General features: G+C 47.2%; 11 protein-coding genes across 29 annotated transcripts in view; 7 read left to right on the top strand and 4 right to left on the bottom strand.

The window, feature by feature from the left end:
* Positions 1 to 1,405, top strand: part of LOC113956256 (extracellular serine/threonine protein kinase FAM20C-like) — a 5,114-nt gene extending 3,709 nt beyond the window's left edge. Inside the window, exons 8-10 of the mRNA XM_027662576.1 lie at positions 630 to 711; positions 818 to 877; positions 966 to 1,405. Coding sequence (XP_027518377.1) covers positions 630 to 711; positions 818 to 877; positions 966 to 1,200 — 377 coding nt within the window. The 3' untranslated portion in view covers positions 1,201 to 1,405. The remainder of the gene's footprint in view (positions 1 to 629; positions 712 to 817; positions 878 to 965) is intronic.
* Positions 1,406 to 3,365: 1,960 nt separating this feature from the next.
* SUN2 (Sad1 and UNC84 domain containing 2) lies at positions 3,366 to 11,926 on the top strand. The gene is made up of 18 exons (XM_027664913.1): positions 3,366 to 3,493; positions 3,845 to 4,003; positions 4,578 to 4,750; positions 4,883 to 5,017; positions 5,205 to 5,300; positions 5,493 to 5,586; positions 5,767 to 5,837; positions 6,097 to 6,221; positions 6,594 to 6,815; positions 6,898 to 6,975; positions 7,058 to 7,101; positions 8,190 to 8,355; positions 8,441 to 8,668; positions 9,702 to 9,786; positions 9,879 to 9,994; positions 10,180 to 10,347; positions 10,764 to 10,856; positions 10,972 to 11,926. Exons 2-18 carry the CDS (start codon positions 3,876 to 3,878, stop codon positions 11,083 to 11,085), a joined length of 2,136 nt encoding a protein of 711 aa, XP_027520714.1. The 5' UTR covers positions 3,366 to 3,493; positions 3,845 to 3,875; the 3' UTR covers positions 11,086 to 11,926.
* Positions 11,927 to 15,689: 3,763 nt separating this feature from the next.
* GTPBP1 (GTP binding protein 1) lies at positions 15,690 to 35,216 on the bottom strand. Of its 3 annotated transcripts, XM_027653867.1 has the most exons (15): positions 34,996 to 35,010; positions 33,553 to 33,765; positions 31,609 to 32,360; positions 29,416 to 29,527; positions 26,797 to 26,977; positions 25,402 to 25,750; positions 24,821 to 24,944; positions 22,834 to 22,948; positions 22,228 to 22,372; positions 21,903 to 22,085; positions 20,949 to 21,084; positions 20,238 to 20,416; positions 19,549 to 19,746; positions 18,437 to 18,478; positions 15,690 to 17,996 (listed from the first exon to the last, which is right to left on the bottom strand). In XM_027653867.1, the coding sequence occupies exons 4-15, from the start codon at positions 29,519 to 29,521 to the stop codon at positions 17,904 to 17,906; spliced, it is 1,851 nt and encodes a 616-aa protein (XP_027509668.1). In that variant the 5' UTR covers positions 29,522 to 29,527; positions 31,609 to 32,360; positions 33,553 to 33,765; positions 34,996 to 35,010; the 3' UTR covers positions 15,690 to 17,903. The 3 variants fall into 3 exon arrangements, with proteins under 3 accessions (XP_027509668.1, XP_027509651.1, XP_027509661.1); XM_027653850.1 differs by lacking the exons at positions 31,609 to 32,360; positions 33,553 to 33,765 and having other exon boundaries at positions 34,996 to 35,216; XM_027653860.1 differs by lacking the exons at positions 18,437 to 18,478; positions 31,609 to 32,360; positions 33,553 to 33,765 and having other exon boundaries at positions 34,996 to 35,216.
* Positions 35,217 to 35,577: 361 nt separating this feature from the next.
* JOSD1 (Josephin domain containing 1) lies at positions 35,578 to 43,984 on the top strand. Of its 3 annotated transcripts, none has more exons than XM_027653895.1 (5): positions 35,578 to 35,595; positions 36,564 to 37,386; positions 41,967 to 42,095; positions 42,213 to 42,407; positions 43,790 to 43,984. In XM_027653895.1, the coding sequence occupies exons 2-5, from the start codon at positions 37,202 to 37,204 to the stop codon at positions 43,887 to 43,889; spliced, it is 609 nt and encodes a 202-aa protein (XP_027509696.1). In that variant the 5' UTR covers positions 35,578 to 35,595; positions 36,564 to 37,201; the 3' UTR covers positions 43,890 to 43,984. The 3 variants fall into 3 exon arrangements, with proteins under 3 accessions (XP_027509696.1, XP_027509688.1, XP_027509681.1); XM_027653887.1 differs by lacking the exon at positions 35,578 to 35,595 and adding an exon at positions 36,132 to 36,202; XM_027653880.1 differs by lacking the exon at positions 35,578 to 35,595 and having other exon boundaries at positions 36,408 to 37,386.
* Positions 43,985 to 46,417: 2,433 nt separating this feature from the next.
* On the bottom strand, positions 46,418 to 48,316 carry TOMM22 (translocase of outer mitochondrial membrane 22). The gene is made up of 4 exons (XM_027653906.1): positions 48,165 to 48,316; positions 47,953 to 48,071; positions 47,557 to 47,674; positions 46,418 to 47,166 (listed from the first exon to the last, which is right to left on the bottom strand). The coding sequence occupies exons 1-4, from the start codon at positions 48,273 to 48,275 to the stop codon at positions 47,092 to 47,094; spliced, it is 423 nt and encodes a 140-aa protein (XP_027509707.1). The 5' UTR covers positions 48,276 to 48,316; the 3' UTR covers positions 46,418 to 47,091.
* A 140-nt stretch (positions 48,317 to 48,456) lies between these two features.
* On the bottom strand, positions 48,457 to 51,808 carry CBY1 (chibby family member 1, beta catenin antagonist). 3 transcript variants are annotated; one of them, XM_027665407.1, is made up of 5 exons: positions 51,366 to 51,674; positions 50,884 to 50,994; positions 50,084 to 50,189; positions 49,884 to 49,999; positions 48,457 to 49,018 (listed from the first exon to the last, which is right to left on the bottom strand). In XM_027665407.1, exons 2-5 carry the CDS (start codon positions 50,959 to 50,961, stop codon positions 48,938 to 48,940), a joined length of 381 nt encoding a protein of 126 aa, XP_027521208.1. In that variant the 5' UTR covers positions 50,962 to 50,994; positions 51,366 to 51,674; the 3' UTR covers positions 48,457 to 48,937. The 3 variants fall into 3 exon arrangements, with proteins under 3 accessions (XP_027521208.1, XP_027521197.1, XP_027521217.1); XM_027665396.1 differs by having other exon boundaries at positions 51,383 to 51,672; XM_027665416.1 differs by lacking the exon at positions 51,366 to 51,674 and adding an exon at positions 51,735 to 51,808 and having other exon boundaries at positions 48,458 to 49,018.
* On the top strand, positions 51,797 to 84,226 carry DMC1 (DNA meiotic recombinase 1). 9 transcript variants are annotated; one of them, XM_027665309.1, is made up of 15 exons: positions 51,797 to 52,012; positions 55,074 to 55,222; positions 72,191 to 72,281; positions 72,896 to 72,940; positions 75,151 to 75,297; positions 75,589 to 75,671; positions 76,278 to 76,330; positions 77,221 to 77,262; positions 78,441 to 78,513; positions 80,112 to 80,203; positions 80,715 to 80,788; positions 80,885 to 80,999; positions 81,738 to 81,798; positions 82,301 to 82,417; positions 82,872 to 84,226. In XM_027665309.1, exons 1-15 carry the CDS (start codon positions 51,908 to 51,910, stop codon positions 82,939 to 82,941), a joined length of 1,317 nt encoding a protein of 438 aa, XP_027521110.1. In that variant the 5' UTR covers positions 51,797 to 51,907; the 3' UTR covers positions 82,942 to 84,226. The 9 variants fall into 9 exon arrangements, with proteins under 9 accessions (XP_027521110.1, XP_027521151.1, XP_027521170.1 ...); XM_027665324.1 differs by lacking the exons at positions 51,797 to 52,012; positions 55,074 to 55,222 and adding exons at positions 69,847 to 69,936; positions 70,448 to 70,548 and having other exon boundaries at positions 72,194 to 72,281; positions 82,872 to 83,526; XM_027665330.1 differs by lacking the exons at positions 51,797 to 52,012; positions 55,074 to 55,222 and adding exons at positions 69,847 to 69,936; positions 70,448 to 70,548 and having other exon boundaries at positions 82,872 to 83,526.
* A 1,404-nt stretch (positions 84,227 to 85,630) lies between these two features.
* DDX17 (DEAD-box helicase 17) lies at positions 85,631 to 105,323 on the top strand. Of its 3 annotated transcripts, none has more exons than XM_027665282.1 (13): positions 85,631 to 85,987; positions 89,843 to 89,993; positions 92,034 to 92,133; positions 92,271 to 92,404; positions 93,039 to 93,104; positions 93,393 to 93,534; positions 95,269 to 95,429; positions 95,518 to 95,690; positions 96,009 to 96,119; positions 96,578 to 96,639; positions 97,016 to 97,075; positions 101,277 to 101,516; positions 102,189 to 105,323. In XM_027665282.1, the coding sequence occupies exons 1-13, from the start codon at positions 85,944 to 85,946 to the stop codon at positions 102,710 to 102,712; spliced, it is 1,968 nt and encodes a 655-aa protein (XP_027521083.1). In that variant the 5' UTR covers positions 85,631 to 85,943; the 3' UTR covers positions 102,713 to 105,323. The 3 variants fall into 3 exon arrangements, with proteins under 3 accessions (XP_027521083.1, XP_027521091.1, XP_027521098.1); XM_027665290.1 differs by lacking the exon at positions 85,631 to 85,987 and adding an exon at positions 87,204 to 87,256; XM_027665297.1 differs by lacking the exon at positions 85,631 to 85,987 and adding an exon at positions 87,266 to 87,283.
* On the bottom strand, positions 104,397 to 111,826 carry KDELR3 (KDEL endoplasmic reticulum protein retention receptor 3). Its single transcript, XM_027665383.1, has 6 exons — positions 111,458 to 111,826; positions 111,322 to 111,427; positions 110,251 to 110,351; positions 109,577 to 109,735; positions 109,016 to 109,268; positions 104,397 to 106,145 (listed from the first exon to the last, which is right to left on the bottom strand). The coding sequence occupies exons 2-6, from the start codon at positions 111,410 to 111,412 to the stop codon at positions 106,105 to 106,107; spliced, it is 645 nt and encodes a 214-aa protein (XP_027521184.1). The 5' UTR covers positions 111,413 to 111,427; positions 111,458 to 111,826; the 3' UTR covers positions 104,397 to 106,104.
* Positions 111,827 to 114,182: 2,356 nt separating this feature from the next.
* KCNJ4 (potassium voltage-gated channel subfamily J member 4) lies at positions 114,183 to 134,093 on the top strand. Of its 2 annotated transcripts, XM_027664870.1 has the most exons (5): positions 114,183 to 114,563; positions 115,495 to 115,592; positions 116,210 to 117,399; positions 129,842 to 130,016; positions 131,250 to 134,093. In XM_027664870.1, exons 4-5 carry the CDS (start codon positions 129,994 to 129,996, stop codon positions 132,577 to 132,579), a joined length of 1,353 nt encoding a protein of 450 aa, XP_027520671.1. In that variant the 5' UTR covers positions 114,183 to 114,563; positions 115,495 to 115,592; positions 116,210 to 117,399; positions 129,842 to 129,993; the 3' UTR covers positions 132,580 to 134,093. The 2 variants fall into 2 exon arrangements, with proteins under 2 accessions (XP_027520671.1, XP_027520678.1); XM_027664877.1 differs by lacking the exons at positions 114,183 to 114,563; positions 115,495 to 115,592; positions 116,210 to 117,399; positions 129,842 to 130,016 and adding an exon at positions 130,703 to 130,805.
* On the top strand, positions 125,851 to 127,484 carry LOC113957413 (endosome-associated-trafficking regulator 1-like). 2 transcript variants are annotated; one of them, XM_027664900.1, is made up of 2 exons: positions 125,851 to 126,197; positions 126,309 to 127,484. In XM_027664900.1, the coding sequence occupies exons 1-2, from the start codon at positions 126,100 to 126,102 to the stop codon at positions 127,357 to 127,359; spliced, it is 1,149 nt and encodes a 382-aa protein (XP_027520701.1). In that variant the 5' UTR covers positions 125,851 to 126,099; the 3' UTR covers positions 127,360 to 127,484. The 2 variants fall into 2 exon arrangements, with proteins under 2 accessions (XP_027520701.1, XP_027520693.1); XM_027664892.1 differs by having other exon boundaries at positions 125,851 to 127,484.
* Positions 134,094 to 135,643: the final 1,550 nt, after the last annotated feature.

Here is a 135,643-nt window from a genome sequence, read left to right as displayed (position 1 = left end):
CTCCCCTGGGACAGAGAAGCCCAAATGTCTCCGTGTCCTACAGTGCTGTGTCCTGTGAGGCTTGTTGGCCAAACTTGTTCAGGCTGCAGCTAGCTGCACTCTTACCCAAAATGAGAGGACAGGGCTGTACCACTAGGGCAGAAGTCAAAGGACAAGAGATGTTGGGGAAATCCCAGCTGAACACCCCACACTCAGGAAGCACCTTCCAGCATACTCCCACATGCAGCCCCTGGAGAGCCAGAGGCAGAGGTGATGCCCAGGGCTCTGGCTGCCTCTCCCGCCCTTAGGCTGCTTCTTCCTCCCTGCACTGTCCCCTCACCATCATCTGACTTGGAGAGTTTCCCATCTCCTCGTTCTTAGCCACCCAGCCATGCTTTTGCCATTACTTCTGCTCCATTTGCCACTGTTGTCCCTCTATGGGGCTGCTGGGATGAGAAGGGGCCTAGAGGCCAGTAGGGTCTCTGCTCAGTTCCCCTCCATGGCCATGGCCACTAGATGGGCACCTTAGAGGTGCCTCCAGACCTTTTCCCCAGCCTTTGGGTTTCAGTCTCACACCAGGAGGGTGCTTTGTATCCCTGCTCCCATCTCCCATCCCACAAACTGATGGCAAATTTGTTGGCCCACCACAGGCAACATGGACCGGCACCACTACGAGACCTTTGAGAAATTTGGGAATGACACTTTCCTGCTTCACCTGGACAACGGCCGCGGGTAAAGCTGGGGAGGAGAGCAATCACAGCAAAGGGAGGGGGGGAGACTGCCAGTCTTGCTGAAATGCCACCATGACACCCACTGGTGGGCTTTCCCCCATTTCCAGCTTTGGCACACACTCGCGCGATGAACTGTCCATCCTGGCCCCCCTCCAGCAATGCTGCAGGTAGTAAAGGGCTCCCACTGCCTGCCCCAGATCTGCTGTCGGGGAGAGGCTCCTGCTGTTGACACACCTCCCTCCTCATCTTTGGCAGCATGAAGAAGTCAACCTACCTGCGTCTGCAGCTGCTGGCCACCCAGCCCTACCGCCTGAGTGACCTGCTGCGGGAGGCGCTGGCCACAGATCCACTGGCCCCCGTCCTGGCTGAGCCCCACCTGCGGGCGCTGGACCGTCGCCTGGGGAAGGTGCTGGTGGAGGTGGGACACTGCCTGGCCAGGGCAGCCCACCCGGATGAGGTGCTGGTGGATGATGTGGGGTCATGGGTGTGATGGGGGGCTGGGTATCCTGCTGGGTTGGGGTGTGTTTGGGTGCTGCCAAGGATGATGTGGGATCAGCATGCAGCTCTGACTTTGTGTAGTGTCGGCCTTTTGGCAGTGCCAAAGCTGGTGGTGTGATGTACCAGGAAAGCAGGTTGTAAGGATAGCTGGGACAGGGAGAGATTTTAAATAAAAAGGTTGGCCTAGTGGAGATGACATGAGCTGAGATCTGACCACAGCTACTTTCCCAGCCGTGGCCTATCCTCACATGTCTGGACGTGTTGCTTCCTCCCTCAAGAGCCTTTTAGGAAAGGATAGGGATTTTTCCTGCCTTTTCCAAGCAAGAGCTGCCAAACTGGAGCAGTTGGCAAGCTCCTTCTGCCCCACCCCGTCCCCAGCATGGAGATGCCCTGGTGACTCCCAAAAACAGAGCTGAGACTCCCCACTGCTGGTGTGGGGAAAATGAGGCAAGAGCTCCTAGCCACTCACTACTTATCCCTGCCCTGCTCTTCCCTCATCCGCCTGAAAACCCCCATGGCTCTGGCATGACCACTTCCTCTGCAGCACCAGGGGTGCAGCAAGGGGGACAAGCCCCACTCTCCTTGGAACACCTCAAATTCCCTGGGAACCACTGCCAACTCCCTTACCACCCAAAAAAGTGGCTCCTGAGAAGGGGACGGATTGACCCGGGGCCATGCACCCTATTTAGTGCCCGGTGGCTCAACACCCAGCTTATCCCCTGAGCCTCCTGGGGGGTTAATCCATGTGCAAGGTTACATCAGCTGGGGCAGGTGCCATCACAAGGGCCACTGTCAGTGTCCCCAGGACGGGGCACAGGCTTGGCATTGGCATGGCCAGAGATAAATGTGCTACCGAGTAGGGGAGATGTCCTCTGTCCTAGTCGGGCACCCTCAAAGGGATGGGAAGCCAGAGGAAAGGGTGAAAAAGGGCGGCTGGCACAGTGAGAGATGGAGCTGCCCTGGAAAAGCCAGGCAGAGATTTAGGCTGGAACAAAAAATGGGCTCAAAAGGAAGAAAAAAAAAAGAAAAGAGAGACAAAGAGGATCTGTCTGTGTTACACAACGGGGCCGGGGCCACTGAATCAGGGTTTGTTGCAGTGTGCCTCCCCAGTGCTGGCGGCACGTCCTCCTGCCGCTGCTCTGGCTTGTGCCCCAAACCCCAGCACACGGAGGAAAAGGTTTTGGGGCTGTCTTACAACAGGTTCTTCCCCTTCTGCCAGCTTCATATTATTTAACTCTTTCTATAAATACCTTTTTGCTCCATAAGCAAAGCCGAGGGGGGGCCATTCCTGCACCATGCCCCATGGACATGGCCTAACAACAGTGTCCAGACACAGGCAGCTGGTTCCCCCCACTGACAGAGCCCTCCCCAGCAAATCTTTTTCTGAGGTACCGTGGGATTTAAAACACGGGGCGTGGGAGGGCAGCTGTTTCTTCAGCCTGGTGAGTTTGCACAAGGTCCCAGCTGTGCTGCCGAGGTTCAAGGTCCCGTGGGAGCAGCCTGGTTTGGCTCACACCCTCCTGCCAAGCCGGCCCAGCCACCCGTGCAGGAGAGCCATGGTAGCGGGCTGTCTGAGGCCACGGGTCTGGGGAACAGCAGAACACGCCTGCCCGGTTGAGGTGGTGGGGCACATGGGCGTTGAGCAGGGCTGCCCACGCCGCAGGGATAGGTTTGGCTGTGTCCTCATGCCAGGTGGTGTAAAGGGTGTGGGTATTTCCCACCCCACTGGGACTGGCAACCCAGCCACCCCAGCAAAACCCAAACGGGGCTGGAGTGCAGCCCTAGATCTGGGAGCTCCCATTTTGGGCTGGCATCACCTACACCCTTGTCTGGCAGTGTGGTCTCACTACTGCCTATGGTGGACTTGGCGAGGGGGAACCCAAGGGCTGAGGTGCTCGGTGACAAGGTCCTGGTGAACACCAGGGGGTGGGGATGGGCCCTCGCCATCGGCCCCCCCAAACGGTTAAAATAAAATAAAGTAAAATAAAAATAATATGCCAACAGCGATAATAATAATAAATAATAACGATGATGACAAAGAAGGGGACATCGAAGCGCTCCCCAGAGGCCGGGGGGGGCCGGTGGCTGCCCCCCCCTCCTCGGCGGCGGGCGGGGCGGGGCGGCGGCGGGGGGGGGCCCGGGAGGAGGGCGGGGAGGCGGGTGCCGCCTGCCCCCGCAAAACAAAAGGGAGCGGCAGCGGCGGCGGCGGCGAGAGCGGCTGGGATCAGCTAGGATCAGCCGGGAGGGACGGCGGGGGCTCCTTCCCCGCTGCGCTTGACTCGCCGGTGGGTTTGCGTGGAGCGGGGCCGGGAGGAGCGGGGGGAGGTTGCGGGAGGGCCGGCTCGGCCCGGGGCTCGGCCCGGGGCTCGGGGGAAGGTGATGAGTCGGGCCGGGAGTGTTCGGAGGGACCGGCGGGGCAGCGGCTCCACGCGCGGGTGGGACCTCGCGTGAGTGGGAGGGGAGAGGAGAGGAAGAGTTTTATCGCCCTATAAGGGGAGGTGGCTCCATCCCGGGGCACCAGCTCGGGAGGGGCTTCGGTGTGTGCGGGACCCGCTGTCACAGGGGTGGGGTCCCCGCCGGTGGGTCCCTCCTACTGATAATTCCCTCTCTTTTCCGACATCCCCGCCCGCCCCCAGGTGAGCCGTGCCCTCCCCCCGTGCAGGCGCCATGTCCCGCCGCAGTCAGCGCCTTGTGACCACCCGCTATTACCCCGGGGACGACGATGCCACGACCAGCAGCAGCGGCACCTCTCTGCTGGGTGGGACACAGCTCCCCTTCAAGGAGACCGCCGGCAGGTTAGTGGGGTGCAGGGGTGCGGGAGGGCGCCCCCTCCCAAACCTGGCTGGGGCTGGGCACTCCATCCCAGGGACACCAGGGATCGGGTATCCTCCCGGGTGGGGTGTCGGGATGGCTCGCAGGAGGGAGCGTGACGGGGAGCCCGGCACATTCCGGCATGGCCGCCGGCCGCCTTGGCACTGGCTGTGCCCCTGCTCCAGCGAAAGCCCCGTTCTCCCTGTCTGGGCACCTTTGCCCTGACACGGGAGCTGCCGTGGGTGGCTGGGTGCCTCCTCCCAGCTGCAGCTGCCTCCGACTGGATGGCGGGAGGCAGAGAGAGGGAGGGAGGGAGGTGCGCTGTTAGTGCCGGCCGGAAAACCGCAGCGGTGCGAGCGGAAGCGATGCCCGTGGACGGGCGGGAACCTTTTGCAAAGCAGAGGTTGCACCCTCCGAGACCTGCTGCTGTCTGGTGCAGAGGGGAAGTGATGCCGGTCGAGGGATTGGGGTGAATTCCCCATTTCTCCCCGTGGGTGCACTGCGATCCCCCACGCAGTAACCACACATGTCTAATGAGCCTGTTCTCGCCTCCGGCAGGACGATCAGGAGGAAATCGAGCAGCACAAAGCGCCTCTCTCCTGCCCCCAGCACCCAGACCTCCTACTACAGCGAGTCCATGATGAGCGAGTCCTACCTGGGGGGCAGTCGGGGCCTTGCTGCCCTGGGCAGCTCCATGCTGGATGATGACCTGGACAGTGGCACGTACTGGGGTGAGCCCTCCCACCCTCCTACAGCACGTGGGGGGAGGTGTTGGGGCAGCCCCCCAGGGTGGCTGACTGGGTTGCCCCCTGTGGAAGTGGTGGTGGGTGGTTTCTCAGCGGGACTCTGTGTTTTGGGAGCAGGTGGGGAGCTCTCTACCAGGCGGAGAAGAGGCACAGGGGACACAGAGTCCAGTAAGATCAACGGGCTGCTGGAGAGCAAGACGTACGATACCTATGCCTCTTCATCTGGGTACTCCTCAGAAGATGACTATGCTGGTAGGCATCACCAGCCTCTTTGTAGTGGCAGGGATGCAGGGAGACATTCCTGGAGGACTGGCCCAGGGCCTGGCCATACCCAGGGTGCTGCCAGTCCCCCCTGCATGCCACCTCCAGTACAAAACCTTTGCCCTGGGCAGTGCCCTGGGATGCTGGCTCCGCTGGTGACTTGCTTCTTCCTTTCCAGGTCACTTTTACTCAGGCCAAAGTAGCTCTGGGTCAGGTCTGAGGACTGCAGCCTCCCGGGTGGGCTTCTTCCTCTGGCAGGTGTTCACCTCCCCAGGTGAGTGGAGGGCTGGCAGGGGCGTTTCCAGCAGCAGCATTCTTGTCTGTCATTGTCTCTACTCCCTAAGTGCTGTGTGTGCTGTTCCCTGATCAGGTGAAGGGGTTTTTTCCCCTTCTAGGATCATCCCTGGGGGATGGAGGGGACATCTCTATCAGGACTGCTCCTGAGGCTTGTTTTTCCTCCTGGCAGTTCGGTTCATGACATGGCTGTTCTCAGGGCTGGTAGGTGCCTGGCGCCGCCTCACTGGCACAGCTCCCCGCCTGGACAGCGTCCCTTTCTCCAGGTGAGTGTGGTGGTGGGACACCAGGAGGGGAGAGGTGTGTTGAAAACCTGCAGGACCCTGAAGCAGGGGCATGTCTGATGTCAAAGCCCATCTGGACTTTGCTTTCCCTTGGCCCCCATCCAGAGGTGGTGGAAAGGTGGCTGTAGTCCTACAGGTGCCTATTCCTTTTCTATGCTCCAGGCGCTACCCACGTGTGAAGAAGTCCCTGCTGCTCCTCCTGCTCCTCCTGCTCCTCGCTGCTGCCGCCTACGGTAAGCCAGCCTGACTCCACGTGTTGCCCTGAGGTCTGGGGAAGTGCAGAGCATGCCACTGCCATACCTGGGGGATGGGATGGCTCCCAGCTCAGTGCTCATGGCTCCTGGTAAGATGGTCCATCTGCTCCTCTCTGCTGGGACCTCCTGGTAATCCCAGGGGATGCTGATGGCTGAGTCTCTGCATGTCCACCCTATCCCTGGCTGTGGCCAATTAGCAGCCTGTGGCTTTAACCATCTTATCCCTTTGCATGTCCAGGAGCTTGGTACTTCTACCCATATGGGCTGTCAACACTCAGCCTGCCTGCCTTCCCGTGGTGGGGAGCTGGGAAGTTTTCCTCCTCTGATGTGCCTGGAGCAGGGGACCTGACCATGCTGGACCAGGTAAGCTTCAGCAAAGACATGGTGGTGGCCCAGGTGGGATGAGTGCCTTGCAGGGAGAGCTGGAATGATATGGTCCGTGGCTGAAGGATTGCTTCTAGGGGATGGAGAATGGTGGAGAATGGGGCAGATGTGGAAATTGCCCAGATTGTGACAGATTGTGGTGGAAATGGCTTCGCCAGCTTGTGGCCATGTCACTTTTGGGCTGCCCCAGGGATGGAGAAGGAGCAAGTTCTGCCGTCTCCTGGAAAGCAGCAGATGAATAAGGTGTTAACTGACTCTGGGGAATGGGGGGTATGGACCTCTTCCACAGGGCTGCTGTGGAGCAGGCACCTCCTGGGGGGGCTACATCTCATCGTGTTTTGGTTGCTGCAGGGAGGACACCGGCTCCTGGCTCGCTTCCAGTCCCTGGAGAAGCGCTTTGAGGCACTGGAGGCTGAGCTGTCACGGTGGCAGCTGCGTCGGGGGGCGGCAGCCGTGACAGCAGGAGAAGAGCCACCCCCAGGGGACATCCTGGTGCTGCTGGAGGGGCTGGTGAACCGCCGGGATGCAGGGCTGAAGGAGCATCTCCGCACCGACATGACCAACCACCTCCAGGTGAGGGGTGCAGGCAGCACGTGGGGAGATGGGGGTGTGCAGGGCCAGGCTCTGATATTCCACCCTGTTCCTCATCCTGCAGGGTGAGCTGGATGCCTTCCGAGCCCAGGTGCAGAGGGATTTAGACGGGCGCCTGGGGAAGATGGCACAAGCCTCTCAGGTAAGGGAATGAGCATGTGGTGGTAATTGGGCAGGACCACCACCAGTGTCACATGTCTCACCCCTTCCCCTTTCCCTGGCAGGAGATGGAGGCACGCTTGCTGGAACTGAACTCGGAGTGGCAGAGGTAACGCTGGCTGTTGGGCAGAGCCACTGCTTGGTTAGGGGCAGGCAGGAAGCAGAGTGAATTCCCCACAGCGAGGCTTAGGAGGGGCTTCTAGGTCTGGCTTGCTTGGGACAAAAGGAGAGATTTAGAGGTGTTGTCTTGGGGAGAAGGAAGGGATGGATATGTGGGTATGTTGGTATGAGCTGGCAGGGGCCCTTGTGGCCGAGAAGGCCAGTGGTATCCTGGGGTGCATTAGTAAGAGCATTGCCAGAAGGTCAAGAGAGGTGATCCTGCCCCTCTATTCAGCCCCAGTGGGGCCACGTCTAGAGTGCCAAGTCCAGTTCTGGGCTCCTCAGTACAAGTGGCATGGAGCTCCTAGAGTGGGTCCAGCAGAGAGCAACAAAGATAAATAAGGGGCTGGAACTTGTTTTTTGTAAGGAAGGGCTGAGGGAATGGGGACTGTTCAGCTTTGAGAAGAGACAACTGAGAGGGGACCTCATCAATGCCCATCAGTATCTGAAGGGAGGGTGCCAGGAGGATGAAGCCAGGCTCTTCTCAGTGGTATCAAGCAATAGGACAAGAGGTGACAGGCAGAGACTGGTGCACAGGAAGTTCCACCTGAATATGAGGAAGAACTTCTTTACTGTGCAAGTGACCATGCACTGGAACAGATTGCATCCAGTAAGGGAAACTCCACAACCTCTCTGGGCATTCAAGAACTGTTTGGACACAATCCTGTGCAATGTGCTCTAGGGTGGCCCTGCTCAAGCAGGGAGGTTGGTCCAGGTGACCCTCTGTGGTCCCTTCCAACCTGACCCATTCTGTGATTCTGTGGCTAGCACCAGGGCTACAAGGGCGATTGCAGCAAATGGCCTGTGCTGCTGTCATTTTGCATCCCTGTGAGGAATGCGGCCCTTCAGCCAAGGGGTGAACTGTGTATGCTTTCCCACAGGATGGAGTAGAAGATGTCACTGCCACAGGAATTTAAAATGGTTTGGGTCTGGAGATGGGGTTGAGCATAGGCAATGTGGGATGAACCTTTTCCCTCAGTGTGCAGAGGGGAGCTGGGGCTATTGTCACGAGGTGTTGTTGCATTTCTCTCCACAAAGCTCAGCACAGGAGAGCCTACGAGGGACCTTCCAGCAGGAGGTGGGCAAGCTGGAGCAGGAGGTGGCAGCGCTAAGGAGGGAGCTGGTGGGCCTCAAATCAGACCAGGAGGTGATGGGGAAGCATGTGGAGGGGATGCTGGAGCAGCTGAAGACAGTGCGGGCTGATGTGAGTCCCCAGTCCCCACCCTGCTTGGCAGAGAGAAGAGCGAGGGTTCCTGCTCCCGGACTAAGGTCTGTCCCCACCGTTTCAGGTGGAAGCACAATTCCCAGTGTGGATCAGTCAGTTCCTGTCACAGTCCCGGCAGGATGGTGCTGCTGGCCTCATCCTCCAGCGGGAAGACTTGCAAACGGAGCTCCAGGCTCTGGAGCGCAGGATCCTTGCCAAAGTCTCGGAGGACCGGAGACTCTCGGCCCAGGATGCTCAGACTGGTAGTGGAGTGGCCCTGCAGCACGGGGGGACTGCAGGGGTGACAGAGGAGGTGAGTGCTGGCCTGAGCCCCAGGGACGTGATGGTGACCTCAGGTGTGAGGCTGGGGACTGTGCCTCATTGTGTGTGTGCAGAGGGGCTTGCATGTGTGCCTGGCAGATGGCAGAGCCATTGGAACAGCCCCTACAGTTGGGATATTGATCCCAACCCACGGGGCAAGAGCATCCCTGAAGCTCCTTCTTGGTCTGTACCTGCACTCTACCCTGGAAGGGGTCACAGGTGGTGATACTTGCACACCTGTGAGGTTCTTGCTGTCTTAAAATCCAAGCTTCTGCTCGTGCATCCGTGACCCAGAAGGTAGGGCGGGTGCCAGCAAGGATTCCATGGGTGGAGCATCTTGCTTATCCTCATTCTTAACAGCACTGCTGAGTTGTTTGGTGCAGAGCATTTCAGCAGAATGACACCAAGGGGAAAAAATGAGTCTGCTTGCCTTGGAAAGAGTTGTCAATTCCCTGTGGAGGTAGTGGAGGGAGGGATCAAGCTGGGATTAGCAGTCCCTGCAGTCTGTGCAAGCTTTGTGCACTCTATAAAGTTTAGACCTGCAGTGGTGCTGCAGTGTCCCAGCTCCTTTGGCTGGGTTTGGCTCCAGAAGGATTCTCCAGCCAGCTCCCCCTTTCCTGGATGGGGAAAGCTCCCATCAGTCTTGCAGGAAAGGGCAGGAAGGACCAGCAGATGATGCTGAGGAGGACTGGGTGGTGTGTCAAGTTGTATCTGGTACCCACTCCCCTCCCCTGGGCACAGCCTCTCTTTTGGGGATGGGCAAGCCTAGCGTGCCTGGGTGCTGCCCCTTCATTTCAGAGCTCCTCTCCTCTGGGGTATTTTTAGCAACCTCTAGCAAGGCTTCCCAGCCAAATACGTGTCCTCTCATTTTTGCCGTGGTGATTCATCCCCCGGCTGTTCTGTCCCCTAGCTGTTGTGTGGGAAGGTCTTTGTGCCCTCTCTGCCTCTGCAGGGTGGAGGTGGATAGGGGGCAGGATGCCTGTCCTGGCCCTTCACCCCTCTTGTGCCCTCTGCTCCTGCTGCAGCAAGTGCATCTCATCGTGGGCCAGGCCCTGAAGCGCTACAGTGAGGACCGTGTGGGGATGGTTGACTACGCCCTCGAGTCTGCAGGTAGGTGGTGGGGGATGAGCCAGCTGTCCTGGGGAGAGGACCACAGGGTGCTGGCATGCAGCTTACCTGCTGCCATCCCTTCTCTGTGCCAGGGGCCAGCGTCATCAACACCCGCTGCTCGGAGACCTACGAGACACGGACAGCACTGCTGAGCTTGTTCGGCATCCCCCTGTGGTACCACTCACAGTCCCCCCGTGTCATCCTGCAGGTGGGCACCCTTGGGGTGAGACCCCACTGAGGGGGAGGACTGGCTGGGTTTTATTGGGCTCTTGCTCATGTGGGTTTTATTGGGCTCTTGCTGTTGCTCCAAGTCAGCAGCTGGGCTGATGTCGGGGGAAGAAAAAAGGTGCTGATGGTGATAATATTGCTGGTGTCTCACTTCCATGCTCATAGCCAGACGTCAACCCTGGGAACTGCTGGGCATTTCGTGGCTCCCAGGGCTTTGCTGTCATCCGCCTCTCCAGCACCATCCGTCCCACAGCTGTGACACTGGAGCACATCCCAAAAGCCCTCTCACCCCAGGGGACCATACCCAGTGCCCCCAAGGACTTCACTGTCTATGTGAGTATCCTTGCCCCTACCTGAGGGAGGAGTGGGGGGACATGGTGGGAGGGCGCAGGAAGGGAGGGCTGACAAAGCCCATTCCTGGCTGTGGGGTGCTTTGAAGGGGGTTCATCTTACCCTGAAGAAGAGGAAGAAGCAGTACTGATGGGGAGAGGGGCAGCATGGGCTTCAGAAAGAGTTTGGAGTGACACAAGGGGAGAGGGGATTGAGTAGGTGTAACTTCTGGTCTTCCTCCCCCATCCCTCCCCGCTGATCCCTGTCCCCATTTGTCTGTTTTGGCCTTGAAGAGCAGGAGCGGAGGCCAAGCACGCTTGAGTCTCCCTCTCTCTTCTGCCCTGGGTGTGCTCATCACCTCTGGTCTCCCTCTCTGATGACCCCTGGTTCTCCCTTTCTGCCTCCCTGCCCCTCCATAGGGCTTAAAGGAAGAAGGAGAGGAGGAGGGCCTTCTCCTTGGACAGTTTACCTACAACCACGATGGCGACCCCATCCAAACATTTTACTTGGAGGTAAGCAAAATGGCCCTTGGAGCACCTGACCCCAAGAAGAAAATGGGGTCTCCAGGGTCTCTGAGCCTTAGAGAGCTCACAAGGGCTCACGTTTTTCTTTCCCCTTCTCCCCAAGGGTGACTCTGTAGGCACGTACCAGCTGGTGGAGCTGCGGGTGCTGAGCAATTGGGGCCACCCCGAATACACCTGCATCTACCGCTTCCGCGTGCACGGGGAGCCGGCGCACTGACCCCCGGCTCCCGAGCAGGATGAGGATGCTGCCAGGCTGACAGCAGGAGCGGATTCGTCTGGTTCACCGCTTCGCACGTAGAAATCCCGGGATGCGCCAGCAGCTGCCCCAGGAAGCTGCTCCCCTGCGGGGAGGAGAAGAGCTGGTGTTTAAGGGGTGAGGCTTTCACTCTTCTAAGGACTGAGGTGGTGAGACAAGAGCATCCCATACGGGTCCTAGCGCAGCCTGGCTTGTTTTCTGTGCATATCGGACTTTTTAACTTTTTGAGCTAACTTTTTATCGGGTCTGTGCTGCCCCTTGTCCCTGTTGCCCCGCTCCTTTCTGATGGTGTGTCTAGCATTGCCAGGACTTGGGAAAGGGGTGTGTAATTTTGCGATGTGCTTCATGCGGGCTTGGGTGCGATATGGTTTATGGGACCGTGGTGCCTGGCCCGGTTCTGCCGGTGTAGGTGGGAGCCACCGGTCCACACAGTGGAGTCCCCTCCACACAGGGTCACTTCTCTTGCCTTGGCGTTGGGTTGGCTAAAGATCTCCAGCCCTCTGATGCTGGGCTGGCAGAGGGGAAATGAGACAGTATTAATGAAGTATTAACAAAGAGCTAACGGTTTGGGGCAGCAGGAGGAGAGAAATGTGGCACATGTTGGTGGCAGAGCCCGCCCTGGTGCTGCCATCCGTCTGCTCAAGCCCTCATGCTGCCAGTGGCTGTGCTGGGTCTTGGTGATGCTATTGGCCTCCCAGGCTGGCTGCCTCCCCAGTGTTAAGCTTGATGATTCTATTGAAAATTCCTGTTGCCTGCTTCTCCTTCGGGGTTTGTTCTGGGTGTTTTTTTGGTTGGTTTTTTTTTTTTTTTGAGGGGTGGGGAGGGGCATTATTTTACAGTTGGGGTGTTGGGGTTCGTTTTTTTCTTTTTTTTGTAGTAACAAAGGGAAAAAAGACTTTTTCCTTGCAATTTGTACTTAACCGGAGAATGTTACATGGTGCCACTTGGGCAAGTGGCTTAGATGTGGAGGGCTAGAGCTTTGTTTAGTAGCAGAATAGCACACATAGTGGGATAAGCTAGAACAAGAGCAGCAGAGCTGTTTGAAATATGGGCCTTGTTGTTGGGGGCTTGGTAGCTGGACCTGGGAGATGGGGTCCTCTGTAGACTGCTGCTGATGGGGTGCTGGAGGCATTCCTGCCCTCCTTGCTCCGAATGTTCTCTGAGACTGCAATGGCTGGTTGTGGCCTTTTGCCCATGGCTGCATCTGTGTATACATGACTGTTAGCAGCAAGCAGGAACTGCTGCTTCAGTGCTCTGCAGGTCTGTTGGGTGGGAGATGGGGCAGTCTCCAGGGCTTGCAGGTGCCAACATGCTTCTGCTCATTGGGGAGCAGCAGAGTCACCCCCACCTGCAGTGCTCTGAGCTGCCTCCATCGGCTCCCAGTCCCTGATGGCAGATGGCTGGTGCAGCCTGACCTCCTTTCTCTTGGAAGGGCTGCCTTTCCCTCCTACCTCTCCTCACAGGCGTTGCTCTGTTCTCTGAGCCCTGGCTGTGGAGGACAGTGCTGGAGCAGGATGGGGAGTTCTGACTGCAGTGGGCATGTAAATCCTGCCTGTGCTCATGTTGTAGATGGGGGGAGCCACAGCAGGGGTTGGCAGGAAGCATGCACAGAGAGCTTCCCTGGGCTGAGGAGTGCCAGAGTCATCTGGCCCCTCCACCTCCTGGTTCCCTGCATCACATGTATTTTGGATTATGTTCTTTTAGCATATACAGCCTCCACCTTTGTCTTGTGTTTTGTTGAAAGAAAAGCTAAAGGGCTCACATTTAGCGCTTCATCCCTGTCTGATGCTGGTATCATCCTTCCCCTGGCACCATGAGAGCACCGTGTATTGATTCCCACTCTGGTGGTCTCTGCTTGAAGGACTGTAGGCATAGAGGAGGAGGGAAAAGGACTGAGGAAGTGTCTCCCTTCATAATGCCCTAATGTGTTGATCAACAGGCAGAGATGCTGAGCCCTGTCCCCCTCCATGCCACCCCGAGGGGATGAGGATGGTGGCAGCACATCCCTTCTGGAGGGGTCCACTTGCTCCAAGCAAGGGAAGTGAGCCCAGAGGCCACAGCCCCATCTCCAACAGGTTAAAATTACCCTGTGGAGCCTCCTGCAGAGCTGGGAGGCCCTGCTGCAGGGAGAAAGCTGACCTGTGGCCAGATCCAGTGACTATAAATTCTCTCCTATATTGAGCATAGTCTTAATTCTTGGCATCCACAGCCAAAGTTATTTTAAACTCATCTACAGCTGCCTGCTTGCCTTGGAGTCATGTCCATGAGTGCCCTGCGCACATGGAGCTGTGCTTTTATCAATGCCTAGACCTGTTCTGGGCTCAGCAGAGCAGCTCCTGTATTTATTTGAATGATAAAGAGAGCAGAGATGAAGCTCTCCCTTTTCCCCACCTCTCTTTGGCTTCTGGAGCAAATACCATAACCATGAGACTGGGAAAACCCCTTCTTTAATGTTTCTTCTGGCTCTCTGGTCTCTGGTTCGGACTATCAGGGCAGACAGGGTCTTTGCCCAAGAAAAAATTATTTTGTGGTAAATCACGCATGCTGGTAAGACGTGGGAAAAGGGACCTCTTTCCCTCAGAATAGAATAGTAGCACGGTTTCTGCACCTTCCACGGGGGTATTAACTGGTGGCTCTGGGTTAGGGAGCATTTGGCTTTACAGGGCAAGCTTGCCCTGTCCTTTGGAGATGAAAGTCTCTGCTGTTCTGAGGTAAGATCCTCTGGAGACACCAGTGAGAGCTCATCTTGGGGCTTTATGCTCTTCTCTAGCTGGTTTTAGAGGCCTCATGGTGCTGCCTGTGGGAGGATCCCCAGGAACATATGCTGAGGCTACCTGTAGTTTTTCAGCCCCCACATTCAGCATCAGTGCTGGGCTGCAGCCTGAGTACCTGTGCTGAATGCCTGGGCAGCTGCCTTTCCAGCAACCACTTGCAGGATTTCTGCAACACTTCCCAGAGCTACAAAAAAAAAAAAAAGGGCACATAAAACTGCTGCTTCAGCATGTGCATCTCTACCCAAGGGTATTTAATCCTAGAGCTGATGCAGAAGATGAGCCTGGTGAGGCAGGAGAAATGCAGAACAGCTGTGGGAGCAGATTTCCCTTATTTACTTCATTTCCCTCCTCTATTTTCCCTCCTTCTGAGTTTCCCCTACACACGTTACAAATTAACCCTGCAGAAACAGATGGTTACAGGCAGGAGTTTGTATTTGATGCTGTAGCCTGTTGCAAATGCTGCACTGTTTTGTTCATTTTATTTTTTAATCAACAGATTGTAATTTATGCCTATGCAAGAAAAAAAAAGACCAAGACAAATAAATTATATCAAAACTGTCCTGTTTTGTACATTTGGATGTTTTGTAAGTGAATTTGCTGTTGGAAATGATGCACAGCTAATAGATGGACAAAGCTATTCTTTTAGCTCTTGTGTAGTCTTATGGCAAATCCTTATTTTTCAGCTTGATGTACTAAATCTAGGGTCAGCAGTTGTCACCTTGTCATGGAGCAGGCTCTGGGATGCAAAACTCAAATTCCTTGGGACTTCAGTGACTTCTACTAGACTTAAGTCTGTGATGGACCATGGCTGTGTCCATCCTGCAGCAACCTCCAGACCCTCCCTGGGCATCAGTCCATCCTCTGCCTTATCATGAGCAGAGCCTGGCTTGGCCCTCAGGAGCAGCAGGGAGAAAGCCTGACACAAAGCACAATTAAGGGTAGCTGCAGGCTGCTCTTTTCCCTAACACAGGTTGTAAATTACTGAGCAGGCAGCTAAGAGCAAGTGGAAAGGAAATATTTAATTTTCCTCAGCATGAGAAAATGGCGCAAAAAAGGCGGCCGCAAAAGAGGGAAATTGAACTTGCATGAGGAGGGTCACAACCCCGTCTGCTTAACCAGGATGGGCTTGGAGGCAGGCTTGTGTTGAGGAGTACCATGCAGCTCCTTCCAGAAGGTCACCTCAGGGCCAGGCTTGCTCTGTGCTAGCCCTGGACCAGCCATCTCCAAGAGAAAGGCTGTGGGCCTCTGCTCCAGCTACCACCAGCTCCCAGCCCAACACTTACCTATGAAAGGACTGTGCAGGGCAGAAAAAGCCTTTGCAAACCTCTGAGATAAACTGAGGCAGAAAAAAGCTTATTCCAAACACTGGGGAGTCCTGCTGTATTTGCAGAAAGAGGTGAGGTGCAAGTCCTAGTGAGGGCCCAGGGAGTACAATAATATGCAGGCAGTGCAAGTGCTGTGCTGAAGTTGCATCCTGCAGCAGAGGTTCTCTGATGGAGCTGGCCCCAAATGATTTGCTATAGCTGCTTTTCACGTGCACTTGTACACATCTCACACCACACATTTAACCACTCTGCCACCAAGGTGCACTAAATCTTGTTCAGAGTAAAAGCTGTCAGGGCTATGCAGAGGCTCAGCAGCAGCTCTCTTGTGCCATGGCATGCCCTCCCCTGCCCTCACTGTGAACGCAGCCTCCTTTTGTAGCCAGCAAAGGAGACTGGTGCCAGGCAAACCTGCTTTGTCCGGCTTTCGTCCTGGTTTTCCAGAGGGACAAAAAGCAACAAGACACACTTTAACTTGGAACAAACTTTTTTAAAATTTATTTTATAGATCACACCAGCCTGAGTGATCTTTAAATGCTGGTCACAAAAGAGAGATCACACCGCCTCCTTTGCACAAATTGAAGTGAACCTTCTTTCATTCTCGGCAGTCTCCTTCATTTGGAGCACAAGGAATGGAGAAAGAGAAAACCGCCTGGAGCTCCCTGCTCCCCTCAGAAGCAGAGGACAGTGAAATCAGATGCAGTTTGATGCTGCTACAGGGTCAGAAGACAAAAACCCCAGGCCTTCATGCCCTGCTTAGCCACACCTCACACCCCCTCACAATGTGGGTGCTATTAGTGTTGTAGCCGCCTATAGTTCCTCCCTCGCCAGGAGAGTGCTGGTATTTAGGCACATAGCTTGGAAAAGGACTGTCTGACCTCCCCCTCCCACCCATGCTCAAGCCACTGTAGTCTCTAAGGCAAAGTACCCTCGTTTCCAAACCATGTTTCTCACCTCTCCTGTGCCACTTAATGCTCTTGGAGTGCTGGTGTTGGCATCGGGAGATGCACTGTGGCCCCTGAGCCTGCTGCCACTCAGTCGGTGTGAAAGCCTCACCTTGAATCACAAGGTGAACTGGAATGAACTCCACACAGAGGCCACAGAGTAAGAAACAGGAACAACCCGCTCAGGAGGGACAGAAGCTTTACAGTCTCTCTCTAATTAAAACAGAAGTCCTTCGTTGGAGGAGGAAGCCCTCAGAGAAACCGAGGCTGACCACACCTGCTGGGGAGAGCCATGATTTGCTAAGGATGCCACCTCCTCCTCCTCAAAATCCTACCACGCTCCCACAGCTCACCACAAGCTGGCAGAGGATAACTCCTATCCTCACCGGAGCCAAGCAAAGGGGCAGGGTTAGAAGGGAGATCAAAATATGCAGGGAATCGATCACTTGCACAACTCAGGGTTAAAAAAACATTCTAACAGTAATTTGTAGACTATCCTTGCAGGGCCTTCCTGGAGAAGCAAGAATTTGTAATTAAAATAAAATACAATCTTAAAAAACAATGAAATTAAAAGTCACAAAAATTACTATGTACTTCCAGTCCTGAAAGCACTTCTATAAATTTGGTACCAATTCATCACTGCCCTCTTTGGTCAAGAGGAGAGAAGACAAATCCTACCTCTGCCATTGCAAAGTTTGGCCACTGAGTTCCAGGAAAGATTTTGGAAATCTTGGAGTAAACAAAATCAAGGGGAGGTCATGTTAGCCTGGTGTCTCTGTTCCAAAGGTATATTGCCACCTGCCACCTCTGTCTGTCGAGGTGAGAAGGCTTTCTCTGGCTCAAGGGACAGACTGAGTGTTCCTGCACTATATTCTTAATACTGTCAGTTGAGATGCTGCAGCCTTGAGAGGCAGGTGAGATTTGCTTCCATGTGCAGTGAACAAACACTAGGAAAAGCAGCACAATGGGAAGGGGAACAGGATGGGCATACATCTGCCCAGTTAACTCTGTTACTAATAAAAATCTTAAGTGCTATCAGCATTATTTGAGAAGGAAATTTAGCATAGGATCCCTGAATTTAACATCAAGAACTGCTTTCCAATTTGTTTCCCTCTTAGATCTCCAACTAAAGAACTTTCTTACCATCTTCTTCAAACTTCAGTCACTACAACATTAAATTAAATTCACTTAGAAATAGTTTAAGAGGGAGGGAATCCAGAAACATATTTGGCACAGGGCCACTGTGGTGAGGAAACAATGCCCCATGGAGCCATCCTAAGCAACGTGTTTTAACTTTTGCAAGTCTGCAATTTCAGGCGTTCGATAACCCCTGGATCTGAGACAGCAAATAGAGGGAGAGCAGCAAGTCCTGTGGACAGAAAGGGGTGAGGGAGGAGGGAGGCAACTAACTGGCTCTTCGCAGTTCTATCCAGACTCTCCTCTCATCTTCATGCACACAAAATATAATAAAAACTAATAAGAATAAAAACTAAGCCCATGATGTACAAAAATGTGTCAACAGGTGGAGGAGGAAGGTGTCAGTTACTCAGTTCTCTGTGTCTTATCACCTTCATTAGCTTATAAATTATGCTCCTCTCCATCGCTTCCTTCAGGGAGGAGGGACGATTCTTCTGCAGCCAATCAGCTGGGATGGGTTTTGGTTTAAGCTGCTCTGGATCTTTTGGATAAGAAATGAAAGGAAGGGGAGGAATTCCTCAGAGAGAGGAGGAATAAGAAATTCAGCAACCACTGGCAGGAGTCACACAGGCTCCCTGAGATTTCACTTTATGGCGCTGACCCCCACGTCGCCGGCCTCCTCCTCCGACTTTTGACTGAAAAACAAGAAGACTGACTTTAGTGCAAGGGGACCCCTCAATCAGAGCATCAGCACAGCAGGAGTTCAGATGGATCATGCACACATTCAGACAGCGGGAGGGCAGTTGTGACTGATTGGCTTCCTACCACTGCAGGAAGGAGGTAAGGCAGACAGACACACCATGAGGGAAGGAGGAGAGACAGATGCACCATAAAATTCTGCCTTTCAAGCTGTGAAGGATTTGATTTCCCAATTTTCTGAGTGCTTCACTCCCAAAAGAACCAGCAGGTGCCATGGGCTTCAGCATTAGGAAATCAAGGCCTCAGGCTCCCTTGACTTTGTGCAGAATGGAAGGAGAGCCCCCCACCCCCCTACCACAGCTCTCTTGCTGACCCGACTCTGTTCCCAATCTCAGGCCAGCAAACCCACTGTTCCTCTTTGAAATCAGCCAAATACCTTATTGCCCTCACGGATGTGGGGCTCTTCGTCCAGGGCAGGCTGAGTGGAAGCAGCAAGGAGAGAGAGGAAGAGGTAAGCAAGAACAAAAGCAACAGAGTCTCGGGGAGGGATGAAACAAAACGCAAGCTGGGAGTGCTACTTACAACCACAGTGACGCTACAACAAGATAAGGAGGAGATGGAGGACTGGTGTGAAGCCCCAGGCATGTGCAGAGGGAGAGAACCCCTGCCACAGGGCTCTTTCACCAGCATGGCTAAAGATTTGACCAGTGGCAACTAATATAGCTAGAGTTAAGAAGGGGAACACTGACCAAGTCTCTTGACAGAGTCAGTTCCTGAACCTTTCACTTACTAGGTAAATACACTGTCAGTAATAAAGCTGATAAATAGCTCCCAGAACCTGCAGTTAGAATTGAGTTTCCATTCTTTTCAGGCCAGAAAGGCTAGGTATCCTTCATTAACAAGCTGACCTGAGAGGTCCTAACCAACAAAACAACCTGGATAAATTTCTCTAGGAAGAGATAAGCCTTTCCTTCTCCTTGGATGTCTCCATCCTCCCTCTTTGACAGGGCAGATGACCTGTGACTTATACTCAGGTTGTAATTTCTCTGGTGTAGGGATATTCTATATCTCATTCAGACATCAGAGACCCATTCTGTGACTGCTTGTTTGATGCTTCACTAGTTCAGCTACTGGGTATTATGGAGACACATCTTCCCTGTGAGCACAGTTGTACTGAAACAGCTTGCCAAGAGAGGTTGTGCAGTCTTCCCTTGGAGGGTTTTAAGACATGACTGGATAAAACCCTGAGCAACCTGGTCTGACCTCACAGCTAATCCTACTTGGAGCACGGGGTTTGACTAGACATTTCCTGAGGTCTAACCTGAATTGTCCTAGGACCTTCAGCAGCTGTCTGCTGAAAGGTCAGCCATAGGGTCAGTCATCAGAGAATTATGATTTCTGCTGTGAGACTACTTATATTTCTATTTGTTTCTGTGGCACATTGAACCCCAAGGAGAGTGCTATGCTTGCGCTTTAGAGTGCCCGTCCTCCAACGGATGAAATCAGGATGCAAACAGCTAGGACTGACATGGTATTTTCCTCACTTACCAATGGTTGCAGGGCAGTAGCTGTCAATGGTGCTGCAGCTGTTGAGGGGGCCTCGTCCCCAGCTGGTGGGCCTCCAGCTGCCGTCCCAGTGGCAGGAACACCATCCTCTCGTTTTGTAACAGCTCCCTTCTTAGTTGACTGCATCTTGATCTGCTGTGGCTTGGAGTTCATTGGCGAGTTATTGGTGGTCTGGAGTAACTGCAAATTGCAAAGGGAGAGGCCAAACTCAGCATTAAAATAGCTAGGCTGATCTGGCAAGGTTCAATGCTGCTTTTTAACAAAAAGCCTCAGGAGAATTTATACCAAAAGCCAATGAGAAGATTGCAGCAGCAGCAGCTATTCAAAGAAACCTAGGCCTCTGAGCTGCCCTCAAGAGCTCTTACCAGGAGGAAACAACCCTCCACAACATAACTCAAAGGGACCAGCTGCAAGATGTCTGAAAAAGACTGAGCCTTAAGAACCAGAGGCCTGGTTCACCCCCCACCTTCACATTCCTTCACTCATACCAGCTAAAGACATGCCACATGACAAAGCACACTGGTCACCCAGAACCCATGTCAGGGCTGATGCTTGTAATTGAAGGACAGCCTCTTTCCTCAGTTTTCCAGAGCTACCCAAATCCTCCTGCTGGCTTCTCAGTGTAAGAAGTAGCTAATGGGCAAACCCAAGTTGGACTCTTCATCCTTTACCTTAGTGATGGTACCCACGGCTTTGGTGCGGCCTTCACGGAAGACCAGGCGCTGGTCTATATGCAAGTATTCCGGGGTTTTGATGAAGCGAAAGTGCACTGTGGCTTTGTCCCCTGTTCGCAGGCAATCCTTGTCCATGCTGAGAATCGTGGCCGTCTGGCGGATGCTGCCACAATGCACTGCAAAGGTAATGCACAAAGGCTTTCAACAGCCAGTGCCATTAGTGGAACGAGCTCCAGACAGACATCGAAGGCAGCTTGTTGCCCTACAGCAAAGACTACACGGGTCACGCAGCTGCCTTTGTTCAGTCCTCAAAATGAAAACGTTGTGATCTAGAATGGTTGCCTTCAAATGGCGCCTGTCCTGAAGCACCCTCAACACAACGCTACACACCAAGCAGCTCGGCTAGAGGGCAGGACCCAAAATGAGTCTTTCCATCAGCATTTGAAGGTGAAGAATCTTTGCACCATGGAGATCCAGCTCAGGCAGGCTCCAAGTACACTTGAGGGCACACATCTCCTTTTTATCTCCTCCACTCTCCTCTGTCAGCTCCCTCCCCTCTCTCTTACACATTGCTGGGAAAGGCAAAACCAGGAACTATGGCATATACTCATGTTGACAGAGCCACCAGGAGCAGAATTGTCTCAGGCTAGAACTGATACCAACTGCTACCACTGAGAAACAAAGATGAGACAACATTGAGGCACATACCCATGGCCTGATATCGTGGGCTGATGGTGGTGGGGTGATGGAGCACCAGAATCTCTGCTTCAAACTCCCACGATGCTTGTGGATTCAGGCGGGGTGACACCATTACCATGCCTTTCCGGATGGAAGAGCGCTTGATCTGGAAAGCAGAGACACAAAAAACCTTAGCATGATTCTCCAGGGAAGAAATTTACTTCTCTGGCTGACTGCATCCAGAAGGGTCCTAAGGGATTTCAGAGATATTATCTCACGTTTGCCAAAAGGCAAAGCAAGAGCTGTTAAGCTGTATGTTATATATATATGATGTTATGTAAAGGTTGCAAAAATCAAGTTCAGCTGAAGTTTCTAAGGAAGCTTTAGTTAGAGTGCTGGGAATGCTGGACACTGACACACATACCTCACTGCTCCTTTAAAAGCAAAACATACGTTCTGGTTACACATTATCCAAGCGGATGATCTCCAAAATCATGATGTCTGTTAATACAACACAATAAGCCTGAACACAGGAAGTGTGGTGTAGTTCAAACTATATCCCCTTAAAATAATTGGAACTTCTATTGACAGAAACCTTTTTGGAAGAGGAATTTAATCAATTTTTGCTTATTTTTAAATCCCAAAACATGCAGCTGGTCCTACAAGCCAAGACGAATAGTGTAAATATACTGCTCAGGATACCAATGCAGTTCCAGCACAAAAGGAGACTTTTCTTGCAGTACCTCCACTTTGTCAGACATCTCCAACACTATTTGTCATTACCTAGGGGCACTGTAATGGCCTGGCAGCTCTCAGGAGGAACAACCAGGATGTAGAATCCATAGAGGTTCTATGGGATTTTATTCTGCTGCAAAATGAGGCAGCTGAGGTTTGTAGAAACAGTCTTATTGTAGCTGATCTCTGAGAGCACTTGAAAATTAGAGGGTGGTTTCTTTTGGGGGGGTCTAGAGCAGATCATCTCACCTTCTTCAAAGCAAAGGAGGCAGTCTGGCCTCCCCGCACTTCTTTGACAGGCATTCTCTTGCGGTGGATGGACTTGACAGCAATAGGCAGGAAGTTGCCAAGGGGATCTGGCCCCAGCAGAAGGGTGTCATTTAGCTTGATGAGGCCTCTCAGTGTCGTCCCAGAGACAACTGTTCCTACGCCCTATGCCAAAGGAGAAAAAACAGTAATTGGGGTTACTCAAGCAGGCTGACAGAATAGCTCTAGAACTCCCCTCTCTAGAGAAAATACCTTCTTCAACCTGAAAGAGGGAACAGAACATTCTTCCAAAAACCAGGCCCCTTACCGGGACAGAGTAAGTATCATCTATCTGGAATTCTGCTGGCTCTTCTTCCCTGTAACTGGTCCGTGGAGACAAGAGATTAAGAAACATCTTCAGCAAATCTAGGTTCTCCCCGGTAACATTTGAAATCTGGAAAATTGGGCACATCCTGTAAAGGAAAATTGATGAAAACGGAGTTAAGTTCACCTTCCTACCTAGGTTTCCACATGTAGGGAGACATCCAAAATCTTGGGACTTGAATTCAAAACACAGTGCTAGGAAGGGAGAGCCTGGCAAGAAGTCAGATGCACAACACCCCATGTTTGAACACCTGCAACATTGCCTCTGCCTTCTAATGACATTTGGAATAATGTGTAAGGTTCCAGGACTGAAGGAAGCCGAATGCCCTGACGTCTTCTGCAGACTGCCCAGAAGCAGCCTCTCATTTCTGTCTCAGAGAGGGGAACACAAGCAGGTCAACCTCAAAATCAACACACTCTTATGGAATCAACACACCACATGGCAGATGCAACCTTCACACATCTAGACAATGGGACTCTCTTTCTGAATCTCCTCACCCAGTCTCCAAATAGGATTGAAAGAGAAATGATTCTCCTCTACTCCCGTTACCTCTCTGAGCTGAAGTTGGAGGCTGTTACAATGACATCATCCTTGCTCTGAACCAGCACGGGAATCTTCCTGCACCCTGGGGACTTCAGCAGTCGCTGTAACAGCTTCAGGGTTTCTTAAAGGGTGAAATGAATATTGTTAGGGCAGCATCTCCTGTCTTTACAAATCACTTTTGTGGGGTCTCTCCCTGAAGGGAGACGGGTGCTCTGGCCACAAATAGACAGGAGAAGATGGCTAAAGGTGAGACTATGAGTTTGCTGCAGCCCAGGTAGGACTTAGGAGCCATTCCATCTTTCATTTCATGCCAGCTAGCCTACTGCCAAGCGACACCATACACAAACAGACAGACAAGTTTGCATCTGCAAGTGCAATGCTGTGAAGTAGACATTTTATAGCTGTCTATTAGTAGCTTAAAGCAGTTACAAGGTATTTCCTCTTCCTATAAACGATTTTTCATATTGAATTAAATGAAAACCATCAGGACTCAGGAATGGAAATATTTGAGAACATGTGATTTAGAAATCAATTTTGACCAAACACACCTCAATACATTTTTCATGGAAGTCAGCTTGCCCTAGGAGGCTGGAGAAGCATGAAAGAGGTAAAGATCACCATCATAGACTAGAACAGTGTGGGTGGACCAGATTCGGAAATCATTGTTTTGGGACAAATATCCTGGCTCCCAACTTTCATCTTTTGTCTCTTTTTCATGTATTTTCTAAGCCTTGTATCTATGAGCCAGCAGGCCAGCATTGCAATGATGCAATGGCATCAGCCTCCTGCAAAGTGCCTTACAATAAATGGGGAAAAAACAAAAAAGGGTAGTAAGGACTTAAAAGAGAAAAGAATTTATATTCTACAATTGTCATCCAATTAGATGGGTTTTTGTGAACAAATGATTGCCTATGGGAAAGTAATGTTTTGGATACAGAAACACAAACATCTAATCATGCCATCTGGTCTTCACAGATACACTTGAGTCAAATCTTGTGTCTATTTACTTTAAACAGAGCATGTCATGGGAGTGGCTTCTCCCAGGAGCAGCTCTTTCTTCTCACACAGAGCCAAATGTTCTCCTTCCTTCCCAGTTATTATCTTATATTCAGGCCTTACATTTATTTGCCAAATAACTACCACAGAGACATTTAGATTATCTTCTGTTCACATGCTTCTGTTTACCTTAAATATATTTGGGACTTTTACAGTAATGAACTAACCTCAGTACTGGGAGCATTCACTTTCCAGATTCTTAGGACCGATTATCAAAAAACCTGAAAACATTCTTCCAATTAACTACAGAATATTCCTGTGTGTGTAAGAAATGCTTAAAGAGCATTTCAAAGGTGAGAGTTGGTCACTGCCTGAAAAAATGTCAGGCATGGGTTAATGGGTCACTGCTGGGGTTAGAGGTACTGCTTTAACTGCTGCCTGTGTCTAGTCCTGTCTCCCATCCTGCTACACATATGGAGCTGCTTCAAATCATGATTTATTAAGTGTTGGTTGTTCAGACAGAGGAAGGAGCTGCTGTAGTTATGCCAGAGTATCTGAGAAGTGCCCAAGTGAGCAGGATGTAACAAGCAGCTGCCCCTTCACTAACAGCTGCCAGAGAACAAGTCCGATCACAGCATAAGATCACACTCAAACTATGGGCAAGGAGGAAAGCAGCTTTCAAAAGAACTTCCAGACTTTTCCTCCAGGTTGAAATACCCAGAGAGAAAGCAAAGCCCCAACCCCAACTGTATGCTGCTCCTCTTAGTGTAGGAAACACTTTCAGGTTGCTCCGCTGAGTCCCTCAACATGGGTAATTTTGACATGGTGACTCCCAGTGAAGCACCTGCAAAATGGGCAAGATTGCTGGAAGGTGTTTAGTATGCAGTCAAAATCAGATAAAGCAGCTTTCCTCCAGCAGTAATTCCTGAACCCAAGCAGAGGACAGCAGCACATACAGAGGTAAGAAACAGCCCTGGAGAGAGCCTGGAGGACTCACCTTGCAGGATGTTGGCAGGGCACATGTCAATCTTGGTCACCACAACAAAGACGGGAACATTAAGTGCAAGCGCCAGGCCCAAGTGCTCCTTGGTCATGCCAACAATCCCAGCATTACTGCCAACCTACACCAGGGATATAAGACACAGGGATGTAAATGTAAATGTTCCTCTTGCAGTAAGCTGGGTTACAGAGAAGACCTTGTGCCAGATGTGCAGTGGACTGTGATTAGGTTGTAGATGTATCGCTGTGACTGTATGAGCAGTCCCAGCTCATCTCAAATGCTGTTGGACACTGGCAAAGGACTCATTTCTCCCCATTTTTAACAAGGTTTTGTAGAATTTAGAAATCTTTCCATTTTCAAGAATCACAAACCTTGGGACTGTCTGGGACTGGCAGCTTTGTGGCACTTGCCTCAGAGTCCTGGGGAGATACCCACAGAGGCTTCTGCTCCCCAGCAATATGAGATGCTGCCTCCCTCCATAGCCCCACAGGGACTTTGCAATAGGAAAGAAGTCCAGGCTGTTAAAGTTGTAAACAGACCCACTCCAGCTGACACGATACATGTTTCTTGCTACCTACCATAAGCATGCAGAAATCAGGTAAGTGGCCAGTCATGCCAAAGACGGTGGTTTTCAGGTACTTTTCATGACCAGCCAGGTCAATGAAAGTAATGACCTTGGTGGATTTCTCACAGATCTTTGTCCATTCCAAACTGCCACCGTGGCTGTCGGGTTTGTTCACCACGTTGCCCTCGCTGTCGAAGCCCAGGATGTCATTGCCCACGCTGCTGGTGCGGCCTGACTCAATCTCGTGCTTGTGGCGGAAGAGCTTTTGCCGAGCAAAGCCTCGGCCATTGTCTAGCTCGCCGTGAGTCAAGACACCCAGCAACGTGCTCTTTCCTGCGTCCACATTGCCAACCACTGCTACCCTGGGGGGGAGAGGAAAAAGGAACCTGGTAAAATACGATACCTGAAGAAACAAACAAGCAAGCAAAAAACCCTGAACATCACTGCTCCTGCAAATAACTGGTTTTTTTCTCCCTATCCTTTAAACAGAGATTTAAAAATGTTAGACCCTCACAGGCAGAGCAGAGATTCTTTTACAGTTATTTATTAACAGCGGAGATCACAGGCTCTGGGGACTGGGATGCGAAAGACTGTGGAAACACGTCACTGGTGTCCAGCACATAGTCAACTGAACCTGACATTGCCTGATGCCACAGAGAGTGTCTCTCTTCTGTCTCTGCAATCCAACATATACACTGCAGCGATTCAAAAGGAAGACTAAATCACAACTTGGTCTAGAATACCTCTGCCTTTCTCACATTCCTCGTGTTGCAATAGCACCAAGTGCTAAGTAGAGCACAAAAATTGAAATTGTTGTTCCCAGAAAAGCTCAAATAACAGTAAAATATTTTAGGAGAAAACCATCTCCTACAGCAAGCTGTTTCTTTGACTCTTATCAAGGTGGCTATTATGGCTGTCAGAAAATGTTGGAAATCCTCTCCATCCAGGTCTGGGCAGACCTTCAATCATATTACATAAGGTAGTATATGTCCATTTAAAGGCAACTTGGATCATCACAGTCTTGGAATAGAACTGAATCCTTAGTCAAAAGCACTGTGTTCCAGCAGTGTGCGTACATGCACATGCATACTGCCACATGTGCACATGTGACTCCCTTCTGAGATCCCATCATACAAAAGATCCCTAAACTGTGAAGCCCTCACCCAGACAGCAACAGCCCTCTGCTAAACACAGGCAAATTTTCACCAACAGTTTGTTCACAAAAGAGACAGCAACAACAACAAAAAGGCAATTGCATTAGCAAGGAGTGGTCAGGCTCAATTGCCTTTGCTGGGTAGCTACAACACCCAGACTCCAACCGGCGTTGCTGGCTCAGCATCACGGACTGCTCACACAGTAAAAATGCAGCTGAGCTGCTGACTAACCCTGTCTCCACCTGGCTCCTCACCTGACCTCCAGGAAGTCGTTGTCACCCACGCGCTTCCGAACGAGGTAGTCGCGCACCTTGCCCCCTGCCTCCTGGTGCTCCCGCAGGAGGATCACGTCTGCCTCGATCTGCTCTGCCATGCTCTTCAACGTGGCATAGGACGCTTCCATGTCTGCCTCGCTCAGACCGTATTCAGTCCCGTCTGGTGTGGTGTTGAGACAAAGAAAAGTCAGTGAGCACCACCTTGCAACAGCCAGCAGCAACAGCATCCTGCCTGGGACCTTCGCAACAATCGGTATTAATACATGGACTGGAGGTATCAGCCACGTACACAGAACAAGCATCCTTTACCCAAAATAAAAAGAGATGGTCTTCATTGTGAGTCTTAAAAGACACTAGGAAAAGCACCATCTTTCATCTAGAGGAGTTTTCACAATTTTTACAGGCAAATTATGGACTGGCAAGAAAGACACATTTTTGTCTAATTCCCTTACTTCACACGCTGAAGGTACTTTGTGTCCTTCAGTCAGACGAAATATCTCCTCTTGCATTGCAATAAAGGGTAAAGCATTAACAAAATGAAAGCTCTGACTAAAATATCACCACAATTAACCAGGGAATGTGGGACCAATGTAAACAATCAGCTTGTTTTATAAAACCACACCCCAGTACACACTTTCTGCAAGTCTGGCCGGCACAGCAATTTCTTCAGCCCCCACATACTCCAGTTAAAACAATGTTTTCGGCATGTCTCACTGCCTTCATCCTGGCACTTGAAAAAAATGCTGACAGCACATCGGACCAGAAAACACCAAGGAATTAGTGCTTCCTCGGAACAGCTCACCCGAACAAAGAGCCAACAGTCACAGCAAGCCAGTGGCAACTACCTAGACAGTTTCAAGGCCACCACAGCCTCTCTCCTAACCCAGGTGCTGTGAAGGTACACAGATTTCAGGCCAGAATCTCCTCTGTGGGTAAAAAAACTCCACAAAACAACAAACAAAGGTGGAGGGCCACACTGCACCTGAACAAGCTATTGAGTGTGTGCGTGTTCATATGCATGGCTGACTCATCACCTGGTAAGCAGTAACTGCAGTTTGCACGAACTAATCAGCATTTTAACTACTGCACTGCTCTGAAACTAGCAGTTACTGGGTGATTTCCAACCTAGCTCATAAGCTGGCTGAGAAGCTGTTGAGATGGTGAGGAAAACGAAAAGCCTCATGGCTGGAGTCTTGGGTCATAGAACAGGAAAAAGAAGTAGGGGACAGGAGAGGGTAAGAGCCAAGGGAGAAATGGAAGAGTTGCCACTGGTGAAACAGTGAACTTTCCAGCAGTCTTCATTCACTTCTCAGTCTGCCAAGTTCGTTATCTGGGATGATCAAAATCACAGACACTCAAAGTGAATTAGAAGAAGAGATGGCAGCAGGGATACTAAGATTCCCTGTTATATATCCCCATCTTCCGTGACTATGCAGCAACCCAAAATGAAGTCAGAAGTTTAAACTCATATTTTAAGAAACAAATGCCTGCTTCTAAGTACCTCATCACAACAACCACCAGTTAACACCCTCACAAGGTATCCTTGAAGAAAAAGCAGGTACTAGCCTGATTAGCTAGATCTCCACTGTAGATGTGGTTATCCCAAACACCAACGAATCAGACTACATATGGGAAGCTTTCCTGAAGGCAAGAGCATTATCCCTGTGATATTTATTGGCTGCATGACCAGTGGCTATCTAATTCTGGCTTCTCTTCTATGTTGGCTGCTTTGCAAGACTCCAAGAAAACCCAAAAAGACACAGTTCTGAGGTAACACAGCTCTCTCCCTCCATTTTCTCAGCCAACCCTGGTACCCACAACCAGAGTTCTGTATTATTCCTCAAACACAGTGAATGGCTGATCATGACAACTTCATATCCATCAAATATCTAGTATATTTGAAACATGCCTTTAGCTTTTTAGCCAATTATTTTATATTCAGAAAAGAAATTTTTATTTCCAAGCAAGGCCACATTCAATTTTATTTTATCAGCATCAGATGAAAATATTCAAATTGTCAAAAAGAACAAAAAGGTAACCTGTGCTAACTGCTAAAAATCTGCAAAGACAAATGACTGTGGTCACACACAAATTAATGTGGCAATAAAGGCCTCATGCTGAGAAAAGGAAAACCTTCCCCTCCACAGTACAGATACACGCTAACAAAGAAAGTCAGCAGCATATATTTTGGCTATCTGAAGTACCTCTAATACATTCCTGTGGGGTGAAAATACGTTATTTCCAATGGAGCAGTGACCAAAACCAGACAGAACAAGACCTTTGTACACACTGAGGAAGTCTGTACTAAAACTGTTACTATGTGTTTAGACCCCTCGTCTTTTCCTGGTGTGCTCAGACAAGATATGCCTTATTTCCAAAAAAGAACTTGGATGATTTTATACAAAAAACATGTTTAGCTCTGCTACATAAGACAGCTGCTGGCAGGAATAAAAGAAAAGAATCTGTCCCACATATTCTGCTATACTTTATGGAGGTTTCCAAATTATTCTGGAAAAGTAAGCATTACCTTCAGCAGCAGTTAGATAAACTAGTTTTTTCTTATAATTTTTGTTGTTTTCCTGAAGAAGCTATACTCACCTGATCCTTGCCCAATGACATAGATGGTCTCCCCACATCCCTCATCAATCCTCTCTGACATCTGCTGGAGCAAACTGTCATACTGCTCTGAAGTCGGACTCACCATCACCAGCTGGAAAAAGATTAAATATCCATTTGCAGGTGCCAAGCTAACAATTTCAAAACCAGCTTCAGTTACAAGGACAATCAATCCATGTGCTTTATTGAAAGAGAAGGGCTCTTTTTCCAGGACTGCTTTCTGGTGGTTTTGTTTTGTTTTGCTTTTAAACCAGTTTTGCTGTCAGCTATTTCCTTGTGACACTACACAAGGCTGTTTGTCTGAGCTCAGAGTTCATTCATGCTGGAAGATACACTTCAAAGCAAGTTAGAATACCAAGCATCTCATTCAAATGTAACCAATGTTTAAAAGCCACATTTAAATGAACACTCCAGTATGTTTCCATGCAAGGAAAACAGAAAGGGGAGGAGACATTTTCTCCACAGAAATTTCTTAGCTGGGTACTCCACAGTCTCTGCTGCACAGAGCGCTGCTGCTCCCCCAGAACATGACGGGACAGACAGAGGAAGCCAGCCAGACCTCACTGCAGAGCACACCAAGGCACTAAAATCAAGAACATCTCAAAAGTCTTTCACATATTTGATCTCCTCTTTTGTTTTCTGAGGGGGTAGAGGGAAAGAAGAGAACATCAATAAGTATTATTTTCAAACTCCTAAGAGGATATTAGCTACTTTACACTACAGTGCTGAGGGACAGACATACAAAGCAGTTTGTCCAAACACATCTGCAGGTTCACGAGTGAAGAGCTGCAGTTCTGCAAGTCAGTAGTTGTGCTACCAATAAGCTTTGACTGCAGCTATTGCAATAACCACAACTTCCTTTGCCCTGCAGAGGCACCAAGAGAGTGAAAAAATAAGACAGAAACAAAGCAGAAAATGAGGCCAACAAGACAGTGCTTCAGGAATGATTTTTCTTAGAACAGAATGGTGTAGCACCACTTCTGGCAAAAACTCATATTGCTCACACAGTACAGCTGAGGACACCGGCACAGAGCGGCCACAATGGTGGCATGGCAGTGACAGACCAAGGAGACCTCACATCACCCAGTCTACTTCCCCTCTGGATGCCTCCATGGTTGCAGACCTGTTGGTGGCTGAGCATCCTGCTACAGTGGCTCGATAGCTGTAGCAACTGAGATACGCATTTCTGTTAAAAGGCACTTTTAGTAAGAGTTGTAAGGGCTGTCACCCACCAAGAGTCCCATGGGTAGGTCCACCTGTGCCATGCTACAACACTAAATGACATCCATGCTTTCACTAGCTGTCCCTACACACACGTTCCAAAATCACATCCTAAAAGATGCACTTCCCTTGGCTACACACTAAGGCCAGCCTGAAATCCGTGCTAGATTTGCCTAAAACACATGGTTTACAGCAGTTCACAGTATCATCTTCAAGTCTGCCCAAGATTCTGTAACACAGCCTGACTTATTAGCACAGCTAACACAATGTGTATTCAGGGAGGAACTACTTTACTACCACTATTACTACTACCACTGCATAGTTGATAAAGGCCTTCATTGGAAACCTAGAGTGTAAGGGAATCCCAAAACCCCATAAATAACACTTAAGCAGCTTTCAAATCCATAATGATGCATCTGGGAAACAGAAGCACAGACAGCAGGTGCTGGTTAGAAGGCTTAAGGCAGCCAAAGCAACACTTTCCTCAGATGTTAAGGGTCCCACAGAGCATGAATGTGTCTGCAAGGGCCACACAGCTACAAGAGAGACAATCACCTTCACGTGCCTCTTTTGGACACATGCCCTACCTAAGCCTTTTAACTACTTGGCATGGTCTGCAAAGGGTACTAAAGCACTCTGAGCTGGAAGGCCACATAGTCTTTCTATTTCATGCTACACAAGACTGAATTTTGCCTTTATTAGTTTTTCTTTCAGTTTTGTTTTCTTGTTGAAGGAAATCACTGGATGTAAATGTATTGAGACGGAAATCAGCAACTGTTCAGAGGCTTGATCTGGACAGGAATGGAAGGCTGTGTGTTAATGTCTAGGGTTTGTTTTGCTCTGCGAGTACTTTCAGGAGTTCCTGGAAGCAGAGCAGACAGGTTCACTGCTTAGGCCAGTACACCAGCATAGGTCAGGGACTCGGGAAGATCTATTAAAGAGGCTGTCACATACATAAAGGTCAACAGAACAAGAGGGGCCACCAGCGCCGAGGCACACTAACTTCAGGGTCTTCAAGTCTCATCACCAGCTTTATTTTAGTCTGAGTTCAAGTGCTTCAACAGTGTGAGCAGGCACGGTGTGTAACAAGTACCAAGGGACATTTCAGCTGAGCAGCTCATTGTACCCTTTCTTCATGCTGCCAGGCAGGAGGGCTGGGGAGTTCAAACAATACCAGCCCATGCATATCAGCTCAAAATACTGTTCTCCCACCCTGCTGCTTTCACTGCCACACAGAGGTGCTGCTAAAGGGTGTTCCATTGGTAGACTGCCTTCAAAGGTTACTCTGGGGCCCATGAAGCTTATGGTTGATATGACGTAGTGGGACATCAGGAGAAGTATGTGTAGATCAAATAGCAGATTTCATGGATCACACTTTCCCATGCTGCAGCTGCAGCCTCAGCCAGTTCTACAGTTTCCTGGGCCACTGCAAGACTTGATGTGCTGTTTTGAAGGTCTCTTTAGCTTCCTGGGCAGAGAGAGTCTGGTCTTTGCCATCTCCTTGGTCGGAGAGAGGTCCTCCATTTTGGTCCCTCTGCTTTTTTTGCTTTTAACCTTTGAGCAACTCCCTCCATGCTTGCACTACGTATTGGTGTGTTTCAGGGGTTTTCACAAAGTCAAAAACGTTCACTTTTGTTCCTTCCACTTTGCCAGGCACTGAGCAGTTATCAATAGGAGCCATGTGGATCTAGCAAACTTCAGATTTCCTACAGGGCAAAAAAGTAACAACCAGTTATTGTTTTATTCTTAAGACAGCAGAAGGAAACATATCTCAAAAGTTTGAGATGCCATTCTCTAAAGTCCCTTCCCAGTCTCTGGGGAGAGGTGGCTTTGCCTGCCTTTCTTCTGATCACTTTTGGGATTAACACACACCAGAGGTGGGTAAAAGCTACAGTTGCTTGAGCTTACTCCTGGGGGACAGAATGGACTGTGGCATTCTGCACTGCCCAACAGCAAGCAGGAGGCCATAGTGTTAATTAACAGCAATTTCAAGAGACCAGCAAGTGGAGCTCAGGTTATAGCAGCACTGACACAGGTGGTCCTTACAAAAAAGCATCCTATATCCATAAAGCGGACAAACTATTAATATTGAGGGCAAACCAAGTACTGTGTGGTAGGTAGTGCTGTTCTTTATTGGCAAAACAGAGCCTGACATTTTGCATGGCTGGAAAGCCACCACCAGCCATCAGGAGGTCAGGGAAAAGGTACCTTCTGTAATGTCATATTTTGATTTCTATTCCCTATGGATATACACAGTTCAAGTGCTGTTAATGTTCTGCTGTCAATGTAGATCTAATATAAGTATCAGTTTCACTAATAGTCGTGTGATTTGGTTTTTGACCTAAAAGTTGATTACTGCTGCTGTGTGTTGACACTGATGGGAAAACAAACACCCATTAAGATCAACATGACAATGACTTTGTGCTGGTGAATGGAACTGTTAGCTTGACCAGCAGACAAGGAGCACTCGATAACTGAATCCCAGTGTTTCTCTCTAAAAAGAGCTCACCTTACAGTGAATGAACTGGGAGGGGACTGGGAGACAAGTATGTAACAGCCAGGGGGTGTAGGTCAGACCAGGACAGAAGTAGCAACTAGCAACAAACTGACTGCAGCGGGAGTTCCCATTTTAAGCACAGATTGGAGGGGAGCAATTCAGCTGGGAAGACAGAATAGAAGACGGGGATCAGGGGGTAGATGTTAGCTACTGCATTCTCACCATATGGGATTGCTGTTTTGAGTACACAGTGGGAGACTAACTTGGAGAGATGCAGCAGAGCTCACAGTTTTAGCTCTCATACAAGATGGGAATGAATGAAAGGTCCAGGGAAAAGAAAATAGGTGCACAGTGCTGAACGGAAAAGTAAATTATAATAAGGTCAAAAAAAAAATGCTTACCTACCACCTCCATAGCGCCTGCAGATTTCTAATAGTGGAAGACAGACTGACACCACAAATGGAGTTTGTGGGAGAAAAGCATTCTTCTTTCTTTGACAGTGTTTTGGTCAGGTTCCTGGCTGTCAAGAATCAGTGATGCAGTCCTCGACATCCTCCTTGGCCCTCTTCCACATCAGTCACATCCAAGACAAAGCACAGATCAATATTGGCATCCTGTATAAAAATCTTGTCCAGCTCATTAAGGCATGAACAGGTGGCTTAATAGATACTCCAGGTTTGATTTCTGTTCTTTACTATCTTACAAGACATCTCCATAATAATTTGTTTTAATACAGTCCCACATTATAAAATATTCAATTGTCTCCTCAAAAAAAAAAAAAAACCAACCACATTTCCATGTCCACACACTCATTCCTCTCTCTCCACTTTCCTGTGCACAGAGTATGAGAAAGTCCAGGACTTTGGAACAACTTCAGTTGAAAGCATGAAAAGGAGGTATGGCAGAAAACCAGGAGGAAACACCAGCTATGCTGACTTCTGGGTCACATAATTACAAGTGAACCAAACTAAGCTTTCAGGAGACCTTAATGTGGGAGACAGCACCACAGTACATCAAACCCATGGCAGCAAAAGGTATACAGTTAAAGAGATCAGCCAACTGGGAAAAAAACCAGGAGACAGTGTGGAAAGGTAGCTAATGTAGTCTGTGGCAGGCTCCAGCACGCACATATTACTACAATGTACCTTCCTGCAAGATGAAAGCAAGAACTGGTTCTGACAGAAATAAGACCATCACACAGGTCTGTCACTGGGACCCTAGAAAGGAACTGCACAAGGTGAACCAAGGTTTTTACATTGAACTTAACCGGTGTGCAAGAGCCAGGCACCCCTGTCACTGAGCCCTTGCACTCAAAAGTTATGAGCTCTGACCTTCTTTTAAGATTGCGAAGAAAGCCCCAGGAACTAGTGCAACTGGCAGCAGAGATAACTACAGAGCACCAGCGCGGGGGGAAAACGTCAGCGGGACGTTGCAGGAGCTGTCAGCTCCAAACCCCGCGCTCGCTGAAGATGCTGCACCGGCCGCGGGCCGGCGATCCCCCCGGGTTGCCGCGATGGGGAAAGCGCCGGGCGGAGCAGCCTGCCAATACCCTCCTGTCCCGGCCGGGCCGCGGCACAACTTTACTGCGCTTCTCCCGGCCGCCTCCACAGGCACCGCGGGCTCTGCCGCCCGCCCGGGCGATGCTGGGGCAGGGGGAGCCCTCGGGGGAGCCTCCCGCTCCGGCGGAGCCAGGCGGGCCCCAGCCTCTCGCTCTCCTGAGGTGCGGCCAGCGGACAGGCTGGGGGTGGCAGCCCTCCGTGGCTCGGCGGCCGCCGGAGAGGAGGGCAGAGGGGGCCCGGCGGGGTGATGGCGCTCGCCGCCGCCCGCCCCCCCGCCGGGCCTACCTTGCTGGTGAGGTCGATTTCGGGCTCGCCGTTGAGCGCCTCGCCGTCCTCGCCGTCGAAGGCGGCGCGGAGGGGGCAGGCGGCCGCTGCCACGCGAGGCCGTCCGCCCGGGGAGCCGGGCTCCGGGGCGAACATACAGGCCGGCACCGGGGAGCCCCCGGGAACCGGGGATCGGCTCCGCTCCGCCGCCGCCATCTTCCCTGCCCGGCCCTCCGCTCCCCCGCCCCGGCCCCGCCCCCGGCCCGCCAAGGAGGCGCCCGCCAATCACCGGAGGCTGAACAGCGCGATTTGCATGTTGCCATGGCGGCGGCGGGCGGGGTCGTGGCTATTCATGAGGCGAGGCCGCGCCCCCGCGAAGCGCGCGAAGCCAATGGGAGCAGCAGTGCCAGCTCGGCTTGTTTGCTACACATACAGACACACACAACACAGCCCGCGCGACGTGTCGGGGGCCGCTGTCCAATGGGAGGGCTAAGTTTCGTGACAAACAACCCCGACAGCCAATCGGATACAGAGACTCGAGCAACGGGGCGGGACTAAGAGGCTGCCACAGAGCCCGCCCCAGTGGGTGGGCTTTCTCTCGGGCTAGCCAATGAGAAAGAGGTGATTTTTCACTGACAGTTTTGTGAGCCAATGGCACGGGGAGGGCGCGCTGGGTGTCTCTCCAGCCCGCGGGACCGGCTGTCCTGGGCCGGCGTTCCGCCACAGCCCCCGGCGTGGGAAAAGAGCCCCTCCGCCCCGGGCTCCTGGCAGAAGGCCTCCATGCCATGCGAGCCCACGGTGTTCAGACCGCCTGTGGTGCCCGCCGGCAGCCAGGACGCCAGCGCCAAGGAGGAAACCTCTCTGGCTGAGGGGCTCTGTGGGCCGGCAGGTGACCCCTGCAGAGCGGCAGGGAAAGCCGTCCGTTCTGGTCCTCCTCCTGGTCGCACGTCCACTCCTCTACCCCCGCAAGCTTCAGCCCGCGGCACAGAGCGAAACCGGGGGAGGACTGGGTTTTGTTTGTTCACCTGGCGGTGAAACCGCTCTCAGCGCCGTCCCGGCTCGTTTCGGCGCTGACGTCAGAAGGGGTGGGACCGCGCCTGCGCGCGGCCGTGGCCGCGTGCGGTGGGCGGGGGCGGGTTCCGCGCGCGTGTGCGTGCGCGAGAGCGGCGTGAGCGCGGTTCGGCGCGCGCGTGCGCCGGTGGGGGCGGCCCGAGGGGCCGAGCGGGCGGTGAGGAGGCGGTGGCGGCGGTACCGGCCCGGCCCGGCCCGGAGGGGCCCTCCCGAAGGGAAGGGGGGGCGCCTCGGCCCGGCCGCGAGCCCCGAGGGACTGGGGGGGTTCAGGCGGGGGCTTCTCCTCAGCGCGGTGGGCTGCGGTGCTCGCTGGGCCTCGGCAGCGGGAAGCGACCGCCGTCCGGGTTGTTGTTGTTGTTGTTGTGGTTGCGGTTGTGAGGGCGCAGGGTGGGGAGGGCCGAGGTGGGAAGGTGCGGGGCAGGCCGTGGGGCTGGTCCCGCCTGTGCTCCCCTCCCTCCCACGGGCTTTGTGCCGCCTCCTCCCGTTGCTAACGGAGACTTCCCTTTGTCGGAGCGCAGGGTGACCTGTGAGGAATCGCCTTCCCCGCAGCCTGGACTTGGGCTTCTCGTGGCCTAGCAAGAAGCGGTTTCTTTTCCCGAGCTGTTGGCATCTTCCTGCCAGGATTCATTCGTTCCCAAAGGAATGGAGGAATGCAGCTGATAAGTGCTTAACCACGCTGTGCCCCCATAGGCAGCACCAGGCGCTGGCTTTATCGTCACCACTTTGGCACTTTGGGGTGGGCTTCTCCTTCTTACCTGCTCTGGGTACCCTTTTACTGTCACTGTAGACCAAAGGAGATGGAAGAAAAGGAGCGATGTGATAAATTCCAGCTGGTACCTAGACGCTAAGGGGAATCGTATATTTTGACTTTTTTTTTTTTTTTTCCTTTTTTTGTTTTCTGTGAAGGGGAGGGGAAGTATTTTATGGGGTATGGGAGGAGGGAGGAAAAATATGCTGCAGATCTTCATGTGGTTTTTAAAACCAGCTGTCAGAGGGAATTACTGAATAAACTGAAGCACAAGAGGAGGGTTTGTGAGCTGGAAGCAGCACTAGCCCACCAAAGAAAGGGGCAGTGAGCTGCTGTTGTGACTGTGGAGGCAGAAACTTCAGCCTCCTTCATTTCTCACCAACTACTCCACATCCACCCATCGAGAAAATGAGTTGTGTGCCATGGAAAGGTGACAAGACCAAATCAGAATCGCCAGAGCCACCCCAGCCACCACCACTGCACATTTACCATGAGAAGCAGCGCAGGGAGCTGTGTGCCCTCCATGCCCTCAACAATGTCTTCCAGGACAGCAATGCCTTCACCAGGGAAACCCTGCAGGAGATTTTCCAGAGGTAGGATACTCTCTGTACTGGTGGTAACTACCCCTTGTCCTCTGTTGATTGGAGGAATTTTCTGGTCTTATTTGGGTAAATGTAAAGAAAAGGAGGGGTTCAGACTATGCCACTGCTTCGAGATGAATGTATCTTCTTATTTTACATCCTGTCTTTTTTTTTCTTCCTCCATGCAGAAATTCTTTCTCTTTTTACTTGTTTCTTAACCTACTCTGGCTGCCAGTTTTGGGTCCAAGGGCTTTATTGCAGATGCTGTCATGAGGGTGGACTGCTGTCTTCTTCCCTACCCACCTTAATGCCTCTTCTGTCCATCTTCCATGTTTTTGCCCCTGACTTGTATGTATTATCTTGATGATAATAACACATTTGGGGATTGCCTTGGGAGAATGAAGGCAGCAGGAATGGCAAATGGGTCATCATAAAAACTCACTCAGTATCACAACACTTCTAAGATTTTTGGAAATTAGCAGCTTTGCAAAATGAGTGACTCCTTATTTGAGTGGTTCAGTGAAGGTCTTCAAATAGTATGTCAGGTTTTTTTCCATGCAGCAAGACCCTGATTTAATTTCAGTAGCTGGACCCCTTTTTTCTGTGGCGTCGCTAAATGTTTCCCAACAGCTTCCGATAATTAAAGTGGTTAATATAATAATAATTCCAATAATTAATTCTGATAATTAAAGTGGTTTTGAGTTTTACAAGGATGAATGTAAATTATTAACGTAGCCCGTGCAATAGCTCATGCTTTGCTCAGTGTTTATTTTACGCTGTTTTGATGCTTTGTGGAAACTGTCCTGTTTGTGCCTTTAAAAATTCTGGTGCTCTGTCATTGGTGGAGCTAAGTGATCATGTAGGAAAAGAGGTCTCCTTTGATGCTCAGCCTGCAGATGCTGTAAGTCACGTAGGTTATGCTCAGCAGTTGACAGCATCTTGTGTTTGTGACAGGTAGGAAATCCCACGTCAGGGCAGTGGTTACGTAGTTATTGTGGGACAAGGCAGTCGGGGTGCCCTGTGCTGGTGAGCAGGGAGCTGTGCACCTCTGTCACTGCTCTCCTGAAAACTGGCAGATTTACGGAACTGGTGCTTGACTCATGCCTGTCTTTGGCAAAAGAGGTGTGGTAATGGACAGTAGCAGATATCAGATTGAAATGCTATTTGCAATAGTGTTGTAGATGAAACTCCTGCTGGTCCATGGCAGGCTGGAGGCACTCTTTGTCCAGTGTAAAGACACTGTGGTTTTGTTCTAGAGCAGCAATTGTCAGAATCTTAATCACAGCTGGATTGCTCTTGGCCTGAAGCAAACAAAGGCAGTTCATGTGGTAGAAGGAGTGTGATGATCTAATTAGTTGGCTTTTGTTGGGCTTGGTGAGACGGAATTAGTGTACAGCATGAAACCTCTCAAAAAGAGATGGGATGTTAATCTTGCTAGACCTCTTGCCATTGAAGGGAGAGTTTGTTTTTGAGTCCAACCTGGTGGTGTTCCATCCTAATATTCAGATGAAGATAGATTGATTCAGCCCTATGGTAATATGGAGGTATACATGGAAATTCCTCTTGGAAATGGATGAGCTGTGTGTAAGAATTACCACTGCCTTTCCATTTCTGTTGGGTTACTACTTGTGTGCAGCTCTTTGATTTGCCTTTAAAAAGCGTGGATTTAGTTGCCTTTTATATATCACTTGTCTTTTTTGTGTCTTATCATATTCTGTATGTTGATAAAGGACTGATGAATATTTTTAACAAGCTACAAAAATGTTGTGGTATGATTTTTAAACCCAGTGTTGACGAGGTAATGAAATCACAAGTAAACTTAAGCTTTCTGTAGCTTTTACCACATCCCTTGGAGAATGATTGAACCGCATCGCTTAATGATTAGCTTCCCTTTTGCTGCATCCTATTGTGAAAGGCCAGTCTTGATGATTATCATCTCAAGAGTATGCCAGAACTTGTTCCAGGTACCCCTCTGATTTTGTAGTCCTTCCCTTTTCTTTAATACCTTTTTGATGTTCTTCTGGCTTTTGTTGCAGGAATTAAGATTGCCTGTTCCAAGTGTTGCGTGGAGATACAAACAAAATCACTTCACTGGAGTCTGTGTATTGAGACCTGATTGGGAAGGACAGCTGCATACAGCAATCTTGGAGCCCCTTGTGTTAAGACAATATGTTGATGAAAGTTTCTGACTGAGATTACCTGGATTTCTGTCCAGCTTTGTCAGTCTTTCTCAGCTCAGTGTCTAGATAAAAAAAAAACACCGAACAAAAAAACCCCAAACAACCCCTTCCCCTGCCAAAAAAAAAAACAACTAAAAGAACTAAAAAACAACTTTGGGGAGGCAACTTAATTCCTTATCTAGTAGAATCCTTCAGTTGATGATTGTGGACCCCACTTAAGAGTGTGCGTGGATAGCGACATTGAGGCAATTCTTGGTGCAGGTTTGGTCACAGGTGCCACTTCTTTGAGGCTGTCACCTGTGCTGGTCTCTTAGTCTCGTTTCTGGAGCTCTGCAAGTCACGTGAAGGAACAAAGATCAGTGTGTTCTTTCAGCTCTCAAACTTGTATCTGGAGTACGGCACAAGGAGAGGGTGCTTCTGTAACCCAGAGGGCTTTCTTGGTTGTGAGGCTTTCCTAGCTCGCTGGTGCTTGTGAATTAGGATGAAGCAATGATTTTGAGGAATTAGTTGTAGCCAAGTGATCTTGCTTTATGGAGATGCTGGAAGAGCTGTGACAAGCTGCAGTTGCATCTCTGTGACCAGTAAATACAGCAGAGCTTTGAGACTGGAAACCGTGACTCTCTGAAAATGTCATTGCCTTACTCGGAAATGCCCCGTTGTGGATATTAACAGCTTTTCCTCTTGCCATGGTGTTGTGGACTCTTCTCCATTCTATAGTCAAGTTCTCCCCACCCTCCCGTGGGGAGAATGCTGTTCTGCTGCAGTCTGCTCCAGTGCAGGAAAACACAGCTGAAGCCAAAAGCTACCTGTCTTCAGACCTTGGTTGGTGTGAAACTCCCTACTCAAACCACTGCTTTCTTCTTGTTGAATGCCTTATGCTGTCAGGGCAGGAATGCAGAAGGGCTGAGGGATTTTCACTGGATGAAATATGCCTGCAGAATGTGCAGTGCTAAAGGCCAAGCAAAAAACGTGCAGGAGCATTAGGAGTTTTGGGGGATGGAGTTGACAGGAGGGAGAGGCAGGTGAAATGTGGGCGTTTGGATGATATGAAATCTGAACCTTGCACCAGCAGAACTAAGGAAGTCCTTACCAATCAAAAGAGCAACTTATTACAACAGAACTGATCTCAGGCTTGACTTTCTTTAGATTGGCATTGCATGACCTTGCTGTTCTCTGCTCCCAGTTTCCCCTGTGCTTGGTTTTCCAGCTGTCATCTTCATCATAATATATTCCATCATCATTTTCCTGCCTTACAAAATTTCTTGGGCGGGGGGAAAGCATAAAACAATAAAAGTGGATAACAGGGGTTTTTGCCACATATCTCCATGTTTTGTGTCTCACATCCATTATCTGAAGCTGTGGAAAGGCCATCTTCTATTTTTGCATGTAACCTCGTAGCAGTCCACATCTTCCTCACAAGGGGAAGTGGAGAGACAGGCACTGATCTCTCCTTTTTGGTGACCAGTGACAGGACCCAAGTGAATGACCTGAAGTTGTGTCAGGGGAGGTTTAGGTTGGATATTAGGAAAAGGTTCTTCACTCAGAGGGTGATTGGGCACTGAAACAGGCTCCCTAGGGAAGTGGTCACAGCACCAAGGCTGACAGAGTTCAAGAAGCGTTTGGAAAATGCTCTCAAGCACATGGTGTGATTCTTGGGGCTGTCCTGTGAGGGCCAGGAATTGGACTTGATCCCTTCCAACTCAGGATATTCTATGATTAGATGAACACAATAGAGTGTGGTTCTGTGTTTTCAGATGCTGTAGTAATGGAAGTGATGTCTAAGCAAGCTTATAGGTCAAAGCTGAAGTGATTTGTTCACAACAGGATTATCTGTTTAGTTACCTACAGCAACAGATATTTTTTACCATCTAGCAGAAGCAGTGCTTTAGAGAGCTCCCAGCTGCAAATGTTTTCACAGCTTTGTGTCTGAATACTTCTTTCATTTACCAGTGAGAGGGTGGGGAGAACAACCTTTTCTGCATCCAGCTTCCCCTGCCTCTTTTTCTCATCCAGTCTTCAAGACCAGTGTTGACTGTTGAACTCTTGAAATTGTAATAGCCATTGTCCTAAATGGCAAACTGGCATTCACTCCAACTGTGAATTGAGGAAAAATCATAATTGAAGCATCCTTCAAAAAGTACCGGTTCAAGGGTGTGTGGGGGGGAAAGCTTTGTGGTCTCTTTTTGCATCAAAGGTAGGACCTTTGGAGGTTTTGTACACCAAAATTGTTCTTAATGCATTACTTTGTCCCCTCAGCCCCTTTGATGAATGAAAAGGGGGAATGGAATAGTTTGTGTTTAAACACAAAACCCCCGAAAATGGCCTTCAGGTTCTACAGCAAGTAGCCCTTTGTGGCTGTAGAATACAGGTTCAGCAAACGCCTGCTAGAGCAGTCCCCTGTTCTGTTTGCAGGCTGTCTCCCAACACCATGGTGACCCCCCACAAGAAGAGCATGCTGGGAAATGGGAACTATGATGTGAACGTGATCATGGCAGCCCTTCAGACCAAAGGCTACGAGGCGGTTTGGTGGGACAAGCGCAGGTACTGACAACTTGTGTAATTCTGGAGGTGGCTGCTGTTTGTAAATATGAGGAAGAGATTGAACCGAAAGCACCAGAACATAATCTTACTGCCGTCTTGTTCTCTGCACTCTTTCAGGGATGTTAACGCCATTGCCCTGTCTAACGTGATGGGCTTCATCATGAATCTGCCCTCCAGCCTTTGCTGGGGCCCCTTGAAGCTCCCCCTCAAGCGACAGCACTGGATCTGCGTCCGGGAGGTGGGAGGCACTTACTACAACCTCGACTCCAAGCTCAAGGTGCCCGAGTGGATTGGAGGTGAAAGTGAGCTCAGGTAGGATTTCCTCAAATCTTTCCCTGTTGGAGGTGAGAAATGTGTCCTTAAACAGTTAGTGATTGAAACGTGTATGGTTGACCTTCAATAGTAAATATTTGAAAGTAATAAAGTTCTTGTGCCTCCACTTGGATTTATGCCCCGTTTGGAGAGAGCTAGGGAAATGCTTTCAGCAGCAGCAATCTCTGTGAGCTCAGGAGAGCCTGACTTGGCCTCTTAATGTGTCTGGCTCTGTCATTAGTGGTAAAGGCAGAGGCCAAGTCTGGTATTAGTGGGTGACCCCTGCAACAAGATGTGCTGTGCCCTGCTCCCTCCTTGAATGTGAGAGTCTCAGCAGTCTTTGCCTCTTTAGTAACAGCCTGTATGTTCCCAATAAAAGGCTTTCCAGACTAAAAGTGCAGCCTTATCCCTGACAGCAGTGAAAGCTGTTTGTTAGAAATCACTTTCCTATGTAAGCACTGACTTGGCTCCTCTTCCCTCTTTAATCTTAACATGAGATAGTTGCTGTAAATGCTTTTTAAAGTCTCACCTGCTCTTGGTTGTTGTTTAGTTTCCATTCCATCATGTTGTGAATCCTACTAGCGGCCTTGCTGTCTTGACTAGACTCGTGATGAGGTAGGGATTGCACATCAGCAGTATTTGCAGAGCTGACCATGCCATTGAAGTCTTGGTAAAGGGAATGTCAGCCTTCTGTGAATTTCTGGGATAAAGCACCACTGGAGTGTTTTTATGGAACTACGGTGCAGAGGTTCTGGTGGATTTTATCCTGTGTGTATTGTTCTTCAGCAGTAAACATGGGCTTTCTGTGTTGGGAGTTTTGGAAATCTGGAACAAAAGGTATCAGAGAAAACACTGATTTGACTTTCAGATTTATTGCAAGTAATCCAAGTTTGGTATTAGAAAAAGCTGAGGGGCAGAAAGGGGCTAAAGAACTATGTCAAATGACCAGGTGCTGTGACCTGTGATAAGGACATCTTAATGATGGGCTGTTTTTTTTCTGCAAGTGTTCCCAGATTTGTTGGAATTATTTTAAATTACAGTGGGATTCTTGATCTTGGAAATCTGAAGAAATTGAACTTGGTTTTAATTCTATTTTTGCTACCTTGGAAAGTGACATCTATATAGACTTCTCTCTTCTGAGGTTAAGATAATGTCTGTCTGATTCAGAGATAGTTTTCTGGACAGAGCTGTGTTGAATCTATTGGGAGAAGTTTAATATTTGTTTGAGGGTTTTTTTCTGTTGTAAAATAACTAAAGACTTTGGGCAGGGTGTGTTTCTCCCATTTATTGTCACATCTACATAGTTAGCTGCATTTAGTTGTTGTAAAAGATGACAGAGTTCTACATTCGGTAGCACTTATTTCTGTTTCTCTTTACGATAGGAAATTTTTGAAACACCAGCTGAGAGGAAAGAACTGTGAACTCCTACTGGTGGTGCCAGAGGAGGTGGAAGCACATCAGACCTGGAGAGCTGACGTGTGATCTGGACCGACTCTGTCCTCCAACTACAGCTCTTCCCCTTTACCAAACTCCTGATGTCCTAAAACCTGGATAATGGATGCCCCTACTCTTCCTGTCTGGAATTTCCTTTGTTAGGCTCTTCTCTTCCTTCCTTGGTGCAATAGGGCAATGGCGCAGGACGTTGGGGGTGGTGGGTGGGGAAGAATTGAGGCCAGAGTGGAGGAAACTGGAAACTGGTTGAGCTGCGTGCCCTTTGGCCGGTGGGAAGGCATCGTGCTCTTTAAAACTGGGCTGGGGGCGAGGGTGCCTGGGAACCTCCGGCCTCCCTTTCCCCACGTGGCTCAAGGCCGTGTATGGTGGGACCCTGCCCTGTCCAGGGCTTGCCAGGGAGGAGCAGGGGCCGAGCATGCTGCCACCTCTTCACACTCTCTCCCTCCAAAACAAGTCACCATGAAGACATTTGCAATTCCTAAGGATCTCTCAGGACACTCAAAACACTAGGAATGGTACGGTGCTCAGCACGACCCTCTGCTTCTTAGGGCTGGTTTGTGCCAGAAATTAGGAAACAATAATAAGAACAGTGTCATCTTCCAAGAAATTCTTCGGGTAGCTAGAGGATTCTTCCCCAGTGTCTCCAGGGATTTATGTGTGTGGTGAGCGGTTCTTTGGCAGTGTGTGGCTGGCTAAAGTGACATGGAAACAGCAAGCACAAGCTGAGGAGTATCAGGTTTCTGGACTGGAGAGAGGCCATAGTCTGCTTGGGTTTCTTCGTGCTGTGGTGTGGGGGGGGGGATTATTTTGTTTTATTTTTTAACACCTATTTTGGTTTTCTGCATGGTCACCCAGTTTAGAGGCTGCTTGGAGAGAGGAATAAAGCTGAAGAGGTTTTGAGAGAAATTTCATTCCCTTTTATTTCCCTCTTCAGAAGCCTAGTCTGCAGTCAGGAATGTCATGTGAAACATCCCAGAAACGGGTCAAGTTACAAAATAAAAATGAGCTGAGGAGGGAAGCCTTCGTAACAGTCAGGTTTGCCCTTTCATAGTTAGTAGCTACTGGCGTGGGAGCTGAGAGGGTCCACCAGAACTTTCAGGCATTAGAGGCACCCTGACTTGGTAGTTGAACCAATCTCCCCTTTAGTGTTGGCCGACAAACATTCCATTAATGGGTGAATTGCTTTTTCCTGCCTTCTGTGGGGAAGAGTGACTAGACATGGAGACCCTAAGCAGAATCCCTACCGGCTGTTCCCAGCCACCCAGATGAGCTGTAGCTCAGCCATGCCTTCCATGGCAGGAGGTGGTAATGCTGAATTTGGAACAGACTTCATTCTGTTTAGCACTTCCTGGCTGAGCTGCTGTTTGCTTCCCTCTTTACATGTCTGAGTTGAACAGCAGCCTCTGTTACCTGATGGAGCTCGAAGGATCCTGCTCCATCGTGTGGGAAAGTCTCATTACTCATGTTTAAGCTGGTGAAAGGAGGGCTTGTAACAATCTTTCCTCAGTTATTTTTCTCTTCAGAGCTCTGCAAATGCATGAGTGGGTGCTCGAAGCTGAAAGACCACCAAAATGGCACCTTCCCAACAGAGAGGCCATGAGGACGGGATGATGGTGTTCACTGCCCCCTGGACATCTGGCAAGCACTGTTTTGCAGTCCTTTGAGCACAGCCTCCCACAGTCAAGGGCAAACGGCTCTTACGTTTTAAAAAGTCGTATTTCGTAACACATTCCAATGACCAATACCAGCTGGCAGAGTTTTTAAACACTTTCCAGGCAGGATGTGCAGCCTGCAGGCATTCTGCTCCTGACTTGAAGCCATTTCTTCAAGAGGGGTAAAAATATATCTCAACAGCAACGTTTTCTATGCTGATTGAAGTTGCACTTTGGAGAAAAACCGTTTGGATGGAAACTGCAAGCCAATGGACAGTGCACAATATGCAAAGATGTTTTAAAATACTTTGGGGCTACTTTCCTCTCCTTGTACGTCAGCTGCTTTCCCATGGGGGGGAAACAGTGTGATCCAGCTGCTCAGGTAAAGGGAAAGTGTACGATCACACCCCTGTGGGAGGCGAGGCTGCCGTGCCCAAGGGTGGGTGAGCCGGTCCAGTCCCACTGCTCAGGAGTGGGGAAGCCCCTGTTTGTTTTCTTGCTTGTTTGGTTTTGTTAGAGCCTTGTCTTGGGTTTGTTTACAGAGATGTATTTTGTTTAACCAAATATTAAAAATGGAAAAAAAAAGTTTCCATATAAAATGTCCTATCACTTCTGTATGTTCAACTGAATTGTTCTGTAACAAAGTATGTAAAGGATAAATAAATTTTTTTTCTTTGGTTATAAAACCACCACCTTTCTGTGAGTTTAGAACCTTGAACGTTGGTCACTAGGTGCTGAGCACCTCCCTGAGAACTCCCTTAAGCCATGCAAGGCTTCCCCCCCACTCTTGAGGGTGACAGAGCCATGTCAGTCCCTTCCCCGTTGCCAGGAAGTGCATGAAATGGAGAGGTCCCTACCCACAAAGCTCCCAACAGCTCTGAAAGAACTGAGCCTCCCTCAAGGACATCTATTAAAATCACACTGCTCAGGTTGGATTTATTTAATATTCCATACAAAAAAATACACAGCTGATATCTGAAGTTCTACTTTATGAGGCAGAGAATCTGCGTGGATGTGATCGTCTCAAACCTGGCCTGCTGCTCCCTCTGTTCTCACACACACACAGAGCTACAGTGAAAGTGTTTCTGCAGACACATCTTCCCAAAGAGTGTTTTCCATGGGGTATGGATTGCCACCTGCACCCCTCCTTCCTCTGCTGCGAAAGTCACCTCCTGCCACCGGTGTCCTTCAGCTCCGAGTCAGGCAGGAAAGAATTTGTCCTCTCTGACTGCTGCTTTTCAAAGCCTGACCTGTGCCCCAGGGTGGTTTTGGTGGGGCAGGGGCAAGGAAGCTGGCAGAGGAGCTCCCCCAGTCCAAGTCTGTACCTGGTTATGGCATAGTGATTGAATAAAAGGAAATACTCATGATTTCTACAGGAGGGGGGATGCAGACAGGAACCGTCATCAGGTCCAGAGGAGGGGCTTCCCCCCCTCGTTGTGAACAGGTCAATGTCCCAAAGGAGAACCAAAACCAAAAACAAACAAAAGGAAAAAATGCCCTGACCCAACAAATCAACAGTTCAATATATCATAATCGCGAGGTCTTCCCACTTGATATGAATCCAACTCAGCTTCCGCAAATTAGATTTTTCCAGACAGCGGAGGCAGGGCCCCTGGCATTCCCCCTGAGAGCCCTGTGTTGGGTCCAAGGAGGATCTGAAAGGAAAACAATTGGTTGAGTGGCTTCAAGGACACAGGAAGGATTCCCACCCTGTCCCCCCTCCTACAGGTACTGGCAGTGCCACAGCCAAGGTCAGTGTCTGACCACAGCCCCTGTTTCAGCTATGCCAGCCCCTCAAGGCCTATCTCAGCTGGAGAAAGCCAGGTTGTGCTTGCCAGAGCAAGCTGCTTGCCACCAGCCTGACGCTGGGAATCGGCAGGATTGTCCCACTGGAACATCCAGCTGGAGAATCTGGTGGGATGAGTGAGGCCGCAGTGTGTAACAGTGCACTCCTCTCCCGCAGCAGCTGGTCACAGGGGGAGGCACTGGCACTCCCAGCCGACTTTGCAGGGCTAGGAGAGAGGGCCGGGCCGTTCCTGCCTCACCTGTCGCTGCTGCAGCTGCTGCTGTTGCTCCATCTGCAGTTTTTCCGTTTCAAAGACGACAGGAAGAACCAGAATCATGAAGGAGGTGGTCCCAATCCACAGAGCTGCCCTAGAGAATCTAGCAAGGAGAAAGAACATTACAATTTAGAATCAGTTCTTTAGCCACTTCATACCCACTTCCCTTCCCATGCTTCCCTTCTGTGCCTCGGGCAAAAGCCTTCCCCCAAATCCACCCCCGAGCTCCAGGTGGCACCTTACCCCCGCCCTCCTCGCGCCGCCCAGAAACAAAAGAGCGCGGCCCTGCCGCTGCCCGCCGGCCCCGCACTGCGCTACCCGCGGCCAAAGCCGCCCCGCGCCAGCCGGGCCCGCTTCGAGGGGCTCCCGCCGCCCCCTCACCTGTACATCTTCTGCGCTACCGTCAGCGACAGGTCGAACGTGGCCCCGGCCGCCGATCGCACGCTCTCGGGGAACATCTCCGTGAGCCCCCACAGCCGCTCCGCCAGCGTCTCGTCCAGCTGCGGGCGGCATCAGCGTGTCAGGCCCTGCCGCCCGGCCCCGCGGGGTCACCGCGCCCGCCCGGCCCGCCCCGCCGCCGCCCGCTCTGATACCTCCTCGTCGTCCTCCTCTTCTTCCTCCAGCTCGTCTTCCAGCTCCTCGGCCTTGCCCGCGCCGCCCTTGGGCAGCAGCTCCTCCGGGGACAGGGACGCCGCGGCCGCCATCGCCACCAGACAGGACGGAGGGGAGCGGCGGGCAGAGCGCCGCCGGAAGCGGGGCGGTGCTCCCGCCGCCCGGTCCGGGCGAGGCAGCGGCCCCTGGCGGAGCGGAGGAACGATGGCCACCTCCCCCCCCCCGCCCGGCCGCCCCAGCGCAGCGCGACCCGACACAAACACCCACAGAACCGTGTTTTAAAGGCGAGGTTTTATGTAGATTATGCAAAACCCTCGAGAACGAGCAACTCCAGCATCCCGCTCGCCCAAGGCAGGCGGTGAGGCTTGTACGAGCCTCCGCGGGCTCCCCGTGGAGGGACAGGTTGGAGGGGGCAGGGGTTTCCCTGCCTTCCTAAGGCAAGGAGGAGCCCGCACGGAGAGGGATCTTCTCCACCGCCCTTGTCCGGCTGCCTTGGAGAGAAGGGTATCTATGCTGGGCTGCTGCAAGGTAAAGTGCTCTGAGAAAAAACGTGTTAATTTTAACAGTGCTGCGGTGCCAAACCAACCATCAGCAGCATCACGGCACCGCACAATGCTGGAGGCATCTCGTCACTCTTGGTCCTATGAAACAAAGTACCTACACACAGTACCAACGTGGCTGGGAGGCCCAAGCTGGCCCTGGCATCCTGTGCACCAAGACCCAGAGCCAGCTCCATTCTCCAGCCACCTCTTCTTCACTTCCTCCTCCGGCTGTGCTGCTTCAGCTCCTCCAGCTCCTTCTCCATCAGGTGGGACTCGGCAGTGGTCTCGGAGAGCTGCAATACACAGCAAATGATGACAAGAGTGAGTTAAAAGCTTGTGAGGCTTCTCTGACTTCACAGCATAGTTGAGATTTATCACTGCAAGCCAGGACCTGCAGAAGGGAATTTGTTCCTATCGAGCAAGGGGGAAGCTGCCATGTCACACTTCACTGAGATCACCCGGAAAACCTGGAGAGCAGCTAGGGTTTCTGCTCAGTGCTCCAGCCACAAAAGCCACTTGCCAGTTTCAAAACACGTGAAGAGTAAGGAAGGAAAATAAAGGAATGAGTATTTGTCCAGACTGACATAAAGGCTAAATCACTTAATAGACGGAGAAAACACATGTGTTCTATTTCACTGAAAGTCTCTCCAGTTTTAAGCACAAAAGTTGTGATCTTAGGATAAGGCTGAATTTCGGTTTATTTAGGGCTTGGGAATTCTTTCATTCACAGGTTTAAAAACAGAACAGATGTCATGTCCCTCGTGACAGCAGATGGAAGCTTTAATCCTCTGTGACCAGAGAGGGTGGCTATAACTCAATTTCACAGTTAGAGCAGAGGCCAGAGTGGCAAGAAAAATGCCATTCTCCGTGCAGAAGGGGAAAGAGGAGACATGGCGCTTGCAGGCGCTCCCTTCTCCTCAGCCACAGCATTTACAACAAGCTCTGGTGCAGGGGGAACCTTTCTCTCTCCTCACAGAGCAGATCAAGCTCTACTCCCACAGTCACTTCACTGTTACATGAATGCTGCACAGCAGGGTAAGGCAGAAAGCAAGGTGCAGTGGGAGCAGCCTCCTTCAGCAGTCCCAGCATCCTTCACTTGGGCCCTTCACTGAGGAATCTCCACTGCTATGGGCAGGCAGGAATAGGGTGAAGACTCACCATGTCCAGCAGAATATCCACTTTCAGCCGAAGGAGGTTGTTTTCTTCCTCTAGCTGCTGGTTCCGTTTGCGCAAGCGCTGCAATTCCCTGCGATCTCCTGTGAAGCATCCTGATTCTGGGAGGAAAGAAAGAGGTCAAAATACAGATTGTCAGCCAACTGTGGCTACTTCAGACCAAAACAAGCTGAGCTGCACTCTACCTGACACCCACTGGCCATTTTCAAACTTCAGGCTCTGGCCAGCAAGGTTCATGGAGGGGGTGCCATACTCCAGGCCCAGCTCAACCTCACGGGTGGATCTATCCAGCTGCAGGGAGAAGATCACACTCAGCATTCCACAGAATTCCAAGCCACCCCCTGCTCTCCCATTTCTTAGTGACTGGCATTAAAATGGAAGATGCTGGTCCGAATGGCCCTGGATCCTGGAATCCTGCTTTGGTCATGTATTGCTGCAGTAGACAACTGGCTTCTCTCACTACCATCCCTGCACTTTCTCCCACCCAAACACACACTCATCTCCCTGGGCTTGAAGACCACTGGTGAGGAGTTTTCAGTGAAATGGTTATGGACTGCATGTAGGGTAACAATGATCTTTCCCTGAGCTATTCCATTTCTAGTTTTATATATAGTCACCAGTGATCAGAAACGGGGCCGCACCGCAGGAAGAGAGCAGCACAGCTGGAATCATAGAATATCCTGAGTTGGAAGGACCCCACAGGGATCGAGTCCAACTCCTGGCCCTGCACAGGAGAGCTCCAAGAACCACACCACATGTCTGAGAGTGTTGTCCAAACGCTTCTTGAACTCTGTCAGGCTTGGTGCTGTGACCGCTTCTCTGGGGAGCCTGTTCCAGTGCCTGACCACCCTCTGGGTGAAGAACTTTTTCCTCTCCCAGAAGAAGCTGGGAGCTCTTGTAAGGGTTACGGTACTCACAGCAGGAGCCACCCACCCGGGTTACCAAGCAAGCACTCCTGCAGCAAACCATGGGCGCTGGGACTCACAAAGTGCAGGTTGGAGAGAGAGGCCCATTTCCTGGGGGGTGTCTTCTTCGGGCTGAAGGAGTTTCCAAACAGGGGCATCGCGTGCTGCAGACTGGGATTACAGGAGGCTCTCTGAAAGAGCAGGAGGGATAGGGCTGGTCTGACTGCTGTGGGACAGGAGCAGTGATGTGACAAAGGCAGCTACGTTGGCACGGGTGAGGTTTGCTTCAGCCGCCCTTTTTCCAGCACTGACACTGCTCGGTTTCCACCCAACACCAGCCCTCGCACCCTTTCTTCCCAGGCAGTGGCCCCCTGGCTCTCAGAGAGGCCGAGATGGCGGTTTGGGGGGTACCTGGCTGCCCACCCGCCACCGCTGCCGGCAGCACCGGCCCTCCACGGGCACCTCCCTCGCACCTCTGTTGCCACGTGAACAAGCTGGGATGGGGGACAGAGGGTGCAAAGCGTCACAGCCCCCCCAGCCCTCACCTGTGCCCCCTCCCAACCTGTGCCCTCTCCTCACCTGTGTCCCCTCCCTACCCGCGCCCACTGCCCTCGGCCGGTATCCCCCGCGCCGCGCGGTATCCCCCGGCACCGGCCGGGCACGGGCCGTACCACCCTACGGGCACGCCGAGGAGCTGCGAGGGGAGCACCGCAGGGCGTTATTCCCCGCACGGGCCGCCATCGGGATGCTCCTTTGTTCTGTTTTCCCTCCCGGCATCTCACTGGCGAAAGCAGCGGGCTCCGCGAGAGTAGAACCGATGAGGAACACCCCCGCCCCGCAGTGGTAGGGTCAGCCCCGCGCTGCGGGGGCGGTTGGGCCGGGCTGTTCCATCGGGCTTCGCCTCAAAGACGGGGGGGGGGGGGGGGCGCACCTCTCCGTTGGGCCGCGCTGTCTCCCGGCGCTCCCCGTCCGTCCCCAGTGGGATCCGCCGCGTGTCCCGGGAGCGGTTTGCGGCCGCCGCGTTGCCGTGGCGACGGGATCCGCCGGTCCGCTCCGCCTCCCGTGGTGGGGGAAGACGGGGGCGGAGTGGCTGGGGCGGTGGGAATGAGGCTCTTCTCGCGTCAAGGTTGTGATGTGCTATCCGCGCTTTCCCTAGCGCCCTCCCGAAAATGCTTGAGTCGGTTGGAAGACTTTCTAAAATTGTTTTGGGTGGTTTGTTTGTTTGTTTGTTTTTTCAGGTAAATACCTATAAGCCATTAGGCAGAGAACCCCTCCTTGCTTGGGAACATGGGAGAAAAAGTGGAGGAAGTCTGGAGTCCTGGACTGCGTGTGTTCAGGGGATGATGGGTGAGGAGCTGAAGAGGGAAGTATCCCACAGAACCACAGAATCAATTAGCTTGGAAAAGACCTCTGAGATCATTGAGTCCAACCCATGACCGAACTCCACTGTGTCAACTAGACCATGGCACCAAGTGCCACGTCCAGTCTTTCCTTACACACCTCCAGGCACAGCGACTTCACAGGAGCAGCTCCTCACATGCCTTTCTCTGAAGCAGTCCTAGCGTCCTGATTTCCCGCACAAGTTGCAAAGTCCTCCCTTTCAGCACATGATGGAATACATTTAGTTTTATTGTGTTACTTGCTGGCTTGTATTCCATGGGAGGTGGCTGTGGCAGTTAGTTTGGATAATATTTTAAATGAACAGCAGGGGTATGTAGCAGATATCACCGGTACTTTTTATATTGCAGGGGCAAAATGCCATTCCTAAATTATAAAATAATTCTCCAATATGTTAGAATTTAGTGATCTGAATTTACTTGCTTCATTGTTAGAAAAGCTTCTGTTGAGGACTTCCTGGGGCTTTCCTGAAAATTTTAGATGAATGAGATACTAAGATGCTGACTTTGGTTAAAAGGGAACAATAAAGAAAAGAAGAAGAAAAAAAGGGGGGGCAGGCAGATAAAAGGAGAAGAAAAGAAGAAAATCACCAACCTTTTACTTTGGTTTGTACATGTATTAATACTCCAGAGGAAAAAAAAATCCAACAGTCTTTCATTCTCAGAGTGCTTAATTGGCACCCTGCCTGAAGTGAACCAGAAAATGACTCGCTTGGAATGAAAATTGAAAAGATACCACAATTAAACCTGGTGTCTAGAGACAAGAAAAATCTCTGGTGCTGCACTATCTTCTGGTAGTCCAGTTAAGCAATGTCTGTTTCTTGCAGGATACATGCTATAAACACAGTGGCCTTCTGACCTGGTGTACCAGAGTCCGTACACTGGAAATTAGTGATTTTTGCAATAAGAGAAGCGATTATATTGTGTGTGGGGAAACCAACACCCTTAAAAGTAGAATAAAAACTTGCCACTCTGAGCAAAGTCTTTGTGAAGTAGTCATGGCTTCTGTCAGCATTTAATACCCATTGGATAAGAAATATGAAGGTCCAGATAAATGAGGGCAAGAATCTTGGAAGAAAAGCTGAGAGAATGTAGAATTAGAATTTTGAACTGAAAAAAAAATGCAGCTATCCTGGGTGCTTATAAGACCCAAAGACCACATAGGATAGTGAGGAGCTGAGATCTTAACACTCACTTTCTTCTTTTTCATTCATTATATGCACTGAAAATTTCTGAGTTTCCAAACAGATACTCAGACCTGAAGAGCTCCAGGTGAGAGATGCATCTCCCTGAGTTGCTCAAAAACAAAGGCACATATGTTTCCTTTGTAAACACTTAAGGGTTTTTTTATTGCAGGGGTGGGAGGAAGACCAACGACAGATATCAAGAAGCTCAGGACATGCCCTGCCAATAACACAGGGGGAGTAATGTTCACCTTCCTAGAAGAAACCTCTATGTTTCAGCCCACTTGTTGCCTGAGTTCTCCTTGCACCGAGCAGGATGAGTATTGAAGTAATACATTATAGTTACTGTAAAACTAAACTGTCTCATGTATCCAGGGTCTCACCGTGATTCCCTGACAGCCTCTTTCTGTGGAACAGAGACTGAAAAGGCCAGGCAGCCCAACCCTACTACTTTGGCATGTGGGGTGAATGCTTCCTTCTGTGTGCGCCTGATGGCTGTGTGCATGGTGGGTAATACCTGTGTGAATAGTCTCACAGTTGGTAGGGCTTGTGAATGAGAGTTCAGAAAGCTTCTCCTGAAGACTGAGAGAAAGAGGTTCAGTGTCTGATTTCCACTGTGATTTGCTTAAGGAATCTTTCTTCTTTGGCATGGCGTTACTAAGTTTCATTTCTTGCCAGACTCCATTTCCTTGAAAAATGCTGTGGAATTTCCTTGCTGCACCAACCTCCTGGGCTATTCTGGCAGCAGCTTTTCATAGTTGTTTCTCTGCTCACATCAGGTAGATACTGAGACAAGAGATGACTATTGCTGTTTCAAGCATTGCCTCTCGATGTATTGCGCTGTTCTCCTGCCAGGGGTTAGTTTGACATATGATTTTGAACGATGCTAAAAGCATCATGGCATAGCACAGTGCATCCTTTTGTGCCTGTTGCTTTGTGGGGAAGTGAATGCCTAGCACACACACTCTCTGCCGGGACAATAACTAGAGATCACTTAGGTCCTGCAAAAGCTCATTAAATGGCGAAGAAACTGCATATCACAGTCATTGTGCAAGGAGGCTGTGTATGTTCTCACGAAGACATCTTTGGGAACACTGGTGGAAGGCTGGGAGATTGACAGGATGAAGATAGGGCTGCAGCACATGGCAATGTGGAAATTTTGGAACAGACCCAAGCTGTTCTTGGTAGCCTAATTTGGAGCATCTTCTTCAGCTATTTTTGGTTCACAAGCGATAGAGAATCTACAGCTTAGGTGGTCTCAGAGCTGCTTTTAACTCCATAGTGTTTCTCTTGCCTTTTTTCATATACACTATGGGATTATTATTGTTCTCTGTTATATCAATAATTTTAGGGAACCCCCACTGACTGATGAGTTCAGTAGGCTTACTCTAAGCTTACTCTGATGTAAAAAAGATTATTTATTGTAATTATTGCTGCTTGAAACTTGCTACATTGCCTGGTGGGCTAAATGAGACTGATTTTGAAACCTATAAACCTATTTTGGCATATTGAAATTAATTCCCTGCCCAATTAAATTTTTTTCAGTAGTGAGGTAATTCCTGTTGCCTCAGTGCTCTGCAGTTACTGACATCCCTTCTTTTAGTATCCTAGATATTAAATACATCACCTATATTTTACTGACAAAGCAGGTACATCTTTTTCTCTCTGTGTTTCTTCTTTTCATTATAGCCAACTCAAGAGATAAAAGAACAGCCGTTTCACCGCTTTGCAAAGAATTGTGCTTTCCTTCTGCTTGACTGCCGCCGATTCCACCACCAGGAGGCCCTCATTCCAGTGCTTACGGCTAGGCAAAGAAAGCACAAGGACAGCAAAAAGAGGTAGAGAAAAGAGGTAGAGAAACCTATCCCCACAGGAGTAATCTGAAATTAATACTTATCTATAAACATAGATTTTCAGAGTACTGTGCAGGCATCTATTATTAGAATCTATTATTATTGCAGGAATCCTAATATCCAACTATTAGTTGTACTGTAACTTCTGGAGTGTCACAGATGGTATCCCTGCATTGAATTCCTCAGTGACAGCCAGGAAAGTTCATGCCTTTGTCTTCTGGATAGTAAAGCTCTTAGTGACCTAAGTAAAATAATAAAATGAAGAAAAGCACAGGTTTGACTTCTGGTCACTCCCGTCTGCCCTCTATCACCTAACAAATATGCCTTCCCCTTCTTTGCCTCTGCCTTCTCTCTTTTAGTTACTTATTTCTGGGTTCTTCATTTTCTTTCACTTTTCACAGCTGGCTTTTATTGTCTCCTAAAAGTTCTAAATATCTGCACTAACAGTCTGTCTGACTGTTCTGTTTTGCTAACATGACCTTTAAAGAAAGGGGGAAGGAGAAATGTTTTCATCCTTTCTTTTTTACCAAATCATGTACTTCTTTCCTTAATTATTGGCTCTTCAAAGCTGCAGTCATTGCTTTGGCTGAAATGTAGTTTTTATTATTCAAAAGAACAGTGTGTCCGTGATCTCTTAACTAAAAAGTATTTAGAGTTGCCTTTTTTTTTCCTTAAACCCTATTTTTTTCTCTTCATTGCTGAGTCAAGCCTTGTATATCTGCTTCTGTGCTGGTTTCCCAAGATCATGTTTCAGTGCTGATGAGTCCAAGACACAGCTTTGTAATGCAATTTCAGAGTGATGATTGGTGAGAATAGTTTTGCTCCTTGCAGGAAATGCGGCTCCAGCAAGCTGCAGCCCCTTCTCTTTCAAACCCAGTTCCTGCCCTCCTTCCCTGAATTCACACATATGCATTTTACATGTTTACATTTGTTTACTCAGACCTTTTCTTATATGTACTACTGTGTAAAACACATATCCTCTGCTCTAAGAAGCAGAAAAAGCATAAATGAAGCCATGATGATGTATGCAAAGTTCCCAGGCCTCTGAGGTGTTCCAATCACCACTCACCATTCTGGCCACACTATTCACTTAAAAGAGTTTACACAAATACACAGGCAGTTGAGCCACTCATGCACTCTGGAAAGAATCCATCACTTCCTGACAGAGTTTGCCACGAGGCTGTCCTTAGTGACTGGGAGACTGAAGGCTCAGAGAATACATGCTGCTCACACAGCAGTGAAAGCTCGTGTTAAGCTCTGTTTCACTCTGTTCCTATTACCTGGCTACTCTTTGCTTGCTTCCACATCTGTATTTTCCTTCTTTTTGTCTCTTACTTTCACAGTCATCTGTTTCCATGGATCACTTAACATGTCCTTTCTAGGAAATGATGAAATATTAAACCTTCAGTCTGTAAGTTCCTGATGAGTGGATGCAGGGAAAGGGAATACCAGTGAAAGGGTCTCAAGGATCTCTGCTTATGCATTGGTGTTTTGTGCTCTATTGTAACCCTTCACAGCTGGCAGATGCTGGAGACAAGATGTTCAGCCTTCAGGCTTCACTGCTATGTTGTTTATAAGGGAGAGCAAACAGGGCCTGTATTCTAAATCCCCTTCTAAGCTGATTTTATATCAGGCCATAGGTGAATATCAGCTGTGCTTTGTCCATACAAACAAGTGAGATACTGTGAAGCTCAGTGTGTATAGCACGCTATGGAGGTCGGAGAGAAGTGCTTTCTTCTTTCTTCTTCCATGTTCTTTCACTGTTCATTCTATGCCTTCACTTAGGCATGCTATCAACTCCAAGAACTGGAGACTATTCTCAGCTGGAACCAGAAAAAAGCAAGATGAACAATCCGCTGTCACCAAAGTCATGGGAACACTGATGTAAGCATTCCCCCTAGATCCTGCTATTCAAAATAAGAATTTCATACCCAACCTGGGTGGTCATTTTTCTCCCCAGGATGCCTTGATCTATAGGTCTTAGTCTGCACTAGTTCTTTGTGTCAGAAAGGTATACCTGTGGATAGCCTCTTACCAAAGGCAAAAGGTGAAAGTAATGTGGTCTTTAGATGATGTGGTGTCTGCAGCAACATGACAATGGACTGTTTGGCCCAAACCTTTCCAGTTCTGGGTATCTGCTGTCAGCTCTTGTGGTTGCTTTTCAGGCTTTTGAGGAATGCAGAATACTGGTCCCCAATGGTCTGCACTACCCAAGGGACAGCAATTTAGAATCCATTCCTATGAGGCCTGGGAAGGCCAGGTATAGTAGTTTTTACAGCAGTAAATGGGAGATCTGGTTGGTTTTTGTTTCCTGTCTTAATTCTGGGTTGTTTCCTGGCGTAGCAAGGGATGCAAATATGAGACATACCAGGATCACGTAGAAGGTGGTCTTGATAGCTCAACAGTTGCCATGTAAGTAGTTGTACCTTGTCAGTGTGTTCAGCAGCAGTAAAGCAGGATCTTCATTAGTTCACAAGGGAAAGCAAACCCTGAAAATATAAATTTTGAATTTGCATTGAATGCCCAAGCATAATGAGCCTTAATGGAGGGTGCTCTCTCTGCATAAACTTAAAATAAAACATAAACTAAGTCTTGGATTCTAAACTTAGGAACTGTGTTTTTCACTCTGCCTCCCTTCCTCAGATTCCTTCAAGATGACAAGCAGTCCAAAGAAGACTGGTAAGCACTCTGTACAAGAATGCAGGATAAAAATATATTCACAAATATGTGCAGCCAGCAAGTGGATGTGTCACAGAAGCTAAGGCTTTCATTAGAAGGAGTCATTACTCTTAAGGAAACTTTCCAGTCTGACCATTCAGGACCTACTCTGTCAGTCACACTCGGACCAAAGCCCTTTTGCAGCGGGCGGCTCCATGGAGTCAATGGGTGCCTCGCCTGACTCCTTACACATCCCACACTCAGCCAGACCAGGTTTCCTTGCTGGCTCAAGCTGGGGTTTCCCATAGCAGAGGCTCAGACATCTGGATCCTTAAAATAATTTAATCTTCATGCAATAACAGAATGACAGCTTGAGTGTGGTGCCTCCAAAGAGGGACCCCGAACAAAGGAAGCCCTGGGTTTTTATCCCCTCACAGTCTTCACATAAAAGTCCTCAGCAGGTGTTTATTCATCTTAATTTCAAACACATGCCCCACATGCACCTGTTGCACTTCACTTGCTCTTCAAGGATTTTTGCTCATTGAAGGTCATCAGTTCCCCAGACAACACTCGTTGCCTATATTGTACCCTCCAGCCAAGATCCAAGATACAGCAGACATTTCCTTTTGAAAAGAAGTAAGAGAAGAATGTGATATAGGGAAATTTATACTTAACTTTGACTGTGCACCAAGTGCTTAAATATTGTAAAGAATCTCATCTTTTTAATGGGAGGGAAGGCATGTCATATTTAGAAAGTGGCTCCCAGCTCACACATCTGTGTAATTTGATTCGGTTTGGAAATAAAAGCAGATGAAAATCTGAGTCTCTGAAGATTTAAATCTTGTCAGCCCGAAAGAAAGCGAAATTGTTTTCATGGGTCAGCAGACAGGCTGTTCTCACAATTCATTCATTCATTTACTGCTGAAGTAATGTGCTACTTCAGTTCCAAGATTAAACAACTGGTAGTGATAACTTGTTGTCAGGGATCATGTCAGGATGTCAAGCCTTGTGTAGAACACAGGAAAGCTAGTAATGGAAATTGAGACAGGTGAGCCAGTGTGCAATGGGCTGCAAGTAGGGATAATCAAGTCAGTAAAAAATGGGGATTGCAGCATCCAAAACAAGTATCCAAATTTGATATTTAGTCACCTAGATAAGTAGCGACACTCTCCAAAATGCTCCATAATAAGCATTTATCTTGCAGGCAATAGGAACTGCAGGCACTTAAGCTTTTGCTCTTTAATTATGAGCGTCTAATTTAATTTCTGGTTTGATTTCTTGGGACCTGAACGACCTAGATGATGGACCATAATGCAACAGCATTACCACTATACTTGGATACAGAATAGCAAATTACTTTGAAACGTCTAATAGAAATTCACTGGATCTTTAGACATGGTTTTTGTCAGTGGTTTAGGAGAAAGAAAATAATGCTTGTTTGTCACACAAAGAAAGGAAAGGTTCTAGGCACAGAGAGCAAAGAAAGTAAGGGAGAAAATAAAAAACCAAGAGAAAGATAGTTGGGCAAAGTGGCATGCAAAAATTATGAACAGTGGAAGAAGTGGTAATGGATAAAGGTACACAGATTTGAATCAGAGGTTGGAAATGCTGAACTGGATACAGAAGCCAGTGAGATATTCAAAGCCAGTGCTGATAGAGTCAGTGATTTATTTCTCTACAAATGCTTTGGAAAGAAACTGAATTATATTGCTCTTAAATTGAAGTTAAGAACGATGCCAATATTGTTCAGCACTTTGTGGTTTTCTGGTATTGTACATGGAAGTGAGGAGGGGAGGTGGGATGGGGAGAAAAAACAGGTGATCACTCACAAGCCTGTCTGTTAAAATCTAGAGCCTTTGAAAACAAGCTGGCAGGAAATTAGTTATTCTCCCTAAAGTCTGAAATTAGGTATAGCAAATATTTTCTTCTATAATTACTCACGCTGCAGATGACTTCTCTTGGCATAACACACAACTTACTCAGTTTGCAATTTGCTGATTTCTACATATTTTTGTAATGGAAGTTTGTGCTGTCACTTCTGTCAACAAGTGGAAGCAACATCTTCTGCTTCTCTTGACCAAGCTAAATTGAGTTTGGTTTATTTTTTATTTTAATAGACATTATTAGAGCAATGCTGCTGGGATCCAGGTCACTTTTTATTCTTTGGAATTCCTGTCTGTGCTTATATTTAAGTAGGATCACAGTGATACTGCCATGCTGCCAGTCACATTCCTCCTGCCACAGTCAGGGGTCTTGCCATTATAGTGTTAGAAAACCCCCTCTTACCAGTGCTGCTTTGTCACTGTGGAGTGGCAAGGGGAAAACACATTTCACTGAGGAATTATGGGAGGGATATTTGGGAGAGATTAGTTTGCTTATAAAACTGGCTTAGAAAAATACAGTAATCATGTGATGTTAGAACTGTTTTTTACCCAGATTCACACACTGAAACACACAACTGTGTTGTGCTTTATTAATTTTTTTAAAGCAGTTTATAGAGTCAATAAATCTTGAGGGAAGAAATGTTCCAAAATTGTTTCTGTTGGAGACAGCTCACTTGGCTGTGAGTTTTATGAAATAGTTCCATCAGTTACTCTTTACTAGGTAAAGGCATTACCCTGGTGTCACTGCTGTTTTGGAAGCCTACAATTGCCTTCTATGACCCTGAAATTTCTCCTGCCATTTCAGTAGGAGAGGATGTTTTTACTTCTTTTCCCATGACTGCGATGTGATTCTGCTAGCACTACTGGCTGCCCTAGAAACAGCTATATTTCACTTGGGGATGGGCTAGACTTTTTAAAAGGAATACATGAGAATTAAGGAATTAATCCTACTATAGTGGTAAATTTCTGAAATTTTTTCTGCCTTTCATTTTTCTTGAAGAAACTGAGACATGGAGAAGCTTCTAGCAAGTACCAACCTCATCTAACAAGCAAAGTCTTCCAAGTCCAAACAGGTTAAATACAAACCAATGACTTTTCCATGTACAGAATGGAGAAAAAAAGGTAAAATACTATTTCTTTTACTAAGAATTTGCAGGCTTGTTGTTGTGAAGACCTTTGCTATTCTGTAATACGTGCTCACCATATGAGTGTGTGTAAATAGATGTGTATGTGTTTGTCAATCCTAGACCCATCACAGCTGGGACCCAGCTGCTTGTGTGCACATGTTCTTCTGTGTGCCTAGTTAGTGCAAATAACTTCCTTAGGTATTCCTTGGATTCACTGACATGTACTAGGCAAAAGGAATATGGACTGCTGATATTTAATATTTCAGACCCTCACACCCAAGATGCAAAGCTTGAAATGGATAAGAAGAAAAGCATTTGGAAGCAGTCTCAACATATGCTTGAAACGAGAAGACTAAAAATAGCACCTCATTCTAGAGAGGTGATGCAGTGTTTGGAGAAGGAGATGATGTCATGGATGGGGTTAATTTTTCTCTCTCCAGTGGACATAGCTGATCTTGTTGGCATCCAAATATGCCCCACAATACAAAAAAAAAAAAAGAAAAAGAAAAAAAAAGATTCTTAACTGTAGTTGCTCATATAAAGGCAATGTGGAAGTGGGATTGCTTTGCACATCTTAATGTTGGGTTTTTGTCAGTTTTTCTGCACAGATTCTGTCCCTAAGCCACTAAGGTCCCTTGCCTGTGCCCCCTTAAAGCCTTTTGTCTTACTGGGAAGAATGGGTGAGAGGACTTTACTCCTTTTGCTGGAAGCAGGTCTTCTACAACATACAACAACTTCTGTTGCATTGAAGGCAAGTACAGCTTCCAAACCTTTGTGCTTTGGATATATTTTTAATCTCATAATTATGACAGTTCTGAAGACTGTAGCTTTGTTTGCTTCTCAACAGGCTTCCTTCACCAGTTGTTCTTTGGGAATTTCAATACAGTGTTGGTGACAAACTATATACTGCTTACTTATTGTGCCTGTATCTGGAATTTCCTTCCCTGCCTTTTTTTCCCTATTAAATATACTTGAATTCCTCCTGAAGCAACACCCAGAAGAGTCCTTCACCCAGACAGTTCAGACTCCTGAGCTGATTTATAGGTGCTTTAACTTTAGAGAGAGTTCTTCAAGGCCACTCAGTTGTTTCTTACAAATGGCTGGGATGCAAGACTGTTGTTGCTCTCTTCAGCTTCTTATCTCCAATTTGCTTTTGCTGCATAAGCACTGTAATAGTTGAGGGTGGGGAATAGTGGCTGGTCAGTTGGGGACATCTCATGGCAGCAGTCCAATACTGAATACTATTTTGAAATCAAATATTTGAGTGTCGTCTGATTTCCTTCTTGTCTGATACTCATTGCCCTAAGAACAGAGGTCATGTGTGAAATTTGGCATTAGAAACTCTGACCTATTCCTCTGTCTTGGATTGCCTGGCTGCTAAAACAGGAAGTGGTGCCTTAATAATACAGTGGAAAAACAACAGTGAGGGATAGACAAAACAGGAAGAAAGATTGTACTAGGAAGTACTGGGATATATTGAACCCCAGTGGGATTTGTTATTGAGTGGTAGTTGTGCATCTGCACAGAGTTTCAAAGACACAAATACATCATTTATAATCACCATTCAGCAAAAACACAAGGAGGAGAGATTAAAAGCCTTTTTTCAAATATGGACACAAATGTTTAATAAAGAAACTCTATTTCAGTAAGGCTGATAAAGAAACCATGGTAATGAAAGGAAAGAAGAACAAGGGATTAAACAAGAATAATCAGGCTAATGGATCTCTGAAGTTTAAAGGTTCAAGACTGAAAAAATTATTAGCTTGAACATTACTGAAAATTAAGGTTCTATGTGTAGCAAAATCAAGGAAACACGGTATTTTAAAGACCATTACAATTCCTGAGACCTTTAAATATTATTATAAAGTAAAAATAACTGTATGATGATGCACTCAATGCCTATCTAAGTTTTGGGATTTGAAAAACGTACTGCTTATGATCTCTTCTGGCCACTAGCCTGGCAAACATATGGAATACAAATGGAGCAACACTGGGTTTTTTTTTTTTCTGTTTACACACAAACTCGCAGAAGCAGCAGGCAAAGCCAAGAGTAGAAAACTGGCCAAATAAGAGCATGTTCAGTTCTGAAATATGATTGGTTTAAAAGAAAAGCTGATACCAACTGAGAGGCTGAACTAGAAAACCTTAGCTTTTCCAAACTCATAAGGAACGTGGAGACACTGTGAAAATGATTCATTTTTCAAGTAGAGGCTCTTCAAAGTTTGGAGCTTTTTTTAAATGAAGAAATGTCTCAAACACTAGTGCTGAACCTCTTCTAAATGTGAATTTAAAAATGTTTTTTTCCTCTAAAATGCCATTTTTGATGTGACCAGTGAATTCCGCTGTGACCTAGAAATTTAAAATTTTCTATCAGCTGCACTTTAAATACATTCTTCTTTCTGAAGCATGCCAATGAAAAAGCTGTCCTGAGTACAAACAGAGCAGTGTACTCAAAGTCATCATTCACCCTACTTGACAACAGGAGCACTCAGTTTCTGTGAGCTGGAATGCATTAAAGGGGAAAAAAAAACATTCAATGATTTATGCTTTTTTGAGCTGTAACACTGAAAACTCTGCTGTCCTATGTTTGGTGGACAAAGCTGCTTTGCTTCATGTCTTTTTCAAATTAATTTTCAATTCTGGTGTGTGAATAAGTTAGAGAAGCATTGATGCTTTTGGCCATAACAGTTAAGACAGTATTTGCAGTACTTCCAGCTTGTTTGTATTAGGAGTCGGAATTTCTTTGGTGTCAAGATTACACACACAGTCCTGTGTTCTGCAGCATGGCAGATGCATCCGTGAGCAATTTTCTTGTTTTAACTCCCTTTCTGATGAGTTACTGCAGTTAAATCAAGTTTTCTAACTCAGCTTCCTTCTAAAGTAGTAACCCCTGTTGCTTCTCTCATTTTCTCTCATGCACTAATGTGTTCAGCTGCCACCAGGCAAATTCTACCCCCTGTATTTGCATCCAGTCCCAGAGAAGTCCCTCTGTCTAAAGGAACGGTGAGAGTCCACTAAATGACAAAACTGATCCAACGCTGTCTCTCTTCCCCATCTCCCAGCTGCCTGATCTCATCTTTTCTTCTTTATTGTTGAGATAAGCACCTGAGGGAATACAAATAGAGAAAATGCAAAGCATAATGCCCTGCTGGGTTAAAGCAAAGATCTGGCTCACTCTGAGGGCTGGAATGTTGGGTGTTAGGGCAGAGTGGGAGCCTGGCCATGCTCTGTAGTCTGCTCAGGCCTAGCCCTGGTGCCAGACTGGCCATGTGGTGTACTTCATTCCCTTGGGGGATGGCTTCCCACTTAATCTGTGAGCAGAGGAATATTTAGCCAATCCTTCTGGTTTACTTAGTGAAATGAAGATATTCACCCATGGACTTTAACCAGGCCTATGACTGAGCTTTAATTCAAATGCAAGCTTGTCAGTGTCATTGTCACCAAATTTGAGGACTGATAACAGTTTCACATCAAATAAATTTTACTATTGCTTTCTTCATCCTACTTTTATCTGATCTTGGAGGTCAATTCAAATGAAAAAGATATGTGTAACTGCAATTACTACTCCCACTTAGCTATATATGTGGGCAGTCTTATTTCATAATTAGTCTGTTAGTTCTGTTTATCATAAAGTTAATATTAAGCTGAAGTAGAACAAAACAAAAATCTATGTATGTGGAGTTAGTCAAGAGCAGTTATTTTGGCATTTGCAACAGCTGTTTAGAAAGCTCTCACAGTTTAAAAAAAGACCTGTACTTCCCAAAGTATACATTTCATGATTCAGACTAATATATTTTACTGACTGCATTTCATTTTTTTCAGTAGAGATTTTTGTGCAGAGATTGATAAACTGTAGAAGGTCACAGAACTGGCCTCTCAAGCAGAAAGAAATGTTGAACATTAAAAAGCTGCTTTAAAAAGATATATCTTTAAAATAACTATTAGCATAGGTCAGAAATATGCTCAGTGATAAGATTTTTAAAGGACTGAATTTTAGCTGCAACCAGGACATGCACTTAATCCGTGTCTGTCCATTCTGCTACTATCTACTTGTTAGCTCAGGTAATCCTTGAGTTTCCTCTAATTTATCAGCTAATAGTGAAAATAAGAAGTATGTCAGCCACTAGTTAGTGATGTGATACTACACTCAACAGTTTGCTCCTGGGCAAAGAGGAAGCACACCTTATGTGCAATTAAAGTCAGGAATTTATTGTTAGTATAATTGAAATCTTATTGATCCAGATACAACTTATAGAAAGAATAACAATACAAGAGTACTTCTACAAAATGGTAACACATACACTTCTTGGATTCTACCTCTTTTCCTTGTATTTCACTCATCTGTCCACTATTCCTGTGAGTCATAAGGTTGGTGGTTTCTTTCTGGTGTGTGGGTGATATGGGGAGTTGTCAGCACCTGGAGTCCTTTGCTGGGAGAATATGATCTTCATGTTGGTAGTTTCTCCTTCCTTGCTCTAAGATACACTTGGTGTCATTTTTTACATGCTTGCTAGCACACATTTACAGCTTTCTTCATTGCTCTGCAGTGCTACACCATATCTGATTTTATGGTGTGTGGTGCCCGTTACATAAGTTAGCTGTTATTTTTTTTTGTTCTCTTTGTTACCCCTAAATCCAGCTCCATGTCAGCATTTCTTTGACTGATCACTGGTGAGTTGTTCATAGCCATCCTGTCTGTAGGGCCAAGCCTGTGCCTCACCTGTTACATTTACATCCCTGTACTCTGCCCACCTTGTGTCCCCACTTTTCAAGGCCTCTGCTATTGCACCATGCCTGTATTTCTCTACACTGCATGCTTGTGCTAGTCATAACTCTCTTTCAACACAGAATAACTGTTTGTTACTTCTATTTATATAAAATGATGACTGTACCACACACAGATAAACAGAAGTAAAACAAATTAGCCATAGACCTTGTTAGTTATGGAAACTGCTGTCACAGCTAACCAAGTAAAAGATACAGAAGGGTCAAGAGAAGTTCAAACAAAGCAAACCTGACAAGCCCCAGTCCTGAGGCCTTGCAAATTCAGTACAAAGGTTATGGCAAATTACTGTATTACAAGGCTGCATGGTTACTGGGTTTTAGACTCAAAAGTCATGAGCAGGTAAGAGCAAGCTCTACACGCTACCACATCATCCATCAGGTTAGGCTGTTTTTTTTAGAACTGTTTAGAACTGGTTATGCTGGCATTTTTTCTCTTTTGGGGAAGAAAAAACATGAATGCAAGACTTAGAATCTCAGTTATCTGAAATTTTAAAACTAGAGGCTAGTTCAAAGAATACTGCATATTTTTACAGATAAAATTGCATGGCATAGTGAAGTAGAGAAAACAAGGGTAATGGCAAGAATAGCCAAGCAGTGGAATTGTCTGATTCTTTCTCAAAAGATGAAAGAAAACCCACAGCCTCCCCAGGCAAACAAACATCTGATTCAGCTTTGAGCTAGATAATCTCTTGATGTTGCTTTCAGTCCTATTGTTTTCTATTACTAGTCTGCTTTTTTTACCTTAAATAAAAAACTCCTTGTGAATTCTCAAAAGGGACAGCTTTTCTTATGTCTTTTGTCTTTTTGATAGACCATATGTGATATACTGATGCATGTCTCCATAAATCCTCTAACTTGGCTTAGGTTTTGCAAAGCTTAAGAGTGGCCTTGTTTTCTCAGTTTGCTTTTTTTTTTAATAAAGAATTGCTAATTTCATAATCTTCTATTCAAATAGTGAATTTTATGGTGCTTGGACTGCTATCACTTACTGTATTTGTATAGCTGACATACAGATTATTTCTTTTTCCTTTAGAAAATACCCATTCCTGAATTTTCTGGTTGGTGTTTTGATATTAATGTTATCTTTGGCATCTTCTCCAGTCACATATAATTTGTTGTGTTCCTGACTTGACCTGGCACCTGTTTAATATCAATAGGCACAGCCCTCTAATTAATCATTTCCTCCATAGCTGCAATTCTGAACCATGATCTGGACAAGACATCTTGAGAATCAGAAGGGAAATCTCTAATCCTATAACATATCCTTAGTGATTAACTCAAAGTAAATTAGAGGCAGCAAAATCTGTGTCTTTTTAATGCAGGATCACTCTCAACACTGTAGGATTGAGTACTTTTTCAAGGCTTTTTTAAAGATCTCAAGGCTGCAACAGAGACATAACTGTCTCCCACTACCATTTCTATTCCTTCCATTAATTCCATTTTAACAACAGACCTCTCCTATCTGAACGGTGAAGCTTGGCTGATCTGATATTTTTGCCAGTCCCCCTGAGACCTATTGTATGCACACAGCTTTTGCAGTTCATCTTAGTTCTGACCAAAGAGAAGGAAAACACAGGCAGAGTTATTTCCTTCATGTAAAACCTTAGAGTCTACCCCAACATATGCAGGCACAGTTTCAGTCATAATCCCAAGATGGACATGGAATTCAAGGAACTGTACCAGAGAGACTGCAGATAAACGAGGAATTTGGACATGAAGCGGCAGGAAGATAAGCAAGAATTGCATAAGTACAAAAAATTGTGTGGATTCATCCTACCATGTTCTGATAACCTGAATTGAATTCTGCTGTTCTTCTCTTTTGCTAATCTGGTATGCTTTTAGACTATGCTAGTCTAGTATACCTCTGCTAGTATAACCCATTAGCTAACAGGGGTTTTCAGAAGAGCTTTCAGGTGTGAAGAAAGAGGAGAGAGTTGCAATCTGTGGTGTGACTTAGTATAAATTCCATGGGGCACATTTAAACAAGGTGCCTTTCCCTGAGACTGACCAAGACGGAATCTGTGTTAGCGCTTCCTCACAGAAAGTTTTTGGCAGATTTTTTTTTTTTGGAAGCAGTGATTGTTCACTATGATGTGACTAAGGGAGTAGCTAAAGTGACACAGCATTGCATGGCTACCATGATTCCTGGATTTGGGTAGTTTTGGGAATAAAATAGCTAACCTAACTTCCAAGGTGGTGCCGCTATTTATTCTGTATATTCCTTTCCTGTAAAAGAGTTTTTTGCCTTGTTAAGATTTGGATTGTCTTTGAAATATTCAGTATTCTTTCTCCCTCTCTCTTCTGCTTTCCCTCCCCACCACTCACTCCCAACATGGATTTTACAGGGGAAAAAATCCAAACAATGGCAGCTAGAGAAGGGAGAGCTGAAGAATATGAAGAAATTGCTGCACCTTTGCCCGGAAGCATTCTGCAATTCTGGGAAGATTTCAGATATCATATTATTTTAGCCTGGTCAGGAACAGGCAAACTGCCAACTCGAAAGTTCAGAGAAGGCATTAGTTCCTATATTTGACTTTAGTCCATTTGAGCAACATAAATATGGATCAAAACCAGGTAATCGAAAAAGAAAAAAAACAAACCAAAAGCTCAAATCCAAACAAAACCCACCACCACCAACAAAAAAGCCCTCATGATTTCCTTGTTCTGGATACCTAATACTTTTATGGTAAGGTTTTGACTTGGGTCTTATCTTGTCCAAACTGGTATATGATCCCACATAAGAGGAAATGCAGATAACAGTGGGGTGTCTCATTGCCAGTACCTCGCTCCCAGCTGCAGACGCACTGGTCAGCAGCAGAACATGTAAAAGGGAAGGAGCAGACTCCAGCACATCTCCACTCACTTGGCCGGTGTGTAGTAGAATGGGGTATGTAGGGCTATCGCACAACACCAGCTGCAAGCCAAATGAACAATTAATGATCACACAACATTTTGAAGCTGTAGAATGGAATTTATTGCCCAAAGTAGCACTTTGGAGTGGGAAATAACATTGGGATTCTGTGCGTTCATTGACCTTCCGGGGAACTATTTTCCAAACTAAAAAAATAATGAAGGGAAGGTTGTTTACAGAGACATTAGCTGCAGCAGAGGTGCTCTGTAAGACCAGAAGGGTCACTCTCTGCATGTGCATTCTGTTATGGAATAAAAGCATACTTTGTGAAGGAATTCGCCTTTAAAGGGCTGTCTGCCTAAGTGCTCTTCTGGAATAGCTCTTGTGGAATAATGCAGTTTTCAAAAGCAGTGCCAGCCACTTCCTCAATACAGACAAAGCCTCAGGGCTCCTAGGATTAGACTTTTGGTACTCATGTAAATCGCTGGATGTCTCAAATGGGGACCCTGCGAGCACTCCTGTGGTGTGCTGATGATGGCTGAGGGCCGTGGGGTTTGTTGCTTGGTTTCCTGACTCGGCTAAGAAACAGCTTGGAAAAAGTGCCCTTAGCCTCCCACAGACGAAGGGTGGGTAAGTTTTCACAAACACCTTAAAACAGGCTGAGAATGTTGCTCCCATCCCTTCTGCCATTTCAAACCCACACAAGGGGTGGCCAGGAACTCCTCCTGCTCACAGGAATCCGCGGATGTCTCCTTGACATGCAGTCCTGTACTGACTGTGCTACCAGAGGCAAGCTAAAATGGGTAATTGCTTTCCACATACTGCCTCCAAGAAGACTGCAGATGTCTCAAAGTGTTCATATACTAAAAAGCACCTTTTCCATCCTTTTAAAATGGCAGATTAAGTCATGTGTGTGACTCAGCCTCATTTTCTTGTCCTGTGACTTCAGGCAAGTCACTTCTCTTCCAGCTTTCTGACGGGTTTTGGGCGTCCAATCCAAAAACGCCGTGTGCCTTGTTTAAGAAGATGCGTGAGTGGCACCCTGGAAAAACAAAGGCAGAACGTGTTGAATTGAATATCCTCCTAATCGATGCCATTCCACGGTTTTCACCAAGGCTGCCTTTCCCAGCTGTAAAACAAGAGCAGTGCAATATTCCTTAGAGAAAGAGCGAGTATATATTTCATAAATCATAGATGATGAAGTGATTAAAGACAGTGATTAAAACGTATTTCAGCGCGGGACGGGGCTGAGGGAAGGGGCGGCCCCCATTCCTGCCAGGAGCCCGTGCCCTCCCTCACGGCCCCGCCCCTCGGTGCCGGCGGGAAAGCGGCGGCTCTGTGCCCTCAGGAGGAGGAGGGGGAGAGGCTGTGGGGAGTTTGGAGCCTTCGGCCTGGGTGCTGTACCTACCCGCTCCCGGAGCTGCTCGGGCATGAGCTGGGGTTTCGTTGTTGTTGTAATTCTCGCGGGGAATTACGGTGCTCGGCGGGAGAGGGAAATTCTGCCGTGTCTCACCCCTTGGGAACAGAAATGTACATCCCATGCGAAGGCAGCTGGCAAGGAAAAGCCAAATAAATCCGTGTGTTGATAGGCGATTAATCACTTATTTTTCTCTGAGTCAACAGATGTGAGATCACACACACTGTGGTGCCCCTTGGGGTAGGTCAGATTGCCTCCTGCCCCTGGCCCAGGGGGTCGAGCTCTGCTCCAGCCATTTTCTGTCAGTCCAAAAACCCAGGGGGAACTGCTGGGACCAGGTCCCTGTCACACCTGCAGCCTGGAAGGGGTGCAGCATCCAGGTCTTCATCACCACTCCTGGGCACCTGAGGTGGCACAAGATTGATGGTGTTTCTTCATAGATTTGCTCTTTTGTCTCAGGCTTTTACCCTTTTATCTACTGCGTCGCAGGCTGTGGCGACTGAAATCCTTCAGGTGCGCCAACACACCAGCAGCAGCAGGACCCTCCACTGAGCAGGAGGATTTTGTTCATACCTAAATTTTTTAGTAGGGTGAGGTATAGTTTCTCCGTTTTCCCTTGTAGCCTGCAGGAAGGCACAGGTCTGGGCCTGCCTTGTTTTTCTGCTGTGAGATGCCAATTGCCTCAGGATGAGGAGTAGGAGAACGATCCCATGACCTGCTGAGCGTTATTGAAGTGCAGGATTATGTGCATTTCAGGAGGATGTTTCTAATGAAGAAGGGGATTGTAATATAGTTTTAATACCTTTTGCATTACTTGTTTTTCTTCCTTCAGTATTTGAAGTTAAGGATTATTTAAAATCTCTTATTTTTTAATTAATGTTTTACTTTATGCAAAGGCACGATTTGTCATTCCATAATTGTCAGTGTTCTGAAACAGAAATGAAATATAACCTGACACTATCAGATACAACTGATTTTATAAGAATATTTTCATTAAATATTAACAGAAGATAATACTAAAATTCTGATATTTTGTTTCTCCCTTTCCCAGCCTCTGTATACAGAAGATTCTTGCAAGCAAATTAGGCAGACATTAAATATCCATTTAGAAGCTGAAAAAAAAGGCTCTTTGCAGATAGTTAGCCTAAACTATCCTGACCTCTGTTAGACTCCCAAATCTTACAGTTAGAAAGGATGAGCAAGTAAATATATACACATATCTGGATGAGATGGTTTGCAAAACTTTTGATCAGCCATAGCTAGAACAGCAAAGGTAAACTCACAATTAAAACAGAAGCAACTTGCCCATTTACAAAAGAAAAAAAATGATTACAGGTTATAAGGTCATATTTCTAGGGAACTACTTTGTATTTATTTTTCTTGCATTCATACAATTTAAGGAGGTCATATTTTGCTTCTTGTTTAACCATGCTATCACTGGGGGCCTCTTCCCGTTCTAGGCCTTGCTTATAGGAATTCACATAGAGAGGGCAGTGAAACAGTGGTGAAGCAGAGACACAGCAAGTTAAGCATGAAAAAACTTGAAATGAGCTCTCTGTATATGGTTTTGCATAGTAAAAGCCTCAGATTTTTATTACCCTTCCTTTATTCTTTTTATGCAAGCATACTCCTTACAGTCATTACCTGCATGTCTTCAGCATTTATTGGTCATTCTGAACCTCGGCAAGAACTTCAAAACAAATACAGCTTTAATAGTCTGCTCTCAAGATATATCACCAAGGAGTTGTAGCCTTCTCAGTAGCACTGTTTTGTGGGTTTTCTTTCACATAAAGATGGGGAAGCTGAGCTGTTGCACAGCCTTTCCATTAACCATTCTGTCTGTAACTATGCTGACTTTTGCTATAAAAATACAGACTGCCTTTAGCATTCTTACCAGAATAAATTCCAATAATGATAAATCATTTTAAACGTTTCCCACCTCCAAAAACTCGTCTCTGACCCAAGATTCTCACATGGGAATGAGATCTCTTTTCCTAATACCTGTGAAGCTCCTTTCTAGACAAACTGGTTCATCTTAGAGTGAAGCAGTAGATTTTCTCCTTTTGATCTGATATATCAGATAATGAAGAGTTGGAAGCAGAATCCAAGTTTAAATCCATATATGATGACATATTGACAAGTTTCTGTAGTTCAAGGATTTCTTAAAAGTACTTTTACAATCATTTACTCATTTATTGCCTCCCCAATACTGCCTTTGTTTGCATTTCCCAGCAGTGATCAATACTTTATTGCCTGCTCTTTCACAATGAAGGCCATGGAGGATCAAGTCGTCCAAGAAGAACCAGGATACCAGGATGATGAGGTAAATTTAAGGTTGGTTGGAAAATATGAGCAGCAAATGTTGTTTGAAAGTAATCTGATAGTGTTAAGAAATCAGTGGAGAGACAGGAGATCCCCAAAGACCAATGTGTTTAAAATTTAGCTCTAATCTATTACCAAGAAAATCTCATTCTCTTAGTCCCTGTACAACCTGGCTCTTCAAGTACTCTTCGTTAACCTTTCAAAAGCTATGCACAATTTTTAATGAGATTATCATTATTTCTTTATATTTTGTGCTTCTATATTAAATGCAAGATCAGTTAATCTTATGCTTCCGAGGAATGGTCATCACCATGAAAAGACTGAGAAACTGTGGCAGAAAAGCTCTAGCTGATGATGATAACACAAGTTTTATTAGCATAGCAGAGGATTAATTGCCTGTGAAGTTACACTTTATGGAGAAGGTGATAGGAAATGTTAAGGCCTTTTTGGCTGGCTATGGCTTTGCCTATTTCAGTTGCCCAAGAAGTTAAGTATTATTGGGGAAAATCAATAGAAGTTTACAAATTTGAAACAGACACATAATGAGATACACATAATAACAAGAAAATAACAAGAAAAACAAAAATCTATTTTTTTCCTGCTATTTTTTTTTAGGAATCCTTTTTTCAAGATATTGACCTTCTACAGAAGCATGGAATTGTAAGTATTAGTGTCACTTGACACAGAGTTGTGTATGTAAAGATGTTGTAAGGTTATTTCCAAAATTGTATGCACATTGATGCAAACAGCTGAAATTCCTCCTTGCAGTACATTCTAACTCAGTCATGTGGAGACAAATTTTGCCTCTGGTGATAAGACAAATTTTTAGAAAATCTCGTTCACATCAGATTCCTAAATAAAGTGGCAAGACACTCAAACTATTTAGCACCTAGCACTCTTGAAAAACCAACTGCTTGCTAATTTATTTGAAAACTGTGTGATAGATTATTTCCTGTTCCTGCCAATCTTTGTAATTACTCCTGCATTTTTGGTGCCTGTGAGATTACACTGTGACAATTGTTGCTATACTATTTTCAGCATGCTGGTGAAGGGGGGAGAGTAGGAGTGAGGAGAATATTAGTAGCTAGAGAAATAAGTGGTTTTCTTCATCAAATATGAATTCCTATCATTGTTATCATTATCATAATTATCACATAAACATCACCTATTTATTTGAATTACTATTATATGTTTATCTAGGAGTCTGGCTCATGGATTGGAATCCTATTATATTCAGTTATAGGAGCAGAATAAAAGGTTGGGTTTGCCTGAAGTAATGTAAGATTTAACTCTAATTTAAATGACTACAGGCAAATACAGATGGGAAGGACACAGACACAATGAGTCATCATTAGTCAGCACTACAGCTACTGGGCTGAGCATGTCAGCAGTGTAGTTGTTGACAACTTTTTTTATTTTAGAGTTCTGAAGAAGGATCACATGATTGGGAGCTCTAACTATGGGGGCACAAAGGAAAAATACACAAATTATTGCGTTAAAAATGTAACAAGTTGATCAAAGAGGCAGACCTGAGCTGGAAGGGAGCTGTACTACCCTGTCAGTATTAAATAAGGCACAGCATTCACATAATGATATGAATGTATGAAAGATCTTGAAAATAAAGGATAATGACTTAGGCTGTTTTTCTTGTTTAATAGGGCTCTTCTGCTCCTTTTCATTTTTTTCTTTCTTCCAAGTGGGTATTCTCACACCTCAGGGGAAGGTTTTGTTCTCAGCTGTGCCAGTTAAAAGCTTTGTGTGAACATATGATGACCCATATCTGCTAAATTAATTTACTTCAAGAAATAATTTTTGTGGATTTAGATTTTTTTTTTCTGAGGAGTAGAGAGAAAAATATTTACTAGATCTGACATGTAGCCACAAAAAGAGTCAGAATAGCACAGAATAGCACAACTGTGGTTCGATGATCAAAGGTGTTTGGTTGGAATTAAGGTGCTGTGACCCCTCAGCCTTTGCTGAGTGTCATACACATATCACAGGATGAGAAATAAGCTTCCAAATGAACATGACTAATTTCTCACACAACCCCCTCCCTTCTTATGCTCTATGCACTCCCACACTCTAGATAAATAGATGATACGTCCAGTTCATAGTTTTTTTCAAAGGAAAATCTTGGCCAGAAATGGTAAATTGATGTATTATCCCACACCTTTCACACAGTAGGTTTTCTTGTGAGTAGACTGTTTGTGCTTTTAAATTCCCAGTGATGTCAACATCATAAAATGAGGTGAGAGGAGGCAAAATGTGTCAGTAGGGTGCTGTCTGAAGTTGTGCTGTTCCCAATTTATGAAAAACTCTAGTAGCTCGTTCCATCCCAAAGTATCAGTTAGATCTGGAAGATACATGTGTTTTAAGCTGGACATAACTGTGAACATGCAAAACCAGCACAGCATTTAGACTCAGCTTCCAGTGATCCTCGTGTATCGGCTCCCAGCTATCCACCCTCAGATTATATGGTTTACAGATTATCTGTGCTAAGGGACCAAGGGCAGACTGAGTGTTATAGGGTTTCCTAGGATGGGCTCCATGCTATCTGTAATAATCCATACTGTTTCTTTACTACCAGCCTGGATCTAGAAAAACTGACACTGAACAGGGACAAGTAAATACAACTGGACCCAGACACCTTTCTCTCAAAACCACCAGGAGCTGCTCTCTGCACCACGATCCCTCACACCAATCTTACTCAAAATTTTCTTTTGCTGGTGTCACAAACTACACAAGGAAGAGTTTACTGTGTAAATCTGTTTATTTCTCGGTGAAAACCCACATGCATGTGAATGTATAGTACAATATGTTTCAAAGCTGTTAACTGTCTGAATACTCACAGAAGGGAAATTTCTTTCCAGAACGTAGCAGATATTAAAAAGCTGAAGTCAGTTGGGATCTGCACAATCAAAGGAATCCAGATGACCACGAGAAGGGCGCTGTGCAATGTAAAAGGGCTTTCAGAGGCCAAAGTGGACAAGATTAAAGAAGCTGCAAACAAGCTTATTGTAAGTCACTTCCCTGAGAGTTTAAACCTATGTTGGCCTCTCCAAAATGCTGTGCAACATTTCTCTTAACAGATTTTCCACCACATCATTAAGATAATTTTGAAAATTATTCTACTTGGTTACTCTAAAGGGATAATACTTTATACTCCACAACAACCAGATAGTGTTTTTCATACCTAACCTGTGTGAATGAGGCTAGAGAGGAGAGAAGATATTTATATGGGATATTGCACCATTAACTTCAGGATAAAGCTAAAATAAACCTCTCATGTTGTCTTTGGTCTTCCTTAGGAGCCAGGCTTCCTGACTGCCTTTGAGTACAGTGAAAAACGGAAGATGGTATTTCATATTTCTACTGGCAGCCAGGAATTCGAGTAAGCTTACCTCTAAAATCCTGCCTTCATCCAAATGTTTCCAATGATTATATTTATCGTCCTTAATGAGACACAGAAATATAAGGGAATAAATACTCAGCTAGGACAAGTAGGTCCCCTTCCATTTGGAGCTAGTGCTGGCTCAAAGATTCCTGCATCAGTAAGCAACAAAGCAAACTCCTTTTCTGAGGGGAAACTGAACTTTGTACAGTCACTGTAAATAAACATCCAGAGTTTGCATCCAAAAATCCTGAATGTATCATCATTTTTTTTACCTCGTCAAAACAACCTGCAGGTCTCAGGTCAAACTTGCAAGTGTTCAAGCCCTCCCTTGAGATATTTATCTTTTCAAATGTTATTTTTTTTCTCTTCTTTCTTTCCAGTTATAATTTCTACAGATCTTTCTCTTGCACATAAAAAGAGAGGTTAAGACAGAGTTAATTCTTTATGAATCAGGGATCATTTAGTGCCCTGCACTTAATGCAGCAAGTGAGGGGCTTTAGGGCAAAAATTACTTTTCTTAAAGTAGCAAAAATGTATCTTTTTTTACATTCCTCTTCTGATTTTGTGGGTTTAACTATATCATAATCCTCTCCCTTTCTCCAGTAAACTTCTGGGTGGTGGGATTGAAAGCATGGCAATCACTGAGGCCTTTGGAGGTGAGAGAACCACATTAAATGAGTGTTATTGAACAAAGACCTGAAACTTAATTTAGATTTTAGTTCACAAAAACTTGATTATTTCTATCAAATTTACCATGTCGTACTCTCAAAGATGAGGACCTGCAGGAGTGCAAGAAGAAAGAATCCACTTCTCTTAGTGTTTTCTCATTTTCCCCTCTTCATTTGCTTGCAGACTAAGTTTGAGCTGAGTAATCATTAGACTTGGGGCATGCTGATTCACTAAAACATATCATTATTAACACTATTACTAAGGTGTCAAAGTTCTGATGCAAAATGTTCCTTTCCAGTAACACAACTGCCACAAAAGGTATGCACGCTTAGTGTACATTGTATTTCATGTAAGATTTTGAAATGACAATTAAGCTACTGTTATACTACACTTGATTAGTTGGTGCTTAACACTTCAACAAGAAGAGTTCATAAAACACAGTACTCTTTAGAAAAGATAAACTGGAGACTAACGTGATTTGATGTAGTGAGATGATAAACTTGTAAACTTCTCCTTGGTCATTTTACTGAAAATGAAACTGGTCCAGGTCAATGGAATCAACCATTTCTTACCCCACCTGTCCTCAGTTAACACTTTACCACGGGTGCCATGTGGTTTTAACTTCTACACACAAGGGAATAAATGACCTTAGCAATCAAGTGCGATAAAATTAAAGCATTTCAGATTTTGCTTTTCACGTGACACATTTCTCTTGCACAGAATATGATTTATAAATTGAGGTTAAATGACTTAAAAAGATAGAGATAGAGGTGAGTTTTGTAAGTAAGGGTGTTCCTAACTGCAGTAATGCCTGAATCTGGCAAACTTGGAAAAAGAGACCTTGACTTTTTTTTTTTTCCTTTTCTTTATTTAACAGAGTTTCGGACAGGCAAAACCCAGCTATCTCACACTCTTTGTGGTAGGTGTAATACCAGTGAACCCATTCTTTACCCCTGTATCAGAATTAAACACATACAGAGAACTCTGAATCTTTTATGTCCAGAAATACAGTGTAACAGACCCTGGTGACTCTTACCTCCATTAGCTGTGTTTGAGTAGAGAACTCATAAATGATTACTTTTTAATACTGCTCACATCCATGTAAATTTTGCCATAAGGAGAGAGATGATAATAGACTGCCTTAGATAAACCAGTATAACACACCTTCTGGAAAAGCAGAGCACAAATATGGGTCACATGTAGATGGGGGGCATTGCTCAGAAAAGGGCAAAGGCAAAGATTCTATCTCAGCATCTCTTTTACTTTCCTGGTTTCCAGAGGTTTTGCTGAATATGACATTCTGGAAGGGCACTGAGGGGATACTACTGACTGTCAGTAACTGGATAAACAAATACTTTGGCAGTTGCAGTATTTGGGCAGTGCCAAATCCAGCAGGACTCTGAGTTCCCAGAGACATCTCTCGATGTGTAAATAGTAGTAAAAAATAACTAATACAACTATTAATGCTGCTGGAATTACCAGACACTGCGTAGGCAAATTCCCTTAAATGAGCCCTACATTGTATAGTGAAATATGGCATGTTCTGGAAAAATAAGGCCTCTTCTAGTTAGTACAGTCTAATGGCCAGCAGAGTCATACCCTTTTGCATGAATGATTACAACTGGATTCAATATTTTAGCTTATCCACTCCAAAGAGACTAAACCCACAATCAGTAACTATTCATGTATCAGGAAAAATTCATATCCAAAGAATTTTTGTTCAGACGAGTTACAGCTGGAAAAAACCCTGCTAAAACAATACAATCAATTTGGGCAGAGGATTAAGACAATGCCTTGTGTATAGGAACTTATTAATAATATCCTTAAAAGATACAGATTTAGTTAGGGTACTCAGTAAAACACAGTTTTGATAGCATTTATTAAATCTCATTTGATCTCTAGTTGAGAAAAGGGGCTTGAGTTTATACTCAAGATGGCAGTAAAACTTGAGATACTCCTGATTTCCACATTGATTAAAACTGGTGGTTCTTTGTGATATGAATAAGCAGTTGTATTTTATTTTAAAAAATAATAATAGAAGGAGCAAGAAAATATTTTCCCCACTTTTTCATGTTGATCTTCTATGATTCTCTGCAGTGACAGCTCAGCTCCCAGGACCAAATGGCTACACAGGTGGAAAGATTATCTTCATTGATACTGAAAACACTTTGTATCTTTTTGACTCTTAAAGCTACAGGTATGATGAACTTGAAAGACAGTTTATTTTATTATATGGAAGCAGGAGTCTCCTGATAGCTTCATATATGTAAAACATGACTGGCACAGAAATCCTGAAGAGCACAGTGTGTAGTGGCCCACAAGGAAGTGACTTTTTCCTCTGTCATTTGATGTAATTCAACCTGGAAAAATTAGAGTTAGGATTCAGATTTTATTTTAAATGAGTTTTGCTTGTGTGTGGGTTTTTTGGTTTTGGTTTGTTTGTTTGGGTTTTTTTGTTTTTGTTTTTATTCTGTTTTTATTTTGTTGTTGTTGTTGTTTTTCTTTTTGGTGGTTTTTTGGGGGGGGTTTTTGGTTTTTTTTTGATTGGTTGGGGTTTTTGTTTTGGTTTTTTGGGGGGTTTTTTTGTGGTTTTTTTGTTTGGTTGGTTGGTTGGTTTTGTTGGGTTTTGTTTTTAAGATCTAATAGGCCTCCTACGGGTGATAGCAGCTTTTCTGTTCAAGATAAATTTATCTAAGTACTAAACACTATTTTTAACACTTCACATCTGCGATAGACTGTGTATAAACAGGTTTTGCTCACAGCTAAATTCCTAGAGCACAGATATTCATGTGCCAGCTCCCCCCACCTCAAACCCTAAACACAAAACAATTATCATTGTGAGCCTTAAACTATCTTTAGGGTATGTGGGACAGCATGAAGAGAAAAAGTCAGTGTTCTCTAGGATTGAAATAAGTTGGCCACAACAACCCCCTGCAGCGCTACAGGCTGGGGACAGAGTGGCTGGAGAGCAGCCAGGCAGAAAGGGACCTGGGAGTGCTGATTGACAGGAGGCTGAACATGAGCCAGCAGTGTGCCCAGGTGGCCAAGAAGGCCAATGGCATCCTGGCCTGTATCAGGAGCAGTGTGGCCAGCAGGAGCAGGGAAGTGATCCTTCCCCTGTACTCAGCACTGGTGAGGCCTCACCTGGAGTACTGTGTCCAGTTCTGGGCCCCTCAGTTCAGGAAAGATGTTGAGGTGCTGCAGCAGGTGCAGAGAAGGGCAACAAGGCTGGTGAAGGGACTTGAGCACAAATCCTATGAGGAGAGGCTGAGGGAGCTGGAGTTGTTTAGCCTTGAGAACAGAAGGCTCAGAGGAGACCTCATCACTCTCTACAACTCCCTGAAAGGAGGTTGTAGGCAGGTGGGGGTTGGTCTCTTCTCGCAGGCAACCAGCAGTAGGACAAGAGGGCATGGTCTTAAGCTGCGCCAGGGGAGGTTTAGGTTAGATATTAGAAAGAAATTCTTTACAGAGAGGGTAATCAGCCATTGGAATGGGCTGCCCAGGGAAGTGGTGGTTTCTCCGTCCCTGTAGGTTTTTAAGACGAGGTTGGACGTGGCACTTAGTGCCACGGTCTAGCAACTGTGGTGGTAGTGGATCAAGAGTTGGACTTGATGATCTCAGAGGTCCTTTCCAACCCATCTGATTCTATGATTCTATGATTCTTCTTTCCCACCCCATCCTGCCCCTAATTCTATTTTGGAATGGAGTTTTATTATTTTCAGGGCATGGTTTGTATAAAGAGAAATCCTTAACTCTGACTAATGTCAGCCGACCAGACCGTCTTCGTGACATCGCCGATCGCTTCAGTGTTGACCATGAGGCAGTACTTGACAATGTGCTGTATGCACGTGCATATACTAGTAAGAACAGTATTGCAACTGGCATGATATTTATGTTTTTTCTCCAAGGTATCCATTTTAATATTCTCATTTTATCAACAGCTCCAACGCACTGTGTCACAAGACACTGCTTTAAAACTTAAGAAAGTTTTAAATGGGACTTTTACTTTGAGAGTGCAATATAAATACGATTAAAACAATTTCTGTGTGTCATTTAATTCAACATTAAGTTGAAATGCTTATATTGCTTTTCAGTTTCTTAACACAAGAAAAAAAGTTGTCTTCTTGCATACTTTCATTGTGAAGCTTTTCACAAAGAAGTGTTGTGAGATGGGCAAGTGGAAACTGGAGCCTCCAAAAGCACAGGCACTGTTGGGTATTGCAGATTGTTACTGGGCACTGGATTTAAAACTGCTGGCAGTGAAAATATAAACAGTGCAAACATTTAAAGTGGGATTTTAAAATTCAGGCTTTTGTTCCTTCAGAGCTCTTTCTGGTCCTAATTTCACTTGGCAACTCTACTTCCCACCAGGTGAACATCAGATGGAATTGCTTGACTATGTAGCAGCCAAGTTCCATGAGGAAGCTGGTATCTTCAAGCTATTGGTACAAGACTTTTTGGTTTTGTATGCTTACTGTTTCAGAATAAGTTTTCCTATTTTGTTTCACTATATTTACTTATCTAGCATAATTACAATGCAGATCATTGACTCCATAATGGCACTTTTCCGTGTGGATTTCAGTGGTCGTGGAGAGTTGGCTGAACGACAACAGAAACTAGCTCAGATGCTGTCAAGGCTCCAAAAAATATCAGAAGGTTGGTAGCACAACCACCTAGTAGTCCAAGTGTATTATCAATCAGGCACTGGCCCAGGAATCTTTCCTCACTTTACACCTCTGTCTGTTACCAAAAAGATCAAACTGAAAATATATTAATTCAAGATGACAGATTGAGAAAACTTTAGAACTTTTCAGCATTTAGAGTTTTTCTAGAAATGCTGTCAAGTCCTAAATGAGAGAATAAATGGTCGATCTGGACAAATATCCAGTAAGAGAAATTGTCTTCCCCAAATTTCTACAGTCTAAATACAAAAGAAACACAAAGAATAGAAAAAAGGATGAAGGCACAGAGAGATAAAAAAAGCTGTGCCCATCACTGCTTTCCTAGGACTTTGCAATGCTCTGAGGGATGATGACAGGATGACTAGAAATGTTGATGAGGAATGAGTAAATGCTTTTTTTCTGTACAGTAAAAAAAAAGGCAAACAGAGAAAGGGAGGGAGAAGGGGCTGAGGGCAGGGTGCCAAGAGAGAAGATGGGAACTGAGAAAGACTTGTTGACTGGAATTCTGAAAAGTGCTCATTTTTGGTGTATCTCAGCTGAAGCCATGCAGGAGCAAATTAACTGCAGCCATCAGCCATAAAGAATATTTGCTGCTCGTTCATTTGAAACGTGAAGTGCTTCAGCAGCAGCCCTGCTTTTACTGTGGATGGGAGAATATTTTGGCATTCTAATTGGATGTAGTCTACCTTCTTTCCATTGTTTTCCATTGCAGAATATAACGTGGCCGTGTTTGTGACCAACCAGATGACTGCTGACCCAGGAGCAACTATGACGTAAGAGAATTTTTCTCTCTCTTTTTAAAAAATTTCTCCTGTATAGAGCAAGTGGCACTGAAATGAAGGTTCAGATTTTTTGTTGGTTCCTGTGGTATGAGGAATCATTCATGGATGACACCTCTAAGTTTCTCTCAGGTTTTGTAATGTTTTTTTACATTTATCTGCTGCCTGGTATCATGGTATGATTTCACTGTGACTTGAATGAAGACAACGAGCTACAAAAAGTATTGAAAAAGCATCTCCATTTTCCTTTGGAAGACCTTATATATGATGTTTAAATTGTGCATTTCTTGAGCCTCTTGAATTTAATGAGAGGCAAATGATGCCAGCACTGACCATCTGAACATCCTATCTTGAGGCAAGTGTGTTAAAGTATTTTTTTAATATATTGACCTATTTATCATTTATTACTGTTGAACAGGCCTTGTCTGACAGCTAATCACAGTATTAACCTCTGGAATTTGCACAGTGAATCACTGCCATTTTCTTGCTAATTCAGCTTTCAGGCAGACCCAAAAAAGCCCATTGGGGGCCACATCCTTGCTCATGCTTCCACTACCAGGATCAGTTTGAGGAAAGGGAGAGGGGAGCTGCGCATTGCAAAGATATATGACAGGTAAATGACCTTTCCCTCACAGCAAGGAACCTGCATTACGAGCAACCGTAAGGTGACCAAGTTCAAGGTACTGAAACTTTCTGCGTGGTAAATTGGGAGAAAATCTGAAAGGACAAACTAATTAACAGATTAAACAACTAATTAAAGTTGTCTTGCATATTACATACATTAAATTACGTGATCTTTCATTATAAATCCTACTAAGATGCTCGGCTCTTAAAGAAGACCATCCAATAGTTTGGTAGGAGTGGTGCTCCAGAGCTGTGAAATTACTGTTTTCCTGACATAATTATTTCACTTTGTCAGATCGTGATGGTATTGATCACGTTTGCACATAGGTATAAAGGCAATGAAGTGTTCCAGGTCACTTACACCTACAACATTTTGGGGACTGTTTCACAACTGCATTTAACATGGAGAAACCCACAAGTTTCTTGGTTGTTTTTTTCTCCAGCCCTGAGATGCCTGAAAATGAAGCTACATTTGCAATAACCACGGGAGGGATTGGGGATGCCAAAGAATAGGTAAAAAAAAACAATGTAAATGTACTGCTGGGCAAGTTGGGATGAAGATTTGTGCATGGCCACCAACTGCCTGGCTTCACTTCTAGCTTTTGAGAACTATTTGAGATATTTTGGGAGAACACTGGGATGAACTCTGTGCAGTTCAGTTTTACTGAATTTGGTTCATTTAAGGTCTTTGTTTTTCAATTGAACTTTCAGCAGACAATGATTCAAGAAATAAGCTTGTGAATTGTTCTCAGAATCCTTTTCCTATGTTTTGTGAAAATCAAAGCTGTTCTTTCACATGAGATTAAATATACTCTTTCTTAGTTTATTTCAAAGAGAATGTCTAAGTCGTAGAATTTAATGGAGCGAAATGAAGAAGAATTGGAATAAACTCAGTTATGAAATTACCATAAATAGGTGGAAAAGGCAGTGGGAGGAGCAACAGCCCAAGAACTTGATGGATTCTCATGTACTGCAGAAGAACAAGTAATTTTAAAAATATATTTTTAGGCATTTTTATCTTGCCTATTTTTATCTTGATAATGCTTACATTTTTATTTAGCAGTTTTTACTTTTTGAAGAGAATGTTTTAAAGCTGTTCTTATTAAAGTTAAAAATAAAGACTGAATTAGAACAGAGGTCTGATTATGTTTGGGTGCTTTGAATTAAACCCTTCTCTCAATAATCCTGTTGATCTTTCATGAGAGAACTAATCCGGGTGCAACCCAACATTTTAAACCTATTGTCTAGTTCTCTAATGGGACAAACTTTACATAATTGGCTTGTCATTCTTCTAACAGAAGTAAGAATACTAAAGATTACTATTAATTATTGTTATCAGCATCATTATTAAAAGGAATAAAACAATCCCAGTGGCTACATAGGAGAGAGAGGCACTGGCACTGTCGCTTACACTGAGGGAAAGGCATTTAGGATTCAGTTTGCTGAGGGAGCACAGCTCCAAACCAGCCAGAGATGTAGGTCATGGGGTACAAAAGAAGAAGCTGGGAATAAAGAGAGAAACAGGGCACTGGGGGACAAAATAATAATTCAGTTTGCAGTGCCTCTGATGCTCATGGAATGGCTTGTTTTAAAATAAACTCAATAATTTATGTATTTATAAGGGAAGGTCTTGCTTTGTCCTCTGGTAATGAGAATGGTCTAACTTTGGCCTCTAACTTTGGTCAGGGAGCTTGTCCTCACTGGCACAAGAATTTTTTTCATTTAGATTAACAAATGCCTGTAGAATAACATGAAGTAAAAAGGCAGTGATGACCAGAAACTCATCCAAGAGAAGCCTGATGCTGTAGCCAGGCTTTTCCTTGTGAAAGACCTGGAGGGCTTGCCTTCCTTAAGTGGTTTCTTTACAGAGAGTTGGTATTCTTCTTGAGGTAAAGCACTATTTTCCACAGTGGAGAAAAGTCTAGAGAGACAAAGGCAGGGAGGCTGGCTGATCTGGGAGAGCCAGGAATGGACCAGCTATTGTCATTTAATGCAATGTCTAGTCCTTTGCATGTGTCATTCCCACACCAGGCATTCATATCCAGTGGCCAAGTACCAGGTGTCAGCGAGAGTGCACAGTGTCACTTGACTCCCTCCCACCTAGAAAGGCCCAAGTTCCTTTCAATACTTTATTTTAAGCACCAAGATCGCTTTTTGCTTTCTCACGCGTGCCATACATACATACAGCACATAAAACTAAAATGTTAATTTGTGTGCTGTTCCAGCCTGTTACTTTTATTCAAGGGTCTGTAACCAAAGGGGACTCACTTTCTCTTCTGCCAATACAGCCCGTTTTTGATAACCTGACGGCCCAGTAAGCACCAGTGACAGTGCAGCCGCCGTTTGAGCCGGGGCTGGGTCTGGCTGGTGTGACCCCATCACCCACCCAGCAGGGCCCCTGGTGCCGGGACATGCTGACCTGCCCCTTGGCGATATTACAGGCACGGCACAAAAGAACTTATGGCCTGTGCCACGTAATCGCCTCACGGATTATTCCTTCATTCGGCGAAGAGTCCCTGGTTGATCTGGGGAGTTCTCTCGCCGGCTCTGGCGACACCAAACATCATGGCCGCTGTCACTCCGCTCCTGCCCCAGCTCCGCGCCAAGATTCCCCTACTAATCTAATATGGAAAAACCTAGACACGCCGGAGCCGCCACGGAGGCCCGAGGGGCCGCTCCCGCCCCGCCGCCCCTCGCCCCATTATTGTCCCTCCATTGTGTCCCCAGCCCCGCCGCCACCTCGGCGGGGCCCGCGAGCGCGTAGGCGACAGGTCGTATTCTTCAAACCCGCTGCGCAATCAGCGTAGCCCTCCGGCTATGCCTGCGCGCTCCGCGAAAGAATGTTACACCAAGCGCACGGGCTCTTCCCGCCCTACGCTGGCCTGAGTTACGCACCTTGCGTACGCCGTCCGCTTACGTAACGTGCGCCCCGGCCCAGGTTTCGCCTGCCGAGCCGAAGGCGTTACGGAGCGCGCTCCTTGCGCAGTAGGCTTTGGGGAATAGCGCTTCTCTCCTCCTCCCGCCCGCCTTCCTCACGCGGAGCACCGGCTCTAAGTAAAGAACTCCACGCACCTTCCGTAGCCCGCCTGCTGCTGCGCGGGGCGGTGTTTCGCCGCGCGCGCTTCGTGCGTAGCTGGCTTCCGTGAATAGGCGTAGGCATCTCGCAGCGCCGCGGTTTGCGCAGCGCCGCGCCGCCCGTAGCGTAAGCGAAGCGGGCCGGGGCGGCGGCGGCCATTTTGTGCCGGGAGCGCGGAGGAAGAAGACGCTGGTGTCTCCACACCGCCCGGGCCCTGGAGCCGACCGAGAGCCCCGCCGTCCCGGCCGCTGACGCCCAGCGGGTCTCGGACCCACTGACCACCTCTTCTCCTTTTGTGTCCCACCAAAGAGGCGAGGTGGCGCAAAGCGAGTCCTCCGAGGCGCAGCCGCCCCTGGCTGGACCCTCTCCCCGTACCCCCAGCCCCTCGCCGTCCCCACGGCCGGCGTTCCGCTGCCTCTCGCCCACCCCTCCGGGGGCGATGAGAGGCTTCGGGGACCGGGGCCGCGACCGAGACCGCGGCGGGTAAGGGGGGGGGTTCGTCACGGCCGGGAGGCGATGGGGGGAGCTGAACCACCGCGTTGGGGGCCTGGGGAAGGCGGAAGGCCGGAGAGAGGGGCGTGCGCTGTAATAGCGGTTTTGGGAGAGCGAAAATCCCATTTGTTGGGATTTTCCCCCAGGAATTCTCGTGTGGGGGTGGGGGGAGCTGGAGACTGAGCTGACAACAACGTGGGGTGGTGGGCTCTGAGGTGGGCTTTTAAAATTTTTTACTTAGCTTTTCTATCGTTCGTGTGTAACTGTGAGCCTTGCTTGTAATTTTAAGGCCTGCATCCACAACCCCCCCCCCCCCCCCATTTATTTTCTCCCGCCCCCCTCCTTTCCCCGCCACCCCCCGGCCCCCCCCCCTCCCCCAAGGTCTTGGTGTTCCTGTCAGGGTTGGTTGGTTCCTCTGCCCTTCGGGTTGTCATTGCTCCTTCTGGACTTTCTGGAAAAATGACACTGGGGGGAAGATCTCTCTCAGCTGCGCTCCGAGGCTTTATAGTGAGAGGAAGTGGGATTGGAAACTGCTGCCATGCGGGGGACTTCGATACTGGGGATCACACTTGCCAAGCTTATGTAGCACAACAGGGATTGTTCGTGTGGCACTGTAGAGACCCTAGTACTTGATACTCTTGAATGTATTATTTAGAGGAAGTTTGGCTTGGAAAAGGCTTTTGCAGGTTTGATTTGATGTGATTTCTTGTTTCTGAGAATGACAGCAATAACTAAATACAGTGGCATTATACTACATAACTGGATTGAGGCTCGAGTTTTTTAAGAGCTGAAAGTAATAAGGCATTTGTGCCAGGCCTTTTTAAAGAGAAAGTTAGAAATAATTTTGGAGAGTGGCATTTTCTGTCCTCCAGATCACAAGTAGTTAGGCCTTGGTTCTCAAGGATTAGCAATAAACGTATCATGTGGGTTCTGTTTTTCTTAATATGGCAGACTAGATCTCGGTTAATAAGTCTTCTCTTGTTTTTGGTTTTTTTTTTTTTTTCCCCACTTCCTTTTCTTCTTGTTTTCCCTCTCCACAGAGGAATTAAAGAATATTTTGCTGCATGTTGCAATGCACTTTAACATTTAGTTTCTGGTCGTCTGTGAAGGGAGATAGTTATATCATTGCTTTATCTTACACCCACATTTCACGTTCTGAAATTAAAAGATACTTTCATTTTTTTTTTTTCCACAGAGAGGAGGGTTCTGGTGTTTTTCCGCTATGAGATTTCCAGCTCAGTTTAACACAAGGACATTGGAGTAAGCGCTTTGGCAAGTCTGAGATAGGTCAGACCCCAGCTGTTTTTGGAGTTTAGTCAGTGAGTTTGAGTATGCAGATTTATTTACAGTTACTTAAAAGAATACTGGCCAAAGCGTTGACACGACACTTGACGTGCCTTAAAATTAGTGTAACCTCATTTTATGTAAAGTCTTTGATTATAGTGGATGCTTCTCTTTGATCAGGGGCTTTGCATGAGTAAAAGCAGTACCTACATGCTTTTCTGTGAAGGTTTTGGGCATTTGCACGAAAAATCTTTTTTTTTTTTTGGCATATTATCCTGGAGGTTTTAATGCATTGGAATTCAATTTGTTGTATATGTCCTTTTAAGGTGTGAAAATATTTGTAACCGCTAATAACCATCATACTTCATAAATAAGCTGTATAAAATTTCAGGCCACCCAGTGTGCTGGTTCAACACCATTTGAAAGTTTATCACCAGTTGTTTTGTAGGCTAATCAAATACAAGTTTCTGGTTTCTTCTTGTCAGGAACGAGTTGTAGGTGACTACTTAGGATGAAAAATGACAATGTTTTGCTCTGGAACGTATCAAATTTAATCAATTCTGTCCCAGAAATGATGGCATCAGTAATATGTCAGAAGAATGCTTTGAGCCAGACGGAATTTACACTTTAAAGAGAGCTGTTGGCAAATCGTTGTAATATTCCTAGATTCAAATCAGTTTACTTGGAATTGGAATCTCATTTTACTTAAAATGAGTGTCAGTTACTGCCAGTTCAGTAGATAAACCTCAACAGGCAGGTTCAAGGGCTGCTGGAGGGCTCACATCTTTCAGGACAGTATCTGGGCATATTGTGTATAAGAATGGAAAACCAAAACTATGTGACTTCAGTGTAAAATGCATTGTTTTTCCCCTCTGAATAGCTGCAGGACAAATACAGTACCAGCTGTTCCAGTGTCCAGTCTTGCAATCAGCCCTGTCATATGTTTCCTTTCATAGGAGAACTCACTGACCCTTTGAACCTCCATTGGACTTCAGTGAGACTGTGGGTTTTGTAGGGACTACTTGGATACAGAAGTAGTTGCCATTTTGACCAGTTAGCAAATAAGGGATATTTATGAGAAATGGAAGATGCTTAATGCACAGTTGCAACAGAGCAAACATTTTAAAACTTAGTAGGTTTTAAGTTAGATTATATCTACCATACTTAGTTTTTTCAACAGTTTAACCCCTTCTTCCTGTTAAAATGTCAATTTGAGTTCTGTTTTCTTGGTCTCTTAGTCACTATAATTTGTGGTTTCCATTGGGAAGTGATTTAAAGAACAAATGCCCTTAATGTTTGAGGAGGTAGACTTGTACCTAAGATAATTCAGATCTTGTTTATTTTTTAGCAACTCTTCCTCCCCTTCCTTCCCCCACAAGTTATTCCTGTAAGAAAGTTGCTTTGGGGTTTTCATTGCTTTCAGTTTGTTTCATTAACAGTTTTTTATTTGCTAGTGGACTACCTGGGAAAGATGCAGACACTTTGGATTTGCTGTCGAAATAAGAACTGTTTCAAATGTGCATGTCTCATGAATTCATGTTTAGCAGAAAGCTATAGCTTTAGGACAAAATTTGACCTGATAACGTTTGGAAAAGTACCTTCTGCTGAGTTTGTGTGATACTAATAGAAAAGTGTAACTTTTTTTTTTTCTTTGGTGGAATTTTAAAATATAATTCATGATGTTTACAGTAAAAAACCCATTTCATGCCACTGGGTTTTTAGTTACTCTTACAACTTATTACCATGAGCTCATTTTGCTTATTGCATTAGCCAATCATTACAGTTAGTTCTTAACCTTTTGAAGTGTATGAAATAACTTGGATTAAAAAAACTTAGAGCAATAACATTTGAATTGTTATGCTAGTTGGAAATTTTTTGGTAAATATGAGCTTCTTACTCTTTTAAGTCTTTGTCAAAATGCATATGAGAGGGGATGTGGTTTTCCCCAGGTACTTTTTTGGCTTTTTTTATTCCTTTTGGACTGTGCTTTAAAAATAATTTTTAATTTTTTTATTTCATTTATTTCAGATGGACTTGCAGGCTTGGCTGGACTTTCTGTTCTTTACTCTGTTTTTCATTTGAGACATACTTTTTGATAAGAAAGGAGATATAGAGGGGGAGATAGAGAAGTAGCTATTTTGTGTACAACTAACTTGAGAGAGATAGAAGGAACTTGTAATTAGAGATTTTTCTCATCCTTTTGATCTAACCATGTTGTCAGTGCACTGTCACTTTCAGGACAACCTGAAGTTGTGTAGGTAATGCAAGTGCTATAGATGTACCCACAGCCGTGTCCTTGAGACAGAAGCTTTGAAGGGGTGATGTACAATAAGATGGTTTGGGGTTCAGAACTGATTTAAAGCAGTTCTATGTTATTTCAGGAAGTTTTATACCACCACAGTGATTTGAGGGGGTTGACTTTTGCTAGAATGTTGTGCTCATGTGTCAGCTTGGGGAAAAGAGAATGGAAAATGGTTAAGGAACCTGCAAATTCCAGAGTGACTATGAAGTAGTTTTTAAATATTAAGTATTTTTTTTAATCACTAACATTCACATTCCCAGGTTTGGAGCAAGTCGCGGAGGTCCTCTTCCTCCAAAGAAATTTGGGAATCCGGGAGAACGTTTGCGTAAGAAAAAATGGGATTTGAATGAACTGCCCAAGTTTGAGAAGAATTTTTACGTGGAACACCCAGAAGTGGCCAGGCTTACCCCAGTAAGTTCTCAGATTCTGTCTGTTCCGTGTTGCCAACAACAGAAAATGTCGCAAGTTGAAAAACTTGTCCTAGGAAGTCTGGGACAGAATATAATGGAACTGTCTCTTCATTAGGCTTGTGTGATGTGTGTACTCTGTAGGATACCAGCTCTTGTTGCCTTCAGTATTTAACATTAGCAGAGATGGTGCTTCTGTTCTTAGATATTTTATATTTTGTCATTTGTAACTCATCATCATAGTGCTTGTCCGGTCTAGCAGTTTGTCCCTGGAGACAAGACTTAAAGAAATGGAGTTACAGTATTGGAGAGGCCCTGAGATGACATAAAGTAATGAACTAAAAATGGCAGAAATACATGAGAAACATTTACAAGTAGTATTTTATCGTAAAAATAATTTGGGCTGAAAGAGGCCGTGGGGAGATCTCTAGTCTAAGCCTCTGCTCAGAGCAGGGGAAACTGCAGGACTAGAGCAGTGCCTTGTCCCTTTAAGTGTGAACCCCGGGGATGGGAAGAATTTATATCCTCTCTGGGTGACTGTCTCAGGGTTTAATGTTTCTCATGGTATTTTTTCCCCCCCTAATAATTATCTGCAACATCTTCTCTACAGCGGTCGGAAGTGGTTGAAAATAGCAGTTAAATTGAGGGTTGAAAATGGTTGGAAGTAGCAGTTAAAGGTCACTGTAAGCCCGTTCTTTCCCGAGCTAAACAAATCCAGCACTCCCAGTCTTTATTCATACAGCCTGTACTCCAGCCTCCAGCTTTCCCCATGTAATTGGACATGCCCTGTTAAAACAGCATCCTGTTTACACTGGGGGCTCAAAACTGGGTGCAATACTTTGTGTTTACTCTGTAGTTACAGTAATCTTTTCTTCCTACCTGACTTCAGTTTAGGGACTTTTATTCTGTCTGTAATGCATTTTTATATTAGAAATTTAGAGATTTGTTCTTAACACGAGGCAACAAACAAACTGTCATTATCCAGTTACATAAACTTACAAATCCTTATGTGAAAAATTCATCTGGCATAAGGGAATTGAAGGAGGCTTCGACTTCTTAAACATACAACTTGAACTACTGAACTACAGTCAGCATTAGCTGCTGTAGCTGTCGTTGACTTAACCAGCTAAAAGGATTTTCACATTTTCCCCAGAAGTCATTTTCTTTCTTTAACTTTTCATTCAAGCTCAAGAGATTCTCACAAATAGTCAATCTGTTGCTGTGAATAAAGTGCCTGTTATTGATGTGTATCTCTCTGTTGATTTCTAATGAGCATTAGAATAAGGTCATGAATTGTGGAAACATGTTACAAAGGGCAGTTGGATTTGGAAGATAAAGTGGGATGTTTTTGTCTAGATTTTCTAATTCTAAAATTATGCTTATGTGGATACACATTTCAGAAATATTACAAGGAGTTCCGTTACTTAGAAAAATTGTTAGGTCTTGGGTTATCATCATGGTGCTATCTGGGCTTCTTTCACACAGAAATAAGTGTTGGCTCCAAAACAGTTCCAAGCAACAGTTCTGAGGTGCAAGTTGTCCAGCAGGAGCTCTGTATTTGGCCACCTGTGGCATGTGTTAATTGAAGGAGAAGGACTGTCCTGCCTTTGGTTTATTGTATATTAAGTCCTATTTAGTTTGTTTAATTCTTAGCATTGCCACATAAAACATGTTTCTTATCCTCTGTTTGTAATCGCTTTTGAAGCTGTTGGTCATTTCTGGCCTTTGGAAACAGTATAATTCCTAAAAATAATCTGTTAATATACTTTTCATTAAAAAGGACTGGTTATAAGAAGACAGAGACAGTAGTCCTTCTAGGCTACTTAGAGAGCTCATACCTCTAAATGTTGCAGAAACTGTACAATAACTCAGTCTTAAAATATAATCTTAAGGAAAGTGTTTTTTTTAGATCTCTGTTTCAATTCAATTCTCTAACAAAGCTGTTATCCAGAGGTGTGAAGAGAGTTAGCAGTTAGAATTATGCAATTTAAGTCCCTGCTGACATTTGGCATTTTCCCTTTTTTTCCCCCCCCAACATAAATAGTATGAAGTTGAAGAATTGCGAAGGAAGAAAGAGATAACAATTCGAGGAATGGAGGGCTGCCCCAAGCCGGTGTTTGCCTTCCACCAGTGCAGCTTTCCCCGTAAGTATTTTGCTGTTCGTTAACATCATGAGGATTGCTCAGAACACACCTAAACAGTTACTGGGTCTGTTTTCTAAAAGGTCTTGTAAAACCTCAGTAATCTTTTAACAACGTTTTTCTTTTCTGCAATTCTGAAGAGTATGTGATGGATGCCTTGATGGACCAGAACTTCACAGAACCCACTCCAATTCAGTGCCAAGGCTTTCCACTCGCCCTCAGTGGTCGCGATATGGTGGGCATTGCGCAGACCGGCTCTGGGAAGACTCTGGCAGTGCGTATTCTTTCCTTTATTTAGCTAACTTTCCTGGTCACTTTGCAGAAATTACCTACGTGTTCGTAGTTTTTAGGCTTGTCAGTACTAGGATGAAGTGACACGATTACAGGTTTTTAAAGTTTTCTTTATTGCATCATGGGGGAGACTTAAATTTCAGCTCAGCTAGCCTGTCGTATTCACAGGCTGTTGTGACACAACACATACATCACAGATTATACACACAGTATTTTGTGTGTGTCTTTGATTTTGGATGCTTAGTCACTTCTCTTTGGTCTATATTTGCCTTGCACTTTAAAAAACAGGATGTTCTCTTTAACATGTGTTTCATTAACCAAGCAAGTTAAAAGTCTTCAAGGTATACATTAATTTAAACTGCAGTGTTCAAAAGGATTTTTATCCTTTATGAAAAGCAGTTGTTAGGGCCAAGATTGCTCGGTTTGGCTAACTTAGACTCCAAATTGAAATGAGCCTCCCTTTCAGTGGTGCTGAGCAGCTATATTTTGTGCTCATGTCAAAGCAGATATGGTTGGTCAGCAGCTTTGAAAGTCTTCTGCTGGATAAATGCAAGTATATTTTTTTTGCAGAATCCTGATTTTTAGGTATTATATAATACTGTTTTCTTCTGTTTCAGTACTTGCTGCCTGCAATTGTTCACATCAACCACCAGCCATATTTGGAGAGAGGGGATGGCCCAATTGTAAGTGTTTGTTGATTCTCTTCCTTTTGTGCATATGGCATGGCATCGTTAATGAGGTGTGTGCTTTATTTAATTGATGTATCAGAATAGTAAGTGGAAGAATGTTTACCATTGCTATGTGAACATCCCACTCAGTTGAAATTCTGTGCAATTGCTAGAGATTCTGTGCATGTTCTAAAGATATTGAAATGCTTTAGCTAATAGAGAGCAGATGGTCCAGCTTTGCTTATGGTTTTAAGTTAGGGATGTATATGCAGCTTGACTATCCTGAATCAATTCCTTTTGTAGTGTCTTGTTCTAGCACCTACTAGAGAGTTGGCCCAGCAAGTGCAGCAGGTGGCTGATGATTATGGCAAGTGTTCAAGACTGAAGAGTACCTGCATATATGGAGGAGCACCTAAAGGTCCCCAGATCAGAGATCTAGAAAGAGGTAATTTTAAAGTGGGTATTTGCAGTTTCTGGAGGAAGTGATATTGTAAAAGCTCTGTAAAAATACAACTCTTCTCAAAATCTATTTGGAAGGCGGTGAGAGCGAATAAGTGGCTGGCTCTTTCTCCTGTTAGAATGAGAGTTCATGAGGTCGTTCTCTTCTTTGTTGAATAGTGACTTGGATGTCAGATTTCCTTTCTGTTTTCTCTTTGAACTTCGACTTGTGAAGGTCATCAGGATGTAGAAAGGGGAAAAGGAAACTTCCCAGAAAGAGAACAGGTTATTTTGAGGAAATGCAATACCAGCAAGTTTAAGGAAGGATTTTGCATAAGGCATATTTCAAGTTTCCTGCCCTGATTTGTTCAAGTAATCAAACTTAGTTTCTGAACGTGTAGAAAATTCTTTACACGGTGGGAGAAGGTGTGTTTCTTTTTCTGGTTGTGATTTTTTAAATTATTGTTTGTTTTTTTAAATTGTTCTTAAGCGCTAAGCCCTATTTCTCTTCATGTACCCTGTAGTGTTCTGCAAATGTCTTTGTGTACATAGCACTGGGGTTGGGAATGGTGAGGAACTGTGGTTGTGCAGCAACCATTGTAGCACAATAGTGCTGAAGTGTCCTAGCCCTCATTTCAAGGGCTGGTTGCATAAAATTTCAAATACAGGAACGTGATGATGGCTTTCATCTTCACTAGATTAAAAAAATGTAGTAGAACTATGTGAAAAGATGCAAGAAGTATTACCAAGGTAAGCTTATATATACAGATCTATTCAAGACATCAGAAGATGTCACTTACCACTGCAATTTGCAGAGTCATTATTGAAAACTGCAGTAATGGGATAAAGGTGTGCATGGTAGAAGTCTGTGGGGTAGCTCTGAGAAAACTGTAGTGCATTCCAGTTCAAAAGTAGCATCTTAATGGACGAGTCCAAAGTTACATGAAGAATCCTTGGGAGGATCAGCTTACTGGGTGTTTGTACACCTTTCTGGAGTGCTGTAAAGTAGATGTTCTGCTTATGAAGAAAACCTTTTTCGTGCCCCCTACTTCCCTAAACTTGCCTTCTGTGGACCTTTCAGTAACACTGAAATACTAACCTGAAAGATCTGGGAATTGGTGGAAACCAGACCCTCCTTTTAAGGAATGTGTGAATTGCCAAACTGGATATTAGTTTATGAATATTTAAACTCTCTTTTTATGCTCATGAATACGGACAGGATGGTTTTCTCTCACTGTTGGTGCATAATTGCTCAGTATTAAAGCCCATGCTTTGGCTTTATGTATTTTAAAAAAAAGTGGAAGTACTTTAACCCACAGAGCAGGAGGAGCACTTCATGTTTGATTAACGTGGGAAGTTTAGCTGGAGTTTACTCTGATTTTTCTAGACACCTCTCTAGACTGCATAATTCTGGATGAAGATGGGCCAGGATTGAGTAGAATTTTATTTTACTTCTGCTTTTTGGACAGCTCTTCACTGGTGTTTTTTTGACAGTAAGCTTTTAGCTTCTGTACTGCATTTATTATTCTAATGGCACTGTAACAGTAGTTTCAGAATGGAAAAAAATATTAAAAGAAACTAGGGCTTCTACTGAAATGACTCAATCTTGGGTACGAATGAGGGTGGTGCTTTTTTTTTTTTTTAAAACAATTTTGCTCTGGAAGGTGATTCATTCTGACTAAAAATACCAGTTGACATTCAAATGAAGAGCCTTACTCTTTTTCCCTATTCTATTCCGAAGGTGTGGAGATCTGCATTGCTACACCAGGTCGCCTGATTGACTTCCTTGAGGCTGGAAAGACCAACCTTCGTCGGTGCACGTACCTGGTGCTGGATGAAGCAGACAGAATGTTGGACATGGGGTTTGAGCCCCAAATTCGTAAAATTGTTGACCAGATCAGGGTGTGTGACCATTGTAAAAGCACAGCCTCCTTTGTTTTCCTATTCCAAGCCCAGTACCTTTAATAAATCCGTTTTCCTTTTTTCTTAGCCTGACCGACAGACTCTGATGTGGAGTGCCACCTGGCCAAAAGAAGTGCGCCAGCTTGCTGAGGACTTCCTGCAGGACTATGTTCAGATCAATGTGGGAAACTTGGAGCTGAGTGCCAACCACAATATCCTGCAGATAGTGGATGTATGCATGGAAAGTGAGAAAGACCATAAGTAAGCTAATTTTCCTACCTTTTCACTTTCTTTGGTTGTATATAAAAATCCACATTGCTTTGTTAGCCAACTAGAAGTTTCAAATAGTAAAGTAATTGTAGTATTATTTAACCTTAGAGTGTTACAAAATAAGTAAGCCCTGTGATTGACTAATCTCTTGTGTGTATTCTGACCATACCATTGTACAACCGACTGAAATTCTGTGTGATTCTGACCTATGTGGATGTATGTTGTGTATGTCCTCAATGTCAGCTGGGAGGGAGCTCCCCTATTCTGGTACATGTGGACATACATCTTAGTTCTCAATATCTCTTTTAGACTGATACAACTGATGGAAGAAATCATGGCAGAGAAGGAAAACAAGACTATCATCTTTGTGGAGACAAAGAGGCGATGTGATGATCTCACTCGAAGGATGCGCAGAGATGGGTGATTAGCTTCCTCCCTCCCTCCACTTTTTTCTAGTGGGAAACAGAAATTGTAATCAAAAGCAGTAATGTCTAAGTGTTCACGATGCTGTTGTTGGGAACAACTTGTCCATTATTTTCTTGGCTGAATTCAGTCATTATTTCCCAGAAGATTCCAGTCCATCAAAGCATTAGTGCAAGAGAGAGTACTTGTGAGCAGTGCAGGTTTGTTAGTGTACTGGAATCCTGATATGCTGTTTGGGAGTGTATCAATATGGCAAATGTGATTTGGCTTCGATGGTTGTTTATGTAGGTAATGGGTTTACAGTACACATGCTGGGTGGATAGAGGCCAGAGGAGGATAGGGAATAAAATATTTCTTAAATCTTACGGTTTTGCATTTTAAACAAAATAAAGCGTCCTGTTGCCTTTAATGTCTGTGCTTTCTGTCCCTACTAAATGTACATTTCTGTTTGGCAGTTGGCCAGCTATGTGTATCCATGGAGACAAGAGTCAGCCAGAAAGAGATTGGGTGCTTAATGGTGAGTCCATAACTGAGGGGAGAATAACTTGGGCTGCTGTACTTAATTTACCAAGACATGCGTTTCTCCAGTCTTTTTTTTTTAACTCTAGACCCAATAGATGCATTTGAAAGAACTGCCTTTGTACTCTTTAATTTCAGTACTTGTATTTACCTTTTTTTGTTTGTTTGTTTTGACCAAACACAATGGGAAAATTTGTTAACCCAGAGAGATGGATTTTGAAAAATAGTTGAGGCATTATATCCTGACTCACTGGGGTTTCTGGGATTGACCCATCCTACCTAGCTTCTGGAAAATGAACATTTAGTGTAAATCAAGTTCAGGTAGCTTTATCGTTTTTGAAAAATCTTTCTTCATAGCATGCTTTGTTTTACAGAGTTTCGTTCTGGAAAGGCTCCTATCCTCATTGCTACCGACGTTGCATCTCGTGGGCTAGGTTTGTACACATAGACCACTCTTGCCTACTGCTGCATATTTTTCTTCTTTGGACTGAATAATGTTTTCTTTAAAAAAAAAAAAAAAAAATTCAAAGCGTGATTTTCCCCCACATGTGAAATACGTTTTTTAACATTAATCTTTTTTTTTTCTTTCATATTCAAAGTCTCTTCCTGCTCCTAATGAACAGGCTTTGGTCTGCAGCAAGGCCTAGGCATGACCAATCGATCGCCAAGAGGGAGAAGAGACGTCCAATTATGCAACCCAACCCTTCCACCACACTCACTTCTTCCCCAAATCCAGCTTTTGTTGCTGGATAGTAGGGATGGATTGCTCTCAGTTCAGAGCGTGTCAGATAAAGTTCAGGTAGAAAGTTGTGGGAGAGCATTTCGACAGCAAATAGCTAACATTCTCCCCGTATGACACACCACAGATTTGAACATACCAACCCCAGTGTACATGCATGTTTACCCTGCAGATGTATTCACATCTGAGAAAGCACTGCTCCAGATCTTTGGTCTTGACATGTAACCTTCCCTCCTCTGTGTTCCTTCTAGGCAGGACCACTGAGATGATATATGGCCTTTAACAGACGTGTAATTGAATCAAAATAGCACAGCTCTGTTCTGGTGGTATGAAAATGATCTGTCTGGATGCATCAGTTGTGCCCCCTTTTATAATAAGCATGTCTGTATTGTGAAACACGGTGTGCTGAGCACAGTCCTTTTACATCTGCCCACCACAGAAGAGGAGAATGGCTTCTGAAGCGCTCCGAGTTTTAGTAACAGACATTGAATACTCTGCCCACCTTGGGTTTGGTAGAGGATAAACTACTTGGGGATCAATGTCTCACTGTAGTAAATTTTAGACAAAATTACTGCAAGTCATTGCAGATTAACTCGGAGAATAGTTTGTTAAAAGCCTCAGTTACCTGAGCGTTCTTCATATGCTGACAGGGTGGCTGTGCTGTGCATCATATGGTCACTTTTTAATACAGGCAGACCATTACTTAGACTTGGCAGCCTTTGTTCACACAACCTTCACCCCTCCTCCCCCTTCCCCCTCAAAAAACATCCGGCACTTCCTCAGGAAGTGATTATATGGACTTCAGTCTCTGCCCTCTAAGGTCATGTCTGGACCTGTGCAGTTAGAACTTGGGCCTGTTGGGAGAAGGGACTGAGGCCTGAAACCAGTTTGTATGAAAGAGAGCTGCTTTCTCTAGCAGCATTTTTTAAACAGGCTTGCTATGTGCTGGTAGCTTCTTTGTGCATCTTGCCTAGACATTTAAAACAGCCTCACCCCCCTCAAAAAAAACCAAACCACTCCCCCCAAAACGACTCAATTGGATAACACTTCAGAAAACAGTCTTCCCACTTCCCATCCTACACTTCACCTGAGCGAAGGGGGAAAGGTCTCAGAGTCTGTTTCTTGTTACTGAACAACATCTCTGCTTGTTTTGGGGCCCTGAGTTTGCTGCTTAAAATAAGTCACTTAACTGGCAAACTTCTGGACGACTTCCTCCAAGATCCTGGAAAGTGAAGGCTTCTACCTAAATAACATAAAACAGGGGCGCGCGCCTTTTGGCTGAGTCACCAGGGCTTTCCCTCTTCCTAATGGAACATTGATTTCAAAAAAGCTTCTTCCAGGTAAGTTCTGAGTCCCGTAATAACTTCTTTGTGATAATTCCCTGGAGTGAGGTCCTCTCTCTGCACTGATTTTTTTTTTTTTTTTTACTTTATTTTTTTGTTCAGTCTATTAAACTAAAAGCATTGAATTTGTTTTGTTTTGTTTTCTTTAACAGAAGCTTTGATATCAGCTGCAGATCATTCTCAGTGCAGGGGTGGGGGCACATCTACAGTGATGGTCTAAACATCTAGACTAGCATGTTTGCTAGTTTATGTCTGTCCCGATTGATAATTGGAGACTGACTGTACCATAGGGTGTTCTGATGGTGTGACAAAGGGAATGTTTCCCAGGTAGCTGTCAGAAATGATTTACAGTCTCAATTCTTGATCCTGCTGCATTATCTTCTAAAAGTGCAGGAAGATTGTGAGTGTGTGCAAACACTTTGGAGCATGTTAGACTGGAGAAGCTGAGTCTTGTACGCGCTCTGGTCTTTTCTTCAGCGAGCTGCGTGCTCTACCAGGACCACTTTCTAGTCTGGAAAACACCCTTGCCTCTTCCTCTTCCTGCCTTCCCATTCTTCCTGCTCCTCCCCAGTCAAATCAGTTCTGTCTACATTGGTAGCTACAATTCCCTGTGCTTTCTGCTAGGAAAGCACATCCTTGTATCCTCTCTGGTAATTGAAGTCACTTACTACTGGATGTGCAAAACGGGACTGACTGAGGACCATGTAGCCTGGAGCTTGTCAGTCTAGTTACACTCTGGCTGTGAAGATGCAATCTGTCACACGTACTCCTCTCTTTACTCCACTTTCCTTTTTTAAAAAAACCTGTTGCATCAAGGACCCTAGCTGGAGACTCGCGCAGCCCCCTGTGAAACCTGCCTTCTCACTCCCTTTTTTTGGTGTGATTCAGGACTTTGGAGTCAGCAAAGACTGAGGAGCCCCCCCTTTGCTGTAATAAGAAACAGACATAAAGTCCCCCTCTTGTCACTACAACCCTCATGTTTTTATTTTTCCTACAACCCCTTTGAAATTGATGCAGTCTGGGCAATAGATGCAGTCTGACCCTTTGGATGTAATTTTTGTATCTTCATTTTTTTGACAATTGCCCCTAAGAACCCCAAATAGGGGACAAAAAGCGTTGGAGGACCTGAAACTTACCTGAACCCAGGTTCTCCGGCGCTTCACAACCAAATGGGGCAACAGAGAAGCGTCTAAGCCAGTTCACAGAGCGAGCGTGTGTGGGGACTTCTCGCTGCCACGGACCCTTGATGCATGCTCCCCGCGCTCCAGTGGTCCCGTGTCAGAGGGCGGAGTTTTCGAAAGGAGGCCGCCAAAAATAAAAGGCAAAGAGACGGGATCGGCTGCAGCGGTTTCCCACAGGAGGAGGGAGTGTGCATCGGTCTGGTAACAAACAGAGAATGTTTCTCTCTTTAAAACCAAAAAAAAAAAAAAAGGGAAAGGAAATCACAAAAATCTGTGTTTTATCTTGGATATTTTCAGAATATTCTTGTTAAAATGCAGATTTTAAATATTTTTTTATGAGTTGTTAGGGCATTTACTGTAAAACTGCATTTGAAAATATTGTACACTATAGTAAATAGGTGCTTTTGGTACTTAAGGTGCTTTCACTGAAGCGTTACACTAACATTTGCTTGATTTCTGTCCTGCAAGTTTACAAAGTCTGTCGTTCTGTAAAGCACAGAATTCTGATCTCCCAAATTTTAATACTATTTTGCATACAAAGCCATTTTGATCATTTTGTTTCCTGCTTCCATCTGACACTGGAAGTAGGAAATTGCTGACGGAATTCAGGATTGTCCAAATTATGCAAGCTTGCCAGAGCTGGACAGAGCAGCACAGTGAAATGTTAGTGCAATGCATTCTGGTGATAACTACAAAGCTGAGTTAAGGTATTCTAGGTCTGCATAATTTTTAATGAGTTGGCTGAATAATACTAATGTAATTGGAGTGTCTTAAGCTTTAGGCTAGGGAAATTAGTTCACTGTATTTATTCTATTAGGACTGTAAAAGTAAATATTTTTAAGATTGCCTTTTATTTCATGTTACCGAGTGGAAGGTAAGTGATCTCATTACCGTTATTTTTTGTTAGACTTCTCCCAACAGAGTAAAAGCTTTACCATGGCAGTTCTGCCCTTCCTCCACCCTAGTTTGCTCTGTCTGTTGGTGACATTTTCACTTTAAAGATTGTGTTTAAAAAGAAAAACCCAAAATTCAATTAGCTTATTCACAAACACTGGTGTCTTTGATACAGGAAGACAGAGAAATGCATTCTGGGGAGGATAACTTTGAGTGCAGGGCAGAGCTGCTTTAAAATTATGACTCTCTTTCAGGACGTTGACCTTTCTTCCTGATAGTCTTAAATTTGAGTCTTCTGCTCTTTTGGGATGAGTCTGTCTTGTGTTTGTTCCATGCAATTACTAACTTTGCTTTTTTTTTTTCTTATTACTGTCACCTGCATTCGTGCTCCCCACCTTTCGTTGGCACGTCCTCTCTTCTTCTCCCCTTTCCTCAACCCCACCCCTTCACTGTGCTTCGCTCCTGGGCACTTCACAAGATGTGGAAGATGTTAAATTTGTGATAAACTACGACTATCCGAACAGCTCTGAAGATTACGTGCACCGTATTGGCCGCACCGCACGTAGTACCAACAAAGGTACTGCCTACACCTTCTTCACACCAGGAAACCTGAAACAAGCCAGGGAGCTTATCAAAGTGTTGGAAGAAGCCAATCAAGCCATCAATCCAAAGCTGATGCAGCTTGTGGACCACAGAGGAGGAGGAGGTGGTGGTGGAGGTAAAGGCATATGGGAGAAGGGCCACACAGGGATAGGTTCCCCATTTTTGCGGGAGGGAAGATTAAAAGAGGGTAGGAAAGTAGTAAGCGCAAGTCTTAAGATAATAAAGCTGTTCTGTACTCGAGGTCACAACACCTTATGTAGATGTAGTATATCTACATAATGTCCCAACAGAGAGGCAGTCCCCTGTTTTACCTGAGCTGTAGAATTTTATTTTTCTCCTGATAAGGTCATCACAGGGCTGATTTCATTTGAAGTAAGTGTTTCCTTATGGCTCCTACCTAAGCACACGCAACACTATGCATGTAGATACCCATGCAAAATTGAAATGAGTAAAGGCATACACTGACTTATTTCAGGGACTGAGACTGTTTTTGCTCCCATTCCTTGAAGGAATAAGAAGTTTCCTTATATTTCCAAGTTAGCCCTGAATTTCTTCCATTTCTTTGTCTCCAAGCACGTGCACAAAGAATCCTTGTTGAACTTTGTGTTTACACTTTGAACAAAATGACGAGGCGTATGCACAGCTGTGCAGGGAAGTTACAGTCAAAAATGTGCTCCTTGTGGGCAAAATTGGGGATGTAGAAGGGGAAAAATAGGGGCACAATTGTTCCAGAATTCATTGTTTAAGGCTTGTTCATGGTACTGAATCTTAATATATCCATCACCAGGAGGTCGTTCTCGTTACCGAACGAGCAGTTCAGTAAACAACCCTAACCTGATGTACCAGGAAGAGTGTGACAGGAGGCTCCGGGGAGTGAAAGAGGGCCGGAGAGACTCAGGTGGCTTCAGAGACCGTGAGCGTGCTGACAGCTATGCCAACGGAGCCAACAAGACCTATGGCAGTGCCTACGGGAGCCCAAATTCTGCTTTTGGGGCAGCACAGAGCCAGTATGGTTACACTCAAGGGAGCTATGGAGCAGCTGCCTATGGCACGAGTGGCTATGGCACTGCAGAGTACAGTGCTAGTGGCTATGGTGCCAGCACCACAGCTGCCACCGCTGGGAGAACCTCACAGAGCACTACCCAACAGCAGTATGCAGGGATGGTGGGGCGCTCGGGCCAGCAGCCACAGCCGCTCATGTCACAACAGTTTCCGCAGCCCCCTGCCACTAATGTGATGGGCTATATGGGACAGACTGCCACCTACCAGTACCCACCCCCTCCCCCGCCCCCGCCCCCCTCCCGCAAATGAGACCACTCGGTGACCAGTGTAGACCTCTTGCATTTAAAGGAACCTTTTCTTTCTCTTCTTTCCCATTGTGATGTCTCTCATGCAGGTTAGACTTAGAATTCACCATTCAAATCACTTGAGCCCATCAAAAATGGCCCCCAGTCCACATTAATGACCCTGTCCTCTTTGGTTTTTTCTTTGTTTTTTTTTTTTTTTTTTTTTTTTTTTTGAGGTATATATAGTTGACTGGAAATTCATTATTTTTATCTTGCATGTTGATGAGTTTGGAAATTTTATTTTCTCTAAAGGAAATGGGTATAAGGCAGATAGGTCCCAGGTCGATCACCTTGGTGTCTAAGGTTTGTGTGAAAACTTGCTTTTGAGAGGAAGAAGTTTCTATTCTGTAACATGTTAACTTAATTTCAGGAAGTATCAAGAGAGGTGGGAAACTTCGGGGAGCCAAAAAACACTTCATTTAAAATATAAATGCAAGGGAGCAATGCTCACTTCTCCTAATCTTATTTTTTTTTAAGTAGCTCACTATTATTGCTTGTAATCTTATCGTAGATGACTTTCTATAGGAAAACTCTGCTCATTTGTCTGAGCTGGCAGTGTTCAGAGTAATGCCTTATTGTCGGCATTTTCCACAGCTCTGGAAGCCCAGTCTTCTCATACCTGTGGCAGCCAGCAGTAGGGAGGTTGGAATTAAAAATCCAGTGTCTGAGACCAAACCTGCCTTGGATTTGATACCTGAAAACCTGATAGTTGCTGTGGGTACCACTGCTAAAATACTCAGTCAAGTAAGTTATTTCATGCTGAGCCTGGTTATTGTTAAATTAGTTTCTGCTCTTAAATTCCTGTTGTTGAGTTTATTGAGAGAAGTCATACTTGAGAGCCAAGAAACTAAACAAATGATGAACAATGTATCTTGTTCGTCTGTCCTTCACAAACTCCCTCCCTTTTGCCATAGGGAATGTTCTGAATGCCACTACGCTCAATAAAATGTGACAGAGTTTTCCACACTTGAATTTAAGAGGCTTGAATAGAGTGGGCTGGGGGGGAGGGCAAGGGGGGGAGGAAGAGAGGAGGAGGAGGAGATTGCCTGGGATCTCCTTTCCATGAGGTAAGCAGTGAGCTGGTTAGTGCATCCTGATTCTGAAGCTTTATTTCTTTTGTACCTTGCTCTGACTATTGCTTTCTCTGGCTTTTGAGTGCATTTCCCTGCTGCATTGGTCCCTTTGAGCTGAGCTCTTGCAGGTAGGTAGTATTTTAGAAAATGTTAGAGAAGAGTGAAATTTTAGTAAATACGTAAATAAAACTTGTTTATTTTACAGGCTAAGGTGGGTGTGAGGGGGGTTCCCCTCCTTAGTAAAGCATGTTGTTGACTTGTTATTTCTAATACCAGACGGTTCAGAGACAGTAGATGATGACAGGAGTTGGCTGCTCTTGATCTGATAATGTGACAAAAGAATGGATATGTCTCCTGGTTTGAGGCATGCTCTTTGCATTATGAGAATGCAGGGGGTTGTGGGTTTTTTCTGTTGGCGTTCTTGCATATGGATGAACAAGGCAGCCCACTCCTTCTGTAGCAGAGTGGAACTTCTTATAGCCCTGGAAAAGAGCTTGCTTATACAGAAATGATTTCTTTTTAAATTTAATTTCTTACCAGAGTAAAATTTTGGGGGTTGAATGTGCTGCCATTTTATTTTTTTTTTTTTTGAGTGCAGTACACAGGTTGCTGACAGGGAGAAGGGAGAGATCTTCCAGAACCTCAGTTCCCTCATCCCATTTTAAAATTCCAGTGCATGGGCAGGAAGTTCCTTTGCTTGTGTTAAGTGAAAGCCAGAAACATTTTGTTTATCCAGGCGCTGACTGATTTGTCTTTGGCCTCCCTCACAAGCAAATATAGAGCTTTTTTTCTTTTTCCTTTCTTTGTTTTAAATTTGAGAGTTGAATGCAGAAATGTGTTTGAGGAGTGTAGGAGTAGAACATCTCACTGACTGGCTTTAAAAAGGGTCTCTGGACCACCAAAGCTGCCTTATAGTCTGTTATAGCTTTCACTTCTTTTGGTGGGGACTTGTGCACATGTAAACATCGATGCCAAGTCTTGCTTTATCGCCATTGAGGTCAGCTGAAGTCCAGGGTCTTGGTTCAGTTCAGAGTGTCAACCAGACTGTTGAGTGCATAAATGCACCGTGGCATGTGCTGCCCCTGTCCCACCTGGTGCTCGCTGCTCTGTTCCATATACCAGCTGGAGGGCCCTTGTGGATAAAGCATTAGTCTCTAGTGTTGTTTGTATTGTTTTCAATCTGTAAAAAGTTTGTGGGAGTGTCAGATGAGTTGGGTGTCTCCTCCCCTCCCACTTCCTGAAGCAATTTACTGTTTGGACTTCTCTGAACAATGGAAGGGTTAGTGGCTTTGTGTGGGATCAGCATCTTGTTTCACACACCTGCTGGTCTCTGAACACATTCCTGTTGTATTAATAAAGACTTGAATTGAGAGATTCATAGATCTGTGGTGTTCAGGCACAGGATACTAAGAGCTATGTTACTATTCTTAGTTTGTAAATTGTCCTTTTGATACCATCTTGTTTTCTTTTGTAGGTATAAATAAAAACACTGTTGTCAATAAATTGTGAACTTTGTCTTTATTTATGAAATGTAAAGCCATCTTTGCCCCTGTTCTTCCCAGTTCTTAAAGTCAAATTCAAGGAGATGGAAACACCTCTTGGCAACCCACTGAATTTTAATTGAATTTTTCCCCATCTGTAGGATATGAGGAACTGAAAGTGAGTGAGTGGGGAGGATGTTTGAATACTTGTGGAACTGGAAGATTCATATCATTCAAAGGGAATGTGTTTTTGCTTGAATGTTACGGGACCTGAATAGAGAGAGGGTCAGGCAGACTTAATTTTGAAGAGGGTGTTAGTTCATACAGAGTTAAAATAACAGTTTGTAGCATCTGCTTTGTCAGATGTGGCCACCTGTGAAATAGGTCAGTGGCTTTTGTCTGTGCTATCAGACTTAATAGTACTCTGGTCCCTTTACCACGGGGACTTGCTAAAGGACTAAAGGGAGTTACAAATTCCCTTATACTCCTTGTGCTGCCACACGTTCAAGGTAGAGGTGTGTTCTGGAGGTAGGTGCTGGGAAGAGCCAGGAGAGAATAATTTGCACTACTTCGGTATTGGCCAGCACTACTTAGACTAGCACCAAATTCAAGTGAGAAGAAATAAAAAAATGGAGGGGAAGAGTCTTGTGGATGAAAAGCATTTCAGCTTTCCAAGCCTCGTCTTTCTGTCACCAGGTTGAAACTTGGCTGAGCCATCCGTTAGTCAAAAAGGGCCAAGGAAGGAAAGCTGTGATCCTAAAAGCTTTGTCTTCAGAATTTCTTGCTTTGTCTGTGGAATGTCTTCAAACAGGCATGGGGAGACTTAGCTTCTTTCCTTTTAGGACTATGCAAAAGAGAAAAGGTAATGAATGAACTTCGGGGAATTCAACTGTTTTATTGTTTCAACAATTTTATTTTTTCTAAATTGCTGTTTAGAGCATGGGGTACTGGGGTGCCGGGTTTGCAAACTGCAAATGGGAGACAACCACTACAAAATTGCTGCTAAGAGGGCAAACTCCACAAGCTAGCTATTATCCTTTATGCTGAAGGAAAAGGTTCCTGTTTCCTTTTCCACGGTTACTTGCTCTCCCATGTGAGACCCTTTTAACTTTTTTTCTAATGATTTGCTATCCTTAGTGCTTTCCCCTTTTGATATAGACCATGGCCTGAATAAATGGTCTGTGACCAGCCCCCTCCTAAGCCTGCCCCACCCTGTTTGGTCTGAAACTTGGGATGGCAGGGATGCCTCTGGTGGGGTGCATGGAGCAGCAGCTGCCCTGGATGTGTGGTGGTTGGCAGGGCATGGTGGCTGTCGGCCTGGTACAGGGGTGCACCCTGGGGGTGGGTGCCGGGGCCTGTCTCTGTTGGGTGCCAGAGGGAAGGGCAGTAATGTGCTGACAATGGACCACAGAGGGCAGTGAGTGCCTGATATACCAGGTGGGGCCACAGGGACTGTGCCAGGCTGGAGAAATGGGCTGGGGGGAACTCGTGAGGGTCAGTGAATACAAATGGATGTCCTGCCCCTGGGGTGGAACAACCCCCGGCACCAGTAGGTGCTGGGGCCTGCCCAGCTGGAATGGGGCTTGGCAGAAAAGGCCCTGGTGTGTGCTGGTGGATGCCAAGTTGAACACAAGCCGCCAATGTGCCCTTGTGGCAAAGAAGCAAATGGCCTCTGGAGCTGCAGGGCCAGTGTGGGGGTCCTTCCTCTCTACTCAGCCTTGGGGAGGCCACGGCTGGAGTGGTGGGTTCATCTCTGGGCTCCCAGGGCATATTGGGGCAAGTCACGAAGGACCACAGGAGCATCTGACATATGAGCGCAGGCTGCGAGCTGAGACTGTTCAGCCTTGAGAAGGCAAAGGGGGATGTCGCCCATGTGTACAAATGCCTGATGGAACAAAAAAGGAGGCAGACCCAGACTCCGCTGAGTGGTGCCCAGTGACAGAACATGGGGCAATGGGAAATTCCACTTAAATATCAGAAAATAACATCTTACAGAGGGTGGTCAGACACTGGCACAGGTTGCCTGGAGAGGCTGCATCCTGTAGATAGTCAAAACCTGACTGGACAGGACTTTGAATAATGTGCTGTGAGTGGGGGCATGGATTAGATGATTCCCCCTCTCCTTCCCCTATCTGCTTCCAACCCCAGCCATTCGGTGAAACACAAGCTTTGGGGAGCTGAAAGCTTCCTCAGGATATCTTTCATGTCCTTGTGTTAAACAGAAAGGGGCTCATCTAGTTTTGAAAACAAGATAAAAAGAAGTAGCATTCTATAAAAATCCCTTTGCAATGCTTTGGTATAGGCTCTGAAGTCTTATTTAATACATTTCTTTATATAACACATTTTTGCTTTTTTTTTCTTTTCTTCAGCATTGCTGCCCTTTTGTCTGAGTTCTTCAGTGTTAGAAATGTTTTGAAAAGTTGGGGTTTTTGAAAGAATGTAAAAGAGATGCAACCTGCTATAATATTGCTGGCTCTCATAAATGACTGCAAAGCATTTGCATATCTTCAGACCCTGTTTCTCTCCCATGATCCAGAACATTTGTGTAAAAGAAAAGAGGGGGAAAAAAAGCAATTCTCTTCCTGCTGTGATGTTCCAGGGACAAATGTTTTTTCTTCTGCCTCCAGTATCATCTAAATTTTGCAGCTCTGTCACTAGCGGGGTGAGACTGAAAGCCAGCAGTTGTGTTTTTTCCCCCTTTTGTTCCACCATCACAGCTACAAAGGGTATCGATTTCTCACAAAATACAGGACACATGAATGGAGCAAAGCTAAAATGGGAATTAGGTTTGAAAAGGAAAAAAAAGGAATTGACGTGGAGCACCTTGATGGCAGTTTTACAAAGTAATTTTCTGGCTACAAAAATATTGAATGACAGAAGGAAGTCTTAATCTGCCAAGGCCAGCCACCTGCTCAGTGCTCCTGTCACCTCTCTGTCAGCAGGTACAGTGCACGAAGCTACCAAAAATCCATCCCTTGAAACATCAAACATGGGCCATCACTATTGCTTTTGGCAGACTAGAAAATGGTTGTCCACTCAGGCAATTTCATCTAAATCTGTCCTCCTCAACAGAAAGGTGTTTTAAAGTGTACTTCAGCCTCGGCAAACCACGGTGTGTTCTACCAGGATTTATGCCCTTGGTGCACTTGTTAGCTCTGGTATGTAGCCATTTACCAAACACAGCACTGAAATGGAAGGGGCATCTGATTTTGGAAAGTGTCTCTTCTGTGCAGATGCCCATCTTCCTACAGAATTAGTTCTTGACAATGTTACATATTTCCCATCAAAGGAAAAGTAGGCTTAATAATATCTCCATATGTCTGCAGTTGCCTTCTCAGGTACATTGTCTGCCTGCAGCTATTTTTTCCTCCTCAAAGTTGGTTTTTTTTTTGTGTGATTCATAATCTTTCAGAATGAATGTAGAATTTAAATGTACCTCAGTTGTTAACTTCCCAAGGTGGGGTTAAACTAGGCTTACCTCTGGTTTAATTTCTGCTGTGTTTCACATGCGCTTTAGAGCTTTGTGAGCAGTGATGCCCCCTTGCATTCAACAAATGGTTTTTTTAAACTGGACTTCAGGTGCACAATATACATCACAAATACAGCAAAGAATGAAGTTATGCAAGGATTAACGCATGGCAAGCTGCAGCTCCACTGTGCATTGCAAGAATGTTGAATAAACGTTTTAGATTTATAACCAACCCATTTACCTACCTTTGGTGACGTATAGATAGAAGAAGTCACAGTAGAAGATGGTTTGTACCACCCCAGAGACTACAGCGATCTGGTCATAGAAATTCTCTGTGTGGTAGCGCCAGACCCAGTTGGCAATGTAGAGAGCACGGTAGAGACCCAGGAAGAAAAGGTAGTGTGTTGTGATGGTCTCTGCTTCCCCTGTCTTGCTGATCATGAAGAGCTGAGGAAGGATAGCCACGGACTCCAGGTAGATGGAGAAGGTCCAAAGTATCTGTGAGGTGCAAAACGAAGGCGGTGGGGAGTCGGTGCTGGTTAATATGTGTTAAGGCCCAAAGCTTTTCCTTTGGCAAAGCACTGATGTGTAAGTGGCATGAGTAGTGCTGCAGAAGTTGGGGAAAATGAGCCTGCTGTGCTGGGACTGAGAGCAGACAGCACTGAGCATCTTCAAGGCCTGCCAACTTTGCCTTTCCTGCCTGCTTTTACTGTTAAAAATCTCAGTTATTCAACATGCTTCTCCCTCTGCTGCCTGGTGTCAGGCTGCTGCTTCCCCTCCCTTTTCCTGCCTCAGTTTTTCCTTACCTCCAAGGGGGTGAAGCTGTGGTTCTCCAGAAATGACAGGCCTGTGACAGGGACCAGCAGGAACTCAAGGCGAAAAGAGTCATTCTCACTGTCAAATGTTTTCCGGAATTTCACATAGATCATGTACACGGTGACGTAGGCACATATCAAAAAAATGACCTGGGGGAGAGAAGGGAGATGGCAAGACCTTCCATGCTTAGAGGACGGCTTTGCCAAAGGTCTGTAAACCTGGTTCTGGTGTGGCCATGCCAGGGTCAGACAGTGGTGAATGATTTTCCTGTGCTGGTTTATGGATTGACTTCTGCTGGAGATACTCCAGTGGTCAAGTAAAGCTTGCTCCACCATGGGGATCACACGTGTTTGAGTCCCTCTGGGGCTCTGTGTGAAGAGGTTGGCTTGGTAGCAGCCTTCTGTTAGCATTCCTGCTGTGCAAGGACACACAGGCTTGGTTCACAGCATCTCATTCTAGTTTTAGTGGTACTAAATGTGACTCAGCTCACTCACTGGCTCTGGTGAGGTGGTTTTTTTTTTCCAATGGAAGGCCAGTGACACCAAAGGAAGCATCTCTACCCACACTTCCTGGCTGAAAAAACTCAGTGACCGTGTACCCTCACCTCCTTGAAAACCACGGCAAGCTGAGGGGAACCTCTTCTTCTGCACTGCCCTTTCCTTACCTTCATCACAGTGTTATAGACAGAGATGAAGTTTGTAAACAGGTCCAGATAGCGGGTTGTGAAGACAAGGGCAAAAAGAATCTGACTCTTCCCAGAGATTCCTGTGTGGCAGGGAGACAAAAGGAAGGTAAAGCAGATGAAGGGAAGGACCCATAGGGTGGTGGTTTCCCCTTATGCCCTCTTTGGAAGCATTTGTATATATGTATGTTGTTTTTTGAGCCAGGTCTGGTGTGCAGGTGCTGATGTAGCTCTAGACCTACCCCAGGACTGGCCAGAGACCCCCAAGTAACAAGGCAGGCTCCTGCTGATGCCACTGAGCCATGCCTGTAGGGACTGGCGCCCGGTGGGCATGTCCACTGCTTTGACCAATTCGGTTCTTACTGTCATCAGGAGGCCTTTCTTCTCCCTCCTTTCCTCCTTTGTTGCCCACCTCACCAGGGATTGTGTGATGTGACATCTGACATAGGAGGGAAGAGCTGTGGGACCAGCCCAGGGATGCTGGTGGAGCTTGGTCACTGCTGGCTGGGAGATGCAGTCAGGCCCACCCGTTTCTCTTCCAGTGATAATGGTCACAGCCCCAGCAGCCCAGCCCCAAAATCTATCACTGGGGAAACTATGAACTCAGCAAAATCCTCCTGCAGGAAGCTGTTGTCCTAATTTCCTTACCCCAGGATGGGGCAGCCTCTGGCACCTGTCCACCACTGGCAGGACCTCCAACTTAAAGCAGCTTTCTCTCCAGGTTGTTGGTGTTGGTGCTGCCACAACTTCTTACTCTCATTTTCCACCTCCCTCTGGCCCTGCTGCCCTCCCCTTCACTTCACCACCCCAAGACCAACACCTGCACGAGGCTCTGTGCCTTGCCACATCACATCCTTCCAACACAGCACTCTCTTTCTGGCAGGGACACCTTCCAGAGGAGGAGGATGACTTCCCAGCGAGAGCCCAGTGGGGAGGGCTTCCAGTTTGTATGGGCTATCACTAGTCTTTCCAGCACCCATTTTGCTTGTACCCTTCATGAAGCTGCCTTCCAAGAAAGACCACCCTCCTTCCCTGGGGCATGGAAGCACTCACCAGCACAGGACTTGGACTTCAGGATCTTCAGGAGGAGAATAATGATGGCCAGCAAGTGGGAGATATCCCCCAGGATGCGGAAGATGTTCATGATGCCGGGGGGGGGGGGGGGGTCTGGGGGGGGGGGGGGGGGGGGCTCCTCTGGGGCGAAGGGAGTGTGGCACTTTCTGCAGTCAGGAAGGGTGAGGGCAGGGAGTTTTTCTTCCCTGAGCCTCAACTGAGTGAACAGTCTCCTCCGGCTCAACTTTCCTTTTTCCCTGAGCACAGAGTCCTCCCTTCTTGTGGAGCAAAGTTCAGGCTCTTCTCTCCCCTGGTTGTGGGTGCCTTTCCCCTTCCAGGCTGGATATCTCCCTTAATTACTTTTCCACCAAGGTGTATTTTCCCTCTCCCAGGCCAGGGCCTTCTTCTCCCTGCTTTAGGCTGAAAGTTGGGGTTTGTCCCCTGGAGAGCCCCAGGCTGAGCAGCCCTGAAGCCAGCGCTGGGTGACGGTGACGTGGCTCCTGGCTGGCCGGGGAGGAGAGAGAGGAGGAGGCAGAGGCGGGAATAACTGCGCTATTTTTCCCTTTTTCTTTTTTTTCTTTCCTCTTTTTTCTTCCCCAGCTTGTCTCAAGTTACACACGGAAGTATGGTTAAAGGGGAAAAGGCTGAGGGAACGGGATTCCCATCCTCTGGCCTTGAGGACACACCCTCCTGCGGGGCCAGACTTCCCAGGGAAGTTCACCATGGGTGCATTAACCTCTGTCCTGCTCCCAGCCAGCAGCCTTCTGCCCTCTGCCCTTGCTGGCCCCATCCCACCTCCAGCACCTTTTCCCCAGTGCTCCACCTTGTCTCCTGGAGCAAAAGAAGTGGGGAGAGTTTCAAATTACCAAACCATTGCGGCTCTTCCACAGCAGTTCATGCACAGGCATTCCCTGGTGACTGCCCCATCAGGCAACCCTGCCTTCAGGTTTCCCATCTGGAGCAGCGTGGATCCCAGACCCCAGCCCAGGAGGGAAGAAAAGATCCTCCCAAGGGCTGGTTTGAAACAAAGTTCACTGAAAATATTAATCCTGGAAGCCTGCAAGTGTGTTACAAACAAAGTAGTTTATGGGTTGAGTGAAAGGAGCACATGGGCGCTGCTGGTTTTGTAGATTTCACAGAGAAGAGCTCAGTAGTGACAGTTAGAAAGTTCTAATATATTTCAAAAAACAGCTCTGAGTGACCAGCCTGGTTCAGATAAACCTTGTCCTTGGAGAAGCAGTTACACAGGGAGATCTCATGGCAGCAGTGGGGGGACATCTGCATCAAGAACCAGCAACTAGATATTCAATATCTAATCACTTTGTACTACGTACCTTAAATTTTTTAATATAATATAATATAAATAAATATAATAAATAAATTAAATAAATTTATTTAACTTTATATTAAGTTGCTTTAATACAACCAAATAGATGTTACAATTTGTCACCTCATCCCTAAGCTGTGGGTCTAATTTGGTTACTCTTGGGTTATGTGATCCTGCCTCCTCTTGCCCCAGAGTCGGCTCTGGCTGCTGCCCTCCCTGGCCCCAGCCATCACCCATGGCTGTCTCCTACACATATGTCTCTGTCCTTATGAACTTGCTTGGAGTAAAATCCTTAAAGTATAAAAATATTATTCCTGGTGCTTTCTGAAAGGATTAACAAGCCTATTAGCATCACTGGATCCCTTTCTGAATATATTTGCATACATTTCCTCCCTGCCCATTAGGCTGGCAGTTGTGTTTTCCCTCTCTGATGCTCTAGCACCTGCGTCATCAGGCTTTTCCAGATGGATTCACAGGCTGTGTTGGAAAACACCTGCTCAGCCCCATGAAACTGGGGATGGCCCTGCCAGGGCACCGAGGCAGAGGTTGGTGTGATGGGAGAAGAGTGGGAGAAGACCAAACAGCACCAGCAAAGGAGTGACAAAGTAGGGACTGGCTGAAATTAGGTTTCTAGCCATCAGAGCGGTGCTGCCTGGGATTTCAGCAGGGCCGTGTGGGTGCTGGTGAAAGCCAGCAGGGCCCTAGTATTCCAGGTCCTTTTGCAGGTGGGCAAAGAGAGGTCTGAGCCATAGAGCAGGGTTGGAAAGCTTAGGGGAAAGAACAGATTTGGGGTCTTCTCTTCCAATTGATCCCTTTCCAAGCCTCTGGAGCGCAGTGTCCAAGAGCCCTCGTCTTTCTCTTGTCCCTGCACTCCTCTTTACAGCTTCTTGTCTCACCCAGGGAAAGAAGTCCCCTGCAGAGGGGTAACACTGTTGCAGGTGGCCAAGGTTTATTCTCTTAATCTTGCACCTTCCCAAGAAGAACTGATGGGTTCCAAGTTGTGGCATTATCTTCTGCTGTGGCACCAGGAATCCCCAGCTCAGGTGACCATCAGAGGGACTTCCTGGGAGTAGCCCAATCGAGCTCACCCAGCTGGGACGTGGTGGTGGGGCTGAGGTTTCCCCATGGGACATCCCTGTGTGGCACACATGAGGGCCATGGGAAAGCTGCCAGGAGGCCAAGGGGCAGCCAGGCCCTAAGAGGTGAAATATTGGGCACATGAAGTGGCAGCAAGTAAAAATAAACCTTCCCTCCTCCCTCCCTGCCACAACACGAAGTGCCTTGTGCCGGGTGTCTCCCTGCCTCCCGAAATAATGCTGGGTGCTGCCACCACCCTGCACTGCGATGCTCTCTCCATGCCTCCCGTTTCCATGGTGACCACAAGGAATGTCGCCAGGGTGACAGGGAGGCAAGTGAGCTGGGATTTGGCATTAAAATCAAGAATTTGGGGTTGTTTAGTTTATTTTTCTTCCCCCTCTCCCCCTCCCCCTGTAGTTCTATTTTTGGGGTTTCCCTCTCTGCCTCTGCTGGTCTGGAAGGCTCCTCCTGCAGAGCCTCTGGGCCAGGCAGCAGCAGCTCCATCCAGTGCTGTTCCCCACTTCTGCCTGTCCTGTGAGGCAATGGCGTTGGGATAAGAGGGACAAAGGGGGTTTCCTTCTTACTAAAACATTTGTTTCCTGCTACCAGGAAGGCTTCTGTGCTTTTGTCACAGAGGTGCTTGGCTTGGTGCCCCCCTCCATTTCTGCTGTGGAATGTGGCTCAAGCTGCATCCAGACCTCCTGGGAGAGTGGGCAGCCTCAGGGATTTATCCAAGAGAGGGAAATGATTCAGCATACCTGGAGGGGCTGGGAAACATGGTGGGATTGAACACCATGAGCCACCTCTGTGTCTCACCATCTCTGCCCCCCATGACCAGGTCAGTTTGGCTGAGGCGGTCCTAGAGCACTGGTGGGGGACAAGGATGGGACGATTGCAGGAGAAGCGTAGAGGGAGCCTTGCAGGTGCTAAGGAGTCCAAATCTGTTGTCTGGTTTAAACACTCAAAGTCAGAACTGCCTAGGTCAGAGAGTGCTTGAGGGTTTGTGCTGGCTGAGCTGGTATCACAGGAACATGGGACCATAGGTGTCCAAGCAGGGGCTGCTGGCACAAAGGTAGTACCTGTCTTCATCCCCAGGCAGGAGAGGGGTCAGGCAGCAGTTGCTCACCTTCCTAGGAGCTCTTGCTTCTCCCTCCCTTTCTTCCTCCCTACCTTCCTCTTTCCCTTCCTCCTTCCCTCTCTCCCTCCCTCCCTTCCTCCCTCCCTATTTCTCCAATCATCCCTCCATTCATCCCTCCAAATATTCCTCCATTCATCCCTCCAAACATTCCTCCATCCATCTCTCCATCTCTCTTTCCCTCCTTTCATCTATTCCTCTATCCATCCTTCCCTCCACCCTTTCATCCCTCCATCCTTCTATCCCTTTGCCTCCCTCAATCCCCACAGCAGCATTGGGAAAGGTTGGCGGAGTGGGGCTATTTTTGGGAGCGTCTCCCTGGCAACGGCTACCACCACCGTCTGTGGTGGCTTTTCCATAGGTGCTAAAATATTCCATGCTTCTTATTAAAGACGGTGCTGGTGGAGACGAGCGGGGGTGGCGAGTGTGAGCCACCCCGCTGCTGTGGCCGGTGGCCATGGGGCGGTCAGGGCGTGGCACCTTGGGGGCACAAAGACAGCTGGGGGCCAGTGGCATCCTCAGTGCGACATCCCCTTGTCCCTCTCAATGGCTCCGGCAGTGCCAGCTGCCTCTTGGCCATGTTGGGCTGCCACACCATGCACGAGGTGTAGCTATTCATCCTCTTGCTGTACAGGTGGAGGGAAACACGGTAAGGTTTTGTGGGGAGCCAGCAATGAGGAGCAAAAGGTAGAGAAGAGGAAACTCAGCCTGAAGCTGCACAAGGCTGTGCAGGTATTTGGTGGCTTTGCCCACTCCAGGAAGAAGCAAGATGTCTCAGCAGCATCTTCATCCCTTTACTGCATGGAGGAGAAAGGCTTGTCATGGTGCCAGAGGGATGGCACACTTTGCCACAGGGCAAATGGGCAGCTACTGGCTGTAGCTCTTGGGAAATAGTCCCATGGGCCCTAGGGACAGGGCTTTTGGGAAAGCAAGTACCCCTACGAACCTGAACAAAGTTCCCATAGAGATTGCTACAAAAGGCATGGACAGGCTGGCCCCATTCCATCCAGGTGCAGCAGCTCCCGGGGATCCCCCCATGGGAGCAGGAGGGAGGAGCCATGAGTGCACTGAGATGAGCTGGCCCATGCAGGAGGCTGATGAGTTTGTGCTTTGCAGCTGCTCATCTGCATGGAGCTACCAAACTCACCCTCTGCTTCCCTTTGCCAGGTGGGAGCGGGCTTTGCTCACCATGGTAGTGCTCACTGATGCCAGTGGGGGACAGCAGGCCCCACAGCGTCTTGTGCAAGGGGATCTTGGGATGATTTTAGGAGGGAGAGTTGTGATTTTTGCAGGATTGGAGCCCAAAGGAGGCTCAAAATGGGTTTTTTTGATATTTTTTGACTTTTCAGCACAGGCCTTAACACTGAGGACAGCAGATGAGACACCAATATGGAAACCATGTCCCCAAACCAGGCTGTCCTGGAGCAGGGCTGTCCCCAGGACCTCGTGCCTGTAGCCACTACCTGTGTGGTCAGGGCTCTCTTCAGCCTCCAGCTTCACTGCAACAGAGTCCCCGGCCTCTCATCACCAAGAAGTGACTTCTTCAAAGCCTCTGAGATGCTGCTGCCCATGGAGATCCAGAGGAGGTTGCCTGGACATGTTTCCTGGCAGGGTGGCTGTGCATTATGCTGGAGCCCTGAGGGCTGGTCCCTCTGTACCCACGCTTCTGTCTCCAGCATTACCCATCCCAGAAGGAAATCCCCAGGTCTGTAGAGTGGGGAGGCAATGCCCCACAGCAAATACTCTGCATCAGCTGGGAGAGCCTGCTCCTTCCTCAGAGTGAGGTGTCAGCCCAGCACCCCAAATCCAGGTGGGGAAAAAAACCCTGACAGTGGATAATTCACCCCTGTGCACCAGCCCAGCAGGAGGATTCACCCCCTTGAGGGCATCTGGTGGCCCGGCCATCCCTTCCCTGGGGCTGATGGTTGCTCTCGTCTCCCCCACGGTGGTTCCGCAGCTCTGAGCTCACATGCGAGGATGGGCTAAAGTAGCGGAAAGCTGTTGGATCCTACCACAGAGTTACTGACTTCTCAGCTACAGACTGCATAGCAATCAGCGAGGGGGAGAGGCAGCCAGGAACGGGAGCAGAGCGCAAAGGGAGGAAGAGTGGAAGGGAGAGGGGGGATCTGGGGACTAGAGCAGGGAGGTAGCAAGAGACACGGGCAAATAATGCCAGAGAAGGAGGGAATCAGGCAGGAGGGGGAGACCTGAACCCATCGCCGAGCCACGAAGGCACATCAGCACTCCGTGGGATGGACGCTCCTGGGAGCAAAAGATTCTGAGAGGCAGAGGCAGGAGGAGAGCACTGGCGTGGGCAGGGCAGAGTTAGGAGAGGAGCAGGTCGCAGCAGAGAAGTAGCTCTTCAAGGGGAAAAAATAAACCTAAGCTGGAGGCGAGCGAGGGCTGCAGAGAGACTTCCCTGATTCCTCCGGTCTGACTGAGACATTTCATGGTGAGATGGAGAAAACGTCCGCTTTCCCCTTCCTCTGATGTTGGCTAGGCACGGCTGGAGCAGGCAGCAGCCCTCGGCAGGACCCGGGTAAGAGGCGGTGCCGGGGCGCGCTGCTCCCCTCATCGGCATGAGACCGGGAAGGGTTTTTTTTCTCTTAGGAAAATAATGTATTGTTTCATTTGCGTTCACTCTGAGGAACAGCTATAAATATAACTTAGGGAGAGATGTGTGGCTTCGTGTGACTGTGCCAGTGAATAATAAAGTTGCCTGTGTGCACGGCATATGCACGTACAGCTACCGGGGTGGCCGTGGGCCGAGGGGCAGGGGTGGGCATCTGCCTGTAAACCTCCCCAACTTCCCTCCCCGCCCCTTGCCACCCTGACTTGGGTTGCTTTGCGAGTAACTTCTTCATTTTTACAGCTCCCCATGTTTCCTTAGTGTCTTCTTGCTCTGGGCTGGGTCTTGCTCACCTTTTTCCCCTGCTCCATGTAGGCAATGGTCCTAGACAGTTTACAGGGAAGAATGCAGCTGGAGATCCGTTTTCCAAGCACTCGGGTGCAAAAGGGGTCTGAAGGGGATGTGTTGGTTCTCCTACTGCCTTTGGAGCTTTTCGGGCTCCAGACCTGCCCCTCCCTCCCTTGCCTTCCACCTTTCCTACTCCCAGCATGGCTGATCCTGCTGCTGGTGGTCCAACATCCTCCAGATAGCTGCAAAGGGTCTTCTGCATACTGAGTTTGGGTGAAAGGAGTTCAGAGGAAGCCATGAGCAAACTGCCAGAGAAACTCTGCCTTTGCTCCCTGTTAGCAAGGTCAGCATCCCCACCAGGGCACGAATGGGCAGGCAGGTTTATGTGGTGCTGGCAGGTCCCTTCGGATATTCCTGGTGCCACCTTCAGCCCGCAAGGCCCTTTCTTCTGGGCAAAACACCTGGAGTCAGCCAAATCCCTCTACCAAGAACCTGGAGATCCTATCCCCACTGCCCCGTCTGGACTCCATCCATGGCAAAGCGAACAGAGGATCTGAGGCCTCTACCTTTTCCCATTCCTCTTTTTGGGGGGTTGTGTTGTGAAGGGCAGACAGTGACAGCACACACGGGGGATGCATGGTGAAGGTGATGTGGCTCCAAGACTACCCTCTACTCCTGCTCTGTGCTCTCCTTGGCTTCTCAGAAGGACGTATCCACAGGGGGTGGGAGGTGTGGAGATGAGCTCAGGGTCTGGGGCCACCCAGAGCCTGGGAGAGGACAGGTGGGTACATGGGGAACACATCTTGATGGAGACATGCAAATACGCCCCTTCTCCATTCACCGTCAGAAGTGGCAAGCACAGAAACCTGAGACACCCTCTCATGTGACCACCCCTGTTTGTGGCCACTGACAATAATAATAAGTACAGGGGAAATATGTGCCTTAGGATGGAAACATGAGTCTAGTGGGGACAGGGGGTGGTGGGGAGGAGAAGGGATGGTGAGGAATGACCACAGAGAGGAGTAGCTGGAGAGGGCTGGTCCGGAGGGAAGTGGTGCTCCCACTGCTCCACCTTTCTCCTCTTCCATCTCTCCCCCCATTTGGGTGCAAAGATCAAATGCCCCAATGTGTGGTGCTGACAGGGGACTGGCAGTGGTCCTTGCCCCTTGCAGCCCCCCACCGTGATTTTCAAGGAAAGCCGGAAAGTGAAGAGGTGGCTGGGGAAGGATGGAGTTGTCTGGCAGGATGGATCCTCACTGGTCCCTCTGGCCACTTGGCCACCCCAAGCTCAGCTACTGGCCACCACCCTGGGAACAGCTGCATTCCTGGGGTGGTATCACTGATGGGAGGGTGGCAGCAATGGGGAGGAGGACATGGTGATGGATACCTGTGCCCGCCGTGTGCTGACATCAGTGCAGACCATAAGCAGAGCAGTTAATGGCAATCTGCCCTCAGCATGTTCCCCTGTCCTGTCTCATTATTGTACTGGGTTGGCTTAACCCGACAGTGCAGCCAGGAATCAATAGATGGATGCTGGCGTCTTAGCAATCGATCCCTTACTCATACACGCGGCTCCCAGCCTCCCGCTGGCGCTCGTTTTTCTGTGAATGGCAAGGACTGAGTGAAGCTGTCTGCGCTTGCCTCGCGGCACTGCGAAACTGAGTCAGGCTAAATTCATGCTCCTTCACAGCACTGCCTCTGTGCCCCAGGGCGGAGGGGCCTCACATGGAGCCCCCGGAGGCACCGGCGCTGGTTTTCCTCCCCAGACAAGGTGGCTTTAGTGGGGATGGTTGGGCTTGAAGACTCTTCTTGTGAGAGATGCTGATTCTCTGTCTTGGGACAGACAGGGGGTGCCTTTGAGCTGGTTCTGACCCTCAGACCTTCTCAGGCTTGTTCTCCGGCAGTGAAGATGGTGCCAAGGACCAGGCAGATGAGGGATGTGAGCTGGCTGACATGTGACCCTGCCCCAATGGTTGTAGAGACCCATGCCCCTCCATGCCTGTCCTCCTGGGAGCCTGGAAGCATGCAGCTTGCTTCAGGGACAGCTTTGGCATTCACCCACTGGTTTATCTAGGGAGAAGATGCCTACCATCTCCTGGCACCAGCACCACTGCTGCTGTCATGGGAGATAAGGGAGCAGAGGGTGGAGAACAAGGTACCCTCCAGTCTGGCACTGCCCCACGCTGCCAGCCAGGGACTCCTGCAGCTACTTTGCCCATGCCTGCACCAGCCCCTGCCACCACGGCAGTGGGTTTGCCCCTCACGATCTGGACGTCTGTTTTATTTCTATGGCAACATTTCTCCCAAAACACTTCAGAGGGAGCCTGGTGCTGTGCGAAAACACGTGAGGCAGCGTCCCCCATTCTGTCCCCTGCAAAAGGTTCAGAAAAATGACCTGACACTTCCCCTTGCCTCCCTCCTCACCTCCTTCCCTCCCTGATGAGCAGCACCAACACTGGTACAGTCAGCTGCTGGCCTTGTCCCGGCTTCCTCTCCGCTGCATGTTCTCCTTTTCCCTGCCTTCAGCTTCGCTCTCCCCTCTCCTCTCACCCGCTCCCTTTCTGCTGGCAGCCTGCCTCAGCACCCATGCAGAGGGACCAGCTGAAAGTAGTCTTATAGAAAGTGGATGTCAAAAATGACTCTGCTATAGAGGAGGGTAAAGGCCCATGAGAGCTGTATAGATTGAACCCACCAGCAGCACGGTGACTGTGGGGGCTGAAGGGCACCCAGAATCCCAGAAGCTGGACAGACAAGCTCTTCATCCCTCTGAAAATCTCGATGGCATTATGAAGAGGCGGTGCTTGCCACAGGAGTAGGCATAGTGGCCCCAGAAGTCCTCTCCTCTCCTGTTCCCGTTTTTCCCACACCATCAAGAAAGAGCCTCGTGTCTGGGTGGAGGTGACCAGGCAGAAGCTGCAAGCAGCACTGAGTGCCAGCAGGCGAGAGGCAGGTGAGCAGGCAGGATGCCAGCGAGAGCAACTATTGCAGCCTGGAGGAGCAGGGGTATGACAGTAACCTGCAGAGATGGCGAGGGGATATCGCAGTCATAGCGCTGTGCAAATGCAGCCACCGTGTCCCACTTCAAACTGTTCTCCCCAGTCCAACCCCATCCGCGATGGCAGCCCCTGCTGTGCTGGGAACCTGGGGGGCAGGTGAAGGAAGGGGCAATGGTCCTCCATACTGCATGAGGTGGGCAGCACTTAGGCTTGACATCTTCTAGTTGCATTTGTTAAACAAGACTGATCAAGCTGCAGCAATACAAGTCAACAGACCTGAAGTGAAATAATTGATCCACTTGCTGCGGGAATGCAGTTTTCCAGCTTACCTGGGATGCTCCCTTCACTCTGTTTCTGGTGCTTTTCAGGCATGGCTGAAAGGGAGAAGTGGGGACCCTCTCAGGAAAATTGTGGCTCTCCTGGGCTCCTTGGGCTCCTTGTTAGCATAGCAACAAAGGGTTTGAGGGGAGGTTGTTTTTCGCCTACAGCTGATGGGCTAGTGCTCAGCAGCCAGGCCACGCCAGGAACTCAGCTCCTGTGCAGCAGCCGAGTGCAGAGCAGTGGCTGTTGCCTCTCTTGATCAGGGTCTTGGTGCGGAGCAGGCTGTGCCCTGGTTATTGCTCTCCCTTTGCTGCTGTCACTGTTGTTGTCATCATCCATAACCCATTTGCAGGCACCTGCCTTGCTGGGTGCTTGGCAGAGGTACCGCCCTGTCAGGGCTGCAACCTCAGCAGGCAGGCAGATGATGTGAGCCACCCTGGCTGCCCTTTTCCTGCACACTAATAATGATCCCTTTCCCCTGAACAAGCCAAAAACCATCAAGAGGCCCTGTGTGGGCAGCTCTTCTGGCCAGGGACTCTGTGTTGCAGAGATGCCGAGGTACAGGAATGCTGCTGGGAACGGCCTTTCATCAAGGCTCCCACAAGGTAGGGTGCTCAGTGAAGGATGTTCCTGGGATGGGGGGGTTAGAAGAGATGTCCCTTTCACTGGTGCAGTTATGCTGGGAAGCTGGAGGAGGCAACCTGAGAGCACTGAAGCTCCCTGGGATGTGAGGACCTCAGGGACACCTCAGCACCTTCAGTTTTTCAGTTCTTGTGGGTTTTGCACCAACCCTTTGGGGTCTAGTCCATGGTTTTAGCAGGCAGGGTGCTGGGGCATGCATCAGTCCACATGTTTCCTCAGGAGCAGGTGGGATGGGGTCTGTACCCTGGCTGCCAAAAAAACTCTGCTCCTTTTTGGCCAAAAAACCACCAAGGGAAGGCCAGGGGCCTTCTGACCATTTAATTTTCCTTGTGATGCCAGCTACAAAGAAAAACACCCACCTACCTCACTCATCAAGAAGGGACTTCTCCCCAGCTGCCGTGCCAGCAGCATCCTTTCCTTATGATCCTGCTCAGCCAATCCCCAGCCCCTGTGTCTTGTCCCCCCAGCCCCATTTTGGCCAGAGAAGAGTGGGTGAAGACCAGTACCAGTCCCACAAGCTCCACTATACGGGTTATCCCCTGTTTACTCCAAGATCCTGGGTAGCAGGCAGCTGTTCTTGCAGTGCCATTGCCTGGACAGTGCAACTGGAGCAGGGATCGCCGGGGTGGTGTGGGAGCAGGCAGGAGGTGATGCTGTCACCTCTCTGTGCCTCTTCCTGACTTTGTCATCCTGGGGACCTTTGTGTGGTTCCCATTTTTATCTGTTTTTTCTCCCTCTCACTCTTTCTCTCCTTCTCTCTTCGTTTCTTCTCTCCCCCTCCCATCAGCATGTGGGCTGATCACTGCTCAAACTTTTAATTCAGATGGTAATTGGAATAATAATACGGGCAGAATCCTTCTGGCTCCGTTGCTGCAGCTGGCTTCAGGGAGCTATGAATAGCTCTGAGTCACACACTGAGATGGTTTAATTTCAAATGATTTTGTTTTGTTTTCATATTACCCATCCTCAGGCTCCAGAGCTTCACAGGGGGGTAAAAATATCCCCCCTTCTCACTCCATCCCAAAATGTAAACCAGGCAGAGGTACATTACTAAAATCTTCTTTTGGAAAGGGAAACTGGTCAGCGGATCATGCCTTGAGGGGCAGATGGGGACTGTTGGCACTTAATCTATTTATAATTATTGAACGAAAAGGCAGAAGTGTGTATATAAAAATGGTATAGAGTTGATTACAGCTTCCTCCCCTCACCTTCCATATGTCACTTGCCTTTTTAATACGGTAAAACTCTCCTGCACGGTGACTGTGCCTTCGTGTGTGCCCATACAGCGCCTGGCACCCAGCCCTGCTGGCACGGACGAGCGAGAGCTCGGCCACTGACTCCTGTGGCAGGACAGCCCCATGGCACTGAGCTGCCTTATAAGCCCTGACATGAACCCTGGGAATATTTGTGAGGAATAGAAGAGATGGAGTTACAAAGATAATGAAGAGGACAAACCAAATGCTGTGGATCTGCGAAGCTCTGCAAAAGGGCAAAGAGGTCCCCTCTCAGCTGCGGGTGTTTCCGTCCTGACCCCCCAAGAGGCGAGAGGCTCATCTGCTGTGTTGTCACCGTGCCCAAGCTGGCAGGATGAGTCTGTGGATGCTGATCTCAAAGCCAGTGCTACACCACCTGTAATGGGGATAAAGGCACAAAGTGGAGCGCAACCAGCGGCTGCGGTATTGACCACAGACAGAAGGGAAGCATTTGCCAGACGACTCCAGATAAAGCAAAGACTAAGAGTGTAAAAATACTCTGGGATTTTTCCACCGTTGTCGTTCACAGTGTATGTCCCAGAGCACCAGATATGGTTGTTATAAAAAGAGAAGTGGGGGAGTGCTTCAGCATGGACTTTTCTGTTCTGTTTCATGAGACTCTTCCACTGCAAATTTAAGGAAGGATTGACAATATATGATCCACTCTGGCAGGGGCTGAAGAAAGACTGGGATGTGCGAGGCACCTCACCGTGTACTGGGGATGGAGAAAGGGAGGCATTGTGTCAGCATCAAGTGCCTTGACATTATTGACCCACAGATCCCTTGGAAAAGGACAGCAACAACCCATCCCCCTGTGTCTGCTCGGGGTCAGAGCAGAAGCAGGGTGGCAGTGTGGGCTGGTGTGATGGCTTGTGCTGCTGGAGCACAGTGTCACACGGGAAGGTGGAGATGACTGCAGCATCATGGTGGTGTCCCCAGCATTGCTCAATCTAGGACACAGGAGGGGAAAAGTGGTTGGGAAGAAAGGAGGGGCAGCCCATGCTGTGGGGCTGGAGGCAGATGTTGACCCCTGGAGACCCACCTGGCTGACATCTTCAATGCTGCAAGACAGTGGCTGTGATGCCTATGCTGCACCAGCTTCCCACAGTACTGCAAGGGCTTCCTCAGGCCATGAAATATATGGGTATTCACATACACCAGGGACAGGGCAGCAGAGGGATGAAGAGGCATCTCACCAGATTGCAGTATCCTGGATCTCCCAGGGTGCCCCATGCTGCACCCACCAGCATGGTTTCATCTGGCTCCCCAGGAGTTGCCACTGACCTCACAGCTTCCTCCTCCATATGTGAGTCCCAGGCAGTAGAAAGATCCTTGGACATGCTCTGGGATTTCCATCTCTGTCCTCAGCTAGGCTTTCCTCCCCCTTGTCCATGTGACAGGCAGTGTCTGTTCAGAATGTGTCACCCCCTTTTTCTAGAGACTTCTCTGAGCCTTCCCCTTTCATGCAGTTTGTGTTTCAGGTTTCCAAGCTGCAAACTGTGTTTGCATAGGTTTTGGCCTCCTGGTAGGGCCTCTGGCCTTGCTGAGCTGGCAGCATCGATTTTGTAGGCAGAAGTCAGTGGTGGCCCTGGGCCACCAGCTGCTGAGGAGGGACAGTGACATCTCCAGGGGGCTAATGCAAATGTTGGCACCAGTGTGATATCAGTCCCAAGCTCAGGGCTTCTTGCCTGCCTGTTTGTCCTTCCCATGGTGGCACCATGCACTGTGGGGTATGTTGAGGTGGAAGTGGGAAGTGTGTTTATTTTTGTTCGTCTCCTGGCTTGTGCTGCTCTGAGTTTGTGACACTCGGTATTACTAACACTTCCCTGTGCCAGCTGGCAGCAGGGACTGAATCAGATTGGCAGCACCACTGTGTGGACCCCTCATTTGCCATCCAACTTGGAGTGATGCCTCTGGCTGGTGACAACTCTTGCCCCTGTCCAGGGTGAGCCCTGGCACCAAAATGCCAGTGGCCTGAACCTGGTAGTGGCAACCCTGTGAGCAGGGTCCCCTCTGACCCATACTGCCTGCCAGGGGCTGGATGGTCCCTGTCCCTCCTTCATACTGGAGGTCTCAGGTGGCTTCATGACCCGCTCTCTGCCCACTGGCAACATCCCCAAGTTGGGGTCTGCTCTGCAACCAGTAGGATAGTTTGTCCTCCTGCTGTCAAAAAAAGGTTTTGCAGTTGTTGTGGTTTAACCCCAGCTAGCAACTAAGTTATCGCTCAGCTGCTGGCTCCCTCCCCCTGTCCTCAGCCCCTGTCAGGAGGAGAATTGGAAAGAGAAGGCAAACCTTGTGGGTTGAGAGAAGAACAATTTAATAACTGGAACAACAACAACAACAACAACTTATTAATAAGAATTGTAATAATTACTAGTGGGAGAGAGACTAACAGGATCTAAGAGAAAAAAGTGATGCCCAACCCAGTTGCTCACCACCCATTGACCGATGCTCACCCCATCCCTGAGCAGTGATTGGCCCCTTTAGGTAAATCCCCCAGTTGATATGCTGGGCATGATGTTCTATGGCATGGAATATCCCTTTGGCCAGTTTGGATCAGCTGTCCTGGCTATGATCCCTCCTGGATTCTTGTGCAGCTCCTCACTGGCAGAACATGGGAAATGGAAAAATCCTTGGCTTAAAGTAAGGCACTACTTAGCAACAACTGTAACATCTGTGGGTTATCAGCATTATTCTCATACTGAATCCAACACACAGCACTGTACTGGCTACTAGGGAGAAAATTAACCCAGTCCCTTCCAGAATCAGGAGAGCAGTTGATTGTTTCCTCCCCTCCCCTGCACCACCCCCTCCACTCCCACTCCTGACCACTCAGCATCCATGGAACTCAATGACATCACAGACCTTGGAACGTTGGTTGTTCCAGCTGTTGTCCAGAGCCAAAACATAGAGGTGTCTGGTCCTCCACTCTCTCCTGAACTCCCTCCTGATCTAGACAGAGGGATTTTGGTGGCTGCCTCTTCTCCCACAAGCATCAGTGAGGCTGCAGAGGTTGACACTGCTTGTCAGTGTCACCGGCCTGCGTGATCTGGGCTCCAGGAGGATAATTTGGATTCTTCCACTTGCTGCAGCCCAGAGCACGCTGAAAAATGTCATGGCCACTTGGCACCTCTGGGCCAATGGTGAGCGTCTTACCAGAATCTCAAGGCTTGGAAGATGATGATGATGACGACAGTGACAAATTCAGGTACTCCTGCCACTCTGCGCATTCTTCACCCCTGAGGAAGAGCAATGACAGCTCAGATGACAGTCAGACAGAGGATCTGGGAGAACCCACCCCATTTTCCCTAACTCCCAGGCACTCTAACATGGTGGAAGGTGAACAAGTGGAGCTTGAGGAGGAAGGTCAGGAGTTTCAGGAACCATTTTACAAAGACCATTTTAAAAAGTCTGACAACTTGTCTGGAGATAAGGAGCCCAGCCCGACCCAACATTTTCCTGGGCATCAGGGGTTACCTGGTCTCCAAAGGGTCAGTATGGCACCATGTGGCTCCCAAGACTCTTTCCAGAGTAACACAGACCAGCACTTGGAGATGGAGGCTGCTGCCCCACAGGCCCATGCCGGTGACCCCTATGTGGGGCCTTCACAGTGCACCATGGGAGCAGAGCCCCGCATGCTGCACAAGGAAGCCATCTGGGACAGAGATTTCCCATCCCTGCAGCTGACCTACAGCATCCTAAGGGAGGAGAACAGCATGATCAGGGAGGAAAACAAAGTGCTCAAGGATAAGAATCTTGCACTCGAAGAGGAGAACTATGTGCTCAGGGAGATTTTCTATGGGCTCAGGGAGGACAACGTTGTGCTCATGCAGGAGAATGTCGTGCTTAGCGGGGAATACAACATGTTCAGGGAGCAGTATGACAGGCTCAAGGATGAGAATGACACACTCAGGGAGGACAATGCCATGATCAGGAGAATGTTTAAGAACTTCCAGAACAGCTTGGACACCCAGGCATGCATGGTGTCGAGCCTGCAGGAGCAGCTGAAAACTAGCCTGGCTGAACGGAAGAGGGAAGCCCGAGAGCTCGAGTCCGTAGTCCAGCAGACTAAGTGTAATCTCCAGCTAATGACCCAGCGGGCTCTGGATGCAGAAGGAAACATGGAAAGGCTGAAGCAGAAGATCTTTATTCTCCAAGGACAGCTGGAGAGATCCAAGCTGGAGAATGAAAACCTGAGAGCAGACCTGCCTGGGAGCAGTGAAGCACGACTTGGACTTCACGTGGCAAAACCCCCACAAGCTCATAATGGGCGCAAATGGCTCCATCAGGCAGCTCCTGCCTCAGGAATGAAGGTTCTGCCTGTTATTGCTGAGGTCCTTGAATCTACCAGCAAAATTCTCAAATTGTAAGCAGAAAAACACCTATGAGTGCAATTCTGTGTGAGTTCTATGGATGAGTGTATGAACTGAGATCATGGGTCTCCTACTTGCAGCTATTTACTGTAAATAAAAGCATTTGCTTTTCCATTCTCAAATGTGTTCAGACTGGTAGCCTTTATCCTTTGTGGAGATACTTTCCTTCTGATTAAGTATCAGTTGCAGGTAGTGGTGTGGCTTTAGCTGTTGACACTCTGTTCAGGTACTGCAGACCCAGCAGCAAACACTGCCCAGGCTCTGAGCTGCACGGTCCAGCTGTGGTGGGCTCTGCGCAAGAGGCTGTGCCACAGCTCTGGCTGACATGAACTCCTGTGTGGGAGCCAGGAGGAAGCACAACAGCACAGGATGCAACGCTCTTAAACAGTGTGCTCATCCCTTCCCATAGCTGTACCAGCCACAATCAGAGATGAGCAAAGCCCTTGTATTTCATCTTGCTTCCTTTACCCCTTCTTGGAGAGGTGGGAAGGGTGAGGAGCAGAGATCCAGATGATGTTGCACATGATTTCAGTGAGCAGAAGCTCCTTCCTTCCTCTTTCTTTGGAGCTGGCTGCTTTCTGGGCCACAAATCCAGTCTCTAGAAATTGTGCACCTGTTCCTGTATCTGGGGAAAGAGGGTGGTGAGAAACCTCTGGGAAGTTGTGAAGTCGTATATGTGAGCTGTGGCAGTGCCTTCCCTCCCATACTGGTGTCAGTGTTGGATAAGGATGACCTTGGCATATGCAGGCTGCCTAAGGAAGGTGCCAGTTGGAGAGGATACCCTTCCTCTCTTGGCTGGGGCTGGTATAGAGGGGTGTACCTACACTGCCTGCCTTTGTCGCCTCCCAGAGTCATATGGGAGCCTGCGACCCAAACTCACGGTGTAATCACTGAGGTTGCATTTTAGCTTTATCTGAGCAGGACCATCTGTGGACATGAAGTGACCTTTCTTCATCACATCAACATTTCTGATTAGTTCAGGTTACCAACCCCAGGTTCTGCTGTAGGTTTACCCAGCTAACAGTAAAAGCTCCTGTATCTGGTCAAACTGACGCTCCTTAAAGACTTGGATGCTGTAGGGTAGTGAAGGGGTGGGAGCTGGCAGAGTTCAGTGCCAAAGTGCTTTTTTCCTGATGGAAATTTTTGGGCAGCTGTTTACTTTTGCCTCTGTACGGTGAGTTGCGGATTACAAGGTTGTTGTCTTCTCATGGTCCCATAATACCCTTGGTCTGAACAACCATGTTTATGTTGCCACAGAGCTTAAACTGCCTCAGTAACCAGGAGGAGAAACTGCTGGTTAAACTTCATCCTATCAGAGGTGTTGTCTGAAGCTCCTTGCTTGATGCTTTCCAGTCTGTGCTCCTAACTGGGGAAGGCTGGTGGGCTCCCTCAGCCACATGAAGCCCCATTCTGCAGCACTGCAACACATGAGACAAGTATGGTTCTCACCAGCTTTTCCATCCTAGACAGTACTTGCTGTTCCTCTCTCCTATCCATGCATGAGCACTTACAAGCAGATATAAACTTTAGATTTGACCCCCAAATCTTTGTATTTGTCCCATATCTGGCAAACACTGGTTGCTCACCAGTGAGGCTGGGAGTAAACAAATTAGCTGGCTCTGTCTGCATCCTGCACTCTGCGCTGGCTGCTGTAATCCAAAGGCTACAGAGCAGGATTAGCATGGGTGTACAAAGCCCTTCCTAATCTGTGAGTCATTACCCCTTCACTTCATTTCACTTCCCAGCAGCTCTGGGCAGACAGATAGGTGAGCTCTTGAGTCTTTGGTTTCCGCATTCTTCCATTCTGGGAGGACTGGATGGAGACATAACACCTGCTGCACATCCTCCCAGGACTCTGCTGCTGAACTGCTCCTTGGATGCTGTACACAGGGCATGTGCAAGGTTTGTTTGCTCTAACCGGCTTCTCCTTGGCTACCCCTAAGCCTTTCCTTTCCATCAGTTCTCATTTTTGGCTCTACCACTTAATTTTCTTCTTTTCTTTAAAACAGGGGGGATGTTCTGTGCACTCTGGAAATAAATCCCCTCTGGGTCAGGCTGAGTTGATGGGATCCCTGGGGGCTGCTGTGCATGCCCATGCTTTGTTAGCCGTTGTGTGTGAGGTATTTAGCCTGGCTGAGCTCTCGTCCCGGTGTAAGCTCTGATATTAATATAATGGCTCAGGGTGAGGGCCCTGTGAGCTGCTCAGCTGTTGTGCCCTTGGTCTGGAGAACAGTGACCAGCCAGCCCTGCTCCCCTGCTGGCAGTAGATGTTGGGGAGTGCAGGGGCTGCAGGCCGCGCGACCCAGTCTGCATCCATCAGCTCCTCAGCTGCCTGAGCCAGGCTGTGGTATAGTGCCCATTGAGACCTCCAGACCCATCCTGAGCAAACAGTTGTGAGCCCTGTATCCGCCGCTCTGGACTGGGACGGGCGCTGCCAGTGGAGGCTCTGACTGGGCTTTGCTTTGTCCTTCTCTGCCAGGTGTGTGCCAGGAGCACTTGCAATGGCAGTGCCAGTCCCAGCTCACCAGAGGTGAAACCCGGAGCCACCTCGTCCCATGTGAGTGCTGCTGCATGAGTTCCTGTGCCATTCCAGCTCCTGTGGCCCCCTGACATCTGATGATACAGTGAGCCATGGGCAGCATCCGAGTCAACAGGTGAGTAACCCCCCTGTCAAGGACTGCTGCTGCCCTGGGTGGCCTGGTCCTCATCATCTGGCCCCTCATGCCCTACCTTCAGCCTACCTTTTGGTATATTCTTCTCAAATTACCTGTCAGGATCTTTCCCTTTCCTGTTCCAAGGTGTGACTCTTCTCTCCTTCTCCAAATCAAAACATGCTGTACATAGTGGTAGTGCTTGGAGGAGTACTATTGAGGAGAAGCAAAGCACTGCATGGTGCTGAACGAGAAATTACAAGTTCCAGGAAGGCTGCAGAAGCCACGTCCCCAGGAATCACAACTCCAGCCACCAGATCTTCCCTTCCTGTGAGATGTGGATGGGTGTCTTGAAGCCTATGCTGGTGGACTCCAGCTGATGTGTCAACACTATGGAGTGGTAGGGAGACACTTCCAGGGTCCTGTGAGGCTGCAGCTCAGCAGGCATGAGGGCAAAGTGGTCTTGGCAGTTCAGTGCACTCTCTCAATTTCCTCAGTGGTCAGAGCATCTTCTGCCATCATATCTTTAAGGAGTATCTGCAACTGTCTCAGTATCACATGAGGGGCAGCGTCAGAGCCGCCTGCAAGGGAGGGGAGCCAGAGGGGTAAACATCTCCCAGAAAGCATGTGTAGCTTCTGCCAAGGAAACTGCCAGCACTTTGACTGTTGATCTCCAAATTACACCTTTGGCCTTGGATACAGGATGCTGGAAGCCATGCATGTTGCTGTGGCAACAGAATTGTCCTGAGTGCAGGAAGTGTATAAACATTGTCAGCACACACCATGAAATCAGTGAGCAGAGAAGAGGAGAAAATAGAAACTCCCAACCTTGCATAATATCAGGGCCAAAATGTGACCAGGCAGTGGGTGCTTGCTCCCAGCCTTCCTGGCTATCCCAGCCACCATCAGGTTTCAAAGACTTGTACCTCTCCTGACCACAAGGGCTAGAAGGTACCATAGAGGACAAACACTGCTGCTTTGCTGCCTTGTCAGGACTTTGCTAGATACAACCTCCTGGTAGCAAGACTCAGCAAATATTGCAGCTGACCTCCACCAGCTTGGTCAGAGAGGCTCTATGGTGCAATAACCAGTAAAATGTGCTGTTGTGAAATTCAACAGGGTGGTACTCTAGCCCTGTGAGCCATCTGCATGGCTCCTGCCCTTGCTGTCTCAGTGAATATATGAAGTTACTCTTCACATATTTCTGATGGAAATGCCTGTTTCTCCTCTTCCCAGATACAGCATCGTCTCAACTGAAGAGGATGGACACAAGGTCTCTGCACTGGGCAGCATCAACGGGCACAGCCGGAATGGGAAGGGCCACGCTCCCCAGCGGAAGCACCGCAACCGTTTTGTGAAGAAGAATGGCCAGTGCAACGTCTACTTTGCCAACCTGAGCAACAAGTCTCAGCGCTACATGGCCGACATCTTCACCACCTGTGTGGACACACGCTGGCGGTACATGCTCATGATCTTCTCGGCTGCCTTCCTGGTCTCCTGGCTCTTCTTTGGCTTCCTCTTCTGGTGCATCGCTTTCTTCCATGGTGACCTCAATGCACCGGCGGTGGGAGGTGGTCCCTCTCTCCTAAAGCCCTGCATCATGCACGTGAACAGCTTCCTAGGGGCTTTTCTTTTCTCGGTGGAGACACAGACAACCATTGGGTATGGCTTCCGCTGCGTGACTGAGGAGTGCCCGCTGGCTATCATGGCAGTTGTGGTCCAGTCCATCGTGGGCTGTGTTATCGACTCCTTCATGATTGGCACTATCATGGCCAAGATGGCAAGGCCCAAGAAGCGGGCCCAGACCCTTCTCTTCAGTCATCATGCAGTCATCTCCGTGCGGGATGGCAAACTGTGCCTCATGTGGAGGGTGGGCAACCTGAGGAGGAGTCACATCGTGGAGGCCCATGTCCGAGCCCAGCTCATCAAGCCCTACATGACAGAGGAAGGGGAATACCTCCCCCTGGACCAGCGGGACCTAAACGTGGGCTATGATGTGGGTCTCGATCGTATATTTTTGGTCTCACCCATTATTATCGTTCATGAGATTGATGAGGAGAGCCCACTCTATGGGATTGGCAAGGAGGAGCTGGAGACAGAGAACTTTGAGATTGTGGTTATTCTGGAGGGGATGGTGGAAGCCACAGCCATGACCACACAGGCACGAAGTTCTTATCTTGCTAGTGAAATCCTTTGGGGTCATCGTTTTGAACCAGTTGTGTTTGAGGAGAAGAACCACTACAAAGTGGATTATTCGCGCTTTCACAAGACCTATGAGGTAGCTGGCACACCTCGCTGCTCAGCCCGGGAGCTACAAGAAAGTAAGATGACTATCCTACCTTCTCCCCCACCTCCCAGTGCCTTTTGCTATGAGAATGAGCTGGCACTTGTCAGTCAAGATGAAGATGAAGATGATGACGAAGTGGGTGTGGTGTTAGGGGGCAGCACCAAGGAGGAGGGAGGTATCATCCAGATGATGGATTTTGGAAGCCACCTGGACCTGGAGCGGCTCCAGGCAACTCTGCCTCTAGATACAATCTCATACCGCAGGGAGTCAGCCATCTAATTCCTCCAGTCTCCCCATTCCATTCCTATTGCCCACAGTCTCCTCTGTTCTGCACCCATACAGTGGATAAGTTCCTTGACCACCAAACAATGTCTCCCATGACTGCCTCTCAGCCCCTGAGTACATTAAGGCCTGGAGCTGCTCTGATATACTCCCTTTCCTGTGAAGTCATACTGCCTGGAAGAGGAGTGAGGATACACTACTCTTCCCAGGTAGGCAGCTTATACTAGGATCCCTTTCCTGCCCAGAGACAGGAGAGCAGCAGGCCTGATTTCTTGTCTCTGGAGAAGTGACAGGAGTCCCTGCCTTCAAAGGACAGACTGGGACCTGCAGCAAGTGTATCTGCTGCTGAGGCAACAGCAGACTTTCTGTCCCCTCTCAGTACGGGTGGGCCTCATGGCTGTCAGGGGTCATGGCCATCTCCAGGAGAGGAGTAATTCCTAAGCACTGACCGGACGAGGATTGAAGGGAGAGTTCAGGACTCCTGGAGGGAGTGGGGAAGGATCTCAAGGGACAAGTTTACTTGCATGTTTGTTGCTTGTTGCACATGACTGTCTCTTTGTATATAAAACAGAAGAAGAAATGAAATCCATATTCTTCCACTGCAAATGTGAAGGTAGGAGACAAGGACATACTACATAGCCTACTCTTGGCTTTTGGCATCTGTCACTTCCAGAAGCAGCTCAGCTCCATGGACTCAGACCCAGTTCTCCCGGTCCTCTCGAAAAACACATCCTGCTCCTCTCCTGAAACACCTGGCGGAGGAGGCAGGGCCCAGTTCTTGCCACACTCAGACTGCTCCCTGGCACGGCACAGCTAGGATGGCAGACAAATGACCTGACTGGACAGCAGACCCTCCACTTGCTCCTTTCACCCCCTCCATTCTTCTCCCTGCTGCCATCAGCTGTAAAACTGAATTTGTAACTATTTATTTTTAATAAAGTCTAATATCCCAAGGGGAGGTTTGGAAGCAAAGGACAAACCCCATGGCTGCAGCCTGGTATAGAGACTGATGAGGGTTATTAGAGCTAATGTTTGCTGTTTGTATGGTGTTGGAGCCTGAAAGCTCCAGCACAAGGGCTCCCTTGTTCTGGGCCTCTCTGGTAAAGATCCACAGTAAGATACTCAGAGAATTTGTAAGGGGAAGAAGGTCATACAAATGTGTGTACAGAGGGAATCATTTGCGTTAAAATCACCAGTAGGATGGGTCAAAAAGTTCTGCTTTCTTTGGAGATGAGAGTTTTGCCCAGGGAAAGGTTATAGATATGCTTGATAAAGAGGCAGAGATGTGCAAGACATTGGTCTAGATGGAAGGCCCAAAAAACCTGTAAAAAAGTCAAAGCCTCTTTTTTCGCTAGAGGCAAGTAGAGGGGAAATTAGAGAGGTCATCAACCAAAGCTAGACTTGTAACATCCCTTTGCTGTCATTTCACAAAAGAACTGAAAACCTGATGAGCCTTTTCCTTCAGGAGCAGCAGAATCACTCCTTCGAAACTTCACATGAGATGAGGGCAGAAAGACAAACAGGGAGCTCAGGAAGCTGCTCTGGGCACCCAACAGATGTGCTATAGGGGGAAAGGCTGAGGGAATTATGTCCCGCCCAACCTCTGACCTAAAAGCAGAAAAACAACATCTCAATATCTATCTGGAATTAGTTTAAGAAGCAACAGAAAGAGGGGAAGAAGCAGAAGGATAAGGAAGGAAATAGCAGGACTGAGAGGAAGAAGCAGACACAGCAGGCAGGTGGCACAGGAGGAAGGGGAAAAGAGGAAGAGGAGGTGAGGTAATATGGAAGTGCATTTCAGAAAGAGCACAGATAGACTAACAAGACATGTCTAGACCCAGTCATGGCCATTTCTCATTACAAGATGTAGGTTCTGTGGGGAAGCAGCTCTCCTGTCCAGGTTGTTCCATTCACTAGAGTAACTTCATTCAGCACCACTCTCCAGGCCTGGCTACGCAGCCAGTCTTCTACCCAGAGAACAGTGCACCCATCCAAGCCAGACAGTTTCTCCAGGAGAATGCTGTGGGAGACAGTGCCAAAGGCTTTACTGAATTTCAGGTGGACTATATCCACAACCTTTCTCTCATCCACTAAGCATGTCACCTAGTGACAGGAGATAGGAGGAGATCAAATTGCTCAAGCGGGACCTGCCTTTCCCAAACTCATACTGGTTGGACCTGATTTCCTGGTTGTGCTGCACACGCTGTGTGATGGCAAAGTGATTTGCTCCATGACCTTTCCTGACATTGAGGTCAGGTTGACAGGCCTATAGTTGCCTAGATTCTCCTTCTCGCCTTTCTTGTAGATGAGTGTCACACTGGCCAACCTCCAGTCACCCGGGGCCTCTCTGGTTAGCCATGACTGCTGGTAAATGATAGAGAGTGGCTTGGTGAGCTCTTCTGCCAGCTCTCTCAGTACACTTGGATGAATCCCATCCAGCCCCATTGACTTGAGAGTGTCTAAGTGGTGTAGCAGGTCACTGAGCATTCCCTCCTGGATCATGAGGGCTCTGTTCTGCTCCCTGTCTTCCAACTCAGGGGGCTGGGTACCCTGAGGACAACTTGTCTCACTATTAAAGACTGAGGCAAAGAAGGCATTCTTCCTTACTCTTTAGCAATCCTTGGCTCCAGAGCCCATCCGCCAGAGCAGTTTGCCTCAGAACCTTCACTGAAATGATGGATACACCCGGTTTTGAACAGTCACCATCTCTCCCAGCTCTGCCAGTTCTGAGGCAGAGCTGCCTCTCCTCAGAGCTGCAATGTTCCCTGCTCAGTGCCTCTCTCAGTGCTAATTTCAAAGGTTTGCTGGTTTAGGAAATGAAGTCACTCCCTCCTTTCATTATTTACTTACTTTCCCCTGAGGGAATAAGCAGGGGTGGTATTGATCTGGCTTTTAATACAGCTTTCAGAGTTGGGTGCCTGCCACTGGCCACGGCAGTGGAAACAAACTAATGGACCGAGAGAGAAGGACTTTGCGTGCGAGGACGCGGGCATTCAGGACACAGGCTGAGGTGGTGGCCTCCAGGACAGGAGGAACTCTCATGCCTGGACACCCTCCTCAC

This window comes from Corapipo altera, unplaced genomic scaffold (genome assembly GCF_003945725.1).
Source record: "Corapipo altera isolate COAL_440 unplaced genomic scaffold, ASM394572v1 1, whole genome shotgun sequence".
Classification (NCBI taxonomy): Eukaryota; Metazoa; Chordata; class Aves; order Passeriformes; family Pipridae; genus Corapipo; species Corapipo altera.
Note: the sequence above shows the minus strand (reverse complement) of the source record. Positions and strands in the feature narration are given on the sequence as shown.

Excerpts from the sequence above, each read along its gene's own strand:
- GTPBP1 (XM_027653850.1), bottom strand. The coding sequence starts at position 35,190 with ATGGCGGCGGCGGAGCGGAGCCGATCCCCGGTTCCCGGGGGCTCCCCG. Across the intron at positions 22,949-24,820 it reads CCCTGCCAACATCCTGCAAG|AAACCCTGAAGCTGTTACAG; the intron begins GTGAGTCCTCCA and ends TCACCCTTTAAG. Across the intron at positions 19,747-20,237 it reads CCGTGGGTACCATCACTAAG|TTACTCCAGACCACCAATAA; the intron begins GTAAAGGATGAA and ends TGCAATTTGCAG.
- DDX17 (XM_027665282.1), top strand. The coding sequence starts at position 85,944 with ATGAGAGGCTTCGGGGACCGGGGCCGCGACCGAGACCGCGGCGG. Across the intron at positions 95,691-96,008 it reads GAAAGTGAGAAAGACCATAA|ACTGATACAACTGATGGAAG; the intron begins GTAAGCTAATTT and ends TATCTCTTTTAG. Across the intron at positions 101,517-102,188 it reads AGGAGGAGGTGGTGGTGGAG|GAGGTCGTTCTCGTTACCGA; the intron begins GTAAAGGCATAT and ends ATCCATCACCAG.
- CBY1 (XM_027665416.1), bottom strand. The coding sequence starts at position 50,961 with ATGCCCCTGTTTGGAAACTCCTTCAGCCCGAAGAAGACACCCCCCAGG. Across the intron at positions 50,190-50,883 it reads CTCTCTCCAACCTGCACTTT|CTGGATAGATCCACCCGTGA; the intron begins GTGAGTCCCAGC and ends TTCTCCCTGCAG. Across the intron at positions 50,000-50,083 it reads AAATGGCCAGTGGGTGTCAG|AATCAGGATGCTTCACAGGA; the intron begins GTAGAGTGCAGC and ends CTTTCCTCCCAG.
- SUN2 (XM_027664913.1), top strand. The coding sequence starts at position 3,876 with ATGTCCCGCCGCAGTCAGCGCCTTGTGACCACCCGCTATTACCCCGGG. Across the intron at positions 4,751-4,882 it reads GGACAGTGGCACGTACTGGG|GTGGGGAGCTCTCTACCAGG; the intron begins GTGAGCCCTCCC and ends TTTTGGGAGCAG. Across the intron at positions 8,356-8,440 it reads TGAAGACAGTGCGGGCTGAT|GTGGAAGCACAATTCCCAGT; the intron begins GTGAGTCCCCAG and ends CCACCGTTTCAG.
- TOMM22 (XM_027653906.1), bottom strand. The coding sequence starts at position 48,275 with ATGGCGGCCGCGGCGTCCCTGTCCCCGGAGGAGCTGCTGCCCAAGGGC. Across the intron at positions 47,675-47,952 it reads GTAGCGCAGAAGATGTACAG|ATTCTCTAGGGCAGCTCTGT; the intron begins GTGAGGGGGCGG and ends TCTCCTTGCTAG. Across the intron at positions 47,167-47,556 it reads AGCAGCTGCAGCAGCGACAG|ATCCTCCTTGGACCCAACAC; the intron begins GTGAGGCAGGAA and ends TTTTCCTTTCAG.
- DMC1 (XM_027665309.1), top strand. The coding sequence starts at position 51,908 with ATGAGGCTCTTCTCGCGTCAAGGTTGTGATGTGCTATCCGCGCTTTCC. Across the intron at positions 72,282-72,895 it reads CAGGATACCAGGATGATGAG|GAATCCTTTTTTCAAGATAT; the intron begins GTAAATTTAAGG and ends ATTTTTTTTTAG. Across the intron at positions 80,789-80,884 it reads CTGGTATCTTCAAGCTATTG|ATCATTGACTCCATAATGGC; the intron begins GTACAAGACTTT and ends ATTACAATGCAG.
- JOSD1 (XM_027653895.1), top strand. The coding sequence starts at position 37,202 with ATGAGTTGTGTGCCATGGAAAGGTGACAAGACCAAATCAGAATCGCCA. Across the intron at positions 42,096-42,212 it reads GTTTGGTGGGACAAGCGCAG|GGATGTTAACGCCATTGCCC; the intron begins GTACTGACAACT and ends GCACTCTTTCAG. Across the intron at positions 42,408-43,789 it reads GGAGGTGAAAGTGAGCTCAG|GAAATTTTTGAAACACCAGC; the intron begins GTAGGATTTCCT and ends TCTTTACGATAG.
- KCNJ4 (XM_027664870.1), top strand. The coding sequence starts at position 129,994 with ATGGGCAGCATCCGAGTCAACAG. Across the intron at positions 130,017-131,249 it reads GGCAGCATCCGAGTCAACAG|ATACAGCATCGTCTCAACTG; the intron begins GTGAGTAACCCC and ends TCCTCTTCCCAG.
- KDELR3 (XM_027665383.1), bottom strand. The coding sequence starts at position 111,412 with ATGAACATCTTCCGCATCCTGGGGGATATCTCCCACTTGCTGGCCATC. Across the intron at positions 109,736-110,250 it reads TCTATAACACTGTGATGAAG|GTCATTTTTTTGATATGTGC; the intron begins GTAAGGAAAGGG and ends TCTCTCCCCCAG. Across the intron at positions 109,269-109,576 it reads ACAGCTTCACCCCCTTGGAG|ATACTTTGGACCTTCTCCAT; the intron begins GTAAGGAAAAAC and ends TGCACCTCACAG.
- LOC113957413 (XM_027664892.1), top strand. The coding sequence starts at position 126,100 with ATGTCATGGCCACTTGGCACCTCTGGGCCAATGGTGAGCGTCTTACCA.